The sequence below is a fragment of the Chamaea fasciata genome, unplaced genomic scaffold, assembly GCF_029207755.1.
Source record: "Chamaea fasciata isolate MVZ Bird 193981 ecotype frontalis unplaced genomic scaffold, bChaFas1.0.hap1 SCAF_2, whole genome shotgun sequence".
Classification (NCBI taxonomy): domain Eukaryota; kingdom Metazoa; phylum Chordata; class Aves; order Passeriformes; family Sylviidae; genus Chamaea; species Chamaea fasciata.
Window position 1 is genome coordinate 53734945 of NW_027094087.1, and position 144179 is coordinate 53879123.

Here is a 144179-nt window from a genome sequence, read left to right on the forward strand (position 1 = left end):
TACTTTAGCCTCACCATTACTGGATTCAGTGCAACCAATTTTGTTTCCTTTTGGAATTATAAATCAAGGTTGTGAGCTCATTTTCCTGTTCCACCTCAAATTTTTACACTAATCCTCAGTGAGTGACACGTACGATTACATCAATGTCACCTTCTTTCAGATGCCTGAATAGATTGTGCAGTCAGCACTGGGTTGCATGACTGGGATCAACTCTTTGTAAGAATACTTGATTTAGTCTCTTCCAGTCTAATTAAAAGCAAACAAATCCCCCAAAGACAACACCTTTCAGATTCTATTTCCTTGGATATTTTTTCAAGAATACAATCAGGATGTGCATGCAAAATAAAGTTATCCACAACATGCCTTTTAAAAAAAAAAAATCAACCCTAAGCATGTAGTCTTTTCCCAAAGCCTTGACCTCCAATTTCTTCTTTCCTCAGGCCTTTCCAACAGACATAAAGCTTAAGGCAAAGTGTTATTTAGACTCCATAAAATCCTCATGCCTGACCACTTGACCTCTGATCGCCCAGGCTGCTGGTTAGCTGACTTCCCTGCAGACTTGGCCTGTGCCAACTAGAACAGTTCAAGGGTAGAGCACGTTAAACACCATTTCCAGTGGCTCTGTGGATAACCCTGCTCCAAGTCTGCTCTCTACAGACTTCCTCAGTGCTATCTCAGCAGGTGTTGCACCCTCAAATACTGCATGCTTTCATTAAGGTGACATAATTTAGGGGTTTTTTTTGAAAAAAACTGTGGGAAAGAAAACTGTGGAGGTGAAACTTTTAAACAAAAGATAATTAACAGCCACTTTCAAATACAATGAACTGGATTTAAAAAAAACCTTGCAGAAATAAGCAAGTTATGTTTGGAGGCCACAGGATGACAAACAGCACAGGGAGCTCCTGGGCCATTTGAGATGTACTGTTGATTAGCCAATCTGATCTTAAGGGGAATACAGCCCTAAATAATATGGACATGAGCTAGGCTATGCCTCCAGGCAGGGAGAGAGCCTGTGTCCTGGCCTCCAATCTTCGTGTGACTGAGAACCAGACTGAGCTGTTTGCTGGTGATACTCTTGCCACTTACAAAGTAAGTAAGTAGGCACAAAACTGGCAAAAGTGGTTCTGCTGACTGAAAAGATATTTTGATATCCAAAAAATGTGATTCATTTCACAATTCTTGAATGAAATCTCCCTTTAATATTAGTTTGCAAGGACAATTCTTCGAAGCTGCTCAGAAATGACAAATTTCTTCTGGTATTTTTCAGGTCAATTTAAGTCCAAGTCTAATAAACAACAAGATCCTATGTGAAATCCCACCTTCTCATCTACAGTTATTTTGGAAGCTTACTGAAACCACTGAGCTCACAGCAGACAATGCTCTGTTTGGAATATTGAGGAACCTCCACCCTTCTGGGAATTCCCCGTTCCCAGAATGCTGCGCTTGTACTGCTCCTTCATTTATTGCTGCAGACAAAGTTGAAAGGAAGGGAAAAGGACAATAAAATCTTGCATGACATTATAATTAAATGTGTGACTTGTCAAAACCTTTGTTTAACAGGATAAGCACATTTAGCCAGATCCCATATGTGTGTTAATTATAGCAAGAAAGCAAACAAAATGCCAATAGTTAAAACAAATCCTACCAACAGGAAATGGTTATCAAGCTGTGATAAAACGTTCATCCGGAAATGTTTTTACACTATCCAAAACATTTCCTGTCTGTAACATTTTTTGTGGGAAAATGAATATCTGTGAGGCTAGAAATAGCATCTTTGCAAGGAATTAAATGACAGTGCTTACAGAAAAAGCATTGGTCACAGATCTAGCTTCTCTCCTGTTTTCTTCTTTGTACATAGCACGATGTAACTCTGAAAGAAAACTTTCCAGAAGTTACACGGACATCATTAATTAAACACACATATTTAAATCACAGATTAAAAAATAATTCAAAGCAAATTTTTCATAGGTAATATCTAAGCATGGAAGTAGTGGAACCTTGATGCTTTGCTCACTGAGACTAGACAGTGAAAGAGTATTTCTGTTAAAATATCTGGAAAAGATAAAAAGAGATAAATTAGGTTGAAAAACAGTACTATTGAAGGCATCAAAAGATGACACTCAAGGGGATGAGGAGCCAGAGATTATCTGTTGAAATGCTTACTCAAAATAAAAATCATGAACAATTGCATTTCCATAATCATGACTTTTCAAAACTAGGAAAATTCTGATTTGTTGCAAACATTATGGACAGTATCACAATATCACAACAGAGCTGGCATTAGAATATAAACAAATACTTGTCAGGATCAACCTATAAGACATTACTGAATACAGAAGCATAATAGATGGTTCTTCCTAGATTTGTTCTATCAGCCATATGACACCTAACTTGTAGTCTGTTATTCCATTCTTAAAATATTTCATCCTCCTAAAAACAAACAGTGAACTTTAATGGCTTTTAAAAGGGAATTCAGCCACTATAACTGCTCAAGTATTTGGAAAAATTAGGTTATTGTGAAATAATCTTTTTATTAATTAACACAAATTAAAGACATTCTGCTTTGATTAAAAACTATTATTTGTTCCTATTTTAGCTCCAGGTTTGATACCTCTTATTGCATTTTTTTTCCTGTACATGGAAACTACAATGGAACTAATTTCTTGTACAATGGAACTAATAACAGAATCCTAAAAGTGGAAAGGTCTTCAACAGGTCATTTGATCAATTTTCATGACCTGAATTAGAATCAACAAAAGTTACTTTAATTTTGATCTACAATCTCAAATCATCAAAATTACAACTTCACTGGGCAATTAATTCCCAACTCCCTTATTATCACTGTGAGAGCAGTTTTCCCTATTGCCAAAGATGAAGCACCTTTGCTTCAATATTTTTCCTGACCATGCAGTGATCAAAACTTCTCCTTGCTCTTCGCAGTAGCATTTTCTCACAACCTGGCAATGTTTCTTTTCTACCTTAAGATACTATTTTTGGACATCCCAGTATGAGGTTTACCTGGTTTGCAATGATGTGATGCTACTGTACAAGCTAAAATTGGAATGCCTTGCAGTGCACCATCAGTCCTTCCTGGCTTCATGTCAAACAGAAACAGAATGAGCATCATATCAGTCGTTAATTGAAATACTGGAAGGAACTACAAACTGCTTGTAAGATGAGGCAGGCACATACTAGAATCATACAATCACAGAACAGTTTTGGGTTGGAAGGGACCTTTAAAGGTCATCTAGACTAAACCCCCTGCAATGAGCATTCCTTTCCATTCCAATTCCCTTCCATTCATTGCTGCTGAGTTCTAAATTTGGCACCACATTTAGGAAAGAAGGAAAACAACCCAGGGACAGTTCAAATGAAAGGAAAAAAATGAGACAGGAGTTCAACAAATGACATGTAAGGAAAGCCAGAAATAACTGGATCAGGTTTTTACTTGGAGGCATAAAAAATGGAGGCCACTTTCCACTTTCACTGTCAGAAATTTGTGCACCATTTCTAGTTTGAACTCCTGAGGCTTTAATATATCTCCACTGTTTCTTATTATGTTTCTTTCTCTTCCATTACATTAAAATGCCATTCAGTACCTAATATTTTCTCATAGTAAGGAAGCTATAAACTGCAATTACCTTTAAACTCTTTCCAATAAGCCAAACAAATAATCCCTTTAGCTATGTTTTATTTTCAAACCGTTGTTCATCTTCATGCAGCCTATCCCATTTTCAAAGTCCCTGTCAAAATGTATGGTAGCATTATATGCAGCATCCTAATAGCTGGTCTAAAATACTAATTACTGGACGCAAATTACCTTTCAATTACTGTTGATTCCTGTCTTGGCACATTCATGAGTGAAATTAGCCTTTTTCACTTCTACATCCTCTGGCATGCAGCAGTTGTTCACTGAACTGAATCCTTTAGCTAAATGTTTCAGAATGCAGTTTCTCTGCTTGTAGATCCACATCTATTGCTTCTAGATTTAGGGACTTCACCATATGAAACTGCAGTTTGTTTCAGAGGATCAAATACACCACCTGTTCCACTGCTTCTAAGTGTGACCTTCAGCCTAACGCAGTACACAGCATATCTGTGAGTCAAATCCAGCATAACTTCTAGAAAAAAATCCGAAATTGTTTTAAAATATGCACTGAAGAATCAATACACACAATTGTTTAGGGGATAATAACCCTTTGCTTTACTGCCAGTCTGAATATTAACAGCTTCAGCTTCAACTGGGTTTTGCTACCACTGTCTGCTTGGCTGAGATCATCAGGTATTTTATTCTACCTATACACCCATCTGAGACCCAGCAAGGCCAGGCTGGATGGGGCTCTAAACCACTTGGTCTGGTGGAAGACAGCCCTGCCCATGGTGAGGAGGTGGCAAATGGATGATCTTTAAGGTTCCTTCCAAACCAACCCATTCTGTGATTCTTTGATTCTGTGCACTGGGGAGCACATCAGGGAAGAGCACTGGCACAGCCCTGCAGGCACTTCATTTATGATAAGAGGTGAAGAATGGGATGAAAGGCACGTGTGGCCCATTGACTGAGACTGCCATGTATACAGCAAGTATGGAGAACACACACATGTGGAACCTCTGCTCCTTTGGTAACTCTAAGGTCAGCGTCTTTGCAACTTTAGGTACTTACACAAACCTAATTTTTGGACAGCCAGAGGCTTGCATCTGAGTACATCGTTCTTTAAAATGTCAAAACATCCTCATGAAGCTGTCATGTCCACAAGAAAAAACTGACACCTTCCCTAGGTCATAAAGGAATTTTTGATGGGAAGTCCACTCCTAAACTCCAGAGCAAACCTCCTCCTTCTGAATAAGGTTTCCACAGCAATGTAACATTCAATGTAAGGTATCATTGGGCATGGCAGCAAGGGTCTCTGAGTATTTCTACAGCAACGTGGCAGGCAATTGTCACGCTCAAGGTAAGAGACACAATGAGGCAAAACAGCCAAGTTGTTGCTTTTAGGAAAACTTATCAAGTCTATCCTCTTTGGGGGTGCCTAATTTTAAACATAAGAGAAATAGAATATTTACTATCCCCTGACTTCCTTTGCGAAAAAAATTAAATGATTGCAGGTTGTACAGCATAACAATAGTTGACGTTCCCCTTTGACAGTGTGCGGTTGACAAGTGTATTTTGGCCCAGGCAACAGCCTGGAATAGGCTGCCCAGGGACCTGGTGGAGTCACGGTTCCCGGCGGTGTTCAAGGGAAGACTGGATGTGGCAGTCAGTGTCCCGTCTAGCTGTCACGGTGGCGCTGGGTCACAAGCCGGGCTCCCGACCTCAGAGGTCTTTTCCGAGCTAATTGCTTCTGTGATCCGGAGGCGGGAAGGGGTGGTGTCTCCCCGGACGCCGAGCTCGCTCTAGGCATGACTCTTCCCAAGGCAGCCATCTCATCCCCGGGGCCAGGCCCTGGGGGACTCCCGCCTCTCCCGCAGCCAGCACTGCCGCTCTGCCGCGGGGCCCGACCCCGCCGGGCTCGGAGGACAGCGGCCGCCGCTGCCCGGGCTCCTGCTGCAGTGGGTGGATCCCTGGGAGGTGCCAGCCGCTTCCCTCCCCTTCCCCTCTCTCCCGGCTCGGCGGTGAGGAGGCGCCTGAGCGCGGCAGCATCTTCCCTTGGCTCGCTCGGGCGGGGGAGGAGCCGCCGCCGCCTGCCGAGAAGGAAGGTGAGCTACCGAGCACGGGGGTGGGAAGGGGAGGGAAGGGGGTTGGCTCCCCCCCTTCTCTGTGCTTCCCTTCCCCCCTTCCCGGTACTTCCCTTGCCCGGGCGGCCGGCGGTGGGAGCGGGGCTGGGGCAGGGCGCGGCCGCCCGTGCTGCGTGTGCTGGGCCGGGCTGGGGCTGCGCTCCCCGGGGCCTCGTTTCTCAGGCAGCCGGGCTGTAAATGGCCGATAACAGGGATGGCGGTCTGTCTGTCTCTCTCTCAGTGTGTCTGTGTGAGTCTGTCTGTGTGTGCTCGGCTTCCGTCAGAAGTCCCGTCTGTGCGGTGTCGGTGCGCGCTGCCCGCAGGTGCGCAGAGGTGTGATGGTGGTGGCGGCACTACAGGCGAGCTGAGCTTAGCCACCGGTTGCGGCTTTGAGGAGAAGAAGGGATACTGTGGAAACCAGGCACCATTTATTTATTATGTGGGAGACGGGAGGATTTAATGGCGTTTCCTTGGACAAGTGAAGTTTCTAATATCAGGCACAGTCAGCGAAGAGGTTTTATGCAGGTTACGAGGGGGGTAAGGTCTGTAGGGAATGATGCTTGTGCACCGTCAGGAACCGTTTGGGCTGATGAGCTGATGTGCCTTCCAGTACATGAAGGGAACTTGCAGGGAAGATGGGGCGAGACTGTTTACAAGAGAATGTAATGACAGGACAAGGGGGAAAAGGTTCAAATTAAAAGGGAGTACATTTAGATTAGATATTAGGAAAAAAAAAAATCTTCACTGTGGTTGGTGAGGTACTGTAACAAGTTGCCCAGAGAGCTGTGGATGTCCCATCCCTGGAGGTGTTCAAGGCCGGGTTGGATGGGGCTCTGAGCAACCTGGTCTAGTGGAAGGTGCTCCTGCCCATGGCAGAGGTTGGAACAAAACTATATTTATGGTCCCTTCCAACCTACATCATTCTATGATTCCATGTTGGAGAATGTGAAAGAAAACGCAGGGTAAAGGAAACATTTAGAAGCAATCGTCCTGCTCAGTGTTGATAGAAGAGATAATACTGTCCAGATATAGGAAATAAATGTGACAGAATTATGCAGCATGTGAATGATGTGATGGACTGTAAAGTAGAAAGAAAAGATTTTGTGGATAAAGAGTCAAGTGTATAATTTCTTTGAGACAAGAGACTGATATGAGCTTTTGATGGTGTCTGCTGTAGTCCAGAAGAGCTGGATTTTTATAACAATATCACTTACTGAGAGATACTGTCAGGAATTGCGTCACAGATGGATTTATTTCTTAGACTGTAGAATAACAGAATGGTTTGGGTTGGAAGGGACCTTAAAGATCATCTGATTCCAACCCCCCTGCCGTGGACAGGAATGCCATTCACTAGACCAGGTTGCCCCTGGTCCCATCCAGTGGCCTTGAAGACTGGCAGGGATGAGGCATCCACATTTTTTTCTCGACAAACTGCTTGTGCCCTTACCACCATCTGTGTAAAGAATTTCTTCCTAGGATGTGATCTGATTCTGTCCTCTTGTCATTTAAAGCTGTACCCCCTTATCCAATCAATATCTGCTTGTGCAAGCAGTTACTCTCCCTCTTTTTCTTAAGTTCCTTTAAGTATTGAAAGGCCGCAGTGAGGTCTCCGTGGAGCCTCTTCTTCTCCAGGCTGAACAGCCAAGAGATATAGATGATGGCATCATTTAGACATACAGTGATCCAGACGATCTTATATGCAACTGCTGTCAGCTTGCCAAATAAGCACTGAATTGCCTTAGACTTGCTCTCAAGTAAGCAGTGTGAACATTCTGGGAAAAGGTGGTTTGTTAGCCAGCTTGTGATCTTGGATCACATTTTTAGTTAGATTAAATAAATTGAAATGAAATAGGTGACTAAACAGGCTTGCAGTTCTTAGCTTTAGAAGGGCAAATTTGGAAAAATCAAGAGGATTAATTAGTGATGTTGTTTGTACAGGAGTCCTGGGGGCCCTAGAAAGTAAAGAAGGCTGAAAGCTGTTTTGTGCCAAAGGTAGAATCTATTTGGAATTTATACCTAAAAAAATTTTTAAAAGGTCAATTGAAAACAACTTCCAAGCATCAGAAAGGATTTTAGAAATAAAGGCTAGAGAAAGGATAGTTAAGCAAAATGAAAATGAAGATATAAAGTGCCAATTTGACAGTAAGAACTGGCAAAAGTAATTCTGAATTAGTTACAGACAATTGTCTTTTTAATTTGTCTTTTTAATTGTCTTCTTTAATCATGTAAGTGAAAACATTAGAAATAAGACCACTGAGTGATAAAGTTAAGGTAAAATGGCTTTGGCATCATGATGCAAATCATCTGTTGCAGTTTGGAGGACACTACTGCAGTGAGTAATGTTAGATGCTCCAACTCTTACCTTGAAAGAATAACATTTTGTCTCTCAATTATATTTACTGCACTATTCTGAATGATTTTGTTCTGTTGCAACGTTAATGTTTTTAAGAAATTTTTTTTTTCTTAAACTGAGTCTTTGGATTAATTTTGTTTCCCTAAAGCTGGTTCCTTGACCTCTCATATTGGAAGGTCAAAATTTAGATAAGTTACCAGTTCTACCACATCGGTTGTATGGTAAATGAGGTTTTATCTAACATATAAAATAGGCAAGACCCAACAATTCCATCAGTTGTATTTTATTATGTTTCTGTTTCTGTATGGCTTACAGGAACTGATGTGTATTTAGAGTTTGGGTGACAATTCAGCAAAGGGAAGGAACTTTTCAGGTTGTTTTTCTGAAAATCTTGGATTAGCCATATCAAAATTGTGAACAGATGTTTTTCTTTAGCACCTCAGGTAAGATTTAGATTACATTAGATTACATTAGGATAGGTGTAGGAGTGACATCTTGTTCCCAAGAGACTGTCTCACAAAATGTTTGATTATTTTAACATATCTCAAGGTCTGGAGATAATGCTCATTATGGTTTGGTTTTTGGTTTTTTTTTCCTTTAGTGGAGAAGTAAACCTGTAATTATGTGAAAGTGACTCCAGCATCTTTCTATAATACTTTACAGCACTTAAAGTAGTTCTTGCATTGTTTTTGTGATCTGAAACACTTGTTTGCCTGAAAAAGATATTTTTGTATGTGTAGAAGTAAGTGTAAATACTTTCAAGTGGAAATGTGTTTTGATTGACATTTTCTTATCAGGTTTTTTTAGCTACTGACTTTGATGTTTCAGTATATCTACTGGAGGCCTAATTTTCTAATTATCACTACTGTTTCCTTGTCTTTGTTATTTAGCTTCTCTTTCTTAGTAGTTGCCGGCCATTTTCTACAAATCTTCTTTTTTTAATGTTAAGTAGATAGATAGCCAAAGATGTGCCATTCTTTTTTCAGATTGACTCTAGGGTTTGTAGAATGAGAAAAGAATTTGGGAATTTTTTTTTTTTAAATTTCTGCCTTAGATATTTTTCTTCTGGTGGGTGATGATGATTTTTTCCAGTTGCTTTCTCTCATGCTGCTGGCTGGTCAACAATCCACCATTCTACATCAATGATGGTGATAGACATTTCAAAAGGGGATAAAGTAACTGGAATAGGAATGAGAAAAATGGAGAAACTTAATATGAACACTTGTCTTACCATCACTTACGGTATGCATTCTTTATGTGAACCTCAGGAAACTTCAGTGGGGTTGTACTGGAGGTCCTTCCCTGGAGCCAACAGGTGGAATTGGATGTCATCCCAAAAGAGAGGTGGTGTCTTACAAGATGCTTTTGGCTGAAGTTTTACCTCTGGAGATGGAGCTAATAAAGAGTTTCTTGGATCTAGCCTCTAAATTGTGTGTTGATTTGCTTGTGTAATGAGTAGGCACACAGTGGAACTTGTGTCAGGAGCAAAGAATTCACAGTCTGGTGTCATGAAGCAAGAAAGGAAGGAGAGAAGGTTATACTTTAGTTGGAGTTAGAAGTTTTTCAAACAACCACTCCATGTTTGTCAAGGTCTGCAATTTCGTGGTAATGGAAAATGCCACATCAGTGGAAGAATGAATGACAGGCTGAGTTCTGTCAATTTATTGTCAGCACTGGGTGTACTACTGGCATTTCATTGTACATGAAGAAGGAAGATAATTTTGAAAATAATCTTCCTAGAAGGGAATGTGACCTATTCAATAGGAGTACATGAAGGCAATATTGCTGATCTGATCTCTCCTGCAAAATTACTTGGACAAGTTAGCATCATATAATGACTACTGTGGTAGGAAGCTGCTGAGAAATCAGTAGTATCAGAGAAGGTTAGGTTCCTTTTCTGATAGTCTCATCGAGTCCCTTTTCGCTGTGACTTTTTCTTTGTAATTTTTCCTAAGCATGTGGTTAGAGTCCTTGGGGAAGAAGCTGCAGACAGACCTTTGAATCAGCAGATGAGATTCATAAATGCTTAAGTTAAGTGGGAGGAAATACTAAGTGGAGTTCTGAAAATTTTTGTTTGCTTGCCAAGTTCCTAGAGAGAGAATCTACAAGAATGTTTACATTCACATGAGTCAGTGAACCTGTTTAAATATTTAGAGTTAAATGGTCTTGGACTGCTAATGAAGCTTGGCTACTAGAATTAGTATTTATGTTCCTTGACTCCATCTTATGTGTCCTGCAGAAACGTGTGTCTTACCCAAAGACCTATTGTGGCTGGACCAAAACAAGAGTCAAAACTTCCAGTTTCCAAGAGCTTAACTCAGACTGCCAGAGTATGCTGTCCAGATTCTTAATTGTACTTGGATTCCAGATAAGAGATTTGTGGAAGTTTAATATAAATATTTTTTGTATCAAAAGGCTGTTCATGTCCTCAAGAAATGGATGTTTGCAATAATGTTTTCTCCTTCAGATTTGCACTTCAGAATTTTTGTTGGGAAATACATCTAGTGAAAATTATGAACAGTTTTCATGCATGAAAAATATTTCTTGCTTACCTTTTTACTTTCTGAAGTAAGCATTGCATTCTTTTTAAATGTAGTGGCTAGCTATTTTAAAGTAAGGGGTTTTAGCAGTTTTGCACATACGATAAGATTTACTAAACAAACAAACCCGGAACTTGTCTGAAATAGCTAGGATATGTTTTTTTCCTGTACCTGATTTACTCAATTATACAGGTTTTTGTCTTTTCATTTTTGATGAAAATACTGGTTTTTCTTCGCATGACTGCATTCGCATTTGTTATTTTTCTGGAGGAAAAGTCGTGCAAGTAGGCAAATATGAATCATTGCTAGTATTTTAAAGGTATATGGAAAAGAATGGTTTGTAAACAGGCTTAATTTTTTTTGTGCCTTTATTTTTGGGATCCCCAGGTGAATATATACTTCTAAATCAATTACAGGTTTTTAGAAAGAACAGCTCTGCAGATACAGATATGTGGCACCCAGTATGTACTTTTACTAGAAGACCTGAATTTGAATAAAAGAATAAACTGGCATAATTTGAGTCACCCTGTGTACTCCTGTGGGATTGCTCAGAAATAAGTGTCTATGTTTGCAGAGAAAACTGAAAGTGGAGTTGCAGGGTAATTTTCTCATAGTTATATGTAAGATAAAACTTGTTCTAACTTTTAAGTTGGGAGGGCATGTGACTCATCTTTGTAATTGAAAAATTAAGATAAAACTTTTGGGGGTCTGAAAAGTAATGAAGTGGAGCACTTTTTATTAGTTAACTGAGATGGTTAGATCCTGATGTATCTTTGTACTGACAAATCACCTGCTTCTAAGTGAAACTATGCATTTGTCTGCAACAGGTGCAATTGAAGTGAGATACTAGAACCTTAAGAATCATGGGTATCAGTTTTGTATCAAATGGCATGAGGAAGGAAATACAGAATTCTATATTTTTTTAGCTAGAAAATTCAGTTAGTAATTATTCCCTTGGGGTCTGAGAGTAGGCTAAGTATGGTCAAGAAGTGGGTAACATATGTCAGCATTGCTAGGCAGTGCTGGAAATTGATGCTGCAAAATATTGGATAGCCTCAGTTATCAGTTTCACAGTAGGACTACTGGCATACTTGAAATTAAATGTTTCAGAACAGCTCAGTAGTATAGGCAAAGGCCTTGATTTGCGGATTTGTTTCTTCTTTAAATAGAGATAACACAAAATCAACTGGTTGCATTCTTGTGGTTTAAACAAGCATGTTGAAGAAAATAAGAAATTGCTTAACCTCAAGAGCTCAGCAAGTTCCTGCATTTCCATGAAGGTGTAAAGCTTGGCAAATGGCTGTGTGTGCTCAAACAGGACTCTGCCCAGCTGCACAGGCAGAACTGTCTGGTGCCATTTAGTTCTTAGCTGCTGCTCCAGCTTGGCATGGATTTGTGGATATCCTGTGGGTCCTGTATCGTGTCTGCCGGCACCCTTAGGTGTCAGGGATCCCCGAGGTCATCTCAAATGGCAGTAGGTGCTGATGTGTAGGTGACTGAGTCAGCCCTTTAGTCTGTTCTAGTTGAAGGGGAATATAACTTAGCTTCCAGTTGTTTCAGTTTGATTGTGTGTTTGAGCCTTAAGCTCAAAGTCACCGTGGACTTTCACACATGAGCTGAATCCTTCATTTAATGTCTCAAACTAGTTGTATAAAATACACTCTGTGTATTTGTGGGTTTTGTTGAAGCTTAAGCTCAACAGTTGTGTGTATTCAGTATGGTCGAGCTGTTCAGGTTTTTATTTGTTTCAAGAAAATAATTTTTGTTTGTTTATTCATAGATTACATGTTGAATCATTAGCATTCATAATACTTAAGCCATACTGATTTCGTATATTTTATGTAATTGGATTAGGTCTTATGTCATGAAGTCTTAAGAGATGTGTTTAGTAGTAAGTTTGGTAGTTTTATGCAGTTACATTTGATGTTACATGATACTTGTTTTAACGTGGTATTACTCTGAAAATTAACTCGGTAAAATGGTGCCTTGTTTGTTGGATGTTATTCTGCCTTTAGTCAGAGTGTTACAGACTTGCAATTTTATGTGAGAAGTAAACAGATTTTTAGCTGTGTCTGAACCAATGTACCTCAAAGAAAATGATGTGTACAACTTTCATCATTGTTCAGTGAGGGAGGCTTGTACAGCTTCAGAGCTGCTTCTTGTTTTTGTAGTTTTACTGAAAACAAAGTTGCATAATTTTGTGTTAGGAAATAATTTTAGGATAGTAGAGTTGTGCATATTTGTGAAGAAACATCTGGTCTGAAAATCTGTTTTTATTGATGATGGATGTCGTAAAAATTATACAGGTAATTTACAGGGCTGACTATATTTTCTGAAGCAGAATGAATTTTTTAGCAGCTCTCAGTAAACCTGAAAAGACACAAATGTTTTTCTAACATTGGTTTCAGAATGGAACTGGAATAAGTACATTTGAAGGCTTAAGCCAGAAGTTGAATTCTCTGAGCAGTGTGTTTTTTCTTTCCTGAAAGAAATGTCTTAAAGCATTATGTCAGGAAGGTTCTCAATTTATTTTTACTGCAATGAAAAGACATTGGAGTATGGTGTTCATAAAACATCTTCCTTTCCAATCACAAGCTGATTAATTTTTCTACTTGTTTTTAAAAAATGTTTTGTCCAAGAATTAATATTTTAGGTAAGAATACAGAAGAGCAGAGTCTATAAAAGCAAAACTGAGAGAGCTTTTCATTTCTTGTTTTCTCACCCCACAGAAGAAGATAGTTCTGGCTTAATATTAACTGTGTATTGTTGCAGCAATATGATATAATGATTTTAACCACAGTTCTTTGTCTGCAGGGGGACACAAGCACAAAATCCATATGGATGATGAACCTCCTCCTCAAGGAGTCAGTGCCAAGGTCAGAATGTCGATTTGTATTGGGAATTCTGTACTGCTCTGCTCAAAAGGTTCCATTTAGCAGTGGTTTAGTACATGCAAGTACTTTTCAAGGTAGACAGAAAACAAAAGCTATAGGTTGAAATGATACTAGCTGAAGAAATCTTGCTTAAATCATCCATAAAATATTAGAAGAACAACATATTCATATGACATCTGAGATTCATGTCTAAGTCTGCCTTTCATGGCTTTGTGCAATATAATGAGGGAACTGATGACTTACAGGATATAAATATTGGTAGGCTAAGAGTTGAAGCTGGTATTCATATTTTTGAAGGACAATATAATGTGGAATTGTGTGAGGGGAGAAAGTCTGGAAAATTAGAAGAATATTTCTTGCTGAGTTGAGTGTAACTAATAATTCCAGAGACAGGGTTTAGATTATGGATTTTTTTTTGTCTGAGAGAACTTTGGTTCTTTCTTTTTGGTTGGTTTTTTTTTTTTTTGGAGATCAGTATCCAAAGTGTTTCCTTGGGTGCTTTTTATAAGAGTAGTTGGGGATTTTTTCTTCCAGTGTGTTATTTTAGTGTTAAGAAATCCTACGGTTTGGGGTTTTTTTTAACCTGTTAATTATGAGGGTAGGACATGAGTGCTTTGTAGAACGAGGTTACAGAAAAAACAACTTTTCTATATAAGATGAATGGGTTCTGACCCACTGAGCACTTGGAATTTAGAACCCACATTATAAAGAAGCTGATGTGTTATTCCAGTAAAAGAATCTGTAAAATTATAGGACACCCTGACTGTCCTTTTCAATTTCAGGCTTCTTCAGTCTTGAGCAAAAGTGGGATGCAGTTTTGTTGATGCAGTTGGAAGAATAGTCTGTGATGCTTTCAGTATTTATTATCATATCTTAAGTGGGCCTAAAATTCTCTGTAGAATAAATGGCAACCTCTTGACATAAAAGAAATTATTCTGCAAACAGCAGATGAACTAAGACTGATTCCATATGGATTCTGGTCCTTCATCCCTGATAACCCTGCTACGTGTCACAGGGAACAGCGTTTGCTAGGATTAGTTTGGACCTACTTGCTCACTGACTTATTTCATAACATAATGTCTGTTTGTCCAGCTGCCTGCTGCCAAGCTGATTGTGTCAGCAGAATCTCACTTCCCTTTCACTTGCGAATTTGGCTGAAGTTGGTCAGTTATTTGCTGCAAGGATATGGGGAAAGAGCTGGTCTGATCAAAACCACAACTTTCTTTGCTGTGAATATGGCCAGTCTTCTTTCCCCTCCTCAGAATTATATAATAAAGAAATGTGTGATTAGCTGGTATTTGCCTAAGAATTTAATTTGGGATTAATTTAGGGTTTCAGTTTTGATTTTCTAATGTTATGTATATTTCTGTGTATATTTTTTTCATAGTCAGTGGTGCTAATTGAAAAAGGAATATTCTTATGGCTGTTGTAACATGCTTCAAACTCCAAACTAGAATTTATTCACATCTTTGTATAATCTGGAGGTAGAAAAAATACATCCATGAAAACAAATATGTATTTTTCTCAAAGATAAGTGTATTCTTGGGCAGAATTCTTTTATGGTTTCTTATTTTAACACCAAGTTTAGCACCAAGGGAAAATACACAAATTTCAAATTTTGAATACACGCTTTACACTTAATATTGGAATGCTGTACATTGAATTCTGTAAGACAGCGCTTATGTTGTATGAATATAGTGAAAATACAGCCTCACCATTTAACCTCTTACATGGTACTTTTCTCCATGGATATGGATCCTTTATTTCTAGCTCATGATATATTTTATGTGTTTATTTAATGTCTTCCTTTCAAGTATTGCTGTAGAATTGAAATACTGGTTTGTGGCTGAAAAAGGACATGGGGCTTTTTATCTAATTTTTTACTGTGCAAAGGCATGTATTTCTTTCTGTGCAGGTATTTGATAGCATTTTTTATAATACCAGGCCTTGGAGGCTACACTGTTGTCAGCCCTGAAGATGCTGGATGTTGGGAAATGGCCGATTTTTTCTCTCTGTTCCCCAGAAGAGATCAAGTTAATTCGTCAAGCCTGTGTGTTTGGGAGTGCTGGTAATGAAGTGTTGTATGCAACTGAAAATGATGAGGTAATTGTCCAGGAGCGTGTATGAACATGACATGTTTAATCAGTTATGCATCAAGTTGTTCTGAAGGCCAGTAGTATAATAGTACACCTAGAGAAAGATGCATGCAAAAATGTCTGATTGTTTTGTTTGCTACTGAAACATTTTCAGTTTAAATTAAAGGCTTCCTACCACAATCAGAGAACAAAGAGATGATGGAGTTTGACATTTGTTGCAAGTGCACAGTGACAGGATGAGAAGCAGTGGACACAAACTGCAAGATGGGAAGTTCTGATTCAGTTCTAGGAAAAGATTTCCAGAACTGGGGTTAAATCCTGAAGCAGTTGTGTGACTTGTTTTCCTTGGACATGCTCAAGAATCTTTTGGACATGGCCTTGAGTCAGCTGATCTGTTTAGATCTTTGTTGAGGATGAGGGTGCACTACTTGACCTTTGGAGGAGGTTCTCCATTGCAACCTAGGTTAAGAGTCTGTGATTCTTTTATAACAGGTTTTTGTGCTTGGCATGAACTGCAGTGGCTGTTTGGGAACAGGAGACATGCAGAGCACGATAGAACCAAGGAGGTTAGATTCTCTGTGTGGCAAAAAGATAGCCTGCCTGAGTTACGGAAGTGGCCCTCATGTTGTTCTCGCTACAGAAGGTAAAGTACGATCTGAATATTGCTTTTTCAGAGACTCCACTTAAATTCATCCAGCAGGTGTGAAAGAGCTGGGCTGGTAACATTAAGAGAGAGAGTTTAGTATTCTGGACTGTTAAGTCAGAAGTATTTTAATTGGCAAATATGACATGTCAGCTGGCTTGTTATTTTCAGAAGTTTTTCAAACCCGACTTTGATCTTGTTCCTACTTTTGCAAGGGCTTTTTCTTTTACTTCTCAGTTAAGTTTGGAACTTCTGGATGCTCTTGAACTGCATTAGTGGCTACATTATGCCCCTGTGTTCTTGTGCCAACTGTGTCCTTCAGCTAAAATGCATCTTTTCCCTCCAGTACCTACTTTTGGATGTGCTTTAATGACCCATTGTGTTGCCTCCCAGGCTTCATGCTTCCTGCACTGACACTCTATTACCTGCATTGTGGTGGTGGCTTTTATGTTCTTAAATAAGTAGGTTACTCTTGAGGAAAAATTATTAATACTGTGTTCCCAGTGAGGTTCTGTTAGAGCCTAATTGATGATATTCACACTTATCTGTCTCCGTTGATGAGGAAATGCTTTTCAGTATTCTAGATTATAACTGAAAGTAGGTGAGGGGAATTATGTTGTAAATGTGGTTTTTTACATTCAGTTATGTTCCATCATTTTCTCCAGTCTTCATGGCAGACCGTTCTGCGTGCTTTTTTATGTATGCATCTGTATTCCTCTGAGCTTTGTTACTGGCAGATCCCACTGAAACACTTATACTCCTTAACCTGATGATGAAGTACTGCCAAAGAGCAGGTCCAGAACTGATCCTTGGTGATTTTTACTCATAACTCCATTTGCATTAATAGCTTTTATTCAGCACAGCCTTTTTAAACTTACCTTTTAGAGGGCTATCGTGTTACATAGTTCTTGTGTTAATTGTCGTCATTTCCATACTTTGCTGTATGTTTCTGTGCCGTATGTTTCACATGTTTACTGAAATTTGTATTCACATGTTAGTGAACTGAGGAGAAGGTGGTTCGCTTTTGATAGGATAAAGTAATTAGATTTAACCAGTTATAGGAAGGCACTGGTTTAGTGTAGCATATTTTGCCTTTGTAGTTCTGAGTGAACTCTTCTTAGAGAATATGCATATTGTAAGGGAATGAAAGCTTATTATTTGAATTTTGAAGTGGGAAACGGTGCCAGGACATAGACAAGAAATTCTGATTGATTGTCAGTAACAAAGAAATTGAAATGGGGACTCTGACTGTCATTTCATCCTTTTCTCTTCTGTATTACACCATGCCTTTTCTTGCAGGAGTATGTTTTCCTTTACTATGAGTATGGTGATACTATCCTTTTGGATTTGTGGCCAACAGTATGTGAGCCAGGTAGCATTGGTACGTCCATGGGCTGAACAGCCCCATAGGTCATAAACGTATTTATACACTTAAGTAAGCATATTGTTAGTGAATTTGACTTTTTAGTTTGTAATTTTATGTTGTGTTCTCATTGGAAAAGTAGAGATCTTTCAACCAGCTCTTTACATTTTTCTTGTAGAAGGAGAAGTGTATACATGGGGTCATAATGCTTATAGTCAGCTGGGCAATGGTACAACAAATCATGGTTTCGTTCCCTGTCAAGTCTCCACTAACTTGGTGAACAAGAAAGTCATTGAGGTTGCCTGTGGCTCTCACCATTCTATGGTGTTAACATCTGATGGAGAGGTGAGTGTAGTGGGAACCAATATCTGTTTTCTCGTAATGAAATGCACATTTGTGAGAAACTGGAAAACACTCAGCACTTATAGCGTAAGACCTTGCTTCTTGCAATCCTCATAGAGCTGATGTAACACAAATGTTTCAAGAGAATTGAAACTTGTGAGGGTGTAGCTGTTTTGAAGTGTGTGCAGAAGAATGATTTCATGCCTCATCTACTTGTAAGAACAAATTGTGGAGCCAGTTCCTTCCTATGCTATACTCTAAATGCTTAGTGCCATTAAAGCTGCTGTTAATGTAAATCACATTCACTGTAAGGAATTCCACCTGCCAAAGTAAAAAGTTTTCTGGAATTTGGTTTGCGGTGCCATTTGTATTGCTTAGACATTCTGGTTTGGGTTCTGGAAAAGTAGCAATGGATTCTTCCAGCATTAACTGCAGCCATCATGTTTCCTCTTACCTTCAAGTGGGGGAACATAGAAAGAATGGAATATTGTCTAAATACTTAGATCGGCATACTTTTGTTAGAAACAGTTCTACTGCTCTGCTAGAAATAGCTGTAAACCTATGTGTCTTCCTAAGTCTGTGAAACAATACATTCACTTTCACATTAAAAATGAAATCTTTTTATTCATATGGCTTTTTCATCTCTTGAATGCGTACTTTGAACTTGTATTATAAAGCCACCTTTGATGACAATTCTTTTGCAACAGGTATACACATGGGGTTATAATAATTCAGGCCAGGTTGGATCTGGTTCAACAGCAAATCAACCAATTCCTCGAAGAGTTACCAGCTGCCTGCAAAATAAAATAGTTGTTAATATAGCTTGTGGACAGATGTGCTCTATGGCTGTGGTGGAAAATGGAGAGGTAAGAAATTTCAAGCGAATATTTGGACTGAATTTTACTTCATGTAATAACTTGGCGTGTAGATAATTTCAAAGCTTAGTAATGACCTATTATTCAGAAAGGAAGTTTTGCTTTCCAGACTCCCTCAAGTCTAGCTGCTTACACTGCTCATAAAAACCTTTGTTATTATACCACTGCTGTCTTTAGCATTCATTGACAAATAAATTATTGTCTATACTAGAATCTGAAGTATTGTGTGTGAGAATAATCAGTGAATGTGAGAATAATCACTGAATGATATTTTAATTTTCAGTGCTCATATTCACACATCTGAAGAGAAATCAAAAGCACATTGAATATTTTTGTTGTACTGGAGTACCTCTTGAATCTCTCTCATACGTTTTTATCCTCTTTGCAAAGGTACAAGGAGGATGTAGAGTTCTTGATTTTGTTCATATGAGCTGATGACACTGGGCAGTATACATCTTGCTGGCTCTATTTCTCCAGACACTTGAGTTTAGAACTAAGTAGTTGTGGACTGCCATAAAACATATGTTACTGAAGTTATCAGAACTCAGTATTTTCCCTTTTTCTTATGTTTGGCATTAAGCTTCCTACTCAAACTGTTGTGCATAGCTTCCATTTTACACTCGTTTTAGTCTGTTTTCTGTTAGAAGATTTTGGAATGAGAAATCAGCTCTTTGTAAAAGGGAAGTATTGTGCCGGATTTACTCTGTGCTGGCAAGCAGCCATATGAATCACTGATTTTCTGTTCTTCATATTAAAATGTTGTAGTCCTACATAATCTAACTCCTCAAGAGCATGGATGTGGAAGTTAACAATTCTAGATGAACACGTAGCTGGCATTTTAAAGAAAAACATGTGTGTGTATATATATGTTTATACAGATAGGTATATGTGTGAAGATGTTTGTGTTTACCTAAAACAAACAAAAAAAAAAAGAGAAGTGACTAGCAGCAAAGAGCTAAAGTCCCTGTCTCTGTTTCCAGGTCTATGTCTGGGGGTACAATGGCAATGGCCAGCTGGGGCTGGGCAGCAGCGGCAACCAGCCCACGCCGTGCCGGATCGCAGCCCTGCAGGGCATTCGTGTGCAGCGGGTACGTCTGCGCTGCTCTGCCCCAAACCCTCCAGGAGCCTCTGCAAGGGCCCTGTAGGCAGCAGGGGGAGCCTTTGAAGGAGATAGCCCTTAGTTCAAAGTGACATCAGAATAAAAAATCATGTGTCCTAAAATGGACCTCTGTCAACAGGGGAGAAACTATGACTCTGTGGAGTTCAGTGGGAATTTTGCCATTGACTTCAGTGAGGTCAGGATTTTACTTAAAGAGGACTAGACCATTAGAAATGTTTCTTTTTTTTTCCAGTGAAAGTTAATTTTAAAAACATTGCTGCTATTTTAGTAAAGAGCAGGATCTTTCTAGGATGTTCCATTCTCCCTGCCTTTTTTTTCCTGGAAAAAAGCTGCAGTTTAGCATTTTGTCTATCTTGCAGAATGAATTTCATTTTAGAACTGCACTCCAGCCACAGTGACTTACTGGTGCTTAGAATCTGAACAAATTGCCTCCCACTGCATATGGCTAACATTTGGTGTGATTCCAGTTAGTCCTGACCTTTGGAGGTTACTGCACTTAGCCAAATAGCAGAGCTGCCACCAGTGTAAGTAGCAAACTGGTGACTTCTTTTGGCTAATAAGAAATATTTAAAGTGCCTGCAGGACTGATCCTGAAAGTCTTTGTTACTTGCAAAATAGAGGATACTGTCAGGAAAAAGATACAAGCTGTTAGAAAACATTGGTTTTGTAACCTAGTGAAAATTTGCAAGAGCATTTTGAACTTTGGATCCTATTTATTGCGTTTACTCAGGAGGGCTAAGGATTTTTTATGTCTTTTAAAAGAAACTCATTTAATGACATAATTTCCCATTCTGTGCCTAGGATGTAGACAGTAGCTTTGCTGGTAGCAACTACTGTTGGATAGGTACATAATAAAGTGAGTATTATGTTCCCGTGTATTTATTCTTCTATTTAGAGAGTGAATGCTCCAGCAAGTTTGGCTTAGGTTCTATTTCCATCCACTTCATTTACTTGATATTGATTAATAGTTGTAGATCTCCACTCAGTAAATAAGTTGGTTTATTTCATTTAAAGGACATCACATACTTCACGGATGCCAGTGGAGTATATGTGTTTATGGTGTGTCTTTGCAGATCATATCAAGATAGGTGAGCTAGTTATGAACAACGTAGATTGGTTTTTGGTAGCCATCTCTCTGTACTGAGTTACATTAACTCCTGCAGAGCAAGACTGTTGCTGTAGTGTTGCCACTGTGTATCTGTCTGTATGTGGGACATGTGCTGCTTGTATGAAGTGGATTTTTTGAACAATCTGATGTGAGGAGGCAGCTCAGCAGGACCGAAGGGTTTTCCACAAGAGGTTATGATACAGTTGTGTGCTGCCATCAAAATGGAGAGTTTTGTCTCTTCCCTCTCTTTCCTGGCTGATTGCTCTTGTTGCTTATCTTGTGTGGTTCTCAGACTGTACTGTGAGAGTTTTCTTCCAGTGATGTAAGTTTAAAGAATCACAGAACGGCCTGGGTTGAAGGGGACCCTAAAAACCATCCAGTTCCACCCCCTGCCATTGGCAGGGACGCCTTCCCCAGACTGGGCTGCTCAGAGCCCCTGTGAACCTGGCCTTGAACACTTCCAGAGATGGGGAGTTATCTCAGCAGAGGGTCCTCTGAGCACTAGAGCTGGCACAGGGAGGGGACAGTTTTGTGTGGCTGTCAGTCAGGGTTGAGAGGGACAGACAGGGAGACCTGAGCTGTTTTTCCAGTGGTAAAGCTATTCATATTGGAGCAGTTACCCATGGAGCAAGGTCAGTGCAAGACAGACAATCTTCACTTTACTGCATATTGTTCAAATTTGTCATGTAGCTCTCCTTCTTTCTCAGTTTCCACTATTCTTTTTGCTCTCCTCTAGAGATTATCTGTCAGGGTTTCTCATTGGTAAAATTTTTCCCCAAAGTCACCTCATCTACTTTCCTTCCACTTTTAATATATTTTACCTGTATTTGTAATTTTTACTCTAGCATAGAATCAATGGCATTAACCTGTAGCATAAGATGCATCTATCTGTATTTACCTACTATTACATAAAAATGAGATTTTCTTCTTTTTATTATTCCTTATAGGTTGCCTGTGGCTATGCACATACATTAGTGCTAACAGATGAAGGTCAGATATATGCCTGGGGAGCCAATTCATACGGCCAGTTAGGTACTGGGAATAAAAGTAACCAGTCTTACCCTACAACAGTTATTGTGGATAAGGACAGGTAATACTTACAGTCTTGCAATCAGACATTGGTTGACATACTCACAGAAGAACTACATAAAATTATGGTATTTTTAATCTACTTTTGGTTTTTTGGGAGAAGGATCCTATAAATTTTTGCAGTGGTTCATCTGTTAAATGTGACCAGAATTTTCACTGAAAGTGCTTGAATCTGCCCCATAACAATCCCTGTGAAAGAGAAACTAAGTGTTCTGAGCCTGAATGTGCTATTTTCTGCTTCAGCTCACACTGTACTTTAGAGGCCTTAATTGCAGTTTCCTTTCAGTCGTGTAGTTTCATTGCTTGAAATCAACAATAAAGGCTTTATTGTCTGTTAATATAAATTGTATTTTAATATGCTACTTTTGACAAGAAGTGTACTCAGAAAAAGTGAAGGGTGGACATCTGCAATTTGCGTTACTTCTGCTATTAAATCTGGCTCATAACCCAGGAGAGAGAGAAAGGGAGGAGCTGTTTCTTTGTATTGCTGCCTAAAAGTTAAGCTTCAATTTTTGCAAGTTAAATATTTTCCTCTAGGTCCTTGAGGGGCACTGGGGCAGTTATTTTTGTTGCTGTTTTAAAACCATGTATGCATATGGTCAGAAATCTTGATTTTGGGCTCCTGTTGTGAGTAAGAAGGAAAGTGAGATGTTGCTCTTAACCCTATGTCTGAGTACATAATTGTGAGGAAGTGGCATTGCTGCTCTGGTGATGAATCATAGCCTGATATTGAACACTGCTATTTCTTTGTGTGTACTTGTGGTTTTGCCTCAGATGTTACAGATTTTTTTTTTCCAGACACTTTAGCCACAGTAAAATGTTACAATAATATTTTAATACGACTTTTAATGTTGCATGCTGCCTTTGCCTTTTGTTGAATTAATAATATGAATTCTTGGTGTCGCTGAAAATATTGCCTCACTAAAGCCTGCAAGATTTTTGCATACAGCTTTAAGCAACTTGTTTCCCTGCCATTATCCCCAGGCAGCTGAGAACACAAGTAAACAAGCAGTAGTTCAGACTGCAAAACAGAGGATTGTGTAATGCTGTACACAGTGGGAGTTTTGAAGTCCTAAATCAACCTTAGGATTAGAGACATAGCCTAGCTAAAAGACACTTAGAAACAGCTGTAAGTGCTGTTTGGGTCTAAATTTTAATTTTCAAAATGGAAGTCCTTTAAACAAAAGTAATAATAATTATATGAGTAAGAAGAAGTATATTTCACTTGTTAGTTCATACCTGTTACCAATAAGCAAACAGGAAAAAGACTTTCATTATCTTTCAATTATAAGCCAAAATACATTTTTCAAAATGCCTTCTCATTTCCTTCTTCATCTTCTCCAAGTATTTGTTCTCTACAGCTTAATACAGCCACTCACCTCACTGCCCAGCACCACCAAGGACATTCAGACACTTGAAACTCATCATAGCTTTGCTTGAGAGAGCTGAGGGGTCAGCAGAGCACGTGCTGCAGCAGATACAGGGCTCTGCTGCAACACTGGCTGCTTGCTCCCAAGGTGCTTTTCCAAAGAGGAACTTGGAGTGTATGCTGTTTGCAGAAACACTGCCAGGCCTTTTAATTTTGCTATGTATGGCCAGAAAGCACTGTTGCTTATATGTATGCTTAAAAGTATGTCTTTCTAGAGAAAGAAAGGAGGAAGTGGGCTTAGTCACTGCATTTTGTCCTTAGTGAGAGCAACTTGCTATTTTTTTCCTTTTTTGTTTGCTTGTACATTCAGGGTGGTGGAGATCGCGGCGTGCCACTCTGCACACACGTCGGCGGCCAAGACGCAGAGCGGGCAGGTGTTCATGTGGGGCCAGTGCCGGGGCCAGTCCGTCACCTTCCCACACCTCACCCACTTCGCCTGCACGGACGACGTGTTCGCCTGCTTCGCCACCCCCGCCGTCATGTGGCGCCTGCTCTCCGTAGGTGAGCTGAAGGTTTCTTTTTTATTGTTCTGGCACATTCTAAATAGAATCATTAGTTAATGTAAAGGTTGCGTGTATTTGAAGCCTCAACATAGTTCCTCACAAAAATTTACACCAGTGAGTGTAGTCATAATGACATATTACGTATGTGTAATTGGTCATGTGGAATTGTAAAAACTTGCTGAAGCCAGTGCTAAATAATTGTCTGTTTTGTAATGTGGCCTATTTCTATGGGGAAATGCCTCAGGTTTGAGGAGGGGTTTTTTGCGTAACCTCTGTATGTGACTGTCCAGTGGCTCTGGGTGGAAAAGCTAAATTTGAATTTGGAGATTTGAGGGAGCCATGCAGAACATTTAGGAGCTCTGAAGCTTTCTTTGGTGCCCTTAAGTAGACTACTAAGAACTGAGGAATCCAAATTCCCATGTTCTGAATTGGCCACAAGCACTCAGTCTCATCACAAGTGATCATGACCTGGTCTTCTGAATGGAGGAGATGCTGGATCTCAGATTTTTGATTAGCATTAAGATCTGTCTTGCTGGCCTTGACTAGAACGAGTTAAGCGTACAGCATTGGCTACCAAAGAGCTCATTCTTCAGCTACGATTTAATCCCATAATGATTTCTAATGAAGTTGCTGGATGTTGTTGGGGTTTTTGTTTGGTTTGTTGTGTTGGGTTTTTTTGTTGTTGTTGGAGTTTGTTTTGGTTTGTTGTGGTTTTGGGGTTTTGTTTGTTGTTCTTGGGGGGGATTGTGTATTTGTTTATTGTGTGTTTTTTGGGGAGGTTTGGGGTTTTTTGACCTTGACTCTTGGTTTCTTTGGAAATAATGCTACAGCACTGTAGCACCGTTGTACCAAAGCATAAGGTGAAGTCTTACAGGAGGAAAAGGTTACTTTACTTTTAAACAAAATGAGTTTCAGATGCACTTTCAAAGCCACTTTTTCCTATGTGCCAAGTAGTCTCTCTGGCATCCTGGCACTATTCAGGAGGTCTGAGCAGGGTTCCTTGTGATGACACAGGATAAAGGGTGTTGGCTATCAGGCCCTCGTCATGTCTCCTGGGTTGTTTTAGTTAGGTGCCTCTGTGCTGGTTTCAGTTGTGCCTTTTTGCACACTCCAGGAGCTGAGGGTGACTGGCCTCTTCATCCTGTCCCACCCTGGCAAGCTGTCAGGACTGACTCACTGCTGTTTATCATCTGATACATGCATGGTGAGAATCCTCAGGCAGCTGTGTCCTGGGATCTTACGTCTGCTGACCTATATGCCATGGATATCTGCCATGCTTACAGCCCCTCTCTATCCTTTTTATTCTGGTGCTTCCACATCCAGGCATTCCCATTCTCTCCATGTTTGTGGCAGTTCTAACATTTCTGATACAACTCTCAGAGCTAACTGCTAAGGAGTTTTCTTGGCTTTGTGCCTTGTCAGTGGGAACTGCCTCTTCATTTCCTTCCTCAGGTTCCCCCTTCACTGCTGTAACAAATAAAAGCATCTGGTTTCCCTCTAAGAGCTTCAAAGCTGAACCCCACTATATTCAGTTTTTCTCTGATGGCTGTAGAAGTCAACTGGAGATGTGTCTTGGTGGACATCTGGATTGCCTGTTAACTTTGAAGAAGAGTTTCAGCTTTGCATTAGTTGCTGAAATGCTTACTTGTTTAGCTAGCAGAGGTCTGAATAAATAAACCACATATTATAAGAAATAAGAGCTAACAAAGTATTTTATGGTATCATTGTTTCAGAAATATTTCTCCCTTTCTTCATCACTATATTGAATTTCTTTCCCCCATCCATTCTACCTGTACCTACCCAAATTGTGTATACCTAACATTCTTTAAATTAAATGCAAAATGACTGTGCTAAACAAAGTGTAACAGTATCAAACTGTATGTGTGTGTTGAGCTTGTTTTAGAGCTTGTGGAGAAGGTCTTTCCATTTCCAGCAGAATACTATTCTAATTTCTAGCTTGATAGGTTACAGGACCTAGCATTTATGTAATTTTCTGTAGAGAACAACTAATTACTGACCCACAAGAACTGTGTAAACCCATAATGTGTATTTATCTGGTAAAGAAGGCAAAATGTTTGTCACAGTCAAGAATGAGATTTTGGGGTGGAGTGGGTTGTTGATTTTTTTAGTAGTATTAAAGTAGATGGTTCTCTGAGGCTATGTGGTGGAGATTTGGATCAGTTCAGGAAGTAAAAATTTTGAAGGCAGATAATGGATGACTTTTCAAAGCTGCTTGGTAACTTTATAATGCAAATATCATATGCACAGTGGGATATGCAGACGTATGACACAAACAGGAATATGCAGACATTGATACACTGTGCTTCTAGCACCATTAAGTCTAGGGAAAGCTGTTCTTTTAGACTAAACTTGTAAGTATTGGTATGTACTTTTAGGGACAGTGCACTGGGCAGTTTTGCTGCAAACCAATATGTTGTTTCTGTAATAGATTGATTTTTGCTGTAATATAATGTCTCCTCATGGGAGCATTTCAGAAAATTTTATTATGGTTGTTTTTATTGATCTTTTGAGGATCATATAATGACTAACAGTTTTAATTTGACATAATTTACTCAGTAATGGTTGATAGCATTTTGTGTCATATGGAGATGTAAACTTCTGAGACTGTTAACTTTTTTTTTTTCTTAGCCTTATATAGGTGAGTTAGAAGAGTGGAATTCAGTTTTTTTTAACAGAGATATTAGCTTGGAGCAGGAGACTAGAAAGGACTGAAGAAAGCTGTCCTTTTTTTGCTTTTCTGGCCCATACAGAACACATAAGCTGCTGGGGGAGTTTACTAGCCTTAAGGAGATGTATTTATTAAGAGTGTTAATTGCTGACAGATACCCAGAATATTGTAGTGGAAGATATTTGTATTGCTCACTACTTTATATGTCCCCTATTTATTCTAGAGCCTGATGACCATCTAACAGTAGCCCAGTCACTAAAGAAGGAATTTGACAACCCTGAAACTGCAGACCTGAAGTTCCTAGTGGATGGAAAATACATTCATGTTCATAAAGTTCTTCTCAAAATTAGGTAAGGAACAAACCTATAAATTGTATAAATTGAACTGTGTAGTGTAGTCCACTGTGCTGAGTCATCACTGCAAAAAATTCTTGACTTATTCTTACAAATTCCCTTTTCCCTGAGTCAGAGATTCATCTGCTGTTCTTCACTGTTAGTCTTAGTAATTTTGAAACATGTTGCTCTACTACCTGCCTTTCCATCACTTCCCTCCACCTGACATTTATCTTCCTTTGTGCTCCTAAATGGCCTTGACCTTGATGTCCAATAACCTTTTTCTGCTGAGGGAAAGGCTCACTTCCTTCTGCTGCCTTCTCAGTAGTTAGAATCATTTCTTCCCTCCTTTATATTAGAATCCTCCACCAGAATGGTTGGAGGGAGTTGTGTTTATTCTTTCCTTCCACAGGACCCATCAGTTGTTTCAGCAACTTCTGTAGGTGCTATCCAGATGATCTTTTTTCCCCTTTTGTGACAGATTTCTTGTTCTATGTGTTTTAAACATTCTTGTCAGTGAATTTGACTTTTAAGCTGGCGCTTTTTTTTTCTGTTTTTACAACTTTTTGCAAGTTAAGACCACTTTACATTGAGATTTGATATGAACAGATCTACAGAATGATCTCATTGTTATTAACATGCAGGGAGATTAGTTTGTTATTGCAGATGTTGTTTCTCCTGTGATATTCTAGAGACACTGCTTTAGATCTCTTCTGCCTTGCCAACTGCTTCTGCTTCATCCTCCTCATTGTTATAGTATTTTTTTCTCTTTGCTATTTTTCTCCTCAAAATGCTTGGCTATCTTACCCAGCTTATCACCACTTTCATCTTCCTACTTCTCCTGAGGCCTGTTAGTGATTTCTTGTATATTACTGTGTAAAACTAAAATTCCCTATTAATTCTTGCCTGTCCTTGTTTTGTTTGAATTTTTTTTCTGCTCTCCTCTTACTACTCTGATTATCTGTACTACTTTTGTCTTCCCTTTACTGGTTTCATTGCTTGTACATTACACTAGTCCACCCTCTTCATTTGGAATGCCATGGGTTCTCCATCGGATATCACACCAAATCTTGTGTACGCCCAAAATGTTCCTGAGGTTCCTTTTTCCTGATAATCAGACTGTATGTAGCTTTCCCTTATTTCATTTTTCTTGCTCTGCTTTTCTCAGATTATATGGCATTCTGTGAAGGAAATATGTGTAATTCTAGAATGGATTTACATATATGGTGCTACCAAAATGCTGTGAAGGAATAATAAGGCATCAGGCACAGTCTGTAGAATGAATATTTTCTTTATTGTCATGATGCAACTGGATCAAAGTGTTTTAAAAGATGTTTTGCAACATTTGGCCTGTTCTCGAGCATTGTCATGAACACAGTGCTGGTAAAAGTTCCTTTTCATTGTTTAGTCATTTCTTTACTGCTCATGAGGACTTCTTTCCATCTTGTTCTATTCCTGTTCTTGAACTGGATCCCACTGTTGGTGGTTATTGGCTGGCAGTGGTGCAGAAACGTCAGGGAACACCCAGCTCAGTGAGAGCAGCCTAAGGCCAGCGCTGCCTGCAGGAACAGAGACATCCCAGTGTGCGGGTACGATTTAGCAGCTCTGCATTCAGCCAGCCAGAACTGGGTGTCTGGGCTGTGTCTGCTGAGGAGTAGTGACAGGGAGAGACACACTCCAAAGGATGAGTCACTCCAAGATACTTTGCAGACTGGAGGATGCGTGTGAACAAACTTCTATTTTCATTTACTTAGTAATTTTTCAGGGATCAATGTGTACCACATTCTCTCCGACTTTGGTGTGGTGCCATTGGGGCACAGAGCTTTCCCAAGGCCTGATCCACCCTGGATGGATAACATGGTCACCACTACTTAACATAGGGCTCTGGGAAGCAAAACAATGAGCTTTGGTCTGCCTCTCCCAATGCCAGAATGTGGTAGAAGATGTGGCAGAAGCTAGATAATTGCTTCAGTTTTTTTATGATTTTGACAATAGGTTCCTTTATTTTATTAAAAGCCCCAAAATGCTAAAATAAAAAAATTCTTTCAATAACCAGTAAAATGTGAAGAACTTAAGTCATCAGTTAAAAAAATTATTTTTCATTTGGATTTAAGTGATACTGTCTTTATGTTGTAGTTTTGTCTCGGAGACATTAAAAGGAAACCATCCTACTTTTTACAGGAAGGTTTGAGTAAAAGAGGAGAAAATTCAGATGTGGGAAAGTTACAATTTAGTGTAGTACAAAGAAGTAGGATTAAATTGTGGTTGTTGTAGGAAAAGCTATCAGAAGTGGAGATGTTCATTTTTATCAACAGGAATTTTGAGAACAATGCACATTAGGATTCTTTTTAGGGAACAGTAAGTTACAGTGCATTGTAAATTACTGTGAACTGGAAGTTGAAGATTATGGCTACTAAAGGCAGTGCTATGTCTTTGTTTGTATCTGTCACAAAAGTATTCAGACTTGTAAGGAAAAGGTGATGAAAGATCTGAGTGCAAGTGTCTTCACTTTCAATAATATAATCCTTGAATGTAATGATTAATGCTAAATTGTGTATGGACTCTGACACTGAAATAAGTGACACCTAAATTATTAATAATTTCCCTCTTCATTAGGAAATGCTGGAGAAATCAGGGTCAAATCTCAGAAATGTCTAAGTTAAATGTAAACTTTATCTGCTACAAGACAGGTGATAAAATTGATTGTTAATGTATAATGTATTTAAGAAAATGACATCAAAACTAGGTGGATAATCCTTGTAGATATTGTAAGTAGAAACAGAGCCTGCCATAAAGTATTAACAACACAAATAAAATTCTGAATTATATATATCAGGCTTATGAGGCTTAAAGAAATGAACATGTTCAGAGCAAGAAATCATGTTGCTAGAGGTCCTACTTGGGTGTTTAGTCTGTTAGGACTGATCTATTTCTTTTACCAACTTTTTGCTGCAGCTCATCTTTCAAGCTTAACTCTTTACAGTGTACAATCTTTGTTCATGTTTTGTAGGTGTGAACATTTTCGCTCGATACTCAATAACGATGATGAAATTATAGAAATGAGTGAATTTTCTTACCCTGTTTACCGAGCCTTCCTGGAATATCTGTATACAGACAACATTAGGCTCCCTCCTGAAGATGCAATAGGTATTTGCCATAAATGGAAATTACTCCAGATTACTGTTTTTGAAAAATTCAATCTATGTGTCATTACAGGGTAAGGAAAGCAGGGCTTGTTAATTTTAGTTTCATTAGCACTTAGATCTTGAGTTTGGCAGGAGGAAAGGATGCAGTAGCAGGAAACATGCCCAAGGAGAATGAGTGGTGGGCATGCAATGAGGTCAAAGGTGAAAAGTTTTCAGAAAGAACTCACTGTTGCTCTTATTAAGAAATTTTTTTTTAGAGAGGCACTAATGCCATCCTAAAACTTTACTCGTTTGAGTAGCTGTAGCGATTTTTGATCCTGAATGAAAAGGGAGCTTTTCCCTTCATGATTTTAAGAGGATGTAAGTCAGTAATTGATATCCAGAATGAGAACAGAACACTTGCATAGTAATAAAATGGTTCCTTTTTTGATAGGTCTGTAGGGGACCTTAAAAAGGCACAAGTCATCTAGGGAAAAAAACAGAGCAAGTCTTTGATTAATTCAGCCTAAAACAAAATGGTCATTGATTAATTTGAAAAGACACTAATACATTTTGCGCCAGAATAGTTAAAGCCGTATACATTTTCACAGGGCTGCTAGATTTGGCAACACTGTATAGAGAAAACAGACTGAAAAAGCTTTGCCAGCAAACGATCAAACAAGGCATTTGTGAAGAGAATGCCATTGCTCTTCTTTCTGCCGCTGTCAAGTATGAAGCTCAGGTAAGAACTTCCCTTCAGGTAAGCAAAGTTGTTTTCTGAGAAATGAAGCTGCCTCATGTAAACATGACTATATTTAACTGATGAGGCATGATTACTGTAATTTCCCTTTCTGGCTTAACAAATGTTTGTTTTCCCCTTTTTAAGCTGTAAAATAAAAATTTTAAAATCCCCAGTTTAGTGTTTTCTTCCTGCCCTTTTGGCTTGCCCCTGTGAGTCAGGGTTCTTAATCTGCTTCCTTCCTTGTCATGTGGCATGGCATGGCAAGGCATGCAAATCTCTCACTGCCATTAACATCTGTGCCTTTGGATTTTGCCCTTTCACTCCCTGAGTTCTCCACCTGATCATTTTGTCTGCTGGTGTCTGGTACAGTCATTCTGGTGCTGACTTTTACAGGCAGTGGGAGAATTTACCTGTAAAGTCCCTGCATATTTATTACACTTGAGCTTTTATAAAAAAATCCACTTTTGCATACTGTTGACAATGAATTATGCTGACATAGAACAAATTACCTATTGTTAATACTTCCCCCGTATCCTGTCATCTGGTCCGCCCTTGGTTCTGGAATGAGTCACTAGCAGTCAACCTGTTATCTGTGCTTTTTTAGTAAACAAATACTTTCAAAGATATTTTCGTTTTCTCATTTTCGCAGTGCTGTGATGGTTGTGGAAATAACTGTGTGGTGGGTTTTATTATTCAAAAAGTCTGCTTATGTATTTTAGGTGTTGGGGACATTGCTATAAATACCTTTTGGGTATGGGAGGCAAGTAGAAAGAAGAGACTGAAACAAACACTGAGTTAAAAATGTTGCAGTAGTCAGTGCTGTGTGGAGACAGCAAACTACAGATGAATTTGTGTAGGAGTTGCAAAGAAGAGGCTGGAAGTCAGTGAGTTCTATGCACTGAAAGAGGGGATAACAAGAGATTAGTAGTAAGAGTACCAGCTGCCAGCTACAAGGCATTTGTAACCCAGGTGTCAGAAACAGAGGGCATGGATGGTTGGGGCAAAGAGGAGTTATGCTTTCAGTGTACTAGGCTGATGCAAGCTCAGTAGAGCAGGGAAAACTCTACAGAAAGGCATGACCATAGCCAATGGTTTGGTTATCTTAACAGCAGATTTTTCATTAAAGTTTTATTATGTAATTTCTCCTCTTCCAAGCTTTCCAAGATTTTTGAACTTCTTCAAAGCAAAAGTATTTTTAGTTGGTCTGTATCTGGTGAAGTAGTTAAAGGGTAGTTCAAAATCTGTTTAGGTGTGTTGTGAAGTAGTAAAACTAGCCTGGACAAAGTACCAGAGTTCATAAAGCCTGAGACACAGTAAAAGGGATTGGCTGGATAACTAAATACATGTTATCCTCCTCTTCCTTCTGAGATTCAGTGTTCTGCTCTTTCAGAGCATGTAACAATTTAACACAATGGTCAGATGATGAATTGCTTCACCTGCCCTGGCTGCAGCATGTGCCAAACTCAGGAGTGTATTGTTGCCCTCCTCCCTATACTCACAGCTCAGAAAGGGATGGAAGTGCAGCAAAGATTTATTTATCAAAGACATGGCGTAGCTTCTGCCTGAGGAATCGTGGAATAAACCAGGATCTTCTAGTGTACCACATTAATACAGTAACTCCCGGTTTGAGAACCTTATGCAGTGTGTCAGGACTTCAGCAGAAAACTGCCAAAAGAAGGATTATGAAAGAGGCCTCATATTTTGGATGTTTGAAAAGATAGAATTCCATTTTTTTTTTGTCATTAAATGTGAACTGTGCAAGTGAAAGATTATGGTGGTGTGTGACATGCCGTTCACATTGCCAATTAAATGAAGACTGACTTCACTACTGTATGCATCTGTTAGGATTTGGATAGTGAAAATATTTTTTCTTATCCTCTAGAAAATACAAAGAGTTTCTGCTACAAGTTACTTTAAAGCATATTTTCCATATACACTGCAGAAAAGTTTAGACTAATCATCTTCCATAAAACACTACAAAAAGACAGTATTTTTTTGAAACTGCAAAATGTGTGACCAGGATTCTCTATAATCTGTGGTTCTCTTCATACCAGCTGAAAAATTAGCTGCTGATCATTTTAGCTAGCATAAAAGTTCACACACTGACTGTAAAGCAGCTCAGGTTCTGACAGTATCATTTCAGAAGTCTGCTGGAACTTAAGGTGTTACTGTCTTTGATTGTCTACATTTTTTATTTCCTCTGTTTTTGCTTCTTCTATTCTCATTCCTTTTCTACTTTCCCAGTAGTTGTTGATAAGAGATACTTGCTATACTGTATTTCTTCTTTAAGGATATTTTGTGCCTCAGTTTATGCTTTAGTTACATCTTGAAACACGGAATCTAAGGAAAAGATTTCAAAAGGAAATGCACAGGTAGTCTGCTGAGTACCTTTCTACTAATCCCAGGCTGCAATGTTTGTGTAGTTAACATAGAATAAAATTGGCATGGGTTACTCTTTTTCCTGTAACCCTTGAAGAGTTTATAGTTTATGGATTGATTCTGACTTCCTTGCTGCTGGCTCCAGCTCTGGCTGCAGAAGGTAATTAATTTTTCTTCACAGCAAGTTGTTGCATAGGTCCCAACTAAAGGAGACTGAGCCAGTGCATGGAGAGAATGATTGCCACTGTTGTGAGATGAGTGGGAAGAATTTGCTGGGTGCAGTTCTGGTTGTATGACTTGATGGCTTGTACCCATCCTGTGCTGAACAGCTGAGCATCCTCTTGCAGTGAGACCAGGACAAGACAGAACTTTTTGTGCTACCTGGGAATAGGCAGAGGGATACAATTCCTAGGTTTGCCATGAAAAACACATGTATCCTAACATGCAGTTTGCGTTCAGCAAGCATGATCACATTTTTCATCATATTCATATTTTGCTTTAATTTCCAGCATGACTAGCCCATCTACTGTTTTTTACAGGACCACTACCAAACGCAGTGCAGGGAGGACAAGAAAGGAGTTATTGATGCTCTAGTAGTTCTGTTTGGGGCAATTTGATGGTTTCACCTGTTGGTAACTTTTCTAATGAATATGTACTAAATTCTAGTAAATGTGATAGAGTTCTAGAGTTGATTTAGGTGGCTACTCCTGTTTTCTCAAAGTGGGTTTACTGAATAGTTTGTATGAATGAATTTCATCCCATCATTTGTGATCTCATCAAAAGGATCAAAAAAGGGGTTGATATTGGGAACAATCTGGTATATTCTTTGCTAATTAAATCACAGATTTGAAACAGAATAATAATGTGAATAATTTTATCAGTCATTCATACTACAAATTATTCAAATTTGTTCCTAGGACTTGGAAGAATTTTGCTTCAGATTTTGCATAAACCATTTGACTGTTGTTACACAAACTCAAGGCTTTGCAGACATGGACCATGACCTCCTGAAAAACTTCATTAGCAAAGCCAGCAGAGTGGGAGCATTCCGAAATTGAGGTCTGACTGCTACCAAGCTGAAGAGCACATCCTCTTCCCTTCTGGAAATACTTTTCCCTTGGAGAACTTCTCCGTGGTCAGAATGTGCAATGGTTTGGAAGGAAAGTCTCAGTGTCCATCAGCTATGGGGTGTGTAGAAGTCCACTAACACATAGGCTTTGTTGTAAGGATGGCTACAGTGTAGATGTGTGGTGACTGTTCATTGCCAACAGCCAGAATTTAACACAAAAATCTAATGTAGTAACTATTACCCTTTCCCACTCAAAGTCAAGCAAACTAAACTTGTCATTATCTAGTCTGTCTAATTTTAAAAATTTTTTTAAACAGTCTGTGTTTGGATTTTATGGGACAGTGACTTGTTTGCTGCTATAACTTACATAGTGTACTTTTGTCTCAAAACTCAGTTAATATGGCATAATGGGCTTCTTTTTATAATCCAGTGAAGATACAAACTTGTTTTTCTGGACATATGGTAAAATAACGTAAGTTCTTTAGGATGAGAAGCTTTCTGTTTTGTAGGAGGATATTTGTTACTTGGTGTTTATTTGGAGTTTATTTATGAGGAGCTTCAGCAGGGTATTACAGTTTTTAGTTTCCAGCACTTATCTCATTGTTCAGCCAGAATGACAAGGATCTCCCTTTTCCATTACACCGGGCATAGTCCCTGGCACCCTACTGGAAGCACTCAACGAGTTTGTCTAAGTGTGAACTGTCACACTGTGAGTTTTACTGCTAAGAAAACCACCTAGTTACAAACCCAAACAAGAGTTCAAGAAAAGGAAATTCCACTTGAGGCTTATTTATTCCTGTCTTACTGTTTCTCCTCAGACAGATCAACTTCAGAAAAAGGGAGAAAAAGGCGATTTTTGAAGTGGTAACTTCAAATTAATTAAAGTGTAAGAGTGAACTGACACTATATTCCAGATGGTGATAAAGGTCTCTTGTCCAAATACAGCATTTCAGATTCTCGTGTGGTCAGAGCTGCGAGGTGACCACAGCACTTTCCTTTCAGGGCTGTTCAGGAGAGAGGAGCTGCCCTCTGAACACGCCTCTCTCCCAGCACTGATCGTCGGTGGCCAAGGTAGAGTAGATGCTTCATTTCAAACTGGCTGAAGAGAGTTCAGGTGAAAACCCCACCCAGTGCTGCACAAAGAGAGATTTGCCTCATTAGAGAAGGTGTGGAGCTCATGGGGCATTTACTTGAATTTTCTAACAGGTAACTGAATTAACCCTGAGAATTTAAGATTATGACGAGTGAAGTGACTTCAAGTGCCTTTTGCAGTATTTTATGAATGGGGAAGACAAAAAGCTGGATGACCAGGCTCAGTATACTAGTATAGTTACATAAGAAGTCATGCAGTCTTCCTGCAGGTCCCTGCTGTGCCACAGCATCCTTCAATTACCTTTTCTAATCCTCAAATGTGGTTTGTAAGAACATAATTTCCTTAAATGCTCACATCTTCATGTCTAAGGTGGAAATAGCTGTTCTTTACTATATTGAGGGCTCATTTCTTAAACAATCCTGTTGTTTGAGGAAGAGTAGGAGGAAAAAGAGCAGGACAGACTCAGAAAAGTAGTGAGTAGTACCTTCTTCACCCCAAGCCCTGTGGGTGTGAGTGAAAAGGTGAAGCATGCAGGTAGCAGAATGTACTTAGGAAGAGGGTGATGAGCAAGTATTTTAGAAAAGGCTGTGGTAAATATTCACTTGTGTTTGAGACATTTGCCTCAGACTCTCACTAGAAATATATTGGGTCATCCACTGCTCATAAGCACATTCTGCCACCCCCTCAGCGATGAGTACGACTTCCTCCAGCCGTGTTAAGTCTGTTCTTAGCAGCTGTGTCAGTGGTTTGAATACCAAATAAAGTGGTCAAAACCTTTCCAATACATAATGCAGATTCATCAAAAACACAACTTTGCTGGGGGAGGAGCTCAGTTTTGTTAAGTTTGTGTTGAAAAGCACTTGACACCAGCACGCAGATCGAGGTTACTGCAGACAATGAAACAGTGTCACACTGGGGCTTAAATTTACTGCCAAGCCTGTGTGCTCTAGCCTAGCACTGATCATACCAAAGCATGGACACAAGGGATTCCATGTAAGCCAAGCGTGCAATCCCTGCTTAAGCCTAAGATGCCAGATTCAGCTGCCAGCATTTTCTTAAGGGCAGCAGTGCATGGAATGAGGGCGTACAACCACATCCCAGCCTTGGGGCAGCAGCTGACACCAGCCCGTTTCACCCACCCCGATGGCATCACACTGGCACACATCCAGGCTCACTGGGAAATGGAACCAGCTGGGCACCTCCACCCCTGCGGGACTGGCTTGTCAGTGGTCACTCCAAGTTTTCCTAAGGTGTGTACTATGAAAGGTCTCCCCATACATTTCTGTTGTTTTATTCAGAAGAATCAAACAAAAAACTAAAAATGTGAAATGATGGAGGGGGGGTGACTCCATATCTGATCAGAAACCTTCTCTGGCTCTCTGGGGACACTATTGAATAGAATGATAGCACTGGAGAGGGACATCACTCTCCTCCATTAGCTCAAGTTCATAACAAAGTAGTTGAACAGAGATTGCAGCTGAAATGGCATGCTGCTTGGAACAAGACATTTTTTGGCTTAATAGAACCAAGTGTCATTTTTTTTTCCAATTTACTTCCTTCCTGCTTATTATTTCCAACCAATGTACACATTAAAGCCTACTTGCAATTTCAGAAAAATTGACAAAGCCTGTCATTTTGAGAAAAAGCATCTCTGGACTGAATGAGGGTGATTCTAAAGGTCTGAGGTGTCAGCATTGGCTTTTATTCTGTATCATCCTACCTGGATGTGATAGTGTTACATTCATAGAAACATTTATTTATTTAATTTTTTAATTTTCATTGCATGTGTTCAAGAAAACCCCACCCTTACTGGCTTAGGTGGTTAAATGTGGGTGCATGGATGTAAATATGTGCTTGAAACCCAACCATGGAACATTTCAGAAGAAATTGAGGGTGCGTTTTACTGTTGTGAGAGAATCTGCAAAACCCTTTTGTTTTTGGATCTTGCAGGTTGAATATTTAATAACGTATTGTTTGTTTTTGTCTGTGGTATCCTAAAAGGTATTTACTAAAAAGTGAAAACTTGGTCAAACAGGAATTGTGTCTGGGGTTTAAATAAAGAGCAATGTTCCACTCTCCAGAAAGGAATCTGGAAAGAAAAAGAAATTTACATAGCATCAGTTGAAGGTTCTCCTAAGTTACTGAAGCTAAAAGCCAGCACTGCATTATCATCTAGTACCCACCTGTAGAGTTTTGTTGCAATGCTTAGTAACTATGTAAACTGCTGTTTTCATATGACTGGAACACCTTTCCCTGGGCTTTCCTTGTAAAACAAAACATTTATTTGCCCCATAGAGGCAGGATTCATTGGCCACCACCCAATGATGTAGAAAGTTTACAGCCTGAACATAAATGACTTTTTTTTGTTTCTATACAAACTTACCTGGACCATTAATAAAAATGCCATAATATTTAAAAGTTTGAGTGGGATTTTTTTCCTTTCTTTTCAATAAAAATGAGAAAGTTTGATGCTTGTGGACTGAACTGACTGTATGTGGGGGAAAGAAAAGTAAATCAGATAATATTTCACAGAGGTACCTTGAAGGCTATTTGTGTTCTTCAGAAAATCACTGTCACCAGATAACACATTTGTAAGCTGGAGAATTTCTTCAAGAGTATTTCCACCTTTCAAAGAAATTAATGCCCTGGTGACTTAATAAACTGATTAATAAAATGGTCCTCAAAACACCAATCATAGTTTCTTAAGCAAATTTATATTATGACCAGCTTGTTACATTTTAAAATACTTCAGCTTATACTGTGCGCTGGTATCACACAGCTATAATCTTCTCCAGCTGCTTCCTTCACATTTGATACAGGTGTCTTCCCTGCAGCCACTCCTGTGCCCCAAAAATGTGCACTTACACATTCCCTGTGGCTGTTCTGGTACCTGTGAGGAACTTGATGTTTAGTACAGCCCCTCTCTGCACGAGCACTGCCTCAGCACAAAATTCTTCACTTGCAAGTCCAAAGGCAGGAAGGAAGAAAAAAAGCTCCTATGACATATAAGAACAAACAGCATTTGGAAACAGTGGACAGCAGGAAGAGATTAAGGTACAAAACATCAAATGAAGAGGCTGGGAGTCAGCTCATCCACCTTCAGGTGGCTACACAGCCAAGCCAGTAGATTCCATTCCTTTAAGCACCAGTGGACATAATGGGCCTTTAAAGGATGCAATTTACCTGACCTCATCTTACACCCAGGCCTTCAGCTTTCTACAGGAATTGATGCTTGGTGTTAAGCACCTAAAATGGCCATCACATTTTGTGCCCAGCTTCTGCTGTGATTCCAAGTTTTCTTTTTTCCTGGAACAGTTTCAATATTCCAGGCCATTTTTAGTACAGCAAGGTCTCACTCTAAGAAAAGTGCTGTCAAAACCAGTAAGATTTCCATATCTAATAAAAGGCCATTAGTTTCAATACATATTTATTTGGATAGGTACCATATGAAATCACCTACTATAGGAAAATCACTGACTATAAATCCTTTAAAAGTTATTTTATTTATCTTGAAAGGCAAGAAACTGATTAGTTGTATAAAATAATATTGTACATTTGATGTAAAGCCTTCTGAGTCTGAACAAAAAAAATACATTGTCCCAGTAAAGAAAGAACGAATTTGTTTAGATACTGGACTCTGTATCATCCCTCTAGCCAAAGGACTGCTGTAACAGAGCTTACAGTCAGTGCACCCAAATGTTAACATATATCCTGTCTGTAAAACTGCAAAAAGTGAGAAAATAAACATAAGGTACTCTGGAAAGTTCTGTACATTTTTCAGTAAGAAAGTTGAAGCTATACTGAGTCTAAAACGCCCCTCAATATTACTGTAAAATAAATTTACAGTTTTTGCTGCTCGTAGAATTTTTAGTAGTTCTAAGGTTAGCTTTGAATCAACACGAGAATGGATCTTTAAAAAACTTCCTACTGTAAGTACTCTAGGATCAGCTAAACAATCTGTAAATAAGCTCCCTGGAAGACATTGGTTTAAAACGTTTGTGTCATGAATAGAATGCTTTTCTACTGTACCTGTTCTTAACTGAAGTAGCTGCAAAAGCTAAATTTTATAAAAATGGGTAATTTTAAAGCAAGACAATTTATTTCCTTATATTTTAATCCTCTGGAAATAAAACGTGCTTTTGTTAATTGGCTATTTTAACAAAACTTTGTTGTTTCAAGAAAAGTTCCAGTATCTGAATGAGTAACTTGCAAATACAAAAGATGGAAAAGGTATTGGATGGATTGGGTTTTTTGTTAGTTGCAGCCATTCACAAGTTGCTAAACTAACTGCCTTTTCAGTAAAGGCAGATGGATTTTCCCAACGTGGGTTCACCACGTTTAGGTTTTTGCAGATGCTGCAGTAAGGCCAATGGGAGATGCCCTGTGCTTTTAGAGACCAGGCTGCTCTTACCTGGAACCCAGCTGGAGACATTTAGCTTCCAGCTGTTTCTCAAGCTAGTTGGCTTGGCTACAATTAGGTGAAAATTTGAAGAAATCATGAAAATTCTACATCATTAGAATTTTGAAATCTTGTGTGTACCAGATATGGTTTAGGTTTGCTGTTTATTTATTTTTTCCTTTTAATACTTGAGATTTCCCAAGATAAGAAAGGGCACATCAGTTACTCTCCATATGGGAAGAAGTTTCAGCTTCTGGGAAGATTCAGTGTGGGATTCTGGGATGAATCACTATGGGATTGACACTCCATGAATTTCAAACTGAGGGACAGTGTAACTGCCCTCTGAAATGACACTGGGGTGAGAGCTGGGGAAGCAACACTACAAAATGCCAAGTGTTGGTTTCAGTAGTAAGGCTACAGAATGAGCTCACTGTACTCGGGTTGTACTCCCGAGGCGAGGCCCCTTCTCTGCAAGGCCCCCAGCTGCTGTTTAGCTCAATTTGATGGGAATTTGATGTGCTAATTATGAACAGAAACAGAACTCTTTGCAGTAATTGGCCCACCATTTTCAAAATTTGCAAGTAATGAAAATCTAAAAATCAAATCTAAGAAACAAAATTAGTGCATTTCAAATCATTCTAGCTAACATTTCATCTTTAGACAGAAAAAAATTCAATCCAACGAGACCGAACTGGCTTAAATCAGTAATGCTGCAACAGGAAATTCAGACACTTTCCAAGACTTTTCAAAGATCCTCAAAAATATATATAAATTAAATTCAGTGGCTTACATTGTATATATGCTACATCATAAGGCAAAGTATCATGGAAAACATTTAACAATTTAAAAAGTACAAATGCTTTCAACTAGCAATTTGGAATAAAAAGCAACTAAAAAAGCAACTCTATTAATGAAGGCTGTAGAACAAAAACAATCTTAAGAGGGCTGCAGTGCAGCCCCTGGTCCTGAGAAGAATCTCACTTTTCTTCGCTGGCTGAGGTATCATTTCCATCATTCAGCTTCTGCTTTTGCATTCTTGTTCGAGTAGATGCTAGAAGAAAACCCAACAAACAAAAAGAATGAAATCTTGTCTTTATAATTACTTTGGACTTATTATTGGAAAAATCTTCAATGACTCAAGGAATAGAAGTACATTATTCTATTGTAAACAAACTGAATCTCTCATTAGAGGATGAAACATTTTGCACTGTTTCAGCCATTCTTGCTCAGTCTTAGAGATCTTATGAAATTCCTTCCACCTGTTCACCCCAGTTCTCAGTCTCTGTCCCCTCACTGTGTCCATTTCCATCCTTCAGGCAGGCAGATGGTGTGTGTCACATTGGGAATCTCATCTCGTAGCCAGGCAGAGGCTGTGAGCTGAGCAGTGCCCACATCCCCGAGACAGCCTGCCCAGGGAATGCCTTTTCCCTTCAGTGGCACACACCAACACCACTGGGCACAAGACAGAGCTGTGCTTTTTAACCTCTGCCATAAGTAAACACTGACACATTTTCCCTAGCTTAAAATAAAAGAGAGGTGCATGGATCCAGACTCATACCTATCTTGATGACCAATTTAAGAGTTTTTAATGGGCAAATCTGCTCAGCTGCAGAGCTCAGATTCTCAGAGAGAGAGAATGCCTGGCCAGGCCAAGTGTGCTCCTTCTCACGAGTGGAAATACAACTCAGATGTGGGGTTGGATCCATTCTGCTTTTCATGAGCTAGATTTGAGTTTCATTTCAAAACAGAAAAGTGATCCCATAAAATCTGAAAGAAATGCTGATCCGCAGTAGAACAAGAAGCAGTCTCAGGCATTTCCCTATAAAAGCAAAGCAACACAAAACCTACATATGGTTTTCCTGTGTGCATAAAATTTCTATTTTGTAATCTGCATTTTCAAGATTATATGCAGCAAGTACGAAAGCTAAGCAAATTACCCAAATCACATCAGTGTTGAACTATGTTTTCATCTGAGTGGGGCCAAACTCTTTTATCCGAGGCACTCAGTGCTCTGCAGATTATAAGAAAAGTAATACTCACTCATTTCTGCAAGCTTTTGTTGGAACTTGGACTCCTGGGGTAGGTGTTTGCTACAGAAAGAAAGCATAAGGTTAAGTTAATAACTTTTTACCTTCATAACCTAAACTTTGAATCAAGGGGAGTCGCTTTTTGGCATCAAAGCATGTAACTGAGGAGCTCCATGCTTCCATCTCTCATTTGACACAGCTGCTAAAGCTCCCAAATTAACACAAGACAGAGTATCAGGAAAAAGTTAGGATGAAGGCCCAGAGAAACCAATAAATGCAAGATCTCTGAAAAGCCCAGGACAATCTCACCTTCCATCTGCCTCGTCTTGCCCCTCTATATCGAAGCGCAGCCTCTTCAGTGGCTTCGGGGCAGCAGCACCCACTTCTGCACTGCGCTTCAGATGGCTCTCACTGTTGCACAACATCTGGTTTATTTTTTGAAACTTTTCAGAAGTCTGAAGTGACAAGAAAATAGAGTAAGAATTGCCAATAAATCCTGAAACCACTCTAAATTTCCAGATTATCCACAAAGAATTAGGAGTTCTAAAACTCTGTGGTTTTAAGAACCCTTATCTTGTGCCAAAGCAACTAAAATAAAATGCAGCACATTTTGAAGGTCAAGTCTGGATATTTGAAAGGGGTTAAAAGAACTTTCCTAAATTACTATATTAAATCACATACACTCATTGGCCTGCTCTAGGAGACGTGAGCAGGCTTTCTCATTCCTCCAAAAGTTACATGCATTTAAGACCAGACAAACATGTTAAAACTCACCCCAAATGATTCTCCAATTGACACCAAAAATCTGCCAAATGAAAAAGAGAAGTTTAAACTACATTTAACAATGACAGAAGCATCAACTAATTTGCACAGGTTAGCACAAGGCCTTATTGAAGTCTCTTCATCTCTCTCTCTGTGCTAACAGTGCAAATCCATACTGTGCTTTACTGTGTTGAGACATTTATCTTTGAGCCAGTGAATGCTGAATCGCCAAATGAACTGAATCACACAGATAGAAATGAAATTGTGGCTTGAAAGAATCAGAAGCCCCCACAATCTACTGTGTATCAGCAGGAAGACCCTTCAGTGCTGGATACCCAGATAATCATCCTCTCATCTCTACCTTTAGGTGTTTGCTAATCAAAATCACACAGGACTTCGACCTAAAATACACAATAATATTTAAACTTTTGGGCACAGTGGCACTCACTTGATCCTAGTCTGAAAAGCCACTGGAAACAGGTACATTTAATGTCATCCTCATCTGCTGAGAACTAGTAACCAAGAGTTTGAAATGTTCTGTTCAGACAGCTAAACAAACATTTTGTTGCAAAAAAGTCTTTTCCCTTTAAGGAAGCTTACAAAGCTCATCTGTGTTTTTCAGAAGCAGGGTCAAAGCCAACAACATTTAAGCAAGGAGGTCAGGAAACTCCTCTTTGGGGAGGGGTGGGGGGGAGAAAAAGAGAAAAAAACCCAACAAAAAACCTCCTTGAGCACAACAGAAAAGTGTTGAATGATGAATAAAGATTCCAAATACAGGACAAAAACTATTAACTAGAAATTATATGATAGCCACAGACTACTAACAAACTAGACTATGCAGTTTTCCGATTTGCTTCCACTAAAACCTGCCAAATATCTTGAATTTAGTCAAAGAAATGCTTGTCAGCAACGTACCTAGACCTTGGAGTCATCTTTGTGGGTGACTGAAACCCATCAGAGAATTTGTATGGGCTCTTCAGAGGTGAGATGTAGATGTTATTGCCAGCAGGGACACGCCGAGGAGAGTTGGAAAACTGGTAAGGACTGCGAGGAATGTGTGGGATAGGTGACAGAGTAGGAGGCTGTAAAAATAATAAAATAATCATAACGTTTTATTGCCTATATATTTCTAGTCTATTGAATAATGAACAGAACTAATGGCTTACCCTGCTGGAAGCATACTGCAAAATGTTTGTTTTCAGCTTCTGCATAAACACTAAGTTGTAAAAGACTATGATGGAGTCATATTGTTCTTCCCGGATAAGAACACGCTTGAAAGTCTACATAGAGTGAGAAAACCATACACAGATTAAAAAAAGAATAAAAGGAATGAAAATTTTATATTTGACAAACTCATAAAGTCACTCAAAGTCTGTGCTAGATTAAGAGCTAGGATGGCACATAGCTTGTATGCAAGCCATTGTAACTTCTCCGAACCGCTGGGGATTTTTCCAAATGTGTTAGAACACCAGTACAAGCACCTACTTCATTAACTGGCACAGCCCCTTGGTGTGAACACAGTTCTAACATTTTCCAAATTTATAAACTATTTGCTTTCACACACACATGTCAAAAAGTCTAGACTACTGTGCATGCCTTGGAAGGCTAAAAAACTCATTACTGATCTAATGGGGATAAAATAGTTCTATAGACTTGGAGACAAAAGTCTGGAGTTTAGCCAATATCCACAAATACACTATGAGAAATTCTACTACTGAGAGGATGCTACAGTTCCATTAACTGGTGAGGGGTTTTATATTGATTTCATTACTGTGCTGTGCCAAAATTTCAGTACATTAAAGTTCCTGTGAAGAAAGGAACTTCTTCATGTTAGAGTTAAAGCCTGCAAATTTAATACATACACAGTTGTTTGATGTAGAGCTATACATCTCTATTTGCTATCAAACCGTGTTTCTGTTGAAAGCTTCTGTAGAAAGGCATCTGCTTCTCTTCCCTTAATGCTCCGTGGAAGTTAGACAACTCATAAAGAAACTTGTGTTGCTTTTGAAAATCTTATTAGCTGTAGCCATAATTTTTCATCTAGACTCCAAATACAGTTATAAACCATTACCTATCTTTCAAAAGATGGAATGAAATTTGTTTTCTGAGGAGAGTTACCAAACAATTTATGCAAGATGTTTAAAAGAGATGTTTAGTATTAGAGTCAGTTTTCTCCTCCACAAAATAAAGATGCAGTGAAGCAGAAGTTTTCTTTTGTGTGTTCAAGTGTTGTTTATTTTGATTTCAGGGGAAAATAATTTGTTTTTAAGATTTTTATGGAGTAATAACATTTAAGAACTTCCATACCTCTTGATTTGTGTTGCAAAGCTCCTTGTATGCTGAAACTATTATTTTAAATCGAAGATCTACATTCTTTACTTTGCATATGCCATACATGGAACACATCATGATCTATTAAAGAAACAAGACAAGACAACTGAAAATTAATTCAACTTCTTCACTACAAGTTAAGAAATAACTTCCTGTTACTGATTGTGCTCTATAAACTAGCAGACACCTCAACTTATAAAGAACTTCCAGAACATAATTCAACATAATGCTACCTCCATTTCTATGTGACAAACAACTAATTGGAGCTGACAGTATCTTCTCAAACTTCTCAAATATACTGCAATTTTAGGGTAGAATAACAAAAAATTTATCAGCCATGCATGTTGCCTTCCCAAAGAAAAACACTATATTTTTATGCAAATTATTAGAAATTGTGGTCTGTCTTTGTTATTTTGAAAATAGCTCAAAATGGTATTTGAAGGTGCCATATTAAGTAATTGCCAGTGCTTAAAAAACTGAGATGACAGACTTCAGTCTAAACTAAGTCCTCCTTTCAGTGATCAATAGATTAATTATTAAAAACCTCAGAGTACAATTTCTAATGGCTAAGAATGCACAAAGAACATTTTGTTCAGAAGAGTCTTTTTAACTTTTTTAAACCATTTTTGTCCATGTTACCTGGTCCAGGTGCCTGTCTCTCATTAGCTCATACTCATTTTGGAGTGTGTGCTGGAAGAGGGTCCAGATCAAGGGTTCCAGGTCAGGATGTTCGGAGAGAAGGTGAAGGAACAGGGTATGGAGTCGACGATAGGCCAGTAGATACACTTCAGAAACAAAGAAAAATAAACTGAAATTGTTGTAACAGAAGTATACAAAATGAAAGGAATGCAATGGAGAAGGGACAGCATTGTACTGTTCACTGTCTCCAAGAAAAAAAAAAAAAACAAACTACCAGACATCAAGTGAAGGCAGTAGAAGGCAGGCTCAAAATAAACGGGAAAGGTTTTCCACATAAGAGACTGTGGACACATAAAAGGCCACCCCGAACAGTGCTGCACACATGTGTCTATGTCAATTCAAACAAGCGCCTGGAACATGAATCTGCTGAGAGTTACTAAGCAGACACAGCACAGAAAGTTCAGAAAAACCCCTCAAGAGTGATAAAGATCAACCCTGGGAAAGCCCCAGCCATGTCTGGCCAGTTGTTCAGCTTCCCATGACATCTCCTTATGGTCACTGCTGGGAAAAGGACACTACAACAGAAGAACCCTCCATCTGAGCCCATATGGACATTCTTACAGCTAGGATAGGGAAGTTTTCACTTCTAACTCACAGAGTGCACACAGTAACCACCTGCTGGCACCATTTTGCCCTTTCTTCCAGAGGTTTGCCCAGTGTTCACTACAGATTTCACAACAAACTTCTCAGAAATGCTGAGTGCCAAAACCCAAAAAGGATAAAAAAGCAAGAGAGAATTTTTCAATGGCAGCACATGCAGAAGTTGCAAACCTTTTTTGTAGAACAGAGAGAGGGAGGTAGATTTCTGTGGTTTCTGCGTTTGGGGGATCACAGCAGGCTGAGCATCTGGAGTGGAAGGAGCACTTGGAGGAGGTCCAGATGCCTTCTTCTTCGGAGATTTCACAGGAGAAAGATAGCTGGAGGTTCAACATATATTAAGCATTCAACATCACAGGGTAAAGGAACAACTCTGTATGAATAATACTTGCAATAACTCTTCCCTCTTCCCCATCAGAAGAAATAAATTGCTATTGTGACCTGTTATCCCCGACACCTGATACAGGGTCTTGTTTATTCCTAGGCAAGTAATGTAACAGTTTACAATTACAAGTTTGATAGGGCTACGGGAAAAAAAAATATTTCAGCATTTGACTTAAATTTTTATGTACACTAAATATCAGCAAATACAATGGTTTAACAAAACTTGAGTACCAAGCCTAAGAAGTAGGAAAACAGAATACAGGTGGTTTTGAATATTAAGGGTGATATCACTTCACATTTTCCTAGACCTCAGGCATTCACTTACAGGTCTGCAGCAGTGTGGTTATGCTGGAGAGGTGTATTGAGAGAAGAAGTGGGTTCAGGCTGATCAGTTTGGCCTTCCCGCTCTTTCGACTGCTTGATAAGGTCAAACAGAGGCGACCCCTGGAAAAATTACAGGATTCTTAGTGTAATGTGATCCTGCATTACACTAACGATAGACAACCACTCGGAATGAATTTTGTTCCTTTTCTAAAACCAACCACCAAAATGTGAACCTCGACAGAAGATTAAAGCTTTGAAGTACTTCAGAACACCCATATTTTGCAAGATAAATTTTAACCGTTTAAATACATCAAACGCTTTTTTCCTTTTTCAACAACAGTCCATTAAATATAGGTTAACTGCAGATTTAAGGCAGTGGTATTAGTTGTGTTCTAGAGTCCCTTACTATTCAAGCCTATTAAAGCCATTTTTGAAAAGAAGAGTAATCAATAAAAGAAAACACATAAAAGGTCACACTTCAAAAAACACAGAACAATACAAACAAAAAATCCCCCCCAACCCCCCAAAAACAGCTAAAGGAAACCTCAGCCCACTGTTGACTGAAAGTTACTGCTGTACCTACTGTCAATCCATTTCTGCTTCAACATCTACCCAGTATTTTACATTTGATAATATATAAACCAGAGTCACTTAACTGCACTGGGGACTGTTTAGTCTCTGCAGTATCATGTTCCAGAGCCACCTCTGGAAAGAGTTAGAGTGACTCCGGATACATTAAGTCTCTGCCCTCATGGCCCAAAGAAAACCCTATTTTGATTTGAGGCTAACTGTCAGTACCTTAACTAAGTCCCCTGCTCAATACGTCTGAAACTAAGAGCTTGAGGTAGGAGGTGACTCAGAGAGAATCTAAGTGGAATGGAAGAGGTTCTGGCTGAAACCAGATCAGCCCTTCTGCTGATGTTAGTAAAAAACACGAGTCCTGCAGAAACAAAATCTCAGCCTGCTTGCTTGTCACACACAGAGTAGAATTATGCTGAGACAGCAAGACTAAACGGGAAAATATTTTTACACCATATTTATAAATAAATTTGAAAGCACAGGGTTGATGGCTTCTGTTTGTTTTGTTTTCTTTAAACAGGAGACTCATCCTTGAGTACAATGTTGCCTCTCAGCAGTGAAGCATCAGAACTCCTGAAGGAACAGAGGAACATTTGAGTAGCAAGCATGTGCCTTCTTGAGAGTGGGAGGCAGGGGAAGCAGTGTCCATAATACTCAGGAGGGAAGAGGGCAAAACCAGACATGCAGCATTTGCATCAAATGATCTTCCCGAAAGACAGCAGTAAAACTTGTCCTCTCACCGCTCCGTACGCAGTGCACTGTCTGATGGTTCCTGGTCTGTTTCATCTTCTAAATGCACATTTTTAATATTAAAATGCACTGGCACAGATGACAAATCTATAGCCATGAACAGGAGCACAGCATACATGAAAAGCATGCAGCGTCACCCGGCTAAGGCAGTAAGAATTAGCCTAGTAAAACTGGACTACATTTACTAGAATTAAAACTAGCATTAAGACACCCCTTGTTTAGACTTATTCCTAAAAAAAGAACACTTTATTTTTAAAGTGCATCAAATAAAAATTCAGAGTAATAAGATGAGAGTGGTGAGATTTACAATTTTTCACGCTGCAATTTTAAAGATATGATTTGGCAATACTGGAGCTGTTTCATCCATAGCAGAAAAAACATCAGTTACTGATTCATAACCACATAGCTGATTCTTCATCATTTCTCAACCAGTTCAGCTCTTGGCCTGGTTTGCATAATTTTTCCCTCCATTTAGGAGTGCATGCACTTCTTACTTGTGTCTCTCAGCACTGCCCTTGCTGGAAACAGAGGCACATGACTTCCATTTCTCATTCTTTTGGCCACTTGGCCTCTTTCTCTTTTATTATTCTCACCATCACTTCACTTTGCACTGAGGAATCCAAATTTCCTTCCCAGAGCAATCACTGCTGAGATATCTTGACTAAGAGTGAACCCTGCTTCATTCATATCACATTTTAGTGATTAATGACTGGAAAATTATTGTTTTTAATGAAGGAGGAAAAGGGGTTAATAAAAGGGAATGAGGTCTAGAAAGAGAAGCAAAGTTACTATTCTTGAGTTAGCACTTGAGACCAGCAGTTCCAGGTCCTCTCTCACCCCTGTTCCAATTTTGCTCACACTATTCCAAGTGTGATTCCATTAGATAAGCTATGGGGACACAGTAGTTTGCTACACATGGAAGGGATCTGCCTATTTCTGCATCATTTCCACTCCTACCTGCCAGCCTCAACAATCAGTCAACCTCCACATGAGTCAGCTAAACCATCAGAAAGCTAACAGAGAAAGCAAACCCAGATTTAAGTCTGCTCTGCAGAGCATCACAGAGCCAGAACAAGCAGTAAGAACAGACAGGGCAGCCACAACACAAAGGCTGGGAGCAGAACACAAAGTACGAGATGCCGTGCATTTACTGACAACAACCTATTCCATAACCTGATTGGCACGTGGAATTTTATCTGACAGGAATGCAGGGAACTGACTGCTGCTTTCCATCAGTCAGGTGGCCTACATTCAGCAAGAGGATATTCTTTGTGTAGAAACAGCTACCCATAGAGCTTGAACAGCAAAATGCAGTGAGCCCAATACATCTCTTTTGGTTCCCACAAATACTAAGTGATGCTGTGGTTAAAAAGGTGGCAAGACAAAGAGGGAGCTGCAAGCCAGCTGGCCCCAGCAGTGCAGAGCTGCCAGCACCAGCAATGGCAGGGTGAGAGAAAGCCCCATTCAGTGCATGTCCCTGGGCAAACCACAGCCTTGTCGCCTATGCTGGCTACACAAACTTGTCAGACCTGCGGCTGCACGAAGAGAAAGAGGTTATTTAACTTTCAGGCCTTTCAGTGACATTTAAAGTGGGTGTTTTGTTGATCACCATTTCCACCGTCCCCTCAGATATTAGGTGCTGCTCCCTCTCCTCTTTCCCCAGGGATCCCTACCACTCTCACAGGTACCTTTCCAAGTGCATGGCCACGTAGTTGGAGAAATAGGTGCTGCACTGACAAGACTGATGCCTCACAAAAAAAATCCTGCGTGCCACAATGCAGAAACACAAAGAGATGGGTTTTCTCAAGTGCAACCACCCCCCATGCTGTAAAACTGCTGGGTTTAATTACAGCCATGTCTCCTTTCTTTATACTTAAACATGAAAAACACTTCTATTCCATGAACTCAAAGTGTATTCTGCAGCTTGCAGGGCGTTTTCAAGCTTATCAGGGCAAACTTCAGCTTCAGTCCCACAATTTGATATTCAACACTCAAATCACAGAAATACAACATCGTTAACCAGGCAATTACCAATCCTCTAAGTAATAATCACAAAAGAACTTTAACCCCAGGGTCCAGCTTAATCGAAGTTTAGTTTATCAGGAACTAATTTCTAAAGGGATGTTATTCACGCTATCTTTTACAAATTTCATATTGCTTTTTAAAGCTTTTAAGCAGCACTTAAGGTGAACAGGTCACCTCCAATGCATTTCTTTGACATGAAAGGAAGTTAGCAGCTTTAACTTTAATTTAATGCTCAGTAAGTGAATAATGTTACTAGATGTACCCACGGAATAAATTTCACTAATTAAGCAAAATGTTGCTTTCCATTTGAGACTTCCCTGTAATGGCTACAGAAAGCCCATTTTACTAGTGCAAGAAGTGAGAAAGCAATGAAGACTTAAAATTTCTCAGGGTCAAAAGGCCACTGGCATCAGAATGAAGAATAAGACTGAAATTCGACGCAGTTCCCTCTCAAAATACCCAGGGCTAACTAACTCTCCAAGGCTAAACTCTGTGAATTAAGTGGGGCTTTGTTAAGAGTGGCTTTGCAGGAAGTTTCCCTGCAGCAACGCCTCCATCACAAGCATCTGCAGTGATTTTTCCCCACCCGAAAGCTCCTTTTATGGAAGAAAACAGGCAGAATTTCTTATTTGCTACTCTTTATTTGGCTACAGTCAAACTACAGGACACACAGGTGCTTCCCAGCTTCCCAATCTGTGTATTGGCTCTATCCCAAATACATGTTTAATTGGACTTTGGTTTCCATGAAAAGATTAACAAAACCCTGAAATCCTTTTCATATGGGGAAGAGCCACCCTGGGGTTTGGATGTACTCCACTGACCACAGAGGAAAAGCCCTGAGCAGCTTAGCCCTAAACAGTGCTATTCGTAGTTCACTAATAAAAATACCTGGTTTTGTCTTTGTTTTCTATATGCTTTATGTTTTTGTTCTTGGCAATAACTTCCTAATATATTTTCAGGTTTTAGTTATCTGTTCACATTAAGTTTTAATGCAGTGTTTAGCACTTAATTATGTATTTATCTCAATGACAAGGTCCCTTGCATGTTGTTTGTTTGGTTTTTGTTTTGTTTGGGTTTTTTTGGTGTGTGTGTGTGTTTTGCTTTTTGGGATTTTTTTTACCTCGGGCTTTTTTTTTCTTTTGCTTGTTTTCAAATTTTTAAACCAGTCAATACAACACATAATGTTAAGACATTTTCTTCATAAAGTCATAAAAAATGGCAGTGATTTTGCAAAGCAAAACAAAGCCAGTTTAGAACTGACAGCTTTGGAATGGAAGTGCAAGGACTGAATCAGCACAAGCTATTTCCAGCCCTCTTTTCCAAAGGAGAATTGCATGCCCAGAAAGTTGGCTTTTGCTTGCAACCGTGTTTTCAGAACTTTCATGTGACAATTAGTTACCAAAATTCTGAAATAATTCAGACCTGCTAAACCAAAGTAGACTTCACAGTCTAAATTGAAACAGTATTGATCATGAAAAAAAAATCAACAAAATTAAGGATTGCATCCTAATTTCATACAAGTTGTGTTATATAAATTATGTTCATACTGGGGGATGTTCTTACAAAATTTATACAGAAAAACATTCAAAACTACAGGGTTAATAGTTTAATTCATTTAAGAATACTGACAGATCTGCTTTTAACTCCTTACAGTGTGTGTATGTCTAATACAGGTCCTATACGTATCCCACTCATCTCAAGCATCTAAGAGTCATCCAGCTTTTTGAGGATCTCTTTTTATCTAGTGATAAAGGAGTTCAAATCTCTCCAGAGAAGGAAAATCAGGCTGCCGCAGCCTGAATATACATCTCACACTTTGTTGCTTTAAATGACGTTGCAAATTCATTCTCCTCACAATTTGGCAATAATCTACTCTTCCTCAGAAGTCTCTGGAAAGACCTGACAAATGTTGTTAGAAATTGGACATTATTTCAGAATAATCAAAACCATACTTTTCAGCTCCTCCACTCCTGAAATTACTCTTTACCCAATGATGGCCAACTAAGCAATTCTCTATGATTTAGAGCATCTCTTAGCAAAGGTCCATGGGACCCACCTCACTGTCTAAGAGCAGTACAAAAGCATCATGAGAATACCCTTCCTAGCAACGCTGAAGGAATTCTGTGAAATCATTTTTTAACATAAAGATGATAGACCTTCTGTGTCAACACAGTGACTAAAACTATTGGTTATGTTCAAAAACATTACACCAGTGATAACGCTTGGCAAATAGGGAACTTCTGACACAGTTACTGGTTTGTGGCTCTGCAACCAATCACCAGTTGAATATCGAAGGGAAAAAACAAACCCGGGTCATTCGGACTGCTCCTGTTTGCCAAGCCTGTGAGACTAACTTTTAAGAATCACTTTGAAAGGAATTTTGAAAGACAGTCTACAAGCAGAACTATGCTTTTATACAACTGTTTTGTTTAAACTGCTCAGGATGACCCTGGATAGGCTGCTACTACACGGTTTGCAGCTCTTGCACCACTTCCTCCACCAGTTTTTCTGCTCAACTCACACAACTGCACAGGCAGGTACACAAAGCACTACAAAAATACACTAACCCTTGCTTTTTTTTTTTTTTTTGCCTTTTTTTTTTTTTTTTTTTTTGGCTTAACATTGTCCACAAAAAAATAATTTCAGGCTCATTTGCCACACTTTTTTTTTTTCCCCAAAACAATTGCTATGAGGATCTTCCAGAGGGATCCATGTTCTGCACTGGCAGTGCTGCTGGAGAAACAATCTGTATCTGAAGAAAATAGCAAGTTTAATACCCAGCTACTGGGGCAGCCAGACTTCAATATGACTAATTCTTGGACAAATCTCAAAATTTTTGTGCAAGAGCCAAAGGTCTCAAGGACAACTGAATCAATAACTGTTTTCCACCACTTTCCACACAGGAAATTGTGTACAATAAACCAAAACACACCTGACGTGAACCACTTGACTGTTGGAAATGACAATATATCAACAAAAAAACCCCCTTGAGGTTGAAAATTTTTGCAATGGCTTTAAACTGTGAAAAAACTACAGGGTGTAAAGATTTTCAGCACAGGAAGTAGAGGAGAAATGCTTTAAGGGATCATTATATTAACTAACATCACACAGTTCTATAGTTATTTCCATGCAGGAAAAATTCTTACACTGGGGAGCAAAATATCACTCAAGCACTTACGTTCTCCAGAGCAACTTCTGGGTCACAAAATGCCTATCTTGGTAAAGACAATTTATTTATAGAATTACTATTGTAACAATCAAATTGTCACAGTTTCGCACCACATTTTCTATCTGTTTCATTTACGCAGTCCCAGACCCCAGAACAACAATTAAGAGTGATTCTGGGAAATATTTTCACAAGTACAAGTGGAAACATGACAATGAAGTGCCTCTGAGACTTTGGGTTAAAGCCTGTGAATAAGTTGCAGGTTTTGTGTTCTTTCCAATTTCTCATTAGCTGGACAAATTTAAGTACAATGTACCATAAACAATTCTCTTATCAACCTCAAAGCTCTAAGTGTGCCAGGAAACTTTGTAGACAGCAGCTTTTGAAAGAGCAGAAGAGTATCTTTTAGTAATGTAACCAAGGAGCCAACCAATTATGGACTGAGAAAAAAAGATATAACAGATAATCTGCAGAGGATGTGACTAAGCTGCATGCACAGAAAGAGCAATACCCCAGGAAAGTTAATACTAGGTATTAGTACTGGGGGGATTGTTACATGTCTTCAAACCATAAAAAGCAGACTGCTTGTGATATTTAAAGGGAAAAAAAGGACTATAAATATCTTGCATTGTACTTCCTATAATCTGAAAGAGAAAAATGGCACAAACTGGAATTCCAAAAACAAAAATCCATGTTTTGTTACAAAAGATGACAACATGAGCATGAAAACCCTTTTATGTGATGGATTTATCAACCAATTCTGGAAAACATTTCAACATGAAGAAAATTAGACATGACAAAGAAGAAAAACCTGAAGCTGTAACAAAACTATCCCTGTCACAACATTTTGGGCAGAAACACAGCCTTTGAGAAATTTTGATCTCAATTTAAGCCAATGACTTGTATGACTATTGATCTATACCTTGGTATGAGCTTGAGGCAGACAAGACCTGGCAGCCACTCTGCTGTGCTTGGCTTTTGAAGCAGAAGCATATGCAGAGCTTCTGAGTGCTCAGTTGGCAGAATTTAAGAAGGTATTTCCAATTAAGCATTTCTGCCTTACAAGCAGTTATTTAACAATCAGTCAAAATGCAGCATAATAGAGGTAAGGAAGACTGCACTGGAAATCAAATTAACACGAGAATGTCAAAAAAGGTCTTGGGCTATTATTCAGAGTTCATTAAAAAAATAAAACCCCTTACATTCTTCTCAAACTGAAAATAAATAATTGAAATTTGACAGTGTGATACAAAATAGAATAAAAATCAGTAAAAACACCCCAAACTTTTTAATTACTTACCAGACCTGAAACAAAAACTTGGAGAGCACTGGTACCTATATGTATTTTTGTTACACCTGTTTCATACTCACTTCATAGCAATTGTACACATCTATTATTTTATCAATTACTAAGTGTTTTTCCACTTTGCTTTCTCTCCAAGTTTTGCAGCTAATTCTGAGGCAGATCACAGAATGAGTTGGGGTTGGAGGGGACCTTAAAGGTCATCTAGTCCAACTCCCTGCCATGGGCAGGGACACTTTCCACTAGACCAGATTTCTCAGAGTCCCATTCAGCCTGGCCTTGAACATTTCCAGGGATGGGATATTCAAAGCTTCTCTGAACAACCTGTGCCAGTGCCTCTCACCCTCACAGTAAAGAATTTCCTACTACTGTCTAATCTAAATCCTATCTTTTTAAGTTTAAAGCCATTCCCCTTAACCTGTCACTACGTGTCCTTGTCAAAAGGGGTAAAAGATACTACAGAGCTTTCTACTAAAAAAAAAAAAAAGTACTGATCTTCTTACCACACCAGCTTTTCTCTGGTTATTCCTTCACTTCCCACCACTCATCTCAAGGGTAATTTCACTGATCTACAGCATTAGTTAGCCTCCATAACTACAAACTGTAAATTTGTATAACCATATGAGAAACAATGCAAGAATAACTATGTTAGCAGAATTACTAGGTCAGCATTAGCTTTGCATAGATCTGAAGCAGAGAAACAACTGTAACTATTATCAAATGTAAGAGTATTCCTTAGCAAATGATGGGAGTCAGAAGTCTCTTACACTAAAATATGGAATATCCATGAAGTTATTCTAGGATCCTTAAAAAAAAAAAGACTAAATAAACCTTAAAACAATGCAACATACCTGCTTTAATTTTTTTTTGTAAGACCAAAAAATGTAGCTTAGTTAGCAAAGAAAGGCAAAACCAATAAAAAGGTGCAAAAAATCTAAACTATTTATCTAAGATGTAAGCAAGTGTGTGGATGTGGTAAATGCAGACCACACTTGGACCACATCAACATCTGCAAGAAGTTTGAGCTCACATTTCTGCAAACTAGGCCAGTACTATTTTTCAGAAAATAATGTCAGACGTGATATTCAGTGCCTTTTCTCATGGCCACACAAGAATCGTTTATAAGGACTGATCACTGATGGGCAGCTCAGGCCCTGGAAAAACACACTGGAAGTTGTAACATTTCCCCCTTGGATATTTAGAGCGAAATCATGTGGGGTGTTGGAGGACCACAGAATGGATAAGGTTGGAAAGGAACATAGTGGGTCCAACCTCCCTGCTCCAGCAGGGTGTTCGAACCAAGTGCATTTCTATTTGGATGAATTCACAGGGAACTGGATAACATTTATCTTCTTCTTCTTCTTCTTCAAGGTTTAAAATCTACAGCTATAAAAAGATAAAGATCATGTTTGGTTGGGTTTTTTTCCGAAACACCACAAACCAGATCCACTCCCCCTCCACATTTGAGCAGCACCAAGTCAGAAACCTCCCTCCTCACAGGAAATCTTGGTGCTAGATATCTGTGCAGTGAAGGACCCATACTCAGCATCCCCTCTGCAGCCCCTCTGCCCACCCACTGTGGAACCTGAAGCCAGAACTTGGGTTGGAGGCTTTGTGCAAGACCATGAGGGCAACCAGTCGCCTCAGAGAGGCTCTACAAAAGCCATGCTCAGAAGCACACACCCAGCTGGGGACCAAAAACCCAAATCTTGCCACAGGCATGTGGGTCTTGGGCCTTCATGCAGGTAACGAGGAAGCCAAGTCTCCTTTTAAAATGACAACACTGCAAAAGAAAGGATTTCAAAGACTGTCAAGACTTTTGATGCCCTTGGTTTTTTTCCCTCTTGAGTAGGGAGTGGATTTAAAATCAAGAGAATTTCATGGCCTCTGCTCTCTCCTTCTTCTGTGCAACCTTTGCTCCTTTTAATTATATGACATAAGCATATAATTAAAAACTGCACCATGTACATAAAAAGAACTTACGAGACTCTCCCTGAAGCCATAAATCAATGACACTAGGCAATACAGGGAGAATACATATCAATAAAGCAGTAAAACTGACTTAGGTGATAAGGTGCATTCACTGACTAAGTGATCAAAACACGTTTCCCCAATCTCATTAAATGACAAATATCCTGCTAGAAAACACAAATGAAAAATATGAAATCCTTCAATAACAATGTGCTTTTCTACCAAAGCTCCACATTTTTATTGTGAGAAACTCTTGATCATTTGTAAACAAAGCAAAACCCAAGTTCAATGTTTCTGAAGCAACAGCTATGCTCTGCATCCTAATTTGAGAAAATTCAAGTCTTTTGATCCCAGTTTTTCTCCTTGAAATTTAAAGAAAGCTTAATCAGCTTCCTAAAACTTCTCTTTTACTTCAGTTGGCCTTTTTGGAAGAAATTTCATTGAAACATATTCCTGCAGAAACTCTACATTTTGCCAGTGTTTGCCAACAAAAGCATTTCAAACTCTCTCTGCTATTACTACCAATCTGGTTGTAGCATGTCTCTTAGCAATTTCAGAACAGGGACTCACCAAACAGTGTTTTAAAAGGCATTATATACTCATTTTAAATCTTGATCACCTCATGAATTGTCATTGCACATGACTTTATCAAAATATTTTACCTCTGTTTTACTGAAGTAACAAATTACCACGCTGAACTTGTTACTCTTTACTTCCTGTGGGGTAAGCAAATGAAGGAAGGTTGGGATGACTGGGAAGATTTCTTCTCCTGACAAGCGGTTTTCAAGTGCTGAGCTTATAGAAACCCCCCCAAATTTTTCCCTTTAGCTCTCAAGCTCTAGAGTGTGTAAAGGTCAGACATTACACAGACAATAATGCAATTCCAAGTTCTGTTGAATTTTACAGCTTCTCGTATTTGCTCTAGAAAAAACAACTGAACTGAGATCAGCCATTTCTCCTAAACTTGCCTCTCACATACTTTCACATGAGATTAAGAAGTCATAACTCTCATAGATTTAGGTTGCACTTTAATCAGGATAACCTGCCTGCCTCAGGAAGTATAAAGAATAAAAGGAAGACTTAAAAACACAAGCTGACCTTGAAATTTCACCACATTGCTTCTGGTAAAGAAACAGACCATGTTCACACTGACTTAGGTATACACTTAAGTTTTTCTGTGCATCTACATATACACTCCTGATACTTCAGAGAAAGATTAACAAAGGACACATGGAAACAGCTGTCAAATTTAAAAGAGTTACTTTGATTTGAATGCACTTGTACTCTGCTGTCTTTTGGTTAGTGTGGGATCTGGGCAGCTGCACTGCCTTTATCACAAACACAATGGTGTCAAACTCATGGAGAAACCAAAATCCAAAGTGTGCCCACAAGCACAGCAGAACAGCAGCCAGAAGCCTTACATATAAATGACTTGTTAAGAAAAGCTCAAACAAGGCACCTCAACTAAGATACTTCAGCAGGAATTCTGCTCTGTAGACTTCTGTATTTTTTTTCTTAAGTATCTAACAGGTTCTTTATTTGTCATTCAGTGGGCATTTTTCTATAGCTGCTCTGAGGCATAGAAACCAATGACTGAGCTACAGCAAAAACAGAACAGGTTTGATCATTTACTTCCATGGAAATAAGAGGCTGCAAATTAATGCATTTCTGAGGTTACACCCACAAATGACAATCTCAACCTGACTCTGTTTTGTCTATTTTTACTGCGGGTGACACAAGGTACCTCTAGCATATGTATTTGTCTGTGATTTTCTAACTCTCTAAACTGGTTGGCCTGAGACAATGAAAATGAAAACCAGTAAGGAAGAGTGAAGACAACTGGTCCTAAGCATCCAACACCCTGAAATCAGTAAGAAAACTTACAGCATCTTCAATGCGCTCTGGATCAGATATCTGCCTAGAAAGCTGTCATCCTTTATCACCCCTATGAACCTTATATAAGAAAGCATGACTATCCATACTATGTCTGTATTACTGCTCATCTTTATCCTCCTTTGTGGGAAAATCAATTAGGCTCTCTTTTATTACATTATAAATACCAGTATACCATTATTTCCATTTATATGAAATAAAATTATAGGGTAGTAGACCAGGAGCATAGATCTCACTCGTGAGCTTAGCTGAGGCTTTTAAGCCTCACACTGCCAAACACTAGGCTAATGTCTGGCCAAGAGTCAAAACAATACAGATTTGAAAGCCTCAAAGCTGAACATTGCCACAACACTTCCAGCACAGTTTCACCACTGGCTTAAATCCGTTTAAGCACTTCTCCAAGTTACATATCCACACTTCTTGCTTCATCCCTTGCTTTAGGCATTAGCACAGCTATGACTGCAGATTGTGTATTTGTTAGGATTCGTTTTAAACCAAATAGTTGTCCTCATTTGCTGACTGCATATGTACACACAGCACAAGGGAAGAAGCAGAGAGGCTTAAATGGACAGCAGTAGGATGACTTTGAGAAACAGCCCACATTTAAACTGTTTAAATCAACCATAAAAACTGTATCAGAACCCAAGGAATTCAAGAAATACAGAGAAATTTAAGGGAATATTTGTGAGCAGAAGTAGGACGTTTGTGATCCTTCCACAACAACAGGTACCTCATACCTACTAAACCACCACAGACAACAGCTGAGGAGGTTTGGCAAAACCCAGAGACCCAAGCAAAGGGTGTGCAGGACATTGTAGGCTGCACAACACTACTTGGAGCTTCCTCTACCACCTCCATTTATCCATGCAAAATACTATTGCATGGATATCTCATCAGGAACTGCAGTACAAAGCTTCTGTTTACAGTGTAGTGCCTTTTTCTGAGGCTAAATACATTATTACAGAGTGGTCTGGGTTGAAAAGGACTTTAAAGATCATCTAGTTCCAAAACCCTCACCAGAGGCAGGGACATCTTTGCCTAGACCAGGTGGTTCAAAGCCCCATCCCCCCACAAGCTTGAATACTTCCACAGATGGAGCACTTTTCTTTCAGAGGACTCACTCACTCACAGCAAAGGATAAGAATTCCTCCTAACAAGAGCACTTGCCCAGGGCATGAGATGTTGAGATGTGGGTTCCAACCTTCCAACCTCCCTTCTCCTGCCAGGGTCAAACTACTCTCTCCCAGAAAAATAACCTTGCCACTTCCAGGAAGGTTATTAACAGAGATTCAATGAAAATGGATTATTTATGTTTTGCATTTGAGAGCATCGCTCCATTTCTCCAAGACTGCAGCAGAAAAAAATTTAATTATCACACAAGAAACATGACCTTTGTCCATCCTCCAAAGTTTTGACATTTCCTTTCTTATGTTCTAGGTATTAACTGATTGCCATATTGAAAAAGCAACTGCCAAGTGTGGTCAACAGTGTAGTAAAATGGTTCATAAAGTAGCAAACTGGCTCCATAAAACTTCAGGATATGGACTGGAAGGAAAGAGCAGTTGTAAGGGAAGTCAGCTGAAGTATTTGTAATTGCTGTTTGCCAGTACTAATGATATGCTAAATAATCATTTAAGTGATCTTATCATGCAGAATTTAAAGAGGTCATTTGCTGACTTACACATTTAGAAAGTAATAGTTCTTCACATTAATCAAGCCCAAGTTCTGCTTTTTGGCAGCAGTTTTCCCCTGACAAGCATTTTCATGTCAGTATTTATCTAAACTAATTAGCTTATCAGCTTGAATAACTCTTATGAAACTTTTCTCCCCCCCTTAACTTCTTACATTCCGGTTTTGTGAAGGAAACTAAATTAGTATCATGGGGTTTTAGTTTTTTTAAACAATATGAACTCACATAAATCTTACTGAAGGACTATGGCAAATTCTTTCAATAACTTCATAACATTATACTTTCTAAAAAGCAGTGTAGGAATGTAACTGTGGGCTTTATGCTGCCTCTGACAAGTAGTGGTTAAAATCCTCTGTATGTAAAGTCAGAGGCCTCCATTTGGCCAAAACTGAAAAAGGCTGTAGACACTGGATGCAGTATTTGCAAGCCATTTGGCATGAAAATAAAACATATCCTCAAGAACCAGCGCAGTTAACACCAGTAATCCTGACACAGAACTTGAATACTTTAATCCTGCCCAGAGAACATATGTTGGGCAAGAACTAAAGATACAAAAAATAGTACGCAATTGCTTTAGAACGACACAAATTGCCTGTGTTCTTCCACAAGTTCTGTTACCCTGACCATTTCACCCCCTATGCTTCAAAAAGTTTCCAAAATAATTCATGAGGCTTCTTCTTTCCTGTAAATTCTAATATTTGCTTACTATAGCGAGTGATTTTTGAATTTATTTTAGGCTTTCTTAAAACAGTCATGTTCTGCACTTAAAAAGTATTTTGAGTAAAAAAATTTAGCCATGGAACATCTGGCGAATTTCTGCCAACTCAAACTTTGAATTTTTAATCCTAGGACTTAGAAAGTATAAGAATGAGTAGAGCCAGAACTTGCCACAGTGTTTGGGAAAGGCATTTAACTTATTTCCTGCATCTACAGCAGACAGAAATTTCAAGTATTGATGCTATTTCAATCATGCTTGCAGAGTAACTGAATAAACACTTTTTCAAGTTAGAAAAAAATGCAAATCAGAGTTTAGGAACGCAGGTATTTTGTTCTAGCTAAGGCATTTCTCTTCCTACCTGACATTTTAGAGATTCCTTTCATTCTACTCCTATCCACTGAAAATCACGTTGTTAAGATTGTTTATAGTCTTTTTTCCATTTCCCTTCCCTCTGAAGAAAGTCAACATCCACTTTTGAAGCTTTTAATCTCTATGATCCTTTCCTTTGCTGTTTAGTCCATCCCTTTTAAACCAATCAATCCACAGATTAAAGCTTGAAAAGATTTCATGTTATCTAACCTCTACTGGCCTACCATGAGATCAACTAGACTTACACCATCAACCCAAGAGTAGAGGGGAGGAAAAAAAAGTACTCTAGCATCCTAAAAACTCATGCAGAAGAAAAGACATTGTTTCCTCTAGCTACAAGCAGGAGAGGAGCACTTGTGTCTCTTGTTAAGGATACTGAAGCAATTTCAAAGAGGAAAGAGAAGCATTTCAAACGCACAAGAAAGAAGAAGTCTGGAATTTTATTCTGAGCTTCCTTTTCCCTTTTAAAGCAATTACACAACCAACTTTTACTTATAATTTGTATGGCTGATTTCATATGCGTTAAGCTAACAAGTTTCCTGACATGGAGGAGCCTTTAACTGCCTCTGCAAGAGTCACCAAGGGATCAGGCTGCCTAGATAAAAATACTCTGTTCATCCTAAGTACTATAATGCTCATTTGAAGACTTGCCTGCCACACCAACACAGGAAAAAAAAAGGGAATGTTCAATGCCATACAAGCTTCACTCTATCTCTGTAGGTGGAGACCATCACCACATTTTAAGATGGCAGTGAGCAACTTCTCAGAAGCAGTCTTAGGGCGTCTTTGTGGTGGCTGAGCAGGCAGCCCCAAAAGACAGCTGAGAAGGTCAAAATGCCCAGCCCTGCTTCCTCTACACCTGTTTTTCCAAAGATGTATGGAGGTGAAACAAATCAAGTCTCTTAATTGAACCTTTTGCTTGGCTGGAATCTAATCTAAAAGTACAAAATTTTAATCTATATTTTTGTCCCATCCAGTAGCCACTGTAATTATCTCAAGATCATATTTAATAGAGAGTTCTCCATCTAAGGGCTCCAAACTATATTTAGTAATCAAGACAGCCTCACATCCCAGTGTGGATGTGAACGAGTTCTTATGTGGAGGGAAGCTTGAGGACCAAGTCATAGAAAACTTTGCCAGGATTGGAACAGAAAATCTGTGGCACAGCCAAAAAGATTTCCTGGCTCTCAGCCCTACTTCTCAACCATAATAAATTCCTTCCAGTACATACACATGTTCAAAGAGAAACTCCAGTAAATAGACCAAAAAAACAAAAAAAAAAAAAAAAAAAAAAAACAAACAACCAACCAACCAACCAACCAACCAAAACAAGCAAACAAAAAAAAGCTAGAACCCATCAAAATAACTAGATAAATAACAATACTTAGGTCAAAGAAAATATTGTCCTGCCAGGGTTTGTCTTTCCTGCACCAGACAGCACAAGTTCTTCTGCTTAACCTAAGTGAGAACAGATACCTGCACCATGACACAGGTGTGCCTCTAAAAGCAGTGAGAGTAGTTACTGAATAATGGTCTTACACAGAGCATTTTGTGCACCTGACAACCCTCATTTAACAGTGCATACTCTTGCCTTGAAAACACTGTAAGAATTTATTACAATGCTATTAATGTTGAAGTTGGTTTTTTCCTCTCAAGAGCTTTCAGTATTAGCATCAGCACAGACTGAATGCAGTACATTAGACAAGTTCAAATGCATTTCACCTTTGACCACAACTTTGGTTTAATTCCAGCTCTGAAGGTGAGGGTACCACCGGAGGAACATACAACACTGGCCAGCACAACTCCAAAAGCTTTGGAAAGCCTTCAAATACTCGCTTTATTTCAGTGAAATATTTTTTGCCACTCAACTTGGACTTCTGAACTTAAGGGATTCTGCCCCTGTGTCCTAAATGACAGCAAGCAATCAACTCTGTAGTGTCTTGGGGAGGAAGGAACAGTATCCTACAGCCCACTCTCATAGTACACTGCTATGGTTGTAAGCATTTTTGTTGTAAGCACTTTTCCTTCTGAACCCCTGTGGTGGAGCAGGTTTGCCACACAAATCCAAAATTGCATAAATAGGTATCAGAGAACTCAGAGAAGCAGAGTTATGTGGTAACTGCCTGAAGCAGTGCAAAAAACTTGCTTGCTGCTGAAGTGAGAGATGATTTCAAGCTTCTCATCAGCTCCTGGCTTTACGGAGCCCATTCTTACTCTGCCTTTGGTGCCTTTTCGAGAGCCACAGGAAGCCCGTTGATGGAAATGCAGGCTTCGCTTGTATAGCACTAGCAACAAATGACAGGTCCTAACTCATTCCCATCTCTGATGCAGAAAGGCAGACAGAGTCACATATGCACTTCCCTGCAGCAACAGCATTGTTTCCTTTGGAGACAAAAAACCCCTCAGTGCACAAGGCCCGCCCTGCAGCTGCTTCCTCCTGTCTACCCCTCCTTCACATCCTAAAGGAAAATGGCCTGTGGTGAAAGAGTAGAAGCAAGGCCATTACCCTGTCAATTCTTCCTCCATAACTGTTAAACTTCTTAAAATTTAAGGTGTTGGGGGCTACTGAAGTCTTTTCTAAACCTGTCGGCACAAAGCCCAACATCTTAAAACATGATCCAACAAAAGGAGAGCACAAAATGAGGCTTCCCCCCTGCTCATGCTGGAGCCTGGCCAGAAGGGAGGCCACTCCTGACTCCCAAGGATCTTCAGCAGGTTCTTCAGCTTGGACAAGCTCGCACAAATTAAAAGCCTGCTTGGTAACAATCAGCTACATCTAAATTAAGAAAGTGTGTATACAGTTCGCCTTTGCCGTTCACACTTTTACACTAAAATGACTCAGCCTGCCTGCTCAGTCCTAACTCTCCTCGCTGAAACAAGAAGGGATGGAAAAACCTGTCAATTCAGGGGTTTCACATTTTCAGCTGCAGGTGGAAAAACCCTGCAGCTGAATGCTGTTTCTGGACATACACAAGTATCACTTAGGCGGTCAATTAGTGCAAAGTGCATGTACTGTACTGCATCAGAAAGGGTTCAGGGGCAACAGAGTCCTAATGACAACACAACCACACACCTAAAGCCCTAAAATACAGCTCTGAGTAGTATCCACGCTTGTAACAGGAGCAACAGCAAGGCAGGAGCTCTGACAGATAGAGCACAGGCTGAGGATGCACCTTCACCACTGCTCTAAAGCACATTTACAGTGGTAAAATGGACCAGACATCCCACCCTGCCTCTGTGCACCCACACCTTTGTCCAAACGTCAAATCAAGTTCTAATCAGTGAGATACACACTCACTGCCATTAGTCTCTCTCTCTAAACGTGAATTATTGCTGGAGGCTTTGACCTGTGACACCAAATTTCTGTACTGCAGGGGGTTTTGTTCCAGTAACTGAGCCTGCCCCACAGAGTTTTCCTGTGCAAACAAAGTTGGGGCAGTAAAACTGAGAGCAGAGCTCCTGCGACCTGATGCAGAACATTTGCAGGAAAACCCTTCTTTTACCATGCAAGGTTGCCAGGAACAGAAACTGTTCAAAACAGAAACTAAGCAAAATTTAGCGTGTGATGACTGCTTTTGTGAGAAAAGCCAGGAAAACCTTTATGCTAATGTACATGCTAAGTTGGACACGAGAGACTCTGCCAAGCTCACATTTTCATTTCCAACTGACTCAGAAGTCCAAGGTGCACTATGCTTTACATTTAAGCGTGAATTTCAGAAGTCAAAAAGGTTTCTTGTGGTTACAGCCTATTGAAGTTTAAACTGCTTGATTTCACCTCAAAATCAAGGTGAAAATGTTTCACAGAAGACTATGAAGAAAACTTTTAAAAAAATAAGCAAGATCCACTTTTGCATGTTTCTGAACTTCATCTGATATACCCTATGTCAAGAAACTGTGCCAAAATCCTGTGAAGTACTCTCCTTCACAGCAGACTAGAAAGGTTTTGCCTAGAGCTTTGCTTAGGTGCAACTGATTACAATACAGCTTAAAAGAACCATGCCACCCAGCCAGATATGAAGAGATTTGTTATTCTAAGACTTAGAAATAGACTGGGTTTCATGCCAGAAGTGAGTCTATCCAAGTTGTTATTTAATAAATGAGTCTGTCTAAACTGAGATTTTTCTCATATTTGCCCCTAAAGGCAGTGAGAGCTGCTTTTTTTTTAATATTTACTTAACAATGTAATTAGTTACAACATGTTTTTGTTTCAATTATCAGTGACTAATGGGTGTATTTTGTGCATATGTGGTAACTGTCCCTGTTGAAATTATCAGAACCAACTGCACAGTACACTATATGCATTTTGTTCTATTACTTCTATGCTTCTATATACAAGAAAATGCTTTTTGCCTCACAACATTTCAAAAAAACCCACAGGAGTAATTTTTTTTTTAAAAAAGAATCACCTTTCTGATTAGAAATAAAGCTTGGGGTGTGCCTTCTGATACGGAATAAGTTAAAAAAAAATCTCTCCTCCCACTGCAACACATCTCAGTCCTGTGAATGTACAAGCGCAACCCTCTCTTTTTCAGTAATTATTTGGTGCAATTATTTAATTATCTATCAGTGTTACTTTGTCCCTCTTGAGGTTTGTACTGGTGTATTGGGGGAATTTAGACAGAACTACTCAGCTGATTCCTGCTGATTTATGTGTTCTCTATTACAAGCAAAGCGATTAACAAAAGGCACAATGTTACTTCAATCCTATATAAAATCCCACAATTACTACTATCTCCAAAGAAAAACAGGAACTTAAGGGCATGAGAGCTATTTAGACAGTGCAAAGTCTGCTCATAACTGAAGAGAAAGGTTTCCAGACCCCAGCAACATTGACAAAGGACCTCTCAGGGAGCACGGAAAGAGTTAAGAGGCAGCTGCAGTGCTCCAAGAGCTACATCTGCAAGGTACAGCACAGACAGGGGAAGGCAAACAAACCAAACTGAAACCATTCTTCCGCACCCGGCCTCTTCTTCCTGTGATGTCACGCTACAAATTGCCTGGGAGCTCTGCTCTGCTCTCCAGAAGGAGCTGGGCTGGCAAGAGCTGCCGAGGGCTGTGGGCTGCAGGAACAAACACGCTCTGGAATTCGGTTTCTGTCCTGGCAAGCAGCTCCCTTCTGCTTCTGCTTCCCGCCCCATGGGGCCAGCCAGCGAGTCGGCAGACTTGTACGGAAAGAAGGGAGAGAGGGAAATGCAAGTGCCGAAACTTCGCAGCGTCCAGGAAATCGTTCCCTAAAGCACACGCTCCCAGTAAATTCAGATGGACAAGGCTTCGCCGTCACAGTCTGCAGCCAAGAGTAAGGCAGAAAGTCCTACAATGGCTTCATTGAATCGAGGCGGGAAATGGAACTAAGCAAGCTTTGGGGTGACCTCATCTGCCAGAAACGATGCATTTTCTGACTTTTGCAGACTGGCTATGTGATTACAAATAGCACTCGGCAGAGAAGAGAGACTTCCTGGTGATTTCTGCTGGAGATGTACTCCCCTGCCACAGAGCTCACCTTCCTTTCCTGAAGCTTCACAGCATAAGAAACTTGCCCAAGCACACCGTTCAAATACATCTGACCTGCAATTCCTCTGGAACTTCAAACAAATTGCAATAAAGATACCAGAGAAAACGCCAAATCACAGGAGTTTTTAACATACCATTATAATGGTAAGCTCTAATTGTTCCACGGAGGACTCCTTTAAATATACTTTGTATGGGTGTATCTTTAGCATGGTGTTTGTTCTTGGCCTCATAGCGAACTGTGTAGCAATCTACATTTTCACTTGTACTTTAAAAGTGCGAAACGAGACTACAACTTACATGCTTAATTTGGCCATATCGGATCTGCTTTTCGTGTTTACATTACCCTTCAGGATTTATTACTTTGTAACCAGAAACTGGCCATTTGGAGACATTCTCTGCAAGATTTCTGTCACCCTCTTTTACACAAATATGTATGGGAGCATTTTGTTTCTGACTTGCATCAGTGTGGATCGCTTTTTAGCTATAGTACACCCCTTCCGATCCAAGACCCTCCGGACCAAAAGAAACGCAAAGATTGTCTGTGTTGCAGTATGGATAACCGTGCTAGCAGGCAGCACACCAGCAAGCTTTTTCCAGTCCACAAACCGCCGCAACAATACGGAGCAAAGGACGTGCTTTGAAAACTTTTCAGAGGACACATGGAAAACCTACCTATCCCGGATTGTCATCTTCATTGAAACCGTTGGGTTCTTTATCCCGCTCATCCTGAACGTGACCTGCTCCACCATGGTCCTACGGACTTTGAATAAACCGCTTACGTTAAGCCGGAATAAAGTAAGCAAGAAAAAGGTACTCAAAATGATATTTGTCCATTTGGTGATATTCTGCTTCTGCTTTGTGCCTTACAACGTTACCTTAATACTTTACTCCCTTATGAGAACACAGACCTGGGTCAATTGCTCGGTGGTGGCCGCAGTCAGGACAATGTACCCCATCACTCTGTGCATCGCTGTTTCAAACTGCTGCTTTGACCCCATTGTCTATTACTTCACATCAGATACCATTCAAAATTCCATAAAAAAGAACCGGTCCACCAGACCACGGGATGTCAGATTCTCTGAAAGGCCAGTTTCAGAAAGCTTCATTCAACACAGCCTTCAGACCATAAAAATGAAAATATTTGACAGTGACTCTACAATATAAACTATATTAAAAGACTATTGGGACTAAACTGGAATTAGAAACCTGCACATTTCTTCAGCTGTGGACATATATTCTTACATGTAAAGGCTGTGCTTCCTTCACATCTGAAAAGTTTATTACAAGGCTGTAAAAGTGTTAAGCATAATAGCACACATAAAAAGTATTTTAAAAATCTATGTCAAAGGTCTGTTCTCAGAGATTGTATGTTAGAAATGAACTTTTGGGTTTAGAGGTTAACCAAAGTCCAAAGACTGTTTGTCAAGTCAAACACAGTAGATTGTTTTTCCTTCCTGAAGTTAAAACAGTTGCTCAGTTCAATAATGATATCAGTTTCCAAGTTTCTGAGGATGGGGGTGAAGCGACCTGCTCTACACTGCAGGAAATTTGCCCCATACTGTCATATCACTTCAGCTACTGTGTCTTCTCCAGTTTCCTCCTGTCTCTCTTACTCCTCCCCTACTGTCTTTCCCCCTGCACCTTCCTTCTTAGGGACCATTACGTTCACAGGAGACTTCAATCAGCGGGTTACAGGAACTTTGCTTCTCCCAGGTTTATCTGATAAAAATACATGCTCTCTCTACAAGCCTGGCCCCCATAAAGCAATTAAGTCTCCTGGTAGTTCAGAGCACTTGGAAATGTCTCAGACAAACTGGTTTTTCTTCTCACCTCTCTCAGAAGCCTGTGGGATTAAAACAAAGTAACTTGTGATGACTGAACTTAATGCTTTAGGTACAGTACCACTTTATTAAAGTCTTGTGAGGAGTTCTTAAACTCAGCATGACTTTTGAGGAAAATAACATCCTCTGAGTAAGTTAATTTGATCTCAAAGTACATTTTCTTAGAAAAACAAGACCTTTTCTAACTAGAAATAAACATGTGCATCAAGCTGATTATTTCTTCCAGGAAACTATTTGGTGTCCCATAAAAAAAAACTGAAGATGAATTAATTTTGGAGTGCAACTTCCTCTCAATTTTTGTGTCCTAGAAATAATTTTAACATGAGCATTTAAAACTTCAAATGCTATTTTATTTCAAACTTTAAAAAGTATAAAAATAAAGTACTTAGGTCTACATGCTGGCAAAATTAATCAAGACACTTTGAAAAGTCAGCACCACGTAAAAGGAGGAATCTATATATATTACTGTTACAAACAGAAATACATAGACAAAACTGCTTTAAAACATCCTGCTATATATGTTTCCCAGCTACTAGAACACTGTGTACGTTTTCCTCAGAATTAATTTATCACCACTGTAAAATAAAATAAAATTGAAAAGGTAAAATAAGTGTTGCTTTTTCCTCTCCAAAAACAATGGAGTCAAGAATAGGAACTGAGTCTAAAGAAATTTGCACCTAAGATTTAGGGCAGTCAGCTGCAACACACATACAACACTGAGACATTTTTACACCAGGGCTGTATACAGAGGAGTGAATCAATGTTGTTAAAAATGCATATTGAGCCATCAAACTATATGATGTGTTGTTACCTGGATGAATTTATTTCCCTACGCAAAGCTTCTGTTTAATTATTATAAATCAACCATACATCGCCTCCTACTCCTGGGAAACCGAGTTACCCAATGACCGGTAGGAACTAGTGTTGATTGAATTTTAAATTTAAATTTCAATTTCAAAAATTGAAAATTAAAAAAAGCATTTTCAATCTCTATCCACATAATCTATGAAAGGAAAATTCAAATAGTATGGACTTAAGCTACAAAGATAGTATAGATATAAATGTCTTCATAACACCTGAAATAAGCAATGATCTTTGTTAGGAATCCTAAACTCTTCTGAATCATATCCAACTTAAAGAAAAGGCACAAAACCCTTGGTACGAGTAGAAATTCTCTGTTTTCCATATGCCACTGACAAATCCAAAGTCCAAAAACCAGATACACGTCTCTAAAGTCTCAATGCCTCTCTCTCTCTCTAAGGGGTGTGTTTAATACCAGCTTCCCTGTAAGAAACCTGAGCCAGAAGCCCCTAATATCACTGCTGGGCTTTGTTTCCAGGGTCCTACTCCCCTGAGCTTGTCAAGGCCCTTACTTAATTGAGGGACAACTTGTTCAGCAACACCCCTCCGCCCTACAGCAGTGAGGACCCAGAGCCTCACCCTGCTAAACAGAACCTACTTTTTCCACGATTACAAAACTACAGGAGAAAAATAGAAACCCATCACTGACTTAAAAGCAGAACAAGCAGACAAAGCCACATACATGAATGCTCCCCTTTAAACCAAACTTTCCTTGGTGTATTTTCTCAAGTAGCCTGGAGAAGCACAGACAGTAGCTCTCTGCTTTGTACTCACTCTCCAGGGCACCAGCTTCTATTTTTTGAAAGAGCACAGTAAAACACAGTACAATAGCTTTCTCATCAGTTAATAGCTCAGCATCCAGAAGCCATTTGAGGAAACTTTCTATTTTTTTTAATTATTAAACATTTTTGCTCTTCCACAGGGGAAAAGAAAAAAAACAACAAAATCCCCACAACAGATAACCCTAATGAAAAAAAAAAAACCAACACAGTCAAAAAGCATAATCTGTAATGCTGACGATCAGACCATTACTTGAAAAATTCCTGATCTGACTGATTCAGAAGAGGGTGAGTAAAACTGTACCTCCCACAACAAGCTGATATAAAGGCAGGGTACCAGCTATTCAGGACTGGATGAGGTTTTCTCTGCCTTTTCTGGTTCTGCAACAAGATTATCCTGGAGAGCTGTGGATGGAGCAATGCTTTCAGGTACATTCCTCAACAGATGCACTCCCTCTCTCTGCTCTTGACTTTGATACCATTTCTTCTGTCCCATCTGGTTAAGGTCTTATGACAAAATTTAAATGTAAAAACTAGATGAGAAGTTACATTCCTAAGTCATGCCAAGACATTTCAAATAAAAAAAGGCTAATATTGTCAGAGCTCCTGAGGATCTGAATGTGTTGCAACCAGTACTTCCTAAAAGTGCAGTATTTTTACTCATACACCGACCCAGGGATAGCTAGGATCAAAACTTTAAAAATTGTTCTTTGTAGTGTGGTTTCTTCAACTACAAGAGTGCAGAAAACACACACTTTCCTATAAAAATAAAAGCAGGGCAAATTTAATTGCTTCCAAACATGTTTTTGATCTAAATCAAGGCAGGAAGATCCTGATAACTAGTTAATTAACCAGCAGTTTTACAAGACAAGAAATAAAAATTTACTGTAAACACCTCAGATTTACCTGAATATACCATTACTTCAAAAGACGTCCTGTTTTTATACTTTTGGTATTCAGCTTTAAGTTTTAATTTGTGGCATTTTGCAAGAACTCCAGGAATTTTTTTTCACTTCAATATACATGTCTTTTACATTTAAAGAAATACCAATACCTAGTCAAATATGTCTTCATATTTTTCATCTAAAAGCATGTAAAAAATCCCTGTAGAAATTAATTCAGGCAGGTAAGGAATCCTTAACTGAAATAAACCTCCAAGCTTTTGTTTCTTAAGAAAGTAACCTCAGTCACAGAAATGCAAAAATTGAAAAAGAGCTCGAGACCAGGTAAGAGATAAGAATGGCTGTATTGATCAGACCCCAAACATGCAGCTAATCTGCAATCCTGACTCCAACAGCAGACAAGGCCTGGGGAACAAGATAACAGTAGGAAAAGCACACAAGACTTTCTCAAGGACTGTCCCACTTCATCAGGACTTTCTGGGTTAGATATAATTGTGTGTTCAGCAAAAAATTTTCTCCTCTGAGCTTGCTCTGTCTTCCTGTAAACGCGCGTAAAGTTTTTAACATTCACGTTTTCGTTTCAGTAAAACTTTCACTCTGTGTGTGTTCATAGGGGGAACAAAACTAAGAAACCCAAACATCCTTTTGTTTCAAATCCACTAGTTTCATTAGTGCCCCTCTAATTTCTTTGGAAAGAGGCAGGGAGCACTAGACTGTCATTCAATCCTTCCATATACCTCTTGATCAGACAGCCTTCCACCATCTCCTGCAAATCAGAAAGTGATTTTCACCTGTAATTTCAAGCACCATCATAACCAAAGATGAGATTTCTAGAATTACACAAAGAACTCAGCTAAAATCAGAGAACGCAGTGAGGTTCACTTTGAGATGGGTAATTTTGAAAATTCCACCTGAGCAGAGTATTCTCTAGCCTTATTTATTCTTTCAAGTTATTTTCTGAAAGTTTTATCAAAGAAAAGCAATTTGCTCATACTTTTCCAGCAGTAATATTACAAGGTTTCTTGCATCTATACAGATCTGTGAATCCTGACAAGTTCCCCTTTTTACTAGACTATTATCATTTAGACCTCAGGGTTTCTGGCATTTGAGCATCATTGACAAAATGAAAGAGGATACATTTCAAAAGCTAAGGCAAAATGCAAATCAGAATGATTCCAAATCTAGAAGACAGAAATGCCTGGGCTGCATTTGTTATCCAATTCCCAGAATATTGAAAACATTGTGTAAACACAACTATCACTGCATTAGCACATTTACAGAACATATGCAATAGGGCTCATTTAAGATGAACCAAATTCAGAAAGCCACACTTGCACAGTCTAATACTGCAAAAAGCTGGATGGAGAAGTTTTGTTTTGACAATTCTGGTTTGATACTGAAGCATTTCATACTTATCACATCAGCTCCATTCAGTTCCTGTCATACAGCTGCTTATAAAGCAAGCCCAGCTCTTCCCATAAGAAAACTGAACGTACCACAAAATTAAAATGAACAAAAAGAACCCTTCACACATTTTCTGGTCTTTTATAAAACCTACCACACTTTGCTGGAAAACTAAAAAATCCAGAGTTGAGAATTTAGATTTTAAATAATACTTTTTTTTCTACTTAAGAAGCAGTCTGCCCACTCTAGCTCTATCAGAACTAAAAGCTGTCCAGCAACAACAAGAGGTAAATTTTCTATAGTTTAAACCTGAGAATCAAACCACAAAGGAAAGCCTCTAGAAAGATGTTCTAACTCTTTTATGATGAGATAAAAAGAATATTTTTGCACATACATAGCTTTCATATTTCCCCTAACTCTATCTTTTTTAAACAGTGAGTTCCTGCCTCAAAAAACAAAATTCTTAAACAACAATGCTAGCAACAGGAGGCATCCAAAATTAATGCAATCATTTTGGGAATAATATTAAATCTACCCCACATGAAAACAACTGTGGCTAGGTTAACTCTGCTTTTCAGATGAATTCTGCAAGTACTGCTGCTTTATGAAAGGAAGTCAATTGGAAAAGTTTATTAAGTACATAGCAAAACATGGACAAAAATGAGAATACCGATGGTGAAGCGAGTACCAAATATCTACCTTTTCAGCCTAACAAAAATATGTTTCATTGATGAAATCAAATCTGAAAACTGCTGGTCTACTGAAGTTATTTCACACTCCTTACATGTGAAAGTAAGTTTACCACATATACTGCATGTTATTGTATTTCACACACTCCGCTAGGTAGCAAATGCAAAATAAAAAACCCATCAGTACTGACTGCTGCCCAGATAAGATCTGTGAGTTCCTCGCAGCTGCTGGAAGGTACAACAGGCACGCAGAGAGCGTGCCAAGCACGGGCTCTGCTGTGGGCAGGGTGACTCCCAGAGGGAAAGCACAGAGCACTGCAGTCCTGGGACGCACCCAAGCCAAGTTCAGACCAGGCAAAGTCTGGGTGAGCCTCCAGCCTCTACTCAGGGGCTCAGGAGAACACCAGGATGCAGCTGCAGAGGCTCCACACTCAGCTGTGCCATGGGCACTTACCGGCCTGCACCTACCCCATTCTGACAGGCAAACCCACCCCAAAGGAAAAGCTTCCACCAAACCTAGAGAGAGTACCTTTCGGGAGGGTGGTGAAGAGTATGCCTGCTCAACAGCTGTGAATGGGGCATCCACGTCCCCACAGGGGCTTTTTATTACTGGAAAGTTACTGTAAGATAGTGATACAAACACATAACTGAAATACTGTATATTTATACAGTATAAAATCAGGCACAAAAGCAGTTATTTGGCCTTCAAAAAAGGAAGTCAAACCCTATGTTTTTGAGCATGCAGTAACTTAAAGTGCAGCAAGAAAAGAAACAAAAGCATCTTCCAATAAAATATAATTTGACAGTTTGACAAGGTACTAGTATCATCTTAAGAGCTTGAAAATTGAACACACAGCTGGGAAAAAAACCCCTAAACCTCTCCATTAGAATGTTTGTTTGGCACCCACTTTGCTGAACATAAACTAATTTTATCTTCCATGGAAAAGTTACCAAGAGAGTGAGTCAAATGTCAGAGCAATAAGGAAAGAAAGAGTAATGAAAGGTTGTGACAGTTACTCAGGACCTCGGCTCAGATGAAATAAGCCAGACCAAAACAAAAACAAAACCAACCAACCAACAACACCACCCCAAAATCCCAAACAAAACTTTATTCTATTCATTTTACCAGTTTCACTACAGAGATTTATAAAACTACAGAGTTGGAGAGAACAGTTCCATCCAAGGAAGGAGCAACAGGGATACAGTCACAGAACTTAACTCAAGCTTTATTTACTTTTGTATTTAAGGAGACAGTCACATCAAATTTTCTGCAATTCAGCAAGATTTTAAAAAACTGAAGAACTGCCAGGATACCTCCTTGAATTCTAATAAATTTTTCTCTCATGGGCAACCTTTAAACATTCCTACAAAGTATTTACAATGCAGATACAACAGCATTGCAGGATGAAAACCTGAAGTTCAAACTACCTAGAAACATAGTAGGACTAAAATCAAATTCCTACAGCTGTGATATGACCACCAAAACGTTGAACAATATTAAAAAAAAAAAAATTTAAAAATTTAAAAAACCTCATCAACTTGACAAGCAAACTACTTCTTGTTATTTATAATCAGACAACCTTAGAGAAAAACAGACTAAAGTCTATCATGTTGATGCAGACTTATTTGTGTGACTAAATCTGTACTTGGTACTAGTGTACAGACAAGAAAGATATCTTTATGATGCACGAACAGAGCTGGCAGGTCCACTGAGCACAGCCTATAAATCCCAGTCCCCTGTCACAGCTATAAATCTCTAACCAGAGAGATCCTGACACAGCCTGGGTACATGACCTCCATGTGAAAACACAACAGGGACTAGAGGCAAGACACACAGCACAAGCAGCCACCTAAAGCAAACCCAGGCATAATTACACAACTACCTTTTGCTAATCTCCCTTTCATGCTTTAAGGAAGGGGGAAACACAGTTATGAAAAGTAGAACTAATCATATGATTTGATCCCACTAACATTAACAGATGAACACTACAGATCTAGCTCAGGTTTGCCACTGAGACAGATGACAGTGTAAAATGAATAATCCCATTGTAAAATACCTATTTAAAATAAATAGAATGAACTGCTTCCTGGAAGTACAGCTCTGTCTCAAGTACAGTGGATACCTAAATATCTAAGTTATAGAAGTAGAATTTATATCCCCCTAATCAGAGAAACTCTATACCTTAAAGCAGTAGATACAGTAGGAAAAAGCTTAAAATTCTTAATCAAGAATGGCATCTAAGTGTCACAGAATGAAAACTCTGCATAGTTGCCGTGTCTTAGGTAATCCCTTTGGTCGTGTTTGTACTTGAAGCAAGAGCATCTTAAGGGTTGGGCTGACTTGGTATACCTGCAACAGATAAACTTGTTAACACTGCAAACATAACCAAAATCCTCCAGTCCTAGTGAGTGTTTTGTACACTTTGTGAGTGCCTACCAAGAAGTGAACACACTGTCAACACAGACAAAAGCAGGAAACACGGGACCTCAGCTTTAAAAGTTCTGGCTTCTATTCCAGTAGCCTGGAGGATTTGCTCAAATGGTAACACCCAAGCATGAATAACAGCTTGAGTCATCTCCACGATAAATGGGAGTGGCAGGGAAGATGTTCAAAGTGATGGGAGAGACAGAGAAGACTATAATTCACTATTCTTCCTGGTTTTTCAATTTGCCTTCAGCTGTTAAGGCAGATAAAAGTTTCAGCCCTCACAAAGCACAGCATGGTTTTCATTAAAGGAAACTCTTCAGGAGTACGACAAAAGCATGGAATAAGCACTCTTACATATTTTATTTAAGCATTTGTTAGAGAGTGTGTGGATATATATATAGCCAAAATAAAAAAAGCATATAAACATAAATATAGTCATATATTTCTATTACACTACGTGGTATTTTCACAAATACCCAAAAAGTAATCATCTTACAGACTCCTAAAATTGTGCCCTGTATGATAAAGGCAAAATCACAGAAGGTTTTCCAGCCACAGCTGTGACAACTGAAATGTCATAACCTTATAAAAAATTTTAAAGCACATGCAGCAGAATCATATGAGCCTTTAGCACTATCACGCCAAGCAGCAGTGGTGGTCGTGACCTCACCCACCCCACAACTGTGTGCTTCTGGAACACACTCATGATGCAAGCAGAAATATATTTAGTATGTACAGACAGAAAACCTCAAATATGTTCTCAGTTCCTTGTTGAAGGTTGAAGCTGCATACTCCTAATGTAACTTTGTCAAAAGGAGCGTGGTGAGCACATGACAAGCCGTCCTTTGGTGACCCTTAGCATGTTTCGTCCCCTGCAAAAAAACCCCTAGAAAATTCCTTATTACAAATATAAGTTGCCCATTGCAACTTCCAAGCTGAGACAAGATACTAGGTGCCTAAAATCCAGAAACCCACAAGACACGAGTGATGTCTGCATGAGCAATCTGAGGCCTGCAATTCCTTAGGTGCCTGTCTTTACACCAGTGAAGCCCCCTCGGTAGACTGCATCCTGCCAGTGAGCACTGTCATTCTGGACACGCTCAGCGCTTTCTTTGTGCCTAAGGCTGTCCCCCATTCACAAATTAGGTATTCCTATATCTGAGGAAAGGCAAAATTAAGCAGGCATGAAAGGAGCATGCCTGACATAGACTACTAGCTTTCCAGAGAGGAGGCAGCAGCTGTGCAGAAAAGCGCACAAGTCCCGCAGCCCAGAAGGAAGAGAGCACAGGAACGCGTGACTCATTTGCCAGCACCGGAGTCACTCGTGGTTGAACCCACGACTACATCTGGGGCTGGTAACACAACGAGCCACAGCCTGTCCTGAGGCCTCAAGGGCAAGTGGCAAAGCACAGCTTTACACCCACATAACTACACATTCTCCACTGCTAATCCGTAGCAGCAGCTGAAAATAGCCCCTGAGCTGCATCGTGCCCCAAATCTTGCCTAGGCATTGTCCAGAGGAGAGCTGACAAAAGCCAGAACAGGCCAGGGAACACGTTACCAAGGAAACACCCCAATGACTGCAGGGAAATACTTAAGCCCAAATTATTGTCCCTTTGAGGCCAGTAGGACAAACTCAGCCCCAAATACCCTGCCCTTGCTGTCTGGCCTTATTTGGCTGCCTATCAAAAAGATTTTAGATTCATTCTTTTAACACAACAGTAAACCACTTATCCAGCAACCAAATGTATCAAATGTTAACAGCGTGACCATTCCTACTTCTTCCTGATTTAAAAGGAATCACTTAAGATGTCAAAACCAAAGAGGATTTTAAACTGCATGTAGACACCTACTTTCAGAGGAGCTGTAGGATTTCAGACACAGACCTAAGAGAAATCCCTACTGAGAAGGATACAAACCACAAGAAAATATACTTACTCCCCTTTCTAGATGCTCAATTCCTCCTTACAAGAAGCACAGTAACCTAATTTGAAATTGTACATTCAAGGAAACGGGCACTAAGCACTCGAGAACAGTGAACTCCACAATAACAGCATCCTTGTACAAAGACCAGGAGGCTGCATAGCTAACCCCGTACTGTTCCAAAGTACTAAGGAGCACTTGCTGACCTGTAACTCATAGCTTTATCCTGCACTTGTCTAAAGCTTTTTACGCAAATCTTAAACATATTAATATTTTTTCCTTAATGCATGATCAAAGTTGGTCTGCTGTTATTCCAGCTCAGCGAGTTTGTCATATTAATGCAATAATATATTCTTTGGGAATACATGGTTTTGAGCATGAAGGCACTTCTGCTGCAGTGAGCTGCATAATTTAAAACCAACAGAAGTCTTTCGTGTGGGATAAAGTATTTAAGTATAAACACTGACTACACAGTTAGTTGACAAATACTTATGGCAAACATCAAGTTACGTTAAATCAACGCTGCGTGATAAAACGATACCGTAGAATTCATTGCAAATGTTTAATTGACAATAGAAACCACTGAAAAGAAGAAGCTAAAAAAGGAGAAATAGTACGGAGCACAGTTTAGGCAATGCTACATGAAAGAATTTTTAAATAAAGCAAAGCACACTTGTCTACTTCTACTCATATTTTAACCATTATGAGAAGTCACTTCATGAAGCCATCTTTATGTTGCATCAGCCATTAAAGCTCCAAAACATACTAAAACTCCAAATCAGAACATATATCAATACTGGTGTTCTTCCCTCCTTAGAAAAATAACAATACTAATTAGGACAGCACGTATTAAAGAGTAATACAGCCAAAGAAGACTACAATGTCAACAGCTGCAGTGCAATGCATTGCACTTTACTTTCACATCTGTTAGTTATTCACACAAAAACAAATGTGAAAACCACAGCTGAAGTTACCAGACCAAAGCAGGCTGTGAATGAATTCCGTTTAGCCTGCCACAATGAACCTTCACATTATGTTCTGAGCTGTTGGATGGTTGCAGGTGTTGATGCAGCTGACCCTCACCCCTGTTAACACCAAGAGCTACCACATAACCTTTTCAAATTCCAGTCCAGAGAGAAATAGCCCATGGATGAGCTAACAAGTTAACAACACTGCGGTCTGTAGAGCTAACCAGGAAAGTGTGGAGTGCTTCTGTCGCTAACTTGCTTTACCTTCAGACAAGGCTGTGGTTGGCCTGCAGCTCCAGTGCAGAAGAACAAGACCCTTTCTCTACCCCAACACTGTACGGGTGGAAGGGCATTTGCAAGGAGCATATTCTCTAAGCAGCAGCATGAAAAACACAGCACCTTGCACCCATTTGGAGCTTGTGAGCAGAATGGAAGCTGAGAGGCAGGGAAATACAGCTGGATTGCTTTTCAGGTACAACAAAGATACTCCACAGGCATTTACTTCCTTGAATGGCACAACAAAACAAAAAACACCCCACAGGTATTTCACTCCAAATAGATTGAAAACTGACAGACTTTTTGTGTTTGATTTACTTGCCTGAAAACCTGTTCTTCCTTGTTTATTCCTAACAAACTGCAGCAAAGAGCAACAAGTCAAAGATGAGACATGGCAGTTGACAGGGCTTTCTCAAAGGAAAATTCAGATATTCTGGATTTTTTTTCACATAACCTTCATTTGAGATATTCAAAACAGTTACTTTTTTGGGTGGCCACAAGATTGATAGAATTATGGAAAAGGCTGTGCATGAACTCCCAGGCAGGCAGGTAACAAGCTATCCCTTTCATAGGAAACATTTTTAACTATGGAAGGGTTTAAATCATATTTCTGTAAGTACTATAAAAATAAAGCAAAGGCTATTCAGCATCTTTGAGTCGAAAGTAATTTCAGTTCCCTTTAAAGTTACGAAATCTAAATAGTGCTCCAAATACTGTAAATGAGCACAGATTCAAAGTAAAAAAAGAATATTGTACAGTGTATTTCTATTTTGCAAATAAAAATTATGCAGCATTATTAATATATTCTACGATGATCTCCACATAATCTGCATCTGGAAGCATCATAATCTTACTGGCAAATATTTCAGTAGTAATGGGACTTCTCTCAGGGTTTGATAAGGATTTAAGAAAAAGGAAGTACTTTTCACATGATTTAGTCAGTATGTACTTGCTCCTTTTTAAAATCAAGAATTATTGAGAAGAACCTTCAACTGGTTTCCACCCTTTATTTTGTCTAGCTATGCTTTTGTTGTTGTTGCTGTTAAAAGAAAGGATGACCTAGAAAAGTTTCATTTCCTTCCTAAAGCACAGATGATTATATCAGCTAGCTATGCAAAAGCAATAAACATATTCACAATGCGTAGCTAAGGAGCAATATATTATCTTCAGAAAACAGTAAAAAACCAGAATCTTTTACATTCACTTGATGCAGCATCTCAAGTCAGGTAAAGGTCAGATGCATTTGAGACTTTTTTCTTTAAAAATTATACAAGGCATTTTTCCTCACAAAAGCTCTGTGACAAGTAAAACTGCAATAAATTCAAGCTATTTGGTATTAAATTGCTCAAACCTTTTAAATCTCTCATTGAGATTTTTAAACTCATTGAGACTTTTTAAAACAGTCAGGAGAATGAGCAAAGACTGAAGCAGACAAGCCTTGTAACGAAACACACTAACTGGGAGGTTGCAGGACACAAGAACTAAACAAAAATACACAAAAATAGTAAGTAAGTGGGGAAATCAAAGTTGCATCAAGCATATATTCTTAAATAAATGTTTTTCAGAGGTTTATATTCTTATTTACTAAGCTAGATCTGTTTGGGGGGTTTTTTTGCATAACCTTTACTCATTCCATGCTTTTCTTCATTTTAACACTATTTTAAGGGCAGGGGTGGGCAGGGAGGAAAAACCAATAAAAAATACCCCAAAACCCAAAACCATTCTCTAACCATATGAGGACACTTGAACTTTCTCAAGATTCCATCTTTCTTGGACTGTTTACAATTAACGCAAAGAAACCACTTCTGGTGAGACATTCTTTAGGACTAAGAAGGCATCTGGCTTTTCTCCACTCCTTTATCAAGTGTTTGGAGGTTCAGAGGTATTTCCTGGTATGAACTATACTTCTCTAATTGCCTGCCCATTTTTGAGGGAATTGCTAATTAAGCAGACACTTGCAAACCTTGTACACCATTGCATGGAGGCAATACCCAGATAAGGAACTGCAGAAGAATATAATAAACCATTCTTTTGTTCACCAGCTAAGCCTTTCAGGGATACCTCAACAGCCTCCTGTGTCAGCCATGTATTTTTTCCTGTTTCTAATAAGTTAAACTTTTCAGGCAAAACCAGACAACATTCAGATGTGAAGAAGGGGTAGATTTTCTGCACTAGAGGACTCATGGCTTTACCTTTCTGTGTGGGCCTTCAGTTCCTTTGCTACAGTGACTCAAAGACTCAGCAAGACATTTTGGCACAGATAATGTTTCACTCCTCCTCCTCCTCCTCCTCCTCTCCTGAGCACTCTGCCATTTAGAGCGCACAGCCCTTCCTCCCCTCGTGGGTAGCCAGAGGACGCAATGGAGGCCAGCACAGAATCTTGGGTGCCTGTCCTGGCTGCCGCAGCTGCCCTCAGCTTTTAAGGGAAACCTGGTGTGCCCTCTGGTGCCAAGCCTCCAGCAATAGGAGACATTCACTGTCTGGAGCCTGGGGAGACCCAGACCAGGTGATGTGGAGGTCAGTGAAGCAGCAGGGCCCCTGAATACATGTCATGTACATTTCTTTTCATCCCTTCCACTGGGCTTCACTCCACACCCTTCTCTGGCACTAGGTGATCTTTGAAGGCTCCTTCCAACTGAACTACTCCGTGCTATTGACACTCAAATCAGCCACCAAAATGGTACCAAACATGCCCATCTAGAAACTCAAGAAGAGCGAGTCAAAACATTAAAATACATTTAAGCAGAGCACTCAAAAAAAGTCATCAACAAGCACAGGATTATTCCATTATCATTTGTTTCACAAAAGCCTACAACGCCCATAATTTTTGAAAACATGACACTCTGGATTTTCTAGTCTCAAAGTCCAGGTCTAAATTAGATTATCCTGCATGCCGTGTTTGAGTTATTGGGTAGAAACTGGTGGATATGGTGTTCTGCTGACCGGCTTCAAACTGATTTGTAGAAGGTAGCAGGAGCCACTTCTTGCTTGAATAGAATCAAATCCAGGTATCTGTACCTCTACCTTTTGTCCTCTTAAGGTTACAATTCCCAATCACCTTTTGCACATTTGCAGGTTTCCTAAAACAGTGTCTGCCTCTTAAAATATCCCTTCCTCTCCAGAATGAAAAGATATGAGATCAGTTCTAAAATGGTTGCTTTATGTCTCTCTGGTCAAAATTACCAGCCTCCCCAGTCTCCTGCTTTGTGGCATAAATAGCCTTTTTCTGGTTTATAAGTAAGAAACAATGAAAAGAAACAAATGTTTGATTTACTGAAATACAGTCTAAAAAAAACAACCCAACCTTCCGGCATTTTATTTTAATGGCATCCAAAAATACCAAAGTGACTGAAATGCAAAGGACAATGCAGAACAGTATTTTAAGTACTATTAGCAAACACATCAGATGCCCTGAGTACTGAGGCCCTATTGCCAAGTAGGAGTAGCAAATGGATAAAAATTAACTTTCAAATAAAAGCACAGAATTTATTGCCAACTTTGGTACCAAAACACAGTTAAGGGTATTACCCTTATGATTTGTACCAGACTAGTAAAATGATGCTGGGTTACTGTCATGTACATCAGCAGACTTATGTTGACTTCTTCTTCTAATACGCTTTCTTTTTCTAAAACCAGAAGACATGCCAAAACCAATCCTGTTTTGGTCTTTTAATTTATTTTTCTAGAACCAAATGTCAGCAAGACCACAACTTATTCTATAAAGTTGGGTGTGACTTTTTTCCTAGGTAAGCACATTATACAAGGGCAAATTCTACTTGGGAGTGTTACTTACAGATTGCCAAGCGAGAGACTCCATAATTCGATGCTCACAGTGTTCTAGATGCTTTATCATTTCCCGTGTTAGGCTAGGCTCTGCTCTAATAAAGCTTTCGATCACCTTGTAGAAGTCAAAAGCTTTTAAATCGAATACGTTGAGAATCCATGGGAAAGCCAAGTCTGTTTCAGTACTGGTACTATCACTTTGTGAAGCATTTCCTGAAGGGAAAACAGACTAAAATTATCACAAATTCTTCATTCTTCCACTTTTGATGTTTTTTCCTTTTTGTGTTTATTGACTCATTGCTAGCTCAGACATTTCAGTGAGTTGCTTTTTGTTTTTTGGGCGTTTTTTCTGCTATTTACTCTATATATTAGAATAGATGGTAATAATTATCAATAAGTAAAAATGCTATTAAGGACTTTAGATTTAACTTACTGCCATATGTAGCCATCACAACTTCAACAGCGCATGCCAGAAGAGACGTGTGGAAGGTGTTATCATTCAGAAGTTTGCTGAAGAGAAAGTAAGTTATTAGTACTTGTCCCAGGACTTAAAATGGCAGACTTCAATAACAAGTTAGGGGCAAGTACCTGAAATTCTGCACTGACAGGCGCTCTTCCTCCTGAAATAAATAAATCAGACCAAACTTGTGAATATTCTTAGTATTTCTAGAAGTACTGCCAGTACTAAGACAGCACTATAAAACTTACCGACTTCAGCATGGACTCCATTACTCTGTAATAGAGACGCACCCCAAGCTTGTACCTCTGTTAGAATGAGAAATTCAGGAATATTACAAGACGTTTTGACAGAATACAACAGGCAGACTCTTGTGTTTTAATAATCCAGAACATTCCAGTTTTTGACAGAGCCACTATAAACAAGTTACTGTCCCCAGTCCCACTGGTTAATAAAACTGGAGAGGCCTCAAGGGCTACTGAGGTGTGTGACTATCCCAGCCACATGAAGATCTAACCAAGTGTAACAAGATGAATTGTGTTCACATTGATTCACAGCTAACAGGACAACAAGCAGGGCTGACAGACAGGAAGGAGACTGTCGAGTACAAACTTGGTTGGATTTATTTTCCAAAATCCTTGTTGAAAGCACAGCTGCTCTCCTGACTTTATAAGGAAGTGAGTCACCTTTAGCAGTTTTAGGCCAACTTAGCCTAATGAATGCAAATATATGTTTCACTTAATGTATTTTGCCCAAAAGAAATTTTCCATTCTTCAGTACTTCCAACATATTTCCACCCAATTCCTATTGTTCCTTACATATTAAGAAGAATTTCTTAAATGCTCTCTTTACAGTTCCTCCTCAATTTGAAAAACATACTGTTACTTTTTACCTTTACTGATCTACATTGAATGTGGACAGTCAGTAAGTCAACCCAAATACTTACCTGTGAACCAATTTCAGCCCATCCCTGTCCAACTGCTTCAGCAAATTTCTTTTGGAAGATGTGGTCAAAACTTTCCACTCTTTTCAGGATACTATCCTTAGGGTTCACTGTGCAATTCTAAAAAATTACAGGAAGCAAATTAGGGAAGGAAAGGCGAAGGAAAGGTAAAGAAAAGACTTTTTACTTCAAAAATATTTCAGTCATTTAAATGATTAAAAGTCCTGCTTCTCTTTGTAATACCTCTCCATAAGATCATGAGCATAAATAAAAATGGAGTATTTAAAAGTGCTGTACAACTTTTTCTCTTTTTTATTTCCCTTTTAAACCCCCTTTCTTTTCTATTCAATATATACATAAAAGAATTTTAGCATGTAGCTCAGTAACTAAAGTACTTAAGCACTTAAAAGGTTCCAGTACGCAACAGCTAGAGAGAAGTTCTTTCTAAATTGAGTGATTACATTTAAACCAACCCAATATAAATGTACTTTTTCAAAAATACGTGCATCAGATCTACAGGTGTATATTTTGCTTGAGTGATAATTCCAAGAATCCTACACAGATCTTCTTTGTAGTCGCTTACATTGAAGTACATGATGAGAGTATCTGATGGTTTGTCAGTTGCTGAGTTTAAAATCAGAATCAATTGCTGAATGTTATTCATTGCCGCTCTGGAAAAACACAATAAAATGCATAATAAACATTAAGGTTGGCTTGACAGTTTCCAGAAACTGAACAGCAAATCCACACACAAAAAAATTATTATTTCAGTTCTGACTCCAGTTATTAAATAAACTGTTTGGGAAAATCTACTGCGCTGTGCTAACTACTATGAATTCTAACAATGCAATTTTTCTAATTATTTACACATGGATTGTGATAATTTTAATAGCCAAAAGAATGGCTTAACACCTAAGAAACAGTTTGATTCTTCTATTGTATTGCTACTTCCTGAATTCCTCATTGTGGTTTTTGGTTTTAAGTAGAATTTTGTGTGTTTGTCTGTTTTAAACTTCTGCATCATTTAACCTCAATTTGGCTCATGTCATTAGTCAAGTAAGTGCAAACCCAACAAAAACGTGTTCAATCATTGCAACTACAGCAGTAAGATGTGTTTTTCTTTAATCTACTTTTTACAAAGTATTGGTAAAAATCACTTCTGCCACAACTCTCCTAATGATAAGGAAAAGCATAAGGACACTGGAAAAATCTAAAATTAAAACATACAGCCCATTCTTATCATGCTCATAACTAGTACTTACACCCTTTTTATTTACTAATTTCTACATAAATGAAGAGATACAAATCCAGTGATAAAAATCATTAGATTCTCTCCAGTTTCAGGGGGCTTTAAAAAGCAGATTCTCTGAATTTAGGTTCAGAAATACAACACAGTAATGTAATTTAAAGGAATAAGCATAGTGGTTTCAGCATATACTATACAGGGTTTTGTTTAATCAGGGAGAGACAAGAATACTTTCTACTCTAAGCTGGTGATCAAACCTTTGCTGCCATCTACTGACACTTCTGTGGCTTCATAAAAACAGCCACTACAGCTCCAAATCAGTGTTGGTGACTAGGCCTTCACATGAATTGCCTTAAAGAGCACCGGTTTTGGAAAAATCAGAGCAAAGCCCAGGTGTGGATGGAGAGAATCTAAATACCACTAGACTCTCCCTCAAGATCAAAGTTGGTTTAGCATATTTCAAATTTTTAGCAATGCAGAAACTTAGTACCCCTGGACTTTCTTAATGTCAAGAACTTTAAGGAAGCATCTTGGCCACTGTTAGAGGGCTTTATATCGACTATAAATAAAAAAGCATCAGTGACCAGAACTACAGTATAGTTTATGGAAAAAAACCCAACAAAACCAAGGCCACAGTTCCTTTAAAAATTAAAAAAAAAGACTACTCTAAAGATGACTATTTCTAGCTAGGATATTGAACAAAGGAACACATTCAAGAGAACTCATACCGAACAGGAGTCTGTGGAAGCATAATATTAATTTCCTCATCTGGATTGTTTTTTAGTGGTGTCCTCTCCAGCTGTGAGCTACAGAAATGGAAAACAAACTTATGAAAGACTACGGCAATTCAAAAGACGTTTTCTATAAAGACATAACAATCTGAAGAGAAAAACGTGTAACAGATTTTTAGAAGATCTAGATGGCAAATTACTCTAGTTGTTTAAATTCCCAAGTATATCCCTGTCCAGCCTAACCTTGAATGTTTCCAGGGATGGGGCATCCACCACTCAAACCGTTCAGTGCCAGCTGGCTCAGAGTCATTACATCACCTCTGGCACATCTAATCAGTTAGCACAACATGCCTCCTCCTAGTGATTCCTCAGCTTTCCCTGGATGACAGGGCCTTGCACAAAGAGTAGAGCAGAGCTTCCAAAACATTTTAGGCAGTCACAGTCTCTAATTATTTAAGTGATTATATAGAGCAAGGCTCGTGATACCAGAAATACTTTAGCTGAACTACAAAACTAGTAGGTCAATAGGATAGAGAGATCTCCACTTACAAGACGAGGGGGCAGAGAGCAACGTAAGTTTGCATTCTCTACCATGGAATGAAAGCAGTAAATGGAAATATTACCAGGCTATGACAGCAGGCTGCAGGGTCTCGTCGTGATTCAGAAATAGCCTCGCGTCTATGTCTTTGTTTCTGAGATAGAGCTCGTCATACTGTTTCAAGATCACCTCAACCTCAAAAAGACATTGAAAAAAACCCAAATTTATTTTACAGGAACAAGTTTGACAATCTACTGAATGACTAAGTTATTCCTACTTCATGATTACAATGCTGAAATGCTAAAAGAATGACCTTGGGAGCTCACAAAGTTACTTCTTATACAACAGCTGAAACATACCCAGAGGAAAATAACTGTTTATAAGAGAAAACAATCCAAGATCATATGAATTTTTTTATGAAATGTAGGTCTAGACGCTGTAAAAATAGCTAGATTAGGAAACAGACCTGCAAACCAAACTAGCATTTCCACATTTTTAAATCTTTCCTCCCAGAAAAAGGGGTGTCTCCAAGGGCAGGAAATGTAAAATACTTGTTAGAATAGCTGTTGAGCAATTGGCTCAGTCCTTGCGTTTGCTAGTTTGGACAACAAGGCCTAAACTCAAACCTTTTTCCTCAGTAGGAGTTTCCTCATTTTATATTAATATATTTGCACTGGAGCAGTTTTTAAAAGATATGCCTCTTGCTACAAAAATAGACTTGTTATTTCATAGTCACACTGTAGTTTTTTTAGTAACTGTTAGAAGTTTCTTAATCGATTAAATCCCAGATTGGTATGACTTTGCATGGAAAAATTTATTGGATTTTTATTGAAAAAATTTTAATTACTTTTTATTTTTACTCTGAGTGACTAACATCAACTGGAAGTCTGCATTTTTTATCTGGCCTTCCAAATCTGCTGCGGTGCTCATGCAGAAGTAGGCAGCCATCTCAATTATCTGCTCCCTGAGCCCTTAAACTTATTAAATGATGCTGTGCTCTAGCAAATTCCTGCTAGAAAAACAGGCAACAATGCATATGAACCCAAATTAGTCCCCTCTCAGCCTCATGAGAGAGAAAGCTGCAAATACCTCCTACACAGCTTTGCTCCTTACCATCTTCTTACCTTTGCCAAATGGATTTGCTACAAACTGATCTCGCAATTAAAACTCTGAGATTAGGTCTATTAAACCAAAGACTGTATTTCAATTCTCATTATCACTATTCTTTTTATTTAAAAACTTGATTATATTTACATTATTTGTTATCTTCTTAATGGCTCATGTGTTCTTTTCATCTAAAATATTTCAGTATTTCATAAATTTCTAAAAAATCCAGCAGCTCTCAGACAAGATGGCTGTACTGGGCTAACTTGGAAGAAACCGTTAGTCAAAAATAAGAGTTCTGTATCCATCTATTCATCAGTGCATAAAGCTTGACCGGCAAACACATGGGAAAGATAAATAAAATACCAACATTAAGCCTCAAAATCTTTTCATGCTATGGAAGGAACATTAGAATTTTTCAAAAGCTCAGTTTTTTTTATTAAAGTCAATTTAAATGTACCACATCACTAGATATTGTACTGATTATCTCATCCAGGATTACTGGTCAGTTGATTACATGTATGAACCAAGTATCTCTGAAATACAGCTCTAACTTTCTGCTCTGGCACTCAAGGTTAAGGACCAAAGATCATGTGACTAGATTTTTCTTCAAATGCATCATTTTGTAAAATTTTCACCAGCAAGTCTTATGCTAGTAATTTTGATATTGTGCTTAAGTTGAGCAGCCTTGGATGAAAACCCTCTGATTTGAGAATAAGCTGTATAATGACCTTTGCCTGAAAGTTCATACAGGGTTTCCCAACTATACATACACACATAATTAACAAGTCTAAATAGCCTACTGATACCCTGAAATTAATTTAGGAATGGATTAAGATCTTCAGTGAGTCCTGTACTTTGTTCCCCACCCAACATACTGTGACACTGAAGATATACTTGGTTGAACCCTGCAGACTCATTGCTCTGATCAGCTTCAGAGCTGCTAATTTTCACATTACCACATCTACTGGTGACACATAGCTAAACTTACACTTTAAAGAATGATGAATGTAAACACACTGCAAGGAGCTCCCTATTAAAATGCACTCTGGATGCAATTGCATAGAGGTAGAGTCTGCTGCATCCAGGCAACAGCTCAGTAAGATGAAAGTAATTCTGCACAGACACAGCAGTCCAAACTCTGCCAAGTTGTGAAACTGAGACTAATCTACTGGATATCTTTCCAATGACACTACAATAACAGGTCTCATTTATATTTAAATTAGGTGTGTAATTTAAGACTTTAAGCATTTATAGAGTGACTTCAGAGATCTAATATTGTAATAGTTGTATTTTAGATGAATGGCCTTACCAAGGTCATGGATATGCAACTCTTACGTTTTGCTTTGAGCAAAAGCTTTTTGCTTTGAGCAAAGCTTAGTTTGGCCCCTGGGGATTCATTTATTGGATTCAAATGTATAAGCAAAATATGCTTTATGAATACTGGAATCCCTGCCAACCCACATTCCTGAAAAACACTTCATTTTGCTAGATGATTTTAGAAGAACCTACTAGAACTCCATCAATGGGTAAAGGCCATCTTAAGCAACTTGGTAGGAAGTAAAACACATCTGTTGAACTGTCTGTATTGGGTTTGCTCAGGAAGGTCTTGGTAGCTGGGGGTTCTACAAGGGAGAGAATCTGCCAGAAGCTTTGCCCATGTCCAGCAGAGCCAATGCCAGCCAGCTCCAGGACTGACCCTCTCTGTTGGTCAAGGCTGAGCCAAACAGGAATTATAGTAGTGCCTCTGTGATAACACATTTAAGAAGGGAAAAAAGTTATTACACAGAGGCAACTGCTGTATGAGAAAAGAGGTGTGAGAGTATGCAAGGGGAGCAACTCTGCAGACACCAAGGTGAATGGAGAAGGAGGCGCAGGAGGTGCTTCAAGCAGCAGAGCTGGGATTCCCCTGCAGCCCCTGGTGCAGCCCATGGTGAGGCAGCTGTGCCCCTGCAGCCCACGGAGGTCTGTGGGGATGCAGAGATCCATCTGCAGGAGGAGGTGGATGTTTGAGAGGGGGCTCTGACCCCGTGGGAGGCCCATGGAGCGGGGTCCTGGCAGGGACCTGCAGACCCCTGGGGAGGGAGCCCACGCTGGAGCAGGTTTCCTGGCAGGACTTGTGACCCTTGGGGAGACGGACATTGGAGCAGGCTGTGCCTGAAGGACTTCAACCCATGGGAGAGTGACCTGTGTTGCAGCAGTTCATGAAGAACTGATGCCTGTGGAATGGACTCATGTTGGAGAAGTCCACAGAAGACATTCTCCTGTAGGAAGGATACCCACACTGCAGCAGGGGAAGGACTCCCACTCCCTGTGCAGTTCCAGGAACATGTGATAAACTGACTTCCCATCTCCTGGCACTGGTGATGGGAAGGCAGTAGAGCCTGGGAAAGGGGGGGGGGGGGGGGGGGGGGAGAAGGTGTTTTCAACATTTATTTTGCTTCTCATTATCCTGCTCTGATTTTGTTGGCAATAAATTCAATTAACATCCCCAAGCTGAGTCTGTTTTGCCGGTGATGGTATTTGGTGAGCAATCTCTCTCCCATCCTTTTCTAGACTCACAAAACTTTTGTCACATTTTCCCTTCCCATCTAGCTGCAGAGAGGAGTAAAATAGTGGCTTCGGTGGGTGCCTGGTACCCAGCTAGGGTCTGCCCACCACAGTGTCTTAAATTACTCCACTTACTTCTGGTAGTCCATTTGAAGTTATAATACCAGCAGAATTCAAAAAAGGAATGAAGCTTGTGAAGTACACATTTTTGACCTAAAAAAAAGAAAAAATGTAGCATTAGCAAGGGAGAGTGTCAGCCATGCATACACTGCTTTCACATCTTAAATCAAGAAACTGAGACATTTCTGTAATGCACTGTGGTTTGTTTTCAATGAAGAACAAAACTTGTTATATATCCAAAATACAGTGATGTGTTAGCATGCAAATGCTTTGCTGGAATACTAAGTGATTAAAGTGGAAAAGAACTGCACTTTTCCAGCCCTCTGACATTTCTGCTTCCATCATCCATCTGGATATTCAAAAATCAGTCCTTTTTACACAGAAATAGATTTAACAGCAGAGGAAAAGGCAAATGGTGTCTTCTAAGATCTCCCACAGAAGCAATGGGCTTTTTGCATACATTTTCTCATCATGGGATGCAGCTGTGAAACCCCAACAGAGCAGCCCTGCATCCATATGCTACATGCTGTGATCAGCCTGTAACTTCATATTGTATTCTTCACAATTCAGTTACCCTGGCAAAATTATCACCCATACCGAAGGGCTTGTTTTGGGTGGTTTTTGTTTGTTTTTTAAACTACTGACTAGAGAAATTATAGAATGGTAAATAAAGTACCTTCAATACTGAAGGTAACTACTTGACAGAACATTAAGCTGGTAAAAACAGTGACATTTTAAAAGAAGACCATTTAAATAAATACATATTCCAGATGGAGCCTAGCAGCAAGATCTATCAGACTTTTAAGTGCGGGCATTACCTCATCTAAATTACAATCATGCTCTTTACAAAGGATTTCGATAATTCTTGTGTCAGTATCAAGCTGCTTTGCAGTACGTGAACTCCTGCTCTGACCTCTTCTTGGAGTGCGAGCTGAACCATTTACAGTCACTGCAGACACAGAAGACTCTGGAAGGATATTCAGAACCATCACAAGGTTAGAGCCATCTTAAGAAAGAAGAAATTTAAGTTATTAAACCTAGAAGATCCCACTTCTTATATACTTTCTCAGGTCTTCCCCTTAAATGTATTTTTTTTTGCATCCGTTCAGCTAGCTAAGAAACCTTCATTACAGAAAATCTACACAAAAAGGAAGTTAATTTTTTTAATTCCTGTATCAGTATTTGGACATTTTGTTTTTAAGAAGCTACTCTACACAATATGTAACAGCATTTCCTGTAAGTAGCTTTAAATGAGAATCTGTTTTGCAAGGCTAGGAAAGCCTTATCTTTAACAGATGGGTAACTATCCTTTCTATTTTTACAAAAGTATAAAACAAGAAGCTGAAGGACAATAAATAACATAGGACTTAAATGGTGGTGGGAACCAGGAATATGGTCCTGGAGGGGATTCCTCCTTTTCCCAAGTACCTCCAGACATACAAGCAGAAACAAATAAGTCCATTTTGAAGAAGGTATCGAAAAACCTTAATATAACAAGGTAAAAATATTTCATTTTGTTAAACTCAAAGTAGATGGCTTCAATGGTAGAAATGTGAGAATTATATTAATAACACACATTAACATGATTAAATACTGCTGGTTTAAACCTGACACTTTAATCAGCATGCTGTTCTCACCTGTAACTTCATTTGCATTTGACAACTGTTCTGAGAAACTCTGAGAAACTACACTGCAGGGGTGGCTGTATCTTAATCCCCTCAGCCTTAGTCAGATCATAAAGCTTAACATCATTTATCACAACACGAAACCTCTTGGTCACGAGGGTTTGAACAATATATTGTGTTATTTTCTCAAAGAATGCAGAGCTGTTTGACAGTTCATACAAGCTTCACACTAGAAACCCAGTGCCTTGCACTTAGGATAGTGACACCCAAATCTGCCATTTAGTCTCAAGTGGCATCATTTTTTTTCAAGATATGATGCACAGAAGATGCACAGAACCAAACTGTTTCTAAAAATGAGCTCCTACTCTGCACTGTTTGACTATGAAAAAATAAATCAGTGCGAACACAGAATTCAAAACCAGATAGTTTCAATTTAGTGGTTTTCGAAAAGGATCTGCTTTATAACACCTGAGATAAGCAGCAGCATATTTGTCTGTCCTCCTAGGAAGGTCAAATTTTAATTTAAAATAGTACTGAGGGAAAGCAGGGACCTGCTTGTCCTAAGTCCATCCTTTTCCCCCCTTTATTCACACTCACATTAGAATAGGAGCAGAGCTATTTGCTCTTACTGGCAGCAAATAATCACTAGGTCAGATAAATATCCTCCGAAACATAAAATTTAAAGAATATACCAGAGAATACCTTATCCATTCTATGACATTACAATCTAGGTGGATGTTAAGTTGCCAAAGAAAGAAAGAAATAAAGCAAATAGACTTAGGCTAAATACACTACAGTTGCATATTAACTGATGATAAACTAATTAGTAAAAAAAAATGTGAATCACATCCTGTAGCTCCAAATATTTCAGCATATTAATTCCATAGCCTGCTAAAGAAAATAGTTAACTCAAACAGAATTCTATCTTTGGAAGTTGCTATAAACATTTACTTTCTCTACCTTTTTAGTGAGGTTTTCCAAGTTTTAGGTATAAAAACTTAATGGATAAAAACTTACTGCTGAATAGAAGTTTTTATAAGAAGACTGATTATATTTTTACTTATAACAGTGTCACTTTCAATAGCAAACAGGATGTAATAAAAGCAAAGCTGTCTACATTTTACCTCTACTCTTTTATTTTGAGCTGCTATCCACTCCATATTTGTTTTAAATATCTGCATAGTCTGGTATCTCGCACATTTCTGCTGTTGTCATATTGTTACACATCAGTGAAATAGATCATACCACCACATTTCCCTTTTGTAACTCAAGACAAACCTAAATAATAGTTCTCAGTTATAATCTACCCAGAACCTGAATTCTTCTACCAAATTAAATGTGCTGTTTTAACAAGTCCTTTAAACAACTTTAGGGCAAAGAACACAGCAAAAATTATATTAAATATACTGCCACATTCAGGTATCTGAATTCAAGTTGACTATCATATAAATTGAACTAAAACAATAAAAAACTAATAAGCTTAAGAGGTTTTGTTATGTTAATTATGTATGTTAGAATGACTAATAGAAATTTAATACATTTACTTTCGACTTTAATGAACAAAAACCCAAAAAATTCTTACTATATGGTTCCTTGAGCATCGCAGGAGGTGACAGTTTGATAAAATAATCTAAGACACAAAGCAACAACTGGAAAGAAATCACCAGGTCATCTTCCACTTGCAACACTTTACCTGTAAATATTTAAAAGGGTAAAGAAAACCTTTTTGAGAATGTTCGACTTAGTTTGAAAAACAAAGCTTTGGAAGTTCATACAGTAAAACATCCACTAGAATTCAGAAAGCATCATACAGGATGCCAGTGTTCTTTAAAGGCTATTGATTGTAAAACTCATGGCACTTCAGTTCATGGCTTCGGAGTTAGCATACAGACAAATAAAATTACTGTGTACAAAATCCTACCCCCAGTGCTCAGTCCTGATTTCTTTTTCTTTTTACTGCAAAGGAATAACCTCTTATTTCTGTGGAATTCCTCCCTGCTTTCTTTTTTTGCAGTGTTATGCAAGCTTTTTGAAAGCTGCTAAACATTCAGAAAGCAGGAGCTGCTAGTATACAGTGAACAGAAATTCAAAACAAGCTATCACACTGTAGGCTCAGCCTGTCAAATTTTTATGGCGTTACTTAAAAGTCACACAAGTAATAGCACGAAAAGCACTTTTAGAGCTGCATTATTCCAGCTTTTCCCAAATTATGACTCATATGCCAGAGAAGATCTACAGGGCCATCTCAAGACAGCGTGCATTGCCATGAAAAACTTAGGAAGTCAATAGTGATTTTGAACAGCTACAGGTCTACCTGTGCTCTACTTACAGGTACAATTTTTGTATTTATTTTCTAACAGAAGTAGCAAGCATCACCCAGGCTCTACTGAAGCTCCAACTATTTACTAGTAAATTTTAGCTTTATCCTCAAGAAAAGGCAGGCTGAAAAACCTTTTGAGCATTTTGCTTTATGCTTACACTTGGAGAATTCTAGTGACAAAGCTCCACAAAACTCAGCTCTGATATCAAAAGTCTGATTTTGGTATCAGAGATAGATACACTTCACTGATAACACACACCTGCAGTAGGCAGCACATGAGATACATGATTCATTCCTTTTAGTAGGAGTACAATGAGACAGGAACTCCATTAACAGTTCATCACTCAACAATAGCTAACTTACACCTTTTCAAGAAAGATTTCTTGCATTCAAAGGACATACTTCCAGGGATTTAATACAATACCTTATTATTAAATTTGCTTTATTAAATTATATATATTTATAATATAGATAAGCTTATTTTTAAAAATATGCCAGTTTTAAGGTAATTATCCATTATTAAAATGCTGGCAGACTACAAAGCACCTCAGGACAGACTTAAATAAAAGAATAGCAACACTTAAAGTAAAAGAAAAAAATATCATAGAAATTTTAGAAAACTTAAATATATATGTTTATATACAGAAAGTATATCAGTGAGAAGAACAGTATACAGAAGAACAAACTGTATATAAAGAAATATAATTGAGCAGTTACAAAAACTAGGCAATCAAAACATTCTGGGTCTGCACAACGCTTATTTGTAATAAGGATACTACTCTCATGTTGGACATGTAAAACAAACTCACTTCAAAAACACTCATCAAAATGACTGTGTTTTAACCAAAACTCACCTTTTGCCAGCAAAAAAGTAATCCAGTAATTTTTTAGGACTAATACAGAACTGAGTTCAGCAGAAATCCTGCAGGTAAACAAAAAAACTTTGCATTGATAGGTCTGCAATAATTTAAACTACAATGTTTGAAAACATGCTTCAGTCTGCGGAACTATTTAACAACATGCAACATTTCCCATAGACTTAAGTCTACTAAAAATCTCATTCTATACCCTCTGTAATTATGACTTCACATTTGAAAAACTTAAGTCCCTATAAAGCCAAACAAGAATCAGGAAATATTTGTATCCCTCTCGGAAAAGAAAGTGAACATAGACAATTCACTGAACTGCTCTGAGCTGTCTTCTCTTGTGCTTTTGACTAATGCCCTACTCTCCAGCCACAGCATGAACTCAGGCTCATGTGGGAGCTGTTAAGGCATCTTTTAGTACGCTCATTTGTTGCTGAGATTAGGAAGCTCACTCTCCAATCAAATGTTCATTTCCACCATGCTGAGACATGTGCCATTGGGTGACAATACTTCTTGGAGGAAGGATAGATATCCAAAAATATATATAAATACAATACGATACATATCTACTTATTTATACATATATATACACAATATATTTTTATATATACATATGTAAAATATAGATGTATACTTACATTTTTATGTTTATATATAGTACTAAATATGTAATATACATAATGTGTACAGATCACATATATAGAAATATAGAGAGATATATGTAACATATATATAATTTCTGCATCTCCCATAATTTCATTCAAATTCAAAGCACACACTACATTTAAAGTAAACACAGCATACTATGACTTAGGTCAGTACTGAAGGGTTTAAAGATAACATGCCACCGTATTTTACGTCTTATCTTGACAGACACAATTTAAGAAAATCAAACTTACTCACTACTAGGTTGTTCCAGATAAATAAAGCCACAAGTCCTAGAAAATCAAAATAAATTCTTATTTTTCAACATGCTTCTGCAAGCAAACTATGCAATATCTTTGACTTCAATGTAGTTAAAAAAAATACACCAGTTCACAAAAATTTTTCTAACTTAAAAAAGCGGACTCAAAGAACAGATTAACAACAGATATACTATAGCCCTGCCAAGCCTGAAATAATGTTGTTGTTTGCCTATTTATGTCAAAGCTTAGACAGCAAAACTACTTTAACTTGGTATAATAGAATTGCTTTCTTCCAGAAAGACAAGATTTGTACATACATTGTTACTCAGTGTTTTGTACAACACAGAAAAGTGTGCTGTAGCTGCACAAAACACGCTATAAAAGGGCACTTTAAAATCTTTAGTATTTCTTTAGTGTCACTGCAAGCCTTGTGGTGTAATGTTGCTTCCCAATTATTCTAGGTAAATACCATTTCAAGAAAAAAATCCAGTTTCTGCAAAAACAAACTAGGATATATATGCCTTCACTCTATAAACTACCAAAGGATGACCTCCTACCCTTTTCAAAGGTTATTTAAGAGATATTTGAGAGTCTTTTGTGATTCAGAAGGCAAAATGTTAAATAAAAAAAATATTTAGATAGTAAACCAACCCTCTTTATATCTGTAAAAGGTTCAAGTGAGTAGCAAACACCTGTCATGCTACTCTTACTACTGTTTGTACTGCAACAAGGGTGTTGTCTAACACAGCATTGTGATAGTTATGGAGTAAAATATAAGAGGTGCTTATTTAATGCATGCAAACAGCTCAATTTCACTGTTCTGCAAATGTTAGCCCACACAGTTTAAATGGGCTTCTAAAACACGAAGTTTAAAAAATTAAGTTTAAATACTTAAATCTTGCCAGACAAAGAAATCAATTTCAAAATGAAAAAGCATACACTACCTTTCAAACTTGTGGTATAGTGCAAATAATACGTCGTATTTCTTCTTCAGCCTTGATACAGTGCTATCAACTTTAGTGCTTACAGTATCCATGTTAACATCCACCTCTTTCAGAAACTGAAAAAATGTGCATACACTGAAAAAAGAAAAAAAAAAGATGGCACATTATCATAACTCGTGAAAACAAGTATTCTGAAATAGCTCTTTAAAAAGAGAAGATAAAAACACATCTCCACGAAGACCCATTGCCTTACTTGACTAGACTCCAGCACATTCTTACTACTACTACCTGTGACTGAACCCTTGCTTTGGGAAATGTTACTTGTTTACCTTGAGTCTCACCTTTACATTTCCAGGAATACTGTTCAACCTGACAGCAGAAGTATCTCACGATACGGGCTCTACTACAGAAGGAAAATTTTCTTGCCTAGCACAGGTATTATCTCTGGAAGACAGAATTTGCTAACCAGACACACCTTTGTTCTTGTGCTGCCAGTAATACCACAAATATCCAACACACACCTCTCAGCTCTCCTGTTCTATTTTAGAAATGCTCCTACTACCCTAGGAACGTGAACCTTGCCTCCATCCATGTTAAAGAAAGACCTAGGAATGAAAACTGAGATGAATGTGTTGAATTATACAGAATTTCAAGTCTTTCAACACGACATCTCTACCCTTTGAAAATACTATTACACAAGGGATCAAAGTTCTCCCTACTCATCCATGTAATATTACGGCCATCAAGGAAGCATTTTGTTATGTTCATAACTAAAATGAACAGATTGCTAAAAATCAAAGAGGAGGAAGCTCTCAAATATTTTCAACTATTTCAACTGTATCAAATATATTTTGATCCTTTATCAGAATATAATATTCTCAGAGACTCTTTGATCTTTGTCAGATCAAAGATACAAGATACAAAGCCAGTCAGAAGCTCATTTAAGAACTCTTACCATGGGTTAAAAGATCTTTCCAATATATCTGAAGGCTCTATTAGGATGACTAGTAGAGATCTCTGCCAATTTGACCTTATAGCTGAGAAAAAGCCCAGGGCTAACAAGCAATTGAGTACTGCATCACAATCAGTAGCTGACTCTTCGAAACCCTAAGGGGAAAAGTCTCAGTTTTCAGCACAAGTTGGTCTGTGGAACTTGGGTGGAACACGCTGTACGTCGCTGCACAAATGCAACTGGCTTTCAGCCACGCAGTGCCAAGGAAGTCAACACTGAGGAGATGAAATCCAAACATTGGACCTGACCCTTCTCTGGCACATGATGCAAGGTAGAAGAGGACATGGACAAGTCTAACCATAACAGATGGCTTCAAGGAAAAGGATATTCTGGCCCAAGCCTGAGGTTATTGCCAGGACTTAGCCTCCTGCCCCAGGAGCATTGAGAGGCTCTGCTCCTGTGCATGCTTTCCACACATGGCACAGTTCCTAGGTAGATGGCACTGGAATTCTTTCTTTAGATGAATTTAACACAAGGTTACTGTTCCCACCTAAATTTACCTTAAAATCAGATACTATAATCCTAATTTCTGCATTATGAACTTACTAAATATACAATATAATAGTAACACTCCCCTAGCGAAAAGGGTGTATGAAAGTACAAAGTTTATCCTGGCATTAAAATGTTTGAGAAAGAGCAGCATGCGGGTAAACTGTTTGAAGAGAGACTTTTTTTCCCCACTTTTTGATTTTGCCTAACCCTAATGCTGGGAAAAAGGTTTTATGGAAAAATCATCACAGAAGGAAAGAAAGAAATATTTCAAGTGCAATTTGCACCAACCTAAACTGATGAATACTTTAGGGAAAGCGAGAACGAGATGAGTGATACAACCAAAGCCAACCACAGATGAATCAAACAAGCATCACTGCTCCCTCAACTAAAATATGACAGCAAGACTTGTAGTTTACAAATATATTCAGAACTTCCATAAGTAACTTTCATTGTAAAATCAACTAGTCTGATATGCACGAAGATTCACTATGCTTTAAAAACATTATTTAAAAAAAAATGTTGACAAGTTAATTGTTGAAATCTAAATTCACATACTTAAACTCACTTACCTCATGTTCATACTTTTCAAAAACTCAGTGAAAGTAAATGTCACTTCATCCAGATCGATTGCTACAGTAAAGATACATACTCCCCATGTTTCCTTTTTCTTTTTGTTACAAGCCTTTTTGAAAAAAGAGAGGAAAGAGTTTTTATTAGTCAATAAAAATGGGTAATGCATGGAAGGCAATAATTTGTCCAGACATTATCAGAAATAGTTAAAACACCCTCAAACCAACATTTGACTGTGACAGCCAATGATCTGGTAACAGAAAACCATTCCAGGTTTTACAATACAGGTAAAAGACCAAGCATTTTAACTCTTATTCCTATAGGACAAGATCAATTTTACCCACACAATTCAGCCAAGCTTTGAAATACAAGCTTTGGTTCCATGGAAAGTTTGTGCAAAGCAGAAGTGATGATTCCTTTTTTCCCCCCTAAATTACCATATTTGACATTAACAAAAAACTGAAAGTTAAGGAGTAAAAAGCCAAGCCATAAAAACATAATTGAAATCTCTGCAATGACAGGCAATAAACACTCATAAGTGAGCACAGCAGTGTCAACCACTCATCACTAGTGAACCACAAACCCATTTCTGCTTAGTAAAGTGTGATAGTAACAAGCACTTCCAGCCATTTTCCTACTATATATCTACATTTAAGGTCTGCCTTCTGCTATTTAGAAGGTGCAGGTTATAACCAACCATCCTTCATCAAAAGAAGCCAAACCAAAGTCACAGACAGAGCAGAGCTCCTGATGATGGTTCACAAGCCACTCACTTGGAGCCAGACCCACTTAATATTCCAATACCCTTCCATCAAAACAGCAACTCAGTGGAAAAACCCTGAAGAACAAGGACTTGTAGAAGCATGGAAAAAAACCCTTAAGCAGGTACATCCCAAGTTTTGGAAACAAAGCTATTTGAAGACAGAACTAAGCATGGGTGCAGGCCAAGATTGCAGAAACAGCAAGCTTGTAAAATACTTATCAGACATCCAGCATCCTTGTAAATAAAGCTCCAACACCACCCAGATCCACAGCAAAGGAGCAGGATCTGAACACATTCTCCACTGTGCTGTTGGAGGACAGAGGTGAAATGGAGCACCAGGAGCAAATGAATGGAAACACTGTATTCCTGCTCTTCTACACTGCCCAGCTTTAGCCCACTCCCTGGCCAGCTTTTTCATCCTTTCCAGTTGCAGAGGCCTGTTCACTCTAGAAAATGTTCCCCAAAGGCAGTAAGAGTGAGCACCAGACCCAACTCACTCCATCCTACATGGTCTTCCAAACCTGCTTGGAAATCTGCATCTGCTCATGCCCTTGCTTAGTCAGCAGTGTAACCATGACTAATAACCTGCTGTGCCTATAAATGATACAATTTCACCAATACTGCCAAACATTTTTCTTTTTTTTTTTCTTTTTTTTTTCTTTTTTTTTTTTTTTTTTTTTTGCAATTGTTCTGTATCTTTCCTGGGAACAGTATTTATACATCAGGGAAGACTGGGTGGGGGCCTTCTCCAAAGAACAAAAACTTTCACTGGCTTGTGCAATTGTTAAAAATAATAGAACAGGTTTCAATGCAAAACTAACCAGCCACCCTTAACAATGTGGTAACTGACAATTATTTAAGTCACTATTTTCTTCCTGTATTCCTATTTGACTGTTTCTACAAATCATGACTCCTTGCACAAGAGAAAATGATTTTGAAATAAGCTATTAACAGACTGAAATGCGTTTGTTGATACATAAAGGGATATAAAAAATCGTGAAGGCTAATGCTAGCTAGTGAACAACCAAGAAGGATGACTACTCACCCCCCTGCCCCTGGCGTCAGCTGACCTTGTTTAATAAATAAGTTCCTTTCACTCCATGCTCCTGCAAACTCAGACCATTATGTTGTCCTGTAAATACAACATCTTGTAGGGCAGGAGGACTGAGTGCTACCAAGTGGTGAAATTGTTCCTGGTTTGTTGCCTATCCAAACAAGCCTAGCTTTCGTGGGCAGCCTAGCTCAACTCCGGCAGGCTGAATGCTAGAAGGCCAGTGCTTTATTTGATAGGAGCAAGGTCTGGTTTTGCAAGAACAGCCTTTAAACTCCTTGTCCAGTATGGCTGGGGGCAACAACTCATTTGTTCCTACAATTAAACAAGAAGGCAATCTCAAAGGCAATCTATGAGATTCAAACCATTACAGTGAGCCAAACTTCAGTAACCCACACCCATTGCTGATAGTACAGGATGCTTTGGACACCTTCTGCTCAACACAAGATGTTGGATGACTGCTGGCCTAAGAGGAAAAATCACACGCAACCCAAGATAAACAGAGTATGGGTTGGGGTTTTTTTTCTAGTAGCAAAGAAAAGATGAGCAGCACCTGAGCAGGCCTGCCTTATAACATAGCTGAGATGGAGAGGAGAACATGAAAGAACAGCAGACTGGGACTATCCCACCAGCTACTGCTGGTTAAAACAACGAAAGACTGCAGGTAAACTGCAGGTTTCTCAGAAAATAAGGTATCTGCCATAGCCATGCATGAGGATTCCAGTGACTTTAATCCATAAATATTGTTGTGGTTTAACTCTATCTAGCAACTAAGTACCACATAGCTGCTTGCTTACTGCCCATCCCCGCAGTGGGGAGGAGTATCAAAAACCAGCCACCACAGCTTGAGGAAAAGAACAGTTTAGTAACTGGAACAAAATAAAACGCAGCAATAATAACAACATCAATAATAATAATTGCAATGGAAATGAAAGATAGAGAGAGGCATAAAACCCAACAGACGCATGTGATGCTCAATAGATTTGCTCACCACACACTGAACAATGGCCAGCCCATCCCTGAGCAGCAATCAGCAACTCTCAGGAAAACTCCAGCAATTTATATATATAGTGGGCATGACATTCTGTGGTACAGAATATCCCTTTGGCCAGTTCAGGACACCTGTCCTGGCCATGCTCCCTCTAGATGTTTGTGTGCATGCCCACTGCCAGAGCATGGGAACCTGAAAAGTCCTTGACTTAGGGCAAGTACAACTTAGCAACAACTGAAACACCAGTATTGTCAACACTCTCATACTAAATCCCAAACACAGCACTATACCAGCAACTGGAAACAAAATCATCTTTATTCCAGTTGAAACCAGAACAAATATAAACATCATGGGGTAGGAGAAAGGGAGAAGAGGCAAGGAGATGTCTTCCTGGCGAGTCACACTCGTAAGTACTCTCCTCTTCACACCCCTTCCCTCCCCAAGTTCACTTCTTTTCTACACAAATGAGTTAAAGTTGACTGCTAAACAAAAAACAAAGCAGCATCTCTCCTTCCAACTATTTTGCTTTGTTTACAGCCAAAGCAGATGGTTCATCTCAGATGGACTTGAATGCATGGGAATGAAATGAAGGCAAATTCGTAGCCAGAAATTAATTTCTGAGGGTTTTCTTCTTCATCAGTCTGACTCAAGATCTTTGTTGATACAGAATCACTACAGAAAATGGGCAGGACAACAGCTCAACATCTGCCCTTGGCTGTCCTTCAATTTCAATAAGATTACTTCCAGTGACCTTAATTCAACTCATCATGAAGCAAAGTCTATCCACCAATCACTAGCCCTAAGATTATTTAACGCCTACATAGTCTACATAGACTTCATCCTCTTTTTATCATCTTTTATTTAAGATTCCAGGGAACCAACGCTATAACTTTGGGCACCATAGGTCAGTTCTGTTGAATCAATACAGTTTTTTGTAGGAAATGATCTAAAACTCTTACAAAATCTTTCAAAATATTTCTCCTTCTGGACTTACCATTACTTTTATTCAATCTGATTTCTACCAGATTACTCGTTTATTTAAATCTAGTGAAAACAACCTGGGAGGAGTCATTGGCTTAAAATGCTCATCCGACACTTAACTATTGTAAAATGGGATTCTCGCCTCTCTTCTTTCCAGATGTGGCTGAAAGGTGTTAAATGCACTAACAGAAATAACTTCTGTTCTCTGCCTCCAGAGGTTCTCCAATGCTAACCCAGCCCCCAAGGAGGAGACAGTCACAGGAAGTCTCAGCTCTAGTATGCAGTTAGAGATGTTTACTCTTCTGCCAACACTGATAACAATTTTGATGACAGCCTACAGAAGTGACCCAGGAATAGAAACTTCAAATAATGTTGTGTAAAAGAAGGTCAAAGGAAATGTACACGAGAAACATGCAAACACAGATGGATACTTGAATCAAATGAGATATAGGATGTCTTACTGTAAACACCAAGCACCTGATTTTTGAAAAGGAAGATGTAGGACTTGTCTTACTAAAATAAAATCTGTTACTACATTCCAATCAATACAGAGAACTAGCCTGATGGTACAAGAACACAGACATTTTTTAGGGAGAGTCCAAAGGAGGCTACAGAGATGATCAGGGGACTGGAGAGAGTTGGGGTTGTTCAGCCTGCAGAAGAAGAGGCTTTAGGGAGATCCTACAGCATCTTCCAGTACCTAAAGGGAGCTATAAGAGTGCTGGAGAGGGACTTTTTACAAGGGCATGTAGTGATAGGACAAGGGGGAATGGCTTCAAATTGAAAGAGAGCAGGTTTATAGCAGGGATTAGGAAGAAATTCTTTACTGTGAGGGAGGTGAGACACCAGCACAGGTGAACCAGAGAAGCTGTGGATGCCCCATCCCGGCAGCGTTCCAGGCCAGGTTGGATGGGGCCCTGAGCAACCTGGTCTAGTAGAAGTTGTCCCTGCCCATGGCAGGGGGGTTGGAATGAGATTACTTTTAAAGTTTCCTTCCAACCCAAACCTTTCTGAGTTTACACGTTTATGATTACAGTGGGTAGAAGATGACTGGAGAATAGACTCAAGAGGCTCTCACAATAGAAAACTGATCAGAATAAAAACCTGCAGGAAAAAATCCCAGAAAAAAAAGTCTGTGACCATTGTAACACCTGTCTACCTATAAGAAGTTCTGTGTAAAGACAGATCCTCCATTTTTCAGCAATACCTGTTTTAAATTTTCTATTGAACATTATCTGGGATGGAAGATTAATATTAGCTCTCAACAGATGAGATCAAATTCAAATATAATACTAGCTAAAAGTAATGAAGGCAATGGAAACTACTGAACTAGTAAAAATAGTTTATCTGATATGCAAAGTTCCCATTACACTTTTGCATGTAGCAAGACTGGAGGGGTCATCAATCTCTCCCCAGGATAGGCAGAAGATGAGTAAAAAAAGAAACTCTACACCAGTTGCCTGAGCTTTTAAAGTGCAAGGGCACATACAAGCAGTGCATCTGCTGTTAATATAGTGAATATCATCAGCAAGAGGCCATGGTGATGATTTGTTTGTTTTGGGACTTTCAATAGCTCTTCTTCTTTTAATAACAGAGGATCCTAAAATATCTGTAATTTTCCTCATCCATCCAAAGCTTCAATGGATTTAGGTTCAGTTCAGCTGCAGTTCTATAAATTAGAGACAAAGTCTAGACAGAAAATACTTTATTAGCTCATACGTGTTTCATGCTTTTGCCAAAAGCAAGAGGCCTCTGTCTTTTAACATGAGGATGAGGCGGCTTACCAATTAAAATATTCTCTTTTTAACAAGAAACCACAACTAAAAGGAACTGATTTAATTTAAATGTGAAATTTTATCAACTGGGGACACTTGGCCTGCTGAACATGAACTCTTTGGTCTATAGAGACCAACCTTCCATATATAAGTCATCTTTATTTCATTCCTCAACTTAACCTATCGTTTACCTTGTATATTTTCTTCACTAAGAAAGCAGTTCAACTCCTGCATAAATCAAGTGCCCTGCAGCATCTGCATACCAGTGTAAGTCACCAGTTGACTGGTGAATTTCAGATTGTAAGGTAAGTAATTAGAGACAAGAAAAAATGCTGAAAACATCTTCATATGCTAGAGACTTTCTGAGGGAAAAGGCAGCAATAATACATCATGGGGCAGAATTTTACACCACTGGCTTGAATTATAACACTAACAAATTAGTACAGTACTTGGGGGGAAAAATACATGGGCAAATAAATATAAACTCGGAAAATCCAACTATGCAGAGTGCAGATCTTTCAACATAACAATTTTTTAATAGCAGGTTTAGACAAATACTTGATAAAAACAGCTCAGGAATTCCTGAGTCTGAACAGCTGAGCTGCAGCAGGAGAACAGTGAACCACATTTCCCAAACAGTGCTATGAACAGCCAACAAAAAAATGGAGCTCCTACCCACGCACCACATATTTCAGCCAACTAAGCCGATGAGCTCGAAGCACACCAGACCCTATGCCTTAAGGTCCTTGGCACATTCCAAATTCTGTCAATTTCCTAAACCACTTCAATTTTCTTTGGAGAAGTTTGGTTCCAATTTAGTCACCATATCATCTGTTCCTCACACGGGTTCTTTCCAATATATTCAGCAAAAATTCACTCAAGCTTTTAGTTCCTGCTTATATCATCCCACATTCTATTTCAGATTCTCATTTTGTTGTTCTGTACCAAAACAAACAGCAGCAGAACATAACAAATGCCCTGAGCTTTTTCACAGCAGTATTAGTATGGCTTCCTGGACTACTTCTAATATCCCTTACACCAACAATCACATGCTGCTCACCAAAGAACATTAGTAATTCCACTAAATCTATTCATTCCATCTAGAATTTACAAGCACTATTGATTCATAATACAGATTTCAGGAGGGTTACAAAAAATTAAAGAGTACAAGAGGAGCAGGGATCAGAGTCAATGTTAAGCCAACAATCAGTGTGTAAAAGTTTTGAAACTAAGACTGTAAAAACCTACAACTCTAAAAGATTCTGTTTATCTAGGTAGCTTGGTTTGATAAAGAAATTATAGAGAGAACAAAAATATTTGTATGACACAAATGAAAAGCTCTTGTTTAGATAAGCACTTCCATGTTGACAATAAGCTTGTGTGGGAGTTCACCAGCCATCAAAATAATCTAAAAAGAAACATCTTTCTGATTACACATCCGACACCTTCCTTCACCCCACGCAGCAAGAGTGCTGATTCAGCATTTGGGGTTCTAAGAGATTTTTGAGTTTACCATTTCATTGTAGAAGAATGTCATTAAACTTGGCTGTCACAGAGGAAAGCTTTAATGCTATCCCACTAGGAAGAAAAACACATTTAAAACATATTTAACAGACAGCTTTTGAACAAACCCTCTCTTGCAGATCTAGTTTTTACAAATACAGGTTAACCACATTTTCCAGAAAAGTTGTGTTACCATCTCTCTCTCGTCACTTTTCTCCTCCTCCTCTACACCTCTCAAAGAGTTCAGCTGCTTTAAGGACTCACAGCTAATCTGCAAGAGGGTGCAGCTGTATATCCTTGACTCACATGCTGCAGAGACAGATAACTGGAGAGCACTGCAAGGAAAGCTACAGTGTACTGAAAGAAAGTGCAAGATAAGAAAGCTGAAATTTCAAAGTACCATCACTAGTAGCTCAAATGCTCAAAAGAAAAAATATCATTGTGGAAAGGTGTGACATCCTGAACGGGAAAAAAAGCAGTGGCTCCAGTGGGCATTGGCATTCATTCAGGGAGCAGCAGATAACAAGTTCTCTCCTCCTGGCTAATGCCTGCCTGGCCAGTAAAGTGTTTCACTGAAGCACAGGCACATTTAGGCTGATAGGTCACTACTTTCTAGCAATTTTTTGTGTATTTGCCTGCCAAAAATAATTGCTCTATACTATTAAGCCACATGTACCTGGTTTGCAGAGTCTCTGCACAGGCACCCTAAGCAACTCAAAAAGAACAGTACTACCAGATGTTTTCATTTCAAGTCACTAAATATTCACTGAAAAAGGATACAGCAGATGTTCAGACTACATCCAAACCCACATCTGCACCTTGAGTATCTGCCAGTTACCACAGCACCTAAAGCCTGGGCCATGCTGCTTCCTAGTTACCACTTCTGGTGCTCTTCAAATCCTCAGAGATTTGGCAGGCACAATTCTAGTATCAACCACAAAAAACAAAGCCAGTGAGCCAAGAAAGGCAAGGTTTCAGGTCTTTGTAAATGGCTTGAGAGGGGGATTCTCAGATGCCATCTCTATTTCCATCAGCAGCCTTATGATTTAAGCTTCCTCAAAGTGAAACCAGCTACATTGCTAAACAGAAGTGTCCTGGTAAGTATTTGTCTCAACTGGTGGCCTGCTGTTTAACTTTTTGCTTGGGAACAGAAAGCTGCTACACAGCTTCTGCTCCAGTTCAGAATTGAACAGGTTACTACTGAACCTCACTGATTAAAACATATGCAGCTGGTGCTTGCAGGACAAACCCTGGGACAGCCCCTCCAACATAATACCTTTACCAGCGGGAAGAAAAGAGCAGCCTCCTCCTGAATCCCTGCAACTTGAATTAGAGAGTCATCCTGAGAAGCCAGGCTCACCATAACAGCTTGACATGGGAAAAGAAGCAGCAATTAGCCAGGCTGTTAATTTGCTTGACTTCAGAGTGAGATAAAGCCTGCTCTCAGCTAGAAGCAGCAACTTCAGTGCCTTCCAGGTCCCCATGGAGGCACACGCTTGGCTAACTCATTTCAACACCCTGCAGATACACCTGCAAGTTTGAGGAAAAGGCCTTGGATTGAAACACAATCTAATGGTAAATTTTTTTCCCCTGTATATTGAAAGGCTCTCAACAATCAGTTTTAATTGCATGACAACAGATGTTAGCCATATATCATAATGAAGGTCTGGTTCTGAATAGGTAAAGGATGCAATCATCAGATGCTGAAGGGTTTCAAACACCATGTATCTTATCTGGCCACTAAGTAATGATCAGTGAAAACAAAATTTTACCTGTAAATGAAATTTACAGGATTATACTGAAACATGCCTTGTTTTTTTTTCATTCAAGGGAACTGACTACTCCTGTTTTCATTCTTATAAGGGAACTTGACTATGCGTTAAGGTAAATGCTCCCATGAACATCCATGACCAAAAATTGTATCTGTTACTGAAAGAGCTGTGCACAGTCTCCCTTCCATGCTATTATTACTCTGTGATGTGAATGCATCAAGACCTGGTATATCCACGCTGCAGTTTAAAAACCACTTTACTTTGTTAAGTATGAGAAGTGACAGCATAGCTGTGGCAAGGGTAAGCAGAAGTCAGAACACGTACATCAATGCAAGTCCACACAGTGGGAATAATACCCCAGCTAGGTATTACAAAACTGCATCTGGCCTCTGTAACAAAGCTTCTGCCATGATTTAGCTGTATTACAGCTGTTCTCTGAGACAGCTTGTTGACACAGCAGTCATACTGAGGAGAAGCAAAAGCAAGTATCAAGAAAGGGCCTAACATTTTATTAATCGGTTTACACATGCCCAGTGACTAACTCTGAACGGAAATGCCTCAATGATAAGCACAGGTCAACATTATGCAACAGAAAAAAAAAAAGTTTAACATATAGAATTCCTGTCTCTGCACTAGTCATCTCCATACCCTTTCTGCAGCCTCATAAAGTATGCAGAGAGGGAAAAAATACACAGAACCACACAATAAGACCACCTGTATAAAGCTGACTAAGACATACTTGAAATAACTTGCAGTTCGAAGAATCAGCTGATCACATGGTGCTGTTTTTTACTGTCACTTGTTAGTAATCTAAAAGGACTCCTGTGCACGCATCTTTATCGCAAAATGTTAAAATAATAATAAAAAAAAACAATCTACAGAGGCTAGTTTACACAGACGCGAACACGGCAACATCCCATTTCAGTCTAGCGTCACTTGGAAAAAGCGAAGTCACACTGTGCGAGCTTTGGTTGCGGGACCCTCGGCCGCCGCTGCAGCGAAGTTCCGGCTCGATACGTGAGCTGGGGCACAGGGCAGACACGACTGCCCGGCGATGCTACCAGCACCAGCTACTCACTAGAGCTCCATCCGCTGCCGACAAGCTCTCATACTTCTTCCACGCTTTCTCCCTCACGCTCTCCGACACCTTCAGCGCATCGCACAGCACGACGAAGTCCGCTTCGCCGACCTCGAGCCTACGAAAAGCATCACACTTCGCCAGCGGGGACACCGGACCGCGGGGCGACCACGGAACCCACACCAGCCGCCCCGGGGTGACACCGCCCCACAGCCCGGACCCCCGGGCGCCGAGAGCTCCCGGCGGCCGCCCGCCCCCGGCCCTGCGCCGCTTACCGGGGGCCGGCGGGAGGCGCGGAGCCGCCGTCGGGGCTGGGGCGCTGTGTCCTGGCGGCGCCCGCCCTGCGCGGGGGCTTGGGCGGCATGGCGGGAGCGCCCGCCGCGGGCGGCACTGACCAGGGGCCGCCGGCTCCCGCTGCCGGCCCCCGCCCGCCGCCCGAACCGCGGGAAAACGGCGTCACCGCCACCCCTCCGTCACTTCCGCGCCGGCGGCCGCGCCCCCGCAGCGCCCGCGGCCCCGGACGCGGGGCGGGACCGAGCGGCAGAGGCGGTGCGGCCGCGGGACGGCCCCGCTGACCCGCCCGCGGCCCTGGGTCCCCGCAGGGCCGGCAGCCTGGCCGTGCCTGGCGCTTAGGTACCCGGCAGGTCCCGCCAGCCGATACATCTTTTCAGTGAGATGGGAAGAAACGCAGACCTGTGTGTAAGAATAACTATACAGAGTAACTGTACAGGTGCAGAGCAGGGCAGGAATTGCAGATCCTTTAGGACCGCTGGTTCAGCCACACCAAGTGCCGGGTCCTGCACTTTGGCCGCAACAACCCGAGACAGCGCTACAGGCTGGGGGCAGGAAAGGAGGAAAAGCATCAGGGAAGCTGCCCAGCAGAAAAGGACCTGGGCGTGCTGATCAACAGCAACTGAACCTGAGCCAGAGTGTGTCCAGGTGGCTGAGAAGGCCAATGCACCCTGGCCTGTATCAGCAATAGTGGGGCCAGCAGGACCAGGGCAGGGATTGTGCCCCTGTACTCAGCACTGGTGGAGTTACATCTCGGCTGTGTCAGGTTCCTCTTTACAGTAAAGTCCAGAGAAGTGCAGTGGAGCTGGGGGTGGGCCTGGAGCCCAAGTCCTGTGAGGAGTGGCTGAGGGAGCTGGGGTCGTTTAACCTGGGAAAAGGAGGCTTGGGGGACCTTCCTGCTCTCTACAGCTGCCCGAGCAAAGGCTGTAGAGAGGTGAGGGTTGGCATCTTCTCCCAAGTAATAAGTGACAGGACAAGAGGACATGGCCTCAGACTGCACCAGGGGAGGTTTAGGTAGAACATCAAGAGGAATTTCATTGTAGAAAGGGTTGTAAAACATTGGAATGGGCTACCCAGTGGGCAGCAGTGAAGTCACCATCCCAGAAGTGTTCAAGAAACAACTAGACATGATGGCATTTGGTGCCACGGTCTAGTTGTGAAGGTGGTGGGTGACCGGTCAAAGGTTGGACTTGATCTCAGAGGTCTTTTCCAGCCTAAATGATTCAGTGACCTCTCAATCTGGCATTCATCCAAGTCTTAACTGAACTGTTACTTTTAACATTGTGCAGTAAAATTACACTTAATATAAGAAGTTCAGGTTGTGGGCATCTCAATGAGATTTTAAGTCAGTGAGATTCAAATTGTCAGTGCTATGATTCAAAGATCTTAAAAATCTGCTTTGTTGTCTGCAATTGCATACTCACATTTAGAAGGCCAATCTCTGCTGCAAACAAGCACATTTATTTTCAGACTTACATGAGGACAACTTCTTAGAAAAGGAAAAATATTTGTATGTAAGGATTCTTACTACCTGCACATATCTGTCATTCACCTGTAAAGCAACTGCTTCTAGTGAGATTGCTGTCAAAACTCTGGATTTAAGAAAAACCCAAACAAAATCAGCATGAGCATTAATATGTTATAGAATTAAAATTCACTAGGATTTTTACATTCATACATTCTAGTAATTTGTTCAGGCTTTTCCTTTATATTCATTAACTTAAAACAGGAGAACAGTGTCTGGCTTACTGCTTTATAATTAGAATTAAACCAATTACAGAAAAGTGAATACAGAACAAATCAAAGTACATAAACTCCAAATTAAATGTTTGAGTTGTAGACTGCAGTGGGATTTGGACATTCCTGATTATGATTCTCGTAAAACTGTGGCAGTAACTTTACCCTGCTTCTAAGCACATTTAAATACTTTTTGTATTCAGATGGTACCAGATGCTGTGGAAGGTTTGGGGTTGGGACTGTCTGTCATCGACCATTGAACTGCAGACAAGTAGACAAACCAGCTTGGAAAAGTAAGCTGAACCTCTAAAGCACAGCTGACTCCATTGCGTTGTCCTCACAACTGGCTTTTAAGAGCACAAAAGAATTTAAAATGAGAGCAAAGTATCTCAGAAAACTTGGTCACATCCAGTGGAGACCATACCAGCTGTCAGAAAGAAGGAAACACATCCTCCTGGGTCTCTTCCCTCACAGCTGCTTCAACAAGCTGTTAGAGCCAGGCCCTGAGCCGTCCAGATGGCAGGCAAAGAATTTGTCTCATGGCCCTCTGTGCATTGCTCCTTTTGAAGAGTTCACAAACCAGCCTCAGTGTAAATACTACTTTTTTTTTTTTTTTAATTGTTAGTGCACCAAGCACCTTCTCAAGTCAAATTTTATGCACTTTTTCATCAAGCAAGACTCTTTGGGCTCCCCTCCATAAACAGGTAAAACCAAAATATAATCTAAGAATGCTTGAAGTTACAGCTTCAAGGGATACAAAGGGAGGCAGCAGATGAATCAAGCAACAATAACCTTAAATAATCCATCCCAAAGCCTTGGATATGGTAACTAAATCTAAACTGCAGTAGGAAGAGTTAACATGCGTGTACTTCAAAAGAAAGGCACATCCTTGTGTAAAACCATATTTAAGTTGCTGCACTTTCTTCCCCTTCTCCTTTTAAGATACACTGAATTGAATGTTTTAATCCTGCATTCTAAAACATCTTCTAAATGAAGCCTTTAGACTTTTCAATAAAATTACAAAGGAAAGAAAAAAAATCAGCTCCTACTGGGGAAAAAAAAAAAAAGAAGCAAAGGAAACACTACAATGTCAAATAAAGTATTAATGATAATTTTTCCATCTGACCTGACAAAATCCTTATTTTGTCTTAACATCTTGCTACAACTGCTTTTAGGTCATAGGTCATGGACGTATGTGAAACATTGTCCAATCAGGCAGTCCTGACTCATTGTTTCCAGCTGCTACAAAACCTTAGGTAATTTTGCTATCCTAATTTTTTTTTTCTCTTAAAACTGTTGCTGTAGTTTCATGGTAATTGCCAGTGGGAATAAAATCCATGATTTCAATTATAGTAAAATCAGTTTTCTGAAGTTGCATTTACAAATGTATGAATTTTAAAAAACACTAAATTGGGAGTTTCTGGATATTAGTCCAAATACTAAATATTGGCAGAATTTCTGCTTTAATAAAGCCCACAGGCTGTAAAACTCAAAGATTATAAAGATTTCTGCATGTATCACACCCATTTTCCTTCATGTAATGGGCGGAATTAAACCAGGGAGGGGACACAGCCTCTCCTGACCAGCCTTTAGTGTGCATTCACATCCCTTGCACTGTGTAGCAGCCCCCTGCCCTCTGCCATCAGTGTCACCTGGGGTCCAGCTGTCCCTCTCAAGCCCCAGCACAAGCGCCAACAGGAGCGAGGAGGTGACAGACCTGCAGGCCAGCTTTTCACCAGCTGCTGCCCTACAGTCCCCAGGCCTTAAGAAGAGCCTTGCTGGAGAAGCACCTGGTGCAGCAGCCAGGCCCAAGTGACAGTCTTGCTGCAGGAGAGCCTCAGGGGCACTCAGGCCATGGCTGGAACAGGCCCTTTGCACTCCCCAGCATCACCTCCCCTGCTAATGCTGTGATTGCCTTGGCATGGGCTCTGTCTTTGAAGCTGGAAAGAGTTTCCTGGGGTGATGGGGTGAAACTGACTGGTTGTGCCTCTTGGTGGTGGTGAGCCTGACCCCGATGTCTTTGTTTCCTACACAAACACAGAGCTTGAGATATGAAGAAAAAAATCCGTTTCTGTAAGTTAATATTTCCACAGTGATTTAAAATCCATTGGGGCCATAACAAACATCTACCTATTTTTCTTTAAGATGGGAGGTATCTGTCAGATGTTGCCACTTCTGACAGTTCAAAGCCTCTCCCTATACATTGACATTATTAATAAAAAGAACATTTTTCACTCCACAGTTATACATGTGTATCTGTGGCTTGCTCTTCTCAGAGCACTACACGGGACACTGCTGGACTCTCTGGACTGCAGTGATGAGTTTAAGGCAGGAATCCCTATCAATAAAGCATCTGACCAAAAACTGCCAGTGGGATCTGAAAGGATACCACTGTTGTTACTGGATGGGGAAATGGCTGCATGTAAATGATTCCTATGTGCAAAACCTCAACCCTTCACAGACACTTCTAGTTATTTTTGCTTGGACATCAGAGAGGTTTTGCATTAATCAAAGCTTTTGGACTCGAGTGTCACTTTTTCTCTTTTTACTCAGTTGTATTTATCTGTTTTTAGAAGAATCATAACCACTTATGCGAACCTTCCACATTTCTTGTTCTCTGTGAGAATGGCTGTCAGAGCTGTGTCTGTTTTAACAGATTTGCACTAGTGCTGAGAACCAGGGTACGAAAAAATAAAATCCCTGACTGATGCAATTTAACAGATTAAACCCTGGTGACAGTGCAATTGCATCAGACAAAAATGATCATTCCTGGTATGGCTTTCCTTGCTTACAAAGATTTCTGGCGATCAGTATAAATCATGCCCTTGCATGCACAGCTGCATCACACCCTGTACTCTGTCACACAGGTACCACCCTGTGTCCTCGGCAGGTGAAGTGCTTCAAACCCTGGGTACATTCTGCCCCGGGAGGGTGCAGGGACAGCATCCTGTGTCCCCTCTGCAGGGCAGTTCACTTCAGCTGGTAATGCCAACTGCTAATGCAATAAAGATCTGCAAGCAAACCACAGCCCTCTTGCTGCTTGCAATTACAGGGTCACATTAAGGACCCTGCTGCAATCTCTCCCTTTCCGTTCTCAGTTCCAAGTTCTGCTTCCTCTGACCACATGAGAAAGTGCGCTCTGGGACAGGCAACACCCTGTCCTGCTGCTGGCCATCTCCCCAGCAAGGATGTTTCCTGTGCCTGCACTTCCAGGATTTCCTAAGCCCACAAGAAGCAGAACGCACTCTCCTGGAAGTGGTTCTTAGGAATCAAATTAACCTTAACCAACAACCTGAAAAACAATTGAAAATTAACAACCGTAGCCTGTAGTGAGTGAGCATAAGCATTTCTCTGAACTAAACCAACCCATGATCTGGTTTCTTTCTTTTTTGCTACGAGTGGGTCTAAGAGAAAGACATTCTTTACTAATCCATGGTAGTGAAATACCCTAACTAGGTGAAAACATCTGTGTATAGCATTCCAGAAAAACTCCTTGTGTGACAACAGGCTCTTCTATGTTGCTTCCTCCGTAGCAATAAAATCTCCTCCTACCCTGGAACAAGCAATGTCAGCAAGAGTGCAGCTCTGCTGATGTCTCTAAACCACAAGCTTTTGCTAACACAGATGTGTCAGATCTCCATCTTCCCACCCAACCCAAATGAACAAATGCACGTACACACCTTGACAGGCATCAGGTAACCAAACTCTTGCATTTTCAGTCTTGCAAGCCCAAAGGATTTTCTTCATGCCAAGACTTGCCCTGTGCCTCTTTACCAAAGCTGCAAAACTTCAGCTGGAGCAGAGAGGCCTTGGAGCTTTTATTGTGCTTTTCAAGCCCAGATTACATCAATCACATTGACTGGTCACAACAACTTTACTCGTGCAAAGACCAGCTGAACATCAGAGGCTCTTTGGGACCCATGAGAGCAGCACAGCCCCTTCCACCAACTAAACGTGGTGGCACAGGATACTGATTTTGCTGCTTCAGTAATAAAGTACGTCTCAGCATTAGGACTGATTTTGTTTTTTATGAGGAGTTTTAAAACTATTTGCAAAGATAGTTGTCTGATGAGGTCATTTTTACACTAACCCTTTTCTGGAATTTGCTGGGCTAGAAATGTGGTTTCTTCAGTGCAGCACAGCTATCTTTGTTTATTAGACTCTTATTATACTTGTATTTATTGTACTTTTATTATTTAAAAAGGAAAAAAAGCCCAAGCATCTCCAAGAGCTATTTCTTTCCATGGATTTGTGTCCCATGCTTCATCAACTTGCTCTAAGAGCGCAGAAGTTCCAATATGAGCTTTTGCTGCACTCAGGTGTTTTAGGTTGTCTTCCTACACAAACTGCCTGGCACTTAATAAGACACAAGCACATGCTGGGAGCTTTTCCTCAGTGCACACGGGTTTCTCCCTCCTTCCCCACGCTTATTTTCACATTGCTGATTGAAGTAAATTTCCTTTTAACAGGCTCAAAAGCTATTAGGGAGGGGCATACAGCATGATCATAGAAACTTTCCATTTCTTCCCCTGCTCCACCACCCCTTCAGCAGCCTCATTTGCTGGTGGCTAAAGGGCACACCACAGATCACCAATTTTGGCTACTCAGTTTTATTTTGAAAACAAGTTAAAGACCATACAAAGCCTGCTTACAAATTAATGAGTTTCATGTTTAACTTAGGGAAAATAGGAACAGAATGCTCCTGAAAAGGTAGGGAACATCCTTAGAAGTACTTCAGCGTGAATCTTGCGTCATACGGGGCTACAAAGAACGCACCAGCAACCTTGTGCTGACATATACTTGACCTTTGCTGCAAGCACACAATTGCAACATCCTGAATGTCTGTAGCTAAAGTTTTCCCAGCAGATTTTCCAGCTTGCTTGCACATATACTGAAGTGCAGCTATGTAAATATAATTTACACATTAACACTAATATGCATGTGAGGCCTTATTTGATGTTCATGATTGCCATGCACCATCAATCCACCAAAAATGGATTTAAAAAGTCCAGCTTTGGAATACAGAAGTTATACTTTTCATTTTAATTATAATGCACTAACACCAGGACCAACCTGTAAATTAAGCCACATGTAGATGAAGAAAAAAAGTATTGTGTATTTAGGAAACTTCCTTTAAAACAAATTATTTTATCTCAGTCCAAACATTCACAATAGCAGGAAGCTGGATCATAGCATGTTTACAATTGTATAATAGCTCCAAAACCAGTAAAGCATCCTCCCACTGTAGTAGGAAAAGATCCTTTAAAAGATGAAAAATAATATTAGCACAAAGTCTCTTGACCGAATTAACCTAAGACAAATGATTTGGACACCTATGGTGTATATTATTTAAAAATCGGTTTAAAAGTTTTTGGGGGATTTTCAAATATGCAATTATTCTATAAACATTACTACTTTTCTGATGAATCAATGCTCAGAATTTGACCAGAAGACAAGTCAGTTCCCATGTCATGGAAGCTCTCAAATGGATCTATGGGGAGATTTTCCAGCCTTGTTTTTTCAATGTTACTCTCATTTTTTCTGTCCGGTATTTTTTCTTGCAAACAGCTTCAAAACAGCAAGTACATCTTATTCATCTTATTTTGCACTCTCCCCTAGAAAAGTTGGCATTATGAGGACCCAAACTGTATTAGAAAAAAAAATAAAATCAATCTTCTTTTAAGAATAGCAGTTTTAAGTGTAAATGGCATGATACAGAATGGCATTGGTGATATTTGAGCAAGCCCCAGATTACCTGGCAGAGCTCAGTGGCACAGGCTGGCAGGAACATCACAATGGGGAATAAAGGGAATGGCAAAGTCCTGGAGGTAGTGAACACTCCTGGCTCTCAGCTGGGTCAGCCTGACTCACGGCACACATTGGATGATGCCCATCATTTGACAAATACTCAGGACAGGGATTTCAGACGTTAACAACATATTAGATCAGCTTTGGGTCTCTACTCTGATCATATGTATTGTGGAAATACCCATCCAGAATTTCAGCAAGCAGCACAGTATTGCCCTTAACTGAAAAGGGACAGAAAAGCATGCTTTTCTCTGTTCATATTTAATTTCTCAGCCATCTATTCTATCTTTAGAAACAGCACTTCTAGTAAAATGGATTCATTTTAACTGTAGTCCCCTCTTCTTAAAAATAATCTAGTAGTAGCAGAAGAAAACACAAGACTTTTAGACAAACAGGTTTATAAGGTTTATTTTCCATTGCACATACATAGATTATATACAAGTTAGTAACATAAGTTACTTCTTAATTTCCTAAAAGACTGTTACAGCAAACACTTGCCATTTTAAAACATCAAGTCAGAAATCAATCCCAAAAAAGGTAAATATGACCATTTTTTAAAAACAAAACAAATTGCACTTGGTTAGGAGAGTCAAATACAGGTTTGTCTATATGCTGTAACAAACTATATAGCAGTTAATATTACAGTTAGAAGTAGCTCTTGCAGTCCATTTGTACATTACTAATTTTTTTCAATTTTACTTATTTAAAAACTGGTGGATAATTCAATGATTTCTTCTTCTTTCTAGCATTCGAGATTCACATGAAATGCACTAGCAACTAAGTCTTTATACAATTGCTATTCAAATATAAGAAGAACACCACACCTGAAAATAAGGAGGAAACTAAAACGTATTGATTTTACATGTATCATGAGATGAGAAGTATGGAAGGTGTTCATCAGCAAGAAAGCCCTGTCCACTACTTACATAAAAGAAGATTTTAAAAAATAATCACTGCACACAATACAAAGGGTGGGGTCATACTGTCTCCTGTAACAGTACTATTCCTCATTACTGTTCACAGATGAGTGTTTCCATAGCAAACTTGTTCTCAAAGTGTCGAATCTTTCGGCAGTTGATGGCTTCACGTTTCTGGATTCCTGTTGCATTGGTAAAGAACAACAGAGTGTCAAGAGAAGAAGGGCTGAGGCACATCAGAGACAGAAGCTTTACCTTTGCTGTGATAAGATGTCACCAGAAATCAGAACTACCCCTCTGCAACCCTCCCCTCCAACAAAACACAGACAGGCACACATTCAGACATAGAAAATCAATTAGCAGGGAAAGATCCTAGAAGTGTGGCGAACCAAATCCCAGTACTGGTTTAGTGAAAACCAACCTGCCAAAACCCTCCACTGGCTAGTTTTAAACTCAGATCAGTTCCCAATCTCCCTCTCTGTGCATCTGTAAAAATGCTTGTGAGGACGTGAGAGAGGGAACAGAACCAGAAGAAACTGCTATACGCAAAAAAAGAGGAGATTTTGTAGTATTTAAACATTATCTAGGAATCAGAGAAAGACAAAATTTAACCAAATTGTAGGCAAACATGCTCACTGCCAACCTGTGCTCACCATTTATTACTACAGGATAAGCGTACTGAATTTTTAATTGGATTTTGCTATTAAAACCTTTTCCTTTTCAAATATCAAACTAAACTACTTTTATAAAATGTATTTCTTCTCTTTTTTTTCCCAAGCAGTCAGGTCTTGCAATATGACAGAAGCAATTAAACTGCTTTGGTGTGCACTTGCACACCACATGCAGATTACACAACAACAACAACAAATCAAACAACCAAAAAGCAAAAAAGACCAAACTACCAAAAAGCAAATCTGAGTAACATATGAATGGAAATTTTAAGGCAGTATTTAATAGCTTTTCAAGACTCTTCCCAATAACGTTTTTCAACCATTTCTCCATTAAAAAGTACCAAGCACTACAATTTTCCTGTGAAGACAGCTCCTATTCACATTTCACTGACAAAAATAGGAAGACATGTAACAAAGTTTAGATGGCTTTAATGACAGGAAGAACCTGCAATTCTGTACTTGGACTGCAAGGCTAAAGCCCCTTCTATGTTAAAGATTTTTCTTTGGCTTGGGGTGGGGTGGGTGGTTTAGGGTTCAAGACTGAAGAACAACATCAGTGAAAGCCTGAGCTCTAGAAAACACCCATGCACACACACACACACACACACAGACATTTTGCCACTCCTGGGTCACTGGGGCCTTGAGCACTTTTGCACCACGACATGACTTATTTCCACACCTACACAAGACAATACCAGACTCACTGAGGCCCACAGAGCAGATGAGTACAATAAGCAAGCCTTGCTTTAATTAGAGTCTTTTCTTTGAACACACACAGGCACCACTGAAGCTTTTGCCAAGACACAAGGCTGCGGGAGGAGCGTTTACCTTTCATGGCTTCTTTGCGCTGCAGTTTGTAAGTTTCCTTGCCACGGCAGAGGCGGTAAATAAAGAATCCCAGCTGATCCACATTTTCAATGCGATCAGTAACAATCATCTGCTCATGAATCAAATAGGACTGAGGCAAGTATGTTCCAGCCTGTCGAACAAAAATGTTAACAGCTCTGTCAAAAGCCATCTCTTCATGGTCTGAGTGCACAAAAAAACTTTGCAATGTTTTTCTTCAACATATCTTTGAATTATTTCAAAATATGTATTATCCACAGACTTCCATTCTAAATATGCAAACTTCACTACAGTACAGAAACATGTAACAATTGCATTCAAAAATGTCACAGAACTTCCACTGATGCTAACACCCACTGCCCTCCTGCTACAGTAACATCAGCCTTCAGCAAGTTTTTTTTCTTGGGGTACACACTGTCATGGATCAGTTCTGCACTTATCATCCAATGTTTTCACTTAATTAATAACAGCCCACCAGATCTCAGTGGGAACAACCCCCAAGCAGAAGTTGGCACAAACATGATCTACATGGAGATACTCCTGCTGATGAAGCAGGCCAGCTGCAGCATAACCCAGGTGCAGTCCATGGGGTTGGGAAGCCTTGAACTTATTCACAGCGTGGGTCACTGCTCTCAAACCAAAGCCAAGATGAGAGCATCTATCCCTGTAAGGTATTATGGTGACTCCCGCAATTATTTACGTGGAAAGGTTTTACAAAGCCAAAGTGGGACATCAGGCTTTTCAAGGTAATACACTGAAACGGGAGAGCCACAATGACAAGCAAAGGCTTCCCAAGCCCTCTCCAGTCCCTCCAGTATTATTCTGCCACAGATGAAATGATGGAGGAATCTGGCTCTGTGCACAGCTCACTGTACATGGCTGAAGATGCAAAGACTTAGCTGCCAGCCAGTTTTCTAATACCGCCACTATTAAATAAGCATCCGTTTCTAAAAATACTGAGAAATCCTGTTAAAAGTGGTTCTAATTTATAGCAGTAGAAGGCATTCCTTGCTTTTAAAAATAAAACGATCACTTATTGTGAAAACAAATTCAGCTTCTGTTGTGAAAGATCTCTGTGTTTTGTAGTGACAATAAACAACTTGAAATTTCTGCTGTGAAACTAGATCATCTTTTCAGCTCCAGGGACATGTTGAGAAGCTGATTAAATGCTATTCTTCCCAGCAAAGAAAGGACTGTATAAAATTCACTTTAAATTTTGCGTGAATGAATAAACTATGAATATTTTCTTCAATATATACAATGAGGAAAACAGCAACTTTTTTTTCTTTAAGTAACAGCTTAGCAAACATCAGTCTCCCAAATTATCTCACTCATTATTTTGCAATTAAATCTCTGTAAAACACTGTATCTTAACTCCTGGTCTCTGGAATCTCAGGAGGGAGCCCTGAGGGAGTGCCAGAGCACAGCAGCAGTGCAGGGCACTGGTAGGGTGGGCAGCAGGGCTGAGGAATTGTTGGGCAGCCTGCAAGAACACTCCTGGGCTCACGCCTTCCAAACCACAGGAGCTCCCAGCCCACCCCCAGACCCAGCCTTCTCAGTCCTCCCTGGGTGGGGCAGGAGGAAAAGAAACTCAGTGCAGGAATCTCCTCTGAAGGAGTTGCTGCAGGAGCAATTATCCAGTGCTGGGATCCAGCACAGCCAAATACAGTTTTTGAGACATCCTGCGCCCTGTGTACAGTTAAAATTAGCCAGCTGGCTCAGCAGCGGGAACAAGGTGGATGAGCAAATATATCTCAGTTTCAGTTTTGCTTCCCAAAGAAACAAAGGAGGCTTTTCATGTCTGCACATTGAAGCAAACTGTATCAATATATAGAAAGGTGGATTTTTAGGCTAAAAGTATGGTGTTTCCTAAACACCAGAACAGTCCAGAGCTCCTCCATTTTCATAAAATGCCCCCTCTGCATGTATTCAGAGCTCATTTTTTAATGAAACTAGCACGTGAATTTCATACATTTTTTTGCTGGTGCAACCAGTGTGCCTGCAGTACAGTATTTACTCACTCTGTGTATCTGCTGCATAGTTTTCCAAATTCCAGTTACAAATGTTTAGCCTGATTTTCTGTGACATCAAATGCCCACAGCTTTTTGTTAATACAATGAGAATTAAACAGATGTCCCATAAAATTAGGGCACCCACTGTTGGGGACAATGATCCAAACTGTTTGCTTTTGCACAGATTTTCAGTTAAATGCGTGATGCCTGGTTATCCTCTTACTTGTAAACCAAGCCTATTTGATTCAGTACTAATGACAAACTAGGAAATTAACAGATTTTAATAGTGAAATTTGTGTGATCTAAAACTGGAAAGAAAACAGCACAGACAAAGTTACAAAAAATGGGGTCACTGAGTTTTACAGACACCACATCATCCTTATGTACAGGAAATGAAAGTGTGGTTAAATAGTCAGTCTCAAAATAGGAAGCAAAAAAGTAGCAAAGGACTTACTTGTGGTAACTTTTCAGACGAAATTTATTTATACATACAAACCACTCAGAAATGGCTAAAATGGTTCCTGGAGTCCTAATTCCAAAGCCTTTTTTGAAAGGTGAAAACCCAAAGATGATGTAACTGTTCTAAAGTTACAAAAGCCCAGTAAAGTATTAAAACATTCTCCCCAAATCTTAGACACATTTCATCAGCTCTCTTCCCCACTGGACTGTTCTGCAGTTCTGTGAAGAAACCAGAAGGCCAGAACCCAAGGTAAATGCTATTTAAATCTGCAGTTGAAAGCATACATTATGTAAAGTGCACAGCAACACATCTCGTGTGCATCACCCTCAAGCCACTGGATCAAAGTGGGGGTCAAACCTAAGGATCAACATATTAAACAATGCCCCTGTTATAAGGATTTCCCAGTCTTACTTACTTCATTCCTCTCAGCTAACCAGTCTTAGTCCAGTGCACACATGCTTCATAGAAACTTTAGTCACAATGCATCATAAATTAAAAAGCACACAGACTACTATCAAAGAGTCCAGCTACACCACATTTACATGCTTTTGTCAGCCAAATTTATAGAACTCAAGAAAATTGGATTTTTTTGCCTTCCTCTGAATTTATGATTCCTTCGCAATTTTAGACCATTGTCTAAGTAGGGTATAGACTTCTCTTTGCAAAGACCTCTAGCGATCATGTGCCTTGTGTGAACATCAGAGTTCTGCAGAAGGGAAAAAAAAAAAGAAAAACTTTTATGTGTTTCTGTCTTAAGAACAAACTACTTGTGATTTAATCATACCTTGATATTGATGAGCAGCTCCAGGAAATTTTTTGGTGGCATAACAACTGAAGTGTTCAGAGGAATCACATAACACTTATCCAGGCTAAGGTCGAGATAGGCAGTGAGTCTCTGTTGAGAAAACATTTACTTTAATCAAAATAACAAGAAGATCGGAAAACTGTCAGATGTTGCTGAACTGCTATTGCTTTGTGCTGCTCTTCAGATTACTCTTTTGTCCACTGTGAAGTCTGTCCAACAAACTCCAATCTTAGAGCAAGTAAATGCACAAACAAAGGGCAGCCTTGATGAGAGTTTATATTTTCGACAGGGATTTGGGCAAGGCAGCAGGCGATGAGGAGCTCAAATGCACCAAGCAGTGAAACGACAAGGGTGTACCTGAGCTGTTATGGAAACAAGTACAGCCTTCATTTATGCCTAGTGCCTTAATTGTGAAACAACAGGGCAAAAACCTGGCTCTAATCTTCATGGTTTTACAATTTGTTAATAGTCTAAAGAGGAAATGCTGCTGTAAGAACAAGACACAGAAGGAAAAAAAATATTGCTACACATAACGCAACAAAAGTAGTTTTAGGTTTAAAAATACTACTGACTTGCAAGGTTAATGATTATTCATAGTTGAATTATTATCTTTATACAGTACCTGAACTGTGGTATTTGCCATCATTTGATAAAAAGCTCAGGGAATTACCCTGATGGATCCTGTAGCTCTGTTCACTGAGCTGTGTTTTACTGCACCTGTTCTTGCTAAAGAAGACATTATCTCTAGCTGCTGAAAGCTCTGAGTCTGTGTATGTATATAAAATACTGAGCACCAGGAGCCCAGCAGTCAAAATAATGCCAGGACAGCAATCATCACTGCAGCTAATCTCATTACATGGAGCAAGTGCTGTACCTATGGCAAATGACCCTTGCACTGACCTTTAGAGCAAAGCCTTTAACTTATTAAATCAAAAAGTTAATTTCTAATATTGTATCGTTCTTACTTGCTTCTTAGATGCTGCTTTTTTCATCTTCTAGTTTTCCCTCTTTAGAGTCTTCATTCTAACTCTTAACAGAAGCTCCCTAAATATATTCTGAAAAATTATTTAAATTACATAGCTTGAGCAAGCAATGTTTTCCTCCAAATCTGGCTATGAATATTTGATAGATAGCACTTTAAACTCTGAAGTTTGCATAAAAAAATAGGACACTTCCCTATTCTTTTTCAGCTTGGCTTAAAAAAAGCTGTTCAGCGAAGTCTTCAAACGTTCACAGAGATTTAGCTTCCTGAAAACCAGCTGTACAACATTTCATCACCATCAGACAGCTCCAACCATGCTGATACAGAAAAGGAAGGCTTCTAATTGTTTTACAGCTGCTCTTAGCACTGAGAGCTGTAGGCCTGTTGACGGCCTTAATAGAAATTTATTACCATGATTCCTATCAATCAAGGTCATTTCTCAAAAAAAAGGAAGACAGCTTTGAAACCCTAGTTCAGTGCTTCTAGGAATCGTAGCAGCCTGTGGTGCATGAAGAAATTAAACTTTGGCTTCCTGTGGCATCTGGAAAATGAGCTGTCTTCCATGGTCCTTCCCCTTCTGCTGCTGCTTTGGGGGTTTGAGCCATGCTAGGAGAGCACCTCAGGGAGTGCTTGAACACACCCAGTGACATCAGAAGCAATCAGCCCCTCCAAGCTGATGTCAAAGCTACCTCAGCCCTTTCCAAATTTCCCTCAGCACCACAGCAGCTGGTCAAATTCTGGCCCAGTGGACTCAGCAGAGCAGGAACAGTGTTCTCTTTAGTTTCTCAGACTAAGGAGAGCAAACAGATCCAAGATTTTTCCCTTTCTAAAAACACAACTGTATTTGTGGTTTACACACTACCTGATGATGACTGTATCGTGCTGTACTTTATGCCTGGTTAATAACTGCTTGCAGCCTGCTGCTGATCAAAACATTTCTACTGCCTCCTCCACCCCTCTGCTTTCCTCCAACATAATAAATAAGGAGTATATTTATCAGGAGGACCGAGAGGAACATTTTTCAAGTTCTAAATGCTTTCAACTTCTTCAGACGTATTTCTTACCCGGTGGAAGTCGTGGACAATATCAGCAGGATCACTATCAGCAAATTCAGGGACTGGCACACTGATAAACTCAACATCTTCCTCCTCCAGGATCTGAATATTTTCCTCAATTGTGTGGTAGCGAGCACTCTGAGCCTCTGCCCCAGGCTCAGGTAAACTTAAGCCATCTTCAATGTACTTTATTCCACAGAAATACACGCCACCCTGCTAAAAATAGTAAACAACCCAGCAACAAAAAGAGCAGTAATGTAAGAAGTTTAAAAGTAATATTCTCAGAGCATGGAAGAGAAGAAAAACTTGTCAGACTAAATGAATTTTTTTGCCTTTAATTTGATTTGTATGCCAAAGCAGGAGCCAGTTGCCATCTACAACAGGACCATGGCTAAAACCATAATTACACTCAACCCAGAGGGAGTTCTCCCCTTGAATTCAAGGAAAACAGGATCCCATAAGCAGGTTCTTAAAATACAGCCTTCCATATATTTTTAGAAAGAAAATGAAGTTCCTACATCTATATGCATGCGTATTATTATTATTATTATTAAATTATGATCTAACTGTAGTCAAAAACTGATTTAAAACTGCTCATCCAAATCACCTTTAAAAAGCAAGTCTAACTCTATAAATTTGGTCCTGTTTGCAGCAGAGGGCTGGACTAGATTACGTCAAGACTTTCCTTCCAAACTCAGTTATTCTGTGAGGTTGTTTAATTTCACAAGACTTCAAGAGTCTGGAAAGTCAGTTTCTAAAATAATTTTGAACAGTTTTAAGAGGCAAATAATAGAAGGAGAAATTGAAATTAACTGATGTCCTTTTGCCACAGTACACATGGCAGGCTAACTAAGTGATGTATAAAATACAGTTCTGAGTCAGACGAAGTCATGTACCAAATTTACACTCCAGATAGTTTTAGAAATATAGAATTCTGCATATGCACATGCCAATTTAAAGTTTTACATTGAAAACGTGTCTTCAGTGCAATGTCAGCTCAATTCCTGAATGTTTCCTTTAACACAGATCTGACTCAAAACCAAGTAGCACAGGTTTGAATTAAATGGCACTTTCAGTTTCATCTCACTGGCAGGTGAAAGGTGGAGCACCCAGTGCTAAGCACGGGTGAAATGTGCATGAGAAATTCAAGGCCTTCAGCTCCTCAGCTCGTTAATCCACCCACCCGGATAAGCTGTGCTGTTTAAGCATCATCGTTTACTGCTCTCCTGTAAATTTGGTTAATGTGATAGCCAGATAGACGACAAACTGCAAGTTCAGCTAGAATTTCTCAAGTTTAATCCCTTGGCTTTCCACATTAGCAGCTACTAAAATGAGGGAAAAGCAACAGTCCCGCTATCAGGGACAAGAACATGAATTTTTACCTTATAATTAGGCGCACAAACCAGTGGGCTAGAGACATTCAGGTTTTGCTTACCCTCTCCCTTTCTGGCTCTGTGATCTTGCAACCCCAGCAGTTTCTGAAGCAGGGAGGGTGTGCTCGCACCACTTGGGCAACAGCCCAGCACATCCAGCACTGCCCAGGGACAACTTCCCCCAAGGGAGACAATATTTAACTCAGTTCTCCCATGTTTCAGGTAAATGCTCCATTTCCTTGGCACTGCTGCCTTCACAGAGCTCCGCTTGCAGCAGTGCCATTTGTTAAAAGACTGAAAATACATTTTGTTAGAGGTCTAATCTTGTCAGTGTGGATTAGACTTGACAGAGCATGTTTCAACCACACTGACTGTGCTCTTCCCAAGTCCCCTGCAGGGCCCATATTTCTTATCCATGTGGGGGCTAGAGAAGGGGAGAGTCGCTGCATTGATTTCACAAGCAGTCCCTTTCCTGTACATTAGCAGTGCCTCATGTGTTAGGAAACCTGGGATCAGACAAGGAGGCTTTCAAGGGGTTAATTCACCTCCAGTATTTGGCCCTGCAAAAGAGAAAAGAGAGCAGATAAAAATCTGGGACACCACTGGGGTTCCTAAACCCAAGTCCTATTTAGATACACTCTTTTCTCTGCGAAGTGAGGTTTTCAAAAGTGTTGCTCTCTTTTATTTGCCAGCTTCACTTCTGCTCTCCTCTGCTGATAGGTAACTCCAGAGAAGGCAAAACTCTGGCCTTTAGAAAACACCAAGTTTTGGAAAGAAAAAAATGGTCTACTTTCTTTGGTTTAGTTTGTTCCTCCTCTTCTAAATGTAACATAAAAAGAACAGTCTGTTGCTCCTCTTCCCACAGAGAAAAACAGCCCTCTCATAATGAGTATGTGACTTACCTGGAATGCAAAATATTTGTACAGATAGGCACCACCCAGGAACACACCAGCCAGCATAAAGGCCAATCCAAAGCACATGCACCAGCACCAGGCCCTTCTCTGTCCAACAGGCACAGCATCCTCAGGGTCCTGCAAGGCATCAGAGAGGGACCTTCAACACACTGCTCCCACGGCACGTAAGAGAACAGATACTTCTGACCCAGCAAATACAAACACTGCATCCAACAGAAAAGGCTGTACGCACTTTAGCACGAGTGTTTAGAAACTTCCCTGATTTGGTAAAATTTAAAAGAAGTCTATTCAAGTTGAGGTTTAGTAAAACTTGTACTTTTAATGCCACCACCACTGACTAAATCAGCAGACTTAAAAGAAGAATGTAACAAAACCTCCTGAGATACCTAATATACAGTGAGCCACTTCTCAAGTTGCAGACAGAGAACTATGCGTTCTCAGGCAACTTCCATGCAACAACAGCAGAGCGAGGAAGTCAACTCAGAAAGGTCAGAGTCTTTTTCACCTTAGTATTTGCAATATAAGAACCCAAAGAACCAACAGAAGATCAAGAGTAGTAAGAGCAGCAAAATATATCCTTTCCTGTGTCGTTCCATCAGAACAAAACAGCCTTTACCACAACTTGGCTGGCAGAATAGCAAGGGTGGGAATAAAAAGAATATGAAGATGCTTTTTAAGTTGTTGTTAAGGAAGCTTTCTACTCTAAGACAGCATTTGCCATGCCTCTGTCTGCTGTTCGTGTAATACTGAAGGAATGACAGGATGTTTCCCCTTTAGGGCACTAGTTTGCATAACCATGCAGTCCCCACAGGCATCCTAAGCAATAAACTGCTGCTTGCAAAATCTTTCCTCTATCAGCCACATTACAATGTTCTTTCCTCCCCCAAGTGTTTGCATAACTCATATACAAAGTGAAAAAGAAAAAAGAAAAAAAAATTAAAAAAAAAAATTAAAAAATCCAACTTTGAGCTACCCTGTTCCAAGGCAGGATAATTCTGGGGAAACATCTGAATTCAAAAAAATATAGAGAAATTCATTACCCCCTTGCAATCACAAAACGATGACGCAGAATGACAGCCAGGGCAAAATCACGATGACCTAATGAACAAAAAACCACCAAACCAGAAAAGTGAAGAAGAGCAGGGCTTAAGTACTTGAGAAGACTTTGACAGACTTCTGTTGTTCCAAACAGTTGTCAGTCAATGTTCTGCCTGATGTTTTGGGTCTTTTTGCTGCATTTGCTAATCAAGATGATACCCCACTTGAACAAAGGTGTGGGTGTAATACCCAGCTGCCTTGACCCAGTTGGGAAGGAATTCCCCTTATTTGGCTGAAGCAAGTCTGACACCAAATGGAAAGGGGACCCTCCCGGTAAATGGTGGGAGAAAGTGGCACTTCCTGGGAATGACTCAGCCATTCCTGAGAAGGATAAGGAGCATTTTGGAGGAACTTACTTCTTCTCAGGGATTATAGAGGGAAATTCCTTGGTCAACAAAGTAGGTGCCTAATTCATATGCAGCTAAAATCAAGTGATGTGAACCCCACCTTTACAGTACACTACAATTACCTTTCATACAAAAGTGGCAATGCAGCTTCTTTGCCAGGCAACAGCTGCCAAAATCTGATTCAGAAATATTTAGAGTCAAACGGAAGACAATTCACACATTTTATTTTACTTTACCTTGCTAAATACCACAGTAAATCATACTGTGAGATCTCCATCTTTGGAGGTTTTCAAGACTCAACTAGAGAAAGCCATGGCTAATCTTGCTTTGGCAACCATCCTGTTTCTAAAGGGAGGCTGGAGCAGATGACTTCCAGAGGCCCCTTCAAACCAACATTTCTGGTATACATTACAAGGCAAAGTGAAATCAGCAAAATAACATTTGCTGTGGACTGAAAAGGCACAATATAAAGACAAGAAACAACTTTTTAACACTTTTGGAATACCAATTATTTAAGGAATTCATTGTAAAAAGTGATAGGATTACTAGCTGCCTGATTTTTAACTTGGCTCTTTGCAAAGACTGAGAATAGGACATAATACCCATGCTAATCTAATTAACTCTCAGGTCAGGTTGAGAGTCACTGTGGATTCTTCTATAAATCATCTCAATTATAAATCTAAACCAGGTAAACCAAGGATTTTTATTTTTATGTTGCCCTGTATCATTAGGTAACTATTTCCCTGGATATTTCAAAGCATACAGGACACCTGATTGAAACTTTTTGTTATAGCTGTCACTTAAGCCGTTTCAAGTTAATGCCAAAAAAAGGGATAGCAAACTGCCTTTGGGATACAATATCAAAATATTTCCTACTGAAGAATATAAAGAGCATCTTTATTCTTTCCTAGTGCTGCATTCATCCCCCACACCCTTGTAACTTCAACCAGAATTACCCACTAGCAGAATAACTGCCTCTTCCACTTTTTTCCATTATTTTTTAAGTCCAGAAAGACTGAGAAAACATGCATGTGGGAAATGGTGAGGAAGGCATACAGAGTATGAACACCTACCTGGAAATGGAGCTTAATGTCAGATCAACTCTCCACAAGCCACAAAAATAATCAGAAGAAAAGAAACTAACTTTTACACTGTTACCATGCTAGGAGGAACCTGACGGACAAGTTTGTCAGTATGCCACCTTAAGTAATTTTGCTTTGATATATGAGATGACAGATATAAACAACAGGTTTAATACAACTCTTTTATCCTTTACCACCAGCTAAAGGCTATCATTATTATTTCTGAAGGTGTCCCTTGTGCTGGCACAAGCTGTTTTGTATTTGTAGTTGCCCATCATTGATTTGTCCCCAGCCTACCAAAAACAGCCCACCAAATTGAGAGCAAGGGTTCAAGCCCAGTTTAGGCTCCTGCTTAGGAGAATGAATGAAAGCACATCACCTTAGCACAGGAAGAACATGAAACTGACAACACTGAAAGATTTTATGCTATTGAAAGATAGCAAAGAATTGACTTCCTAGCCTGAGAACTAAGTATATTATCAAGCAGTTTAAAACCAGCTTAAATTAAAATATTTTAAATAACTTACTGAAGCCAAATTATATATGTTGCTGGCCCATGGCTAAGGTCTCTAAGCTTTTGTATTGTTGCCATGACAGCTTAGTTTTGGCTGTATTGACCCAAAAGAATAATTTGTCCCTTGCTATATAAATCTGACCCTCTGCACTGCAAGAGAAGAAAGTGCACTGGATGCTCACTGTCCTTCCAGGTGACTCATGTTCTGAAAAAAACCCCATTAAGTGAAAACAGATCCCCACTAAGAGGGACAGTGCTGAATTAGCACTTCTCCCCTCATGGTTACAACTGCACTTTGTTCCCCAGCAGCAGCGCTGACTCCTGAAGCCAGAGCACAACATGAGACTGCAGCCTCAATGACTAATTTTTCTCTAGGCCAGCTTTCCACTGCCAGAGGTATCGCACAAAAGAAAGCATCATGTACTTGAGCTGAAGATGGACCTCTAAAAATACACCTCTCTACTTCTGTAATAAATAATCATTACTGTCCTGGTGCCTTTCTTTCCTCTCTTCTGCTTCATCCCTGCCCCATGTACTTCCAACTCCCTTGTGAATCCTCAGCCTTAAGATGATGCCACAAAATTCATCTCTGATGCAAAATGCCTTAGGAGGAACTGGACACAGGCCCAAAACTGGCTTGTTTCCCTTGATGAGCTGATTGTTCTAATTGGAAAACATTTGATTAGCCTATTTCCCATGGATAAGACATGAAACAGAAGCATCTCTCTGACACTTGTACACTAAATCCTACAGTGTTGAAATTAAATGGTTCAGAACTTCTCAACCTGAATAGCTTCAAGCTCTGCAGTAACAATTTGCCTTTCAGATAGAAAACAAGCATTAAATTCTCTATTATTTGAGACTAGCAACTTTCAAATCTAGAGTCTTCTCAGAAAGAAGTGACAAGATGACTGCAGTTTTCAGAACAGGTCCCTTCACTGGTGACCACAACAGTGAATGTAAAGTTGCTCTCTGCCTTCTTACTAAAACCATGAAACACTTCTGAGACAGGCACATGATACCACAAACTATTTACCAGAACACCCCTCAACTACACAGAGATCTTCACAATAACATCTCTATGACAATTAGCTTTAACTGTTCTGCAGGAAAGTAAGGAGAAAAAAAAGTAAATAACCCCATAAACCTACAAACACTAGCAGTTATTATGGCTAGCAGTCATATATTCTCTTGTTCTCTTGCTCTTTTCAGTTAAATTTCAATGCTTTTTTTTTTTAAAATAAATTCTGAATTTTAGAATGGCCAAATTCATGTTTGGGGTAATATCAGAAATGTATTCTACGAAGCTGCAATACTGAGCCACAATGTGTATAATTAGACTTGATAATTACTTAGATTTTCCCCTTGTGGCTTTTTGTACATAGTGGAATGCAATTGCTTTAACATTATAAAAGTAGAGCAGTCTATAAACTTACAAGGCATATGTCTAGCTTGTATTAAAATGAGTGAGAAGATTATCAGACCTTGCTCCTTTGCAGAAATTAAGGACACATCTATCTAAACCAGATATGAGAGAAAACACGCTGTGAGAGGTCCAGTATACTGTATGACTGCTGGAAAGCTATGCAAAAGATAATGTCCCAAATTTAAAAATAGCTACGATAGCAATAAAAATAATTTTGGGGGGGGGGGAAATGTCTTTTGGAATGAACAGTCTTTGATCCACAGAGAAACCAGATGCAGAGCATTACTGAGTATTACAAACATTACTAAAAATGTCTGCAGCATAATACACAAAATGTCCATAATTATGCATGTGAGAATAACATCAAATACACATATACACAAACACATATATAAAAGCTTACAGTTAATGTGGGTAGAACTGGCTGGAAGCTGTTTAGAACAGTTTTTCCTCCAAGGTCCTCTGTGTGCCACTTAGCTCACATGGATGGACAGCACACAGCGGGCCAGACTGAGTTTCCGGAAGGCAAATATTGACCAACTGCAGCTTTAATTAGTAGAATGGGAAGAAGAGAAGTTAATGACTCCCTAGAAGTGCTTTTTAATGAGAGAGGCTAAAAAGTTTTTGAATAAAATACTGACCAATGGCTGTTTAAACTGAATTCTGTTGGTCAGGCTCGCCTGCTCTGACTTGTAAATCTGACATCTGTAGAAAATCCTCACAAAAGAAAGTCAATTTAAACTGAACTTAATTTAGAAAGAGCTCTGCATTCCTTCGATGGTATTCCTGCCTGAAGACTGCTCCAAGCCTGGTATTCTATTTATTACTTGTTGCAGATGGGAAATTAAGGCAGGCTTTTGCAAGACTCCTCACTTGGCAGATGCTGTGAATCTGGAAGGCGATCATACTGATCTGCCTCTAAAACAGCAATTTTATGCCTACTAATAAAATTAAATTTAAATTTTAAGTACAATCATCTTTTAACTTGCTAGTTGGAAAAAAACACTCTATATACAATAGATGCTTCAGAGGTTTCTCGCTTGTCTGGAAAACAAGCTATGGCTGTTTATATGCAGTTGACATCTGAACATTGCAACCCTTCAGTGCTGCCAGTTCTTCTGTCACGACGGACAGAAGGGACTGTCCATCTAACCAAAGGCTCTCTGCCTAAAGAACAACATGAAAACACGACCTTAGTTGTGCTGCTGTTCACTGTAGCCATGTAGCCTGAATAACAAAGGAGATTAATCAATAAGAATTATCTGTTAGGCAGTTGGTACTATTAACCTCTTCTTGTATTTCTCGTATCTGTAAATGGTCTTTGAAATAGTATAGTAAATACAAAATCTTTGAGACAGCACTAATCAGAAAGAAGATGAAACTAAATTCCAGGAGCTTCACAAGTTCAAAGTCCAAGGTTGTTGTAATTGGCTGAATGTTATCTTTGAAGAAATAATGGGGGCGTTTTATTAAAACAGAAGGTGTCTGTCAAATGACTCATTTCATTGTTCAAACATTGTAACTATAACAGAATAAAAACATCAGTATAAGCAGCCAGCTCAAGATCATCTTAAAAGGGGAATGAGCACTGGTGGCTAGGAAGGTATCTGCAGCTGCATGTAGTGGGAGAGATGGAGGTGAAGAAAGAACAAAAATTGGAAAACAAGCAAGAGTAAGGGAGCAGGAAATATAACTCAGAAACATGTTGGAACATGAAGAATTCAAATTTTCTGCAGCAAGTAAAGAAAAATTACAACTGTAAAGAAATGTTAAGGACAGGAATCAGCAGTTCATCCACAGCTATGTGATAGAGGGACAACAAAAAATGTATGTCCTGTAAATAATCCAGCAACTCCTAACCAACATGAGTAATCCTGATTTACCTAAACACTGCCTTCATTTCTGAGATAAGAGACTGCAAAACCTGCTGGCAGTCAACAATTAAAGAGCATGAGTAAAGAAGGAAAAAGCCCGTAACTATTCAAATTGCTGTTTTGGTTAAATTTTGGAGTAGCACTAAGATGAGTCATTGTTAGCTTTGGTCTTACATGGACTAGAAAGTGACAGGGTACTTAAATTGCCTGAAAGTGGTTTTTTTTAGATCAGACGGACTTTTTTTTCAGGTGATTTACCTGCACTTTTGGCTATATCCCCATCCCAGGCTGTCTACAGCAAGTGTACAACTAACCATGCACTGTATTTGACTGTTTTCTTCAAACTTCAGACTTCCCCAGATTGCTTCTCTTCTCTGTCCAGTTTCAAGACCTACCAACTTCCTTCTCTGGCCACTTACCCCATGTCTATGCCCCCTGTATCTTTCCCCACCCAAAGCAGAGTTCTCCAGTATCTGCCACGTGCAGAGTAACTGGGCACACCTTATTTCCATTTCCTCCCTTCACCATTGCCCCAAGATAAACCACTCATCACCATGGCTCTGGTGAAGAGGAGCTGGGCTATGGCCACAGCACTGCTCTGGACTTTGGCCTGCCACATCAACCAGCACAGCACTCCCGTGCCTCTTGGTCTGCATTTGCACTGCAAACACTCAGGAAAAGGACTGCCCTCCTGGGTCTTTTTCTGTACAGATATTAGCACCAGAGGATCTTCATAGCATCTTATACTCCTACTGAATACGAGGAAACACTTTTACTGCATGACCCCAAACACGGGCACAGCTTGCCCAGGGAGGTTGTGGAGTCTTCCATGCTTGGGAGACACTCAGAAGCTGACTGGAGGTGATCCCAAGCAACCAGCTGCAGGTGGTGCTGCTAGAGCAGGGGAGTTGGCCCAGATGACCTCCAATGCCAGCCATTCTGTGAGACACATGTACACACTAATACTATACAGGGTGGGAATTAACAAACAACTCTAACCACTTGCTTCATTAAAGGGAAAAAAAATCAAACTTTGAGGAGTGATGGATCTGTGCTAGACAAGTAATAAAGTCCCACATATCCTTTCCTTCCTTTGGAGTTTTATGATTCTTCTGCCTTCTCCCCACTCCCCGCCATGAAAATTTCAACAAAACCTACACCATTTGGAAAATGCCTTGCCTCTAAATGTCTGGATGCTCAGGGTGGAAATCAGGTTTATTTAGAAAATATATTAATATTGCTGAATTTATCTATACATTTTCATACACTGGAATGAGGGAAATTTGTTCGCCATTCCACACTTAGTTTTCTCACATTTAAAGAAATGAGAAGTTTTCTGGTGCAAGTTTGTAAGTCATAGACCAAAATGTGCAGATGGAAAGCTTGCACAGATATTTGGCAAGAGGGATTAATTTTTTCAACAAAATCTTTCAAACCTAAGAAGTCATATGGGACATTCTTCAGAATGCATTTTGTATTCAGAGGACAAAATCACCACACTGTTTATAGATACAGGATACCAAACATGACATTTCATTAAACTGTCCAATTTTGAAAAATGCTTCATTTTTAAACATTGCCAAAATAAACCCTTTACCCACCTGCATTTTTTGACTTACAACTGACTTACATCCTATCATACTTACAAAAATTACACTAAATCAATCTATAACTTTAATGAAGTACTTCTTTCATCTTTATCCTGAATTAGATCAGTGTTTGAAAACAGGAACTTAGAAGGTTCCTATTCCACTTAAAATGGATCAATACTAAATTATCTCTTTGACCTTGGTTGTTCCAGTCCCTTTTTCTCCCTTACCCGGCTCACTTCTCATATCTGAGTTTTTTTTTCCTATGACTGCCTGATTCTCAGACATCAGTATGATGGAACGCTATGTGAATTTAACCTAGATTTCTCTCAAGGCTATTTTCCCAAGTGGCGTTGGCTCTTTCACCCAAGAGATCTCATTAGCATGCACATATGCACCACTGAGCCTCGGAATTTAATAACTCTATTCCCAGTTCAGCCACAGATGGTATGTCATCTCAAGCAAGTTCTAAAAGCTGTGTCTCAGTTTCTCTGAAAAGTAGAATCCGGCATCACAAAACCCACTTGTGAGGTCTGTACTCCTGCTTCAAAGGAGGGCAGACTCTTAAGCCCGTCTAGGTTGCTCAGGGCTCTTGACCAGTCAAGGTTTGAAAACCGCTAAGACTGACACTTCAAAGCTTCTCCGGGTAATTTCCTCAGCAGCATTCAGTTCTCCTCAAGACTGAAAAATATTTTGCTTCTATCAGTTAGAAGCTCTCCTTTTTAAATTTATGACACGAGGCTCTGGGAGGCTGCTGTGAAGTCCTCCCTGCAGGAGTTTCATCTCTGGGTGTAACAAGCCCCAGTCCCTTGGCTTCTCCTCAAACAACATAACCTCCAGCCTCTGACTGTTGTGGTGGCCCCTGCTGGACTCACACCAAGTCACTGCTGTCTTTTTTTGGATCAGAGAGCTCTCAGCCTTCAGTGATGCCAGTGACCACTGTCCAGCTGACTGTCCACCAGAAGCCCAAACAGAAGTCTTCTTCAAGCAGAGCAGCTTCCCAGCCAAGTGGTGCCCTGTGCATCCTGATGGCTGGGATGAGACTGCTCCTGGTGTAAGACTGGGCATTTGCTATTTCTGAAACTCACGAGATTTTGGTCAGTCCATTACTGTAGCCCGTTGAGGCTCTTGTGAATGGCAGCCCTGTCCTCAAACACATACACTCTGCTAATACATGCATTAGTGAATTAGAATGCATAGTACCTGTAGAGCAAGCACAGTTCTCGGAGTGGAAACCATTCTATATGCAAGTACAGAACAGCATTTAATTGTAGCAGTTATGAATATCAGCACAGGAGAGCTGACCCTGGAAGGCTGACGTTTAATTACGCCCTCGTTACAGACAAAACTGCTGTAACAAACTAAAGGGCTTCAGTGCAATTAGACTATTCAAAGTCTGAAGTAGAGCACACACTCCAGTGCCCAGCACCTGCTGGCATCACGCTCTGCAGGATCATAGACCTGGCCCGTGTTCAAACACCTCACCAAGAGCTTCCTAAAACTGCAAACCTTAGGCAAGACAACCCACTGCACTGTGCAGCAGCCTCAGAGAGCCGTGTTTGGCCTCACACCCTGCAATGGCTGCTGTATTTTCAAGTGTGTCAATGCAAGAGTTTTCTATTTCTGTGTAGGCTTTATCTATTAAAATACATAAATAAAGAGACAAACAGGCCTTAGTGATTCAGCAACTATGTGAGATCCACCCGAGATCACTGACCCCTCCCAGTTATGATCTCCTCAGCGTGCTCTTTTTTCACAGCCATTCCACCATCTCATTCTACCCACAAAAGAGCAGAAAGCTGCCATCAAAGCAGGAGTTTGCTGAAGCCTAGGACAAAGATAACCACAAATTAACCAAGGACTTGCATTCAAGGAACTCTACTCTTAAAATGCCTGTGGGTTTTATTTTTATGCATGTATATATATATATATATGAAATTATATGTATTGCATACTTAATAACATATAAACTTAAGAAAAATTTAGAATACTTGTGTACACACACACACACACACACACTGACACTACACGGAAAGGACAAACAAGATACCAATTTATTTTTTTTCAGGATCTCTATAATAACTGTTGGGCAAATATGACTTTGGAATTTTGTCATGATGAATTTTGTACAGCTGTTGCACAGAGGATCCTTGTTTGTAGATGACACATGGATCAGTCAGGAAGGACCTAGTGCTTTTCTGTATGTCTGCTGTGGCCCAAACCCTACCGAGGTCACATGATGCCTGCCACAAAACCATTTCTGACTTCACTGCAGAGCTCAATCTTATTAATTATCTTGTTTCTTTGGTTTACCACATCTGTAAAATTAGGACAGATATCCGAATTTTATAAATTAGCATGCTTTTCATCTGTAGATTCAAAGTAATTTCCACTGAGGATAAAAAGCAGTACATAAATAGTAAGAAAATGAATGTTGTATTATTCATACAGATCAGGAGACTAAAAGCAGATAATGCTAACCTTTGTCAATCATAGCATAAGGGGAGGATGGGGAGAAAAAAAATAGGGAAAAAAAAGGAATGTGGAATAAGTAACAAAACACATATGTTATCCCAGTTGTAGTTAGGTTTTATAAATGTCATAATGGTTTTAAAAGTACAGAATAAAGAACATTTAAAATTACTAGGACTTAAAAATGCATTATTTGCTTTTGAAGGTATTTCCTGAGAGTCACAGAGAAGACTATTCTTTTTTTTGTGAAGCACTATCTGAAGCCTGTAGCTACTGGCTACTGGATAGAAAATACATAAAGCTGACAAATACTCTAAAATCACAACTGCAGAACAGTTAACTGAAAATATGACTGTAGGTAAGTATGCTTACCATTCTGACATACCCCCCAATGACTATTAGCATCAACATTTACTAAAATGCTGATGAGAAAAAGAAAAAAAAAAAGGAAAAAGCTACACAAATAACAAAGAAAATAAATTTGAAAAAAAAATATAGTCTATAAAAACACAGCTGTTAGGTTACATTTGCAACTGCAAATATTTCATTAAAATACTTAAAAGAAGAAAAATGTATATACACATTTTATTCTGAAATTAAACTTTTCTTGAAACAGACGTTCACATGTTGGATTAAATATTCATTATAATGGAATGAGTCGAAACCATTTCCCTCGAAAATACTGCTGATTCCAAGAAAATTTTCTCTCAAATGATTTTCACAGGAAAGCTGAGCATTTCATTTTGATCCACATCTTCAGAAACTAACTAATTTAACTTGATCTTTTGCATTGAACAGAACTTTCCTCTCAACAGCCTTTGTTTAAGTGGTGTTCTTCCTACTACTGTGCAACGTTAATATCTAAACTAGTTTCTTGAAGCTTATCAAAAAGAGTATTTCAGCTCAGAAAGACAGGAGTGAACGTAAGAGAAGTACTTCTGGCATTTACCATAAAGATATATTACAGCGCAGGATAGTTTTTCTAGATACTGCACTAAAGAAAGCATCATCTAATTACAGACTTTTCCAGATGACGATATTAAGGGGAAAAAAAGTTCACCAAATACATTTTTAGGGCAAGGGGGTCTCAGCCAAGTTAAAGTTTGGGAAACTGAAGAGAAACTATTTAGAGCTGCAGAAATTATTCACACGGTGTCTTCAGTTATCCTTGCACTGAGTTCACACGAGCTGTATGGTACAGCCATCAGCTCTTGCTCAGTCAGCCAAAAACGTGAATGATACAAACAACTGACGAAGCACTTATCACAAAGGTCTGGCAGAATATATCCTGTTTGAAATATTAAATATCATTCTTCTGGGAAATGGTTGTATTTCTCAACCAAACCATTGTATTTGTTATTCAGGTCAGGAAGTTATGAGAGACAGAAAAGGAAATGAGATACTGACAGAACTCCTCTGTCCCACAGGTTCGTGTCCCTTGCTGGGGGATGACACAAGCTCCTCCAGACCACACTTTGAACTCTGTAATTCCAAATCCCTAAACTCACTTAAAAATAGCAAGAGATTGTCAGAGGAGGGCCACCAACTTTCAGAGATCTTGGTTTTTTAGTATTCTTTCAGTTGCTGGCAGGCTTTTAAGGAATAGCTTTAGGAGCCGAAAGTCACAAGACCGCAGTTACCTGATTTTCAAGAAGCTGCACTACTCAACCAGTAGCACAAATTCATAATGTAAAAGCATGCAGGGGAAAATATCAGCCACAAGACTTCCTTTCTTAGGAGAAGTCCCTCATTAACAACATAAATTTTGTTGAATAAAACTCAATTTACCCCAATTTATATTTTTGGGTACCCATAAAATCAAATAAAGTAACAGAACGAACCCTGAGTATTCTTTGTGCCTGAAACTGCAGGGTTTTCATCTATGGTTTGGTGGATTTTCATTAAAATTTTATCAACATCTGGGAGAAGGGGGAGAGAATTCACTTTGTTAGGATTTTTTACTTCTGCTCCTCTTTTAAATAATCATGTCTTAATCTCCACAATGCTTTGACAGGTAGCAGAAGCTGGTTGGTTTAATGACCTAGTTACATCACAGAAAATAGAGGAAAATACAAAGACTGCTCTTTCCCCAATGGCATCTGGTGTAAGGCCTATAGAAACTTGGCTGGAGAAAGCCTATAAAGGGAATATGGAAACTCCTGAAAGATAAAAAAAGACATGAAAAATAAACAAAACAATCCTAAACCACCCAGCTACAGAGACATTCCATAAAGTAAGAAAACCTGCTTTCCTGACAGCAAAATAATAAGCAAATGACTATTTGTTAATGGATAAAATAACATATATATATATATATATATATATATATATATATCTCCCTGTAAAGTTAATGCATTTATTTCAGAAACATTTAACACCAATTACACAAAATCTGAGGGATTTTCTACACAGCAAAATACTGCTCACTAGTTGTTGCTCAACAGTATTGCCTAGGTGGATCCCTTCACTCTGTGTTAAAAATGTCTATTTTCGTATGCTTTAGGCAAGATTAAGCTAAAGTGAAAGAAAGGTTAATTTTAAAGGTCAGAGTAATAATGTTCTTACAAGGAATAAATACAAAAAGCTGCTGCTTTTAAAATTCTAAACATTTATACTTTCACACTGAACTCTCTGCAAATGCAGTTATCCAATGGTCAGCCACAATACATCTGTGCAAATCCACAGCTTCTGTGCACAAAGCTGGATGTGGTAAAGATGCACTGTGTTGAGGACCCCAAAAAGAAAAAAATAGTTTTAAAAGGTTTCCACTGAACCAGGCAGAAGGGATCAACAGCCCCAGTCACTGAGGGGACGAAGATTTTTGGGAGGGTTTAATCTACTGAATGGCCTTTATAAAGTGTCTGAAGACTTCAGCTATGCCCAGAACCATCTTTGGCTCTCCAAAGATCTATTGTAGGGAGCAATGTTAAAATACCACACATTGTTTGTTTGTTGGGAAACTGGGTCATAAAATACCCTATTGTGAAGACAATGAGCAAAATGGAAAATGAAATGAGGCCTAGGACCCTTCACTAGGAGTACTCTGTATTTTGGCCAAGAATTATGGCATAGAAGTACCATCCCAACAACAGAAACAGAGTTGTAATGGCTGCCTACAGTAATTACGGAGACACTTTCACTACATGCCATAATACTGAGCAGTGATTTATGCAGAGACAGGATTAGCACTCTAGGTTTTTCAACTCCTTTTTAAGTAACATACTCCAAAGCATAAGACCACTGCCTTCTGCAAAACCTTTTCTTTTTAAGACGTTGTTTCCGTGACACATCCCTTACTCTTCTTGCCTCTTCCTGTCTTACCTTCCCTGATTAATTTCCAATTAGTATCTACATGAGAGGTTACTGGGCAAACTTTGGCAAGATCAGAGTATTCCTATCATCAGCATATTTTAGCTGCAAATGCTTTGTTAAGTCCTTGGAAGATTATGTATTTGAGAGTAATCCTGCAATGGCAGAGTGGCAGTCTTCAAGGCACTGTGCTGCGAAAAGCGGCAGAATGAGACTGTCAAAGAATTAGCCCAAAAGCTCATTCCATGAATTTTTATTTTCTCGACATTTCAGAGTATTTGGTTTTATTCACTAATCCCAAATAGTTTACTAATATCTCTAGCTCAAATATTTTTAAGTTCTTGGTAATAAAATTATGATAGTGCAATTCTGTTCATCCTCTTCTTAGGGTTTTCCTTTTACTTTAGTTGAGAATGCCTGCCAGGACTTTGTTCATACAAGAAAGCTTCATAAAATGTTTTAATATTTTTCATGTTTACACTTGTGATCCAGATCTATTTATTTTCCTACAGAAACAATGTAGGAGAAGGGAAATGTCTCATATATGCTGTTTTGGAGATGTGACCTTTTTCCATCTACCAGAATTCTTTCTTCCAATATACATTCCCACACTGCCTTCAAACCTCACTTGAAGCTAAGGGTTTTCCAGCAACGACGTGACATGAATAATGCATTTGTCAGATGTGGTTTATTTTGTCCCCTTTCCTCCAAAGAGCTGGACAGGCAATTGAAGTTGTGGAGGGGTGGGGGAAGATCTGTTTCTAACGCAGTTGTATTCGAGAAGGCAAAGTTCAAAGAGTGGATGCTGCACTTGCCTTAAAGGTATCAAGTTTTACAAGGACCCTCAGTTCCTTTTCACCCTCGCCCCCCCAACCCAAGAACTGAGAATAAGCTCCCAGACTTAAAGAATCACAATACCTCTAGAGCTACATGGCATGGTTTGTTTCACAACTGTTAATCCTGCATGGATTGCACAGCCTGTTCTACAAAAACTACAGACAATGCTACTGTACCAGATCTGCTTTTACTGATGCTCTAAAACACAAAAGCTCAAAACCCAGCTTACCCAAGAGACTTTTGCACACTGTTAGGTGCACGTCTGCAGTTCTGCAGACAAAAGATAGAAATGTGTCAAGGAGAATGTCAAAGACTCTTCCCTCAAGAGCGCTCGTTTGTTTTTGGAATTTTCATCTGTACTAAGCATCCCCTCCTAGCAAGCTATTTTAGGAGTGTTTCAAGCTTCGTTCAGGCGTGTTCATCCCCTGACAGCAGCGCAAGAACTTTTAAGTAGCTACTGTGAGATCAGACCGCCTTTTGACCTCGTTAATAAGTGTTTACAAGTCTCATTTCTAGGCAAGGAAAGCAAAGTTAAGGCAGATCTTGTATGTCATCCTCAGCTGCTAGAATTTACAGCTCCACATTAAGGAAATCATAGTCAAATGACATGCTTCCGTCAGTATCTGGACAGGGTCAGGAGGATTTGTTCCCCAGTGTGCAATTAGCCAGATGTATTTTGTTTGTTTAGCAGCAGAAAAACAATCCCAATTTGGTAGGCTATCTGGAAACAAACAACATCCAGGGCAGCTCTGGATTCCAAGGTAATAAGAAAAACCCATTTTCTGGAATATGTAGCGTGTGTCTTGCTTATGTTCTTGGTGTCAAAACTGATCACCAAACCTGGGGTCAGGGAGGAATGCTACAGCTTAATCTGGGCTCCGGGAAGCCACTACTTCCTAGAGAACAGCACTCCTCTAGGAACACGGAGCACCTAATGGATTTCCCATAATTGCAGGCAATCTGAGTAACAATACTGTCTCATCCGTTGAGGCACACTCCTCTAGAGACCTAAATACTCTGGTCAGAGTTTTATCTGAAAGCGCGGTATGCTCAGTAGAAGAGTGAAATTTAACCACCTGCTATATCAGGGAGATGTCACTAGAAGCACCTTTCTGGTTCCCCTCGACTGTGAAATGACAGTGGATTCTGCAGGTGAAGAACCCGGCCCCATCAAAATCACAGCAAAACCTGCACCAGGGCACAACTTCCCGGTACAAACTGAACACATACTGTCCCCCTAGGCAGAAATTCTTGACAAATATTTAGGAAATTAATAAACACTATGACTTTTGAAAAGCCAATCTGGTAATTCAAAGGCCTGATGCACAAGAGACTGTGAAAGCAAATGAAAACAGCGAGACACTGTTTATGTGCAGCTGGCCGCTTTTCAAGTTTTCATTCCCTTTTAAAAGAGCTTAGAGCAAATTAGACTACACTCCGAATTAAAAACTGGTTTTGATTACGGGAGCATAGAAATTGCAACCAAAACCCTTTCTATTCTAGGCAGTTTTGCACTTCAAAAACTTTAAAAGCCGCTGGTGTTGCTGTTTGCAGGGGGGAGGCGACAGCAACTCCTGGAGTCCGGGTGCTGTTTTGGGGCGGGGGGAGGCAGCTCTTTGTTCCTTTATTTAAGCCAGCCCAAGTTCCGAGGCGAAGTTCTCCGTACCGCACAACCACCAGGCTCCGCGAACACGCCGCGGCACCAGCGCGGCCGAGCCCCCAACTTCACCCTCCAGGCTCTCCCTCGCCCTGGAGCATCCGGGGTCCGGGAGCTCGCCAGCAGCCGGCCGGGCCCCGCCGGGAGGGACCGCAGCAGGGGGAACAGCAGGCACGACCCGCCCTCTCCACACAAACCAGCTCCCACCGCCGGCCCGACGCAGCCGGGGGGCTGCGGGAGCGGGCGCGCAGCCGGCCCTGAAAGCCGAGGTGGCCGCGATCCACGCGCTGCAGCGGCTAACAAAACAAAACAAAACAAACCCCCATAAACAAAACCCCAACAAAAACCGGACAAACAGAAAAAAGGAACCACCACAGAGATTCCCGGAGTCGGGAGAAGCGGAGCCGAGAAGCTCGCTCCCTGTCAGCCATTTTAGAAGCGTGAGCCGATGGGGCGGCGGGGCGCACCGCTGCGCAGCCTTCCCCCGGCCCGCCCGCGGGCCATCGCCGCGGGCAAGGGGCGTACAAGGCACGGCAGCGTCCCCGCCGCGCTCCCCTCCCGGGGCAGCCCCGCCGAGCGCAGCGCAGCGGAGCAGAGCGCCCGGCGCCGCCGGGCCAGCCCCGGAGGGTCGGTCCCTTCGCCGCCCTCACCTTGGCGTCCGGCGGCAGGATCAGCACCTGGCTGTTCTCCTCCTCCTTCTTCGCCGCCTCCTTCTGCGCCAACGCGGAGTTGAACGACACCTTCACCATGGCCGGTCCTCAGCGCCCCGCACGCACGAGAACGAGGACGAGAAACAGCCCGGACCGGCGGAGCTTCGCCGGCTGTCCTCTACCTTGCCACCCCCTCGCTGCTGCTTCGCCGCGGCTACCGCCCCCGACCCCTTGTCAGGCGGCTGAGAAGGAGGAGGAGGAGGAGGAG

At 39.6% G+C, this 144179-nt stretch overlaps 4 protein-coding genes across 9 annotated transcripts; 2 read left to right on the forward strand and 2 right to left on the reverse strand.

The window, feature by feature from the left end:
* The first annotated feature begins 5614 nt into the window (after positions 1-5614).
* Positions 5615-38055, forward strand: RCBTB2 (RCC1 and BTB domain containing protein 2). 6 transcript variants are annotated; one of them, XM_066176158.1, is made up of 13 exons: positions 5615-5694; positions 13420-13481; positions 15444-15602; positions 16088-16238; positions 17780-17946; positions 18651-18809; positions 19799-19906; positions 21994-22136; positions 23875-24065; positions 26980-27106; positions 30099-30235; positions 30825-30955; positions 34252-38055. In XM_066176158.1, the coding sequence occupies exons 2-13, from the start codon at positions 13443-13445 to the stop codon at positions 34390-34392; spliced, it is 1653 nt and encodes a 550-aa protein (XP_066032255.1). In that variant the 5' UTR covers positions 5615-5694; positions 13420-13442; the 3' UTR covers positions 34393-38055. The 6 variants fall into 6 exon arrangements, with proteins under 6 accessions (XP_066032255.1, XP_066032256.1, XP_066032253.1 ...); XM_066176159.1 differs by lacking the exon at positions 5615-5694 and adding an exon at positions 5756-5778; XM_066176156.1 differs by lacking the exon at positions 5615-5694 and adding an exon at positions 5857-6035.
* A 161-nt stretch (positions 38056-38216) lies between these two features.
* RB1 (RB transcriptional corepressor 1) lies at positions 38217-109651 on the reverse strand. Its single transcript, XM_066176164.1, has 27 exons — positions 109461-109651; positions 109186-109303; positions 99271-99383; positions 97198-97332; positions 96248-96286; positions 95337-95404; positions 93745-93855; positions 91356-91504; positions 90553-90630; positions 86849-86958; positions 86223-86300; positions 84832-84919; positions 84252-84368; positions 83557-83613; positions 83437-83468; positions 83282-83358; positions 82859-83061; positions 47021-47139; positions 46486-46631; positions 45655-45800; positions 44992-45096; positions 43851-43964; positions 43600-43766; positions 42697-42727; positions 42232-42377; positions 41936-41985; positions 38217-40946 (listed from the first exon to the last, which is right to left on the reverse strand). Exons 1-27 carry the CDS (start codon positions 109547-109549, stop codon positions 40873-40875), a joined length of 2760 nt encoding a protein of 919 aa, XP_066032261.1. The 5' UTR covers positions 109550-109651; the 3' UTR covers positions 38217-40872.
* On the forward strand, positions 66511-69560 carry LPAR6 (lysophosphatidic acid receptor 6). The gene is given in 2 exon segments (XM_066176163.1): positions 66511-68015; positions 68018-69560. Coding segments are annotated over 2 exon segments (939 nt in total). The 5' UTR covers positions 66511-67135; the 3' UTR covers positions 68077-69560.
* Positions 109652-117402: 7751 nt separating the features above from the next.
* On the reverse strand, positions 117403-144165 carry ITM2B (integral membrane protein 2B). Its single transcript, XM_066176165.1, has 6 exons — positions 143912-144165; positions 127045-127173; positions 124779-124985; positions 122712-122822; positions 119438-119588; positions 117403-118120 (listed from the first exon to the last, which is right to left on the reverse strand). Exons 1-6 carry the CDS (start codon positions 144008-144010, stop codon positions 118032-118034), a joined length of 786 nt encoding a protein of 261 aa, XP_066032262.1. The 5' UTR covers positions 144011-144165; the 3' UTR covers positions 117403-118031.
* Between the last annotated feature and the right edge of the window lie 14 nt (positions 144166-144179).

Coding starts and splice junctions, on each gene's coding strand:
- ITM2B (XM_066176165.1), bottom strand. CDS start 144,010: ATGGTGAAGGTGTCGTTCAACTCCGCGTTGGCGCAGAAGGAGGCGGCG. Junction 124,986..127,044: donor ACAAATATTTTGCATTCCAG/GTAAGTCACATA, acceptor TACTATTTTTAG/CAGGGTGGCGTGTATTTCTG. Junction 118,121..119,437: donor GCGCAAAGAAGCCATGAAAG/GTAAACGCTCCT, acceptor CCAATGCAACAG/GAATCCAGAAACGTGAAGCC.
- RCBTB2 (XM_066176156.1), top strand. CDS start 5,927: ATGGCGGTCTGTCTGTCTCTCTCTCAGTGTGTCTGTGTGAGTCTGTCT. Junction 13,482..15,443: donor CTCAAGGAGTCAGTGCCAAG/GTCAGAATGTCG, acceptor TTATAATACCAG/GCCTTGGAGGCTACACTGTT. Junction 15,603..16,087: donor ATGCAACTGAAAATGATGAG/GTAATTGTCCAG, acceptor CTTTTATAACAG/GTTTTTGTGCTTGGCATGAA.
- RB1 (XM_066176164.1), bottom strand. CDS start 109,549: ATGCCGCCCAAGCCCCCGCGCAGGGCGGGCGCCGCCAGGACACAGCGC. Junction 93,856..95,336: donor TACTTTTTTGCTGGCAAAAG/GTGAGTTTTGGT, acceptor AAATATTTACAG/GTAAAGTGTTGCAAGTGGAA. Junction 42,728..43,599: donor AAGATGACTCCAAGGTCTAG/GTACGTTGCTGA, acceptor TTCATTTGGCAG/ATTTTTGGTGTCAATTGGAG.